This window comes from Amphiura filiformis, chromosome 2, assembly GCF_039555335.1.
Source record: "Amphiura filiformis chromosome 2, Afil_fr2py, whole genome shotgun sequence".
In the NCBI taxonomy this organism is placed as follows: domain Eukaryota; kingdom Metazoa; phylum Echinodermata; class Ophiuroidea; order Amphilepidida; family Amphiuridae; genus Amphiura; species Amphiura filiformis.
This window is the reverse complement of record NC_092629.1, coordinates 51252042-51368964: the sequence shown is the minus strand read 5'-3', so window position 1 is coordinate 51368964 and position 116923 is coordinate 51252042. Positions and strand designations below refer to the sequence as shown.

General features: G+C 38.7%; 2 protein-coding genes across 2 annotated transcripts; both read right to left on the bottom strand.

Moving 5' to 3' along the window:
- Positions 1 to 8387: 8387 nt before the first annotated feature.
- Positions 8388 to 43904, bottom strand: LOC140146344 (oxidative stress-induced growth inhibitor 1-like). Its single transcript, XM_072168152.1, has 6 exons — positions 43773 to 43904; positions 34291 to 35194; positions 27596 to 27723; positions 26821 to 27012; positions 15395 to 15483; positions 8388 to 13115 (listed from the first exon to the last, which is right to left on the bottom strand). The coding sequence occupies exons 2-6, from the start codon at positions 34400 to 34402 to the stop codon at positions 12047 to 12049; spliced, it is 1590 nt and encodes a 529-aa protein (XP_072024253.1). The 5' UTR covers positions 34403 to 35194; positions 43773 to 43904; the 3' UTR covers positions 8388 to 12046.
- Positions 43905 to 64055: 20151 nt separating this feature from the next.
- Positions 64056 to 86563, bottom strand: LOC140146343 (uncharacterized). The gene is made up of 5 exons (XM_072168151.1): positions 86473 to 86563; positions 73662 to 74909; positions 72296 to 72454; positions 70648 to 70852; positions 64056 to 67569 (listed from the first exon to the last, which is right to left on the bottom strand). The coding sequence occupies exons 2-5, from the start codon at positions 74874 to 74876 to the stop codon at positions 65309 to 65311; spliced, it is 3840 nt and encodes a 1279-aa protein (XP_072024252.1). The 5' UTR covers positions 74877 to 74909; positions 86473 to 86563; the 3' UTR covers positions 64056 to 65308.
- Between the last annotated feature and the right edge of the window lie 30360 nt (positions 86564 to 116923).

The following is a 116923-nucleotide window of genomic DNA, read 5'->3' as shown; positions in this document are numbered from 1 at the left end:
CAAGGAATCTGACTAACATAACAGATTCCTTCAAAATTGAGCAGTTTTCTGCGAAAATCACAAAAATTGATTTTACTTTACTGCCTCAAGGAAAGCATATGGACTATAAATATCACTGCATAATAATGAATTAAGAAATTCATTCAGTATATGAAACTGACCTTTATAATTCAATTGTATATGGGCAGTAGAGAAAACATCAGTAGAATTACCACCCTCAACCTCAAAACACTACGAATGGCTTCAAATCTCAACTGCCAGGTCCCGTCCAGTTGGAGCCGGTTTCTATTGTTCTGAACAATGGAATGCATTTAAACCGACAGTGGAGTTTTGAAACTGTCCCTATATATTCTCTCATTCATATATACATTTGAATATGATACAGTGGAAACTCTTTAATACGAAATTTGTGGGGCCACAAAATTTAGTTTGTCTTATCAGGATTTTGTCTTATCCATCACATATTACATAGGGATTCAGTGCCAGGGACCTGAGAATCAAGCTTGTCTTATCAGGTTTTTGTATTATCAGAGCTTGTATTAACGAGTTTCCACTGTATATATTGTAGTCACATTGGCACGTGAAATATATGGATCAAATTGGGCTGTTCCAGTTAAAATCCATATACCCGGGCATATGCCCCCTGCGGAAGTTATGACCTTAATCTCCCACACAGGGAGTGTGCATTTTGAATGGAGTTGCCTGAATGGGTGACTCCATTGGAAAAATACACTAACTCCATTAAAAAAATATGCCACCTGTGTGGGAGATTAAGGTCATGTCGTCCATAGAGGTGTATGGATTAGTCCAATGTGGATAAACCAATCTACAGGCTGTGTCAAGTGTTACACAACAGTAATTTGTGACAACACGATCTGGTCCATGGGAGCCAAAGGCGGCAAATTTGAAATTGAGATAAAGACAAAAAAATATGGAGTAAAAAACAATAGAATACATAAGAAAATACACATCACAAATCCTCAGAACTTAAGTTGGTGTTTTCAGTATATGATAGCCTATTAAATGTTTGTATAAGGTAATAACTGCACGATTATAGTAACTCAATGTTCTCCTTTGGCCCCCATGGAGCAGATTTCTCTGCATTGTGGACAAAGACTGATACATCAAAATGTAACATAAGATGTGGCTAATTTGTAGACTCAACCCAGGAAGCATCGAAACAATTATAGATGGCCAGATATATCGGGAACTGAAATATATAGCAAAAACTTATTTAATGTATATAAAGCGCAGCTTTCTCCTGCGCATTTTGATACCTCTTTTGTTGCTGTACGATATCATTTGGTCGAATTATGTGCGCTTGAGTGGCTTCAAGTCCGATTTTGAAAGTTGCACTTACCTCCTATTCAAGTAAAATTCGTTGTACTGTGACCAATAAAATGACCATTGCTTTTCAGGCAGTGATAGACAGTGATGGTGGCCCGGGATGATGGGCACACCAAGTATTGAGATGTCAGCAGAAAGAGTTCATGAGATAAGTCAGAGATAAGTAAAGGGTAGCAAGTATTGAAGATGGAAGTCGAAGAAGTAAAATTAAGTAAAGTTCCTGGTTAAGTAAACAGTGCACATCGGTGTCCTTTGTCTTTATTTTGTGTGTGTGTGTGTACACAACAAACGCATTTGGCTTGAATAGGAGCTAAGTGCAACTTTCAAAACCCGACTTGAAGCCACTCAAGCGCCCATAACTCGACCAAATGCTATCGTAGAGCAACAAAAGAGGTATCAAAATGCCCAGGAAAAAGCTGCGCTTTATATACATCAAATAAATTTTTGCTATATATTTCAGTTCCCGATATATCTGACCATCTATAATCATTTCGATACTTTCTGGGTTGAGTTTAGGTTAATGTTAAAAGGATATTAACATGATTAGAGCCATAATGTACATTCTTTTAAAATAAGTTTGGTCAATTTTTTTCAAACCTGATTTGTTAGCATATTTAGACTGCTCAGTGCCAGAATTGGGCAAGTGCAATAGCTGCCCTGTGAACATTTGGCAATTTACACAGCATATTATACGCATCTACACATGGCAGCTGTTGCACTTACCCACTTCTGGCACTGAGCAGTTGATTTGTAATGTTTACACATGTTCCACCAGAGAAGATGTAATAAAGAGGAGGTTGATCAAGCTATCCTCAAACAGAATATGTGTGAGACCGCTCACTCAAAGTAAATGATGAATCGCCCTATTTAGCAGCTTTACAATAGAAGACCACAATAGGGTTTGAACCCGGGATTGGTGTGATACACAATTAAGTTGCAGCTAACTGCTTTTAGGGATAGGTCAGTGTGTGCATGTCATCATGCCATACACACCATGCATGCAGACCCTGTCATCTTGTCAGATTTCAGATAAAATATGACTGAAGTTCCATGGCAAATTATAATTTTTGCTACTTGTTGCCACTTTCAGACTCTATTATTTATGATAAAGAATGTTATCAATTATCAGAATATCTTTATTATGTTGGCAGGAAATGACAGGAAAATACATAAAACAATAAAATAGAAATGATCAACAATCATCACCTATCTAAAAAAATCCTTAAAATTTCTTCTTTAGAAATTTATATATATTTACAAAAAACGGTGGCTTTGGGGGGAAATTTTACAGCACTCGATTTCTTTCTTGTATTATCCACATGTGGTATCCCATCCAAGCAGCAGGTCCTTAACACACGCGTTTCATACTTTTTAACAAATTCTTTATAGAAACATTGGAAATATTTTCAATTCTGAAGTGAAAATTGGTCAACCATGGGCGGTCACACACATAACATCATAGGATATTTCAAGTGGATGTCTAACTACTTGAGAATAAAGGACTATGAATAGATGCGACAGGATTACATACGGGATTATCTCAAGGATATAATTCCGTTGACCCTCCTCTTTATTACATCTTCTCTGGTTCCACCTAATTGGATTCAGCCAAATTCATTGTGTTTTAAGGACAACAGAGCAAGTTGTAATCAAAGTCATAACAATGGCTTTAAATCCTGTGGTAGAACACCACAGTAAAGCAGCCAAGACAGTGAGTTTCCATTTATTTTACCTTGTTATTAATTTATTAATTGGCTTAAAATGACCAAAAAACTTCTATGATATGATATTTGGCAAAGAATGACAAAATTAAATTTGTCCGAAATTGTATATTAAGGCTTTAAGCAATACATGCTAGACATTTTAAGAGGATGTCCCTGAGGATGTTGCATATTATTGAGGGATTAGGACCAAAAGGCCCTATCTCCAATAGCTGCCATATATACATTTGGATAATTTCTGCATTCTATCATTGTACACATCTTGCAGACAGGACTTTCTTGTTAACACTTTAATTTAGTGAAAATATTTCATTATGCAAATAAAAATGTAGGCTTTGAAAGTTCCGAGCCTCTCAAGATTAAATCTTCACAACTTGCAACTTTTGAGACATACTTTTGTTTGCCTTTGATTCATCTAGCCTTAAGTACTACCAGAGATTATCTTGGCAATTGGTATATATATATTTCATGGATGCAGCCTGTCACTCAGCAGACCCGGTAGTTAGAAGACCCGCTATTCAGAAAACCAATTATTCAGAAGGCCCGCTAAGAGTAGCGGGCCTTCTGAATAACAGACTTTCTGAATAGTGTGCTTTTTGTTGTATTTTATATAAAAGTCCCGCTACTCAAAAAATGTTTTTTGGCTAGTAGGCTGACAGTGAAAATTAACATTTTATACCCAAAAAAACATTTCTTATGGAAATGTTATAATATGGATTTAATACCTTGCACAAACATCAGACTGTCAAACAGCACCTGAAGTCTTGATTTTTGCAGGGTATGTTAGTTTACTAAAGTACAACAATCGTGTAAAGAACAGAATTTTGAAAAATATTGAGGCGTCCTCCTCAGCAAATGTTATAATATGGCTTTAACTATAATAGTAACTTGGAATTTTCAAAACAGGGGCATAGAAAGTGGGAGGACAGGGACAAAGTCCAGGGGCCTGGGGGTTCAGGGGCCTAAGCAAATGTGAAAATGAAGTGGTTTAATTAGGAATAGGGCTGATAAAGGAGATAAAAGGACTCTGCATTGCTCCTTGTCCATGGGCCTCCGATGGCAATGCCTTCTTTGGCCCCTATGAAGCAGACCAGGGGAGCAGATCGTGTCATATTTTGTGTACACTTCAGGGTCTTATTTTTATTAGCACCTCCAGTTTAAGATTCAAAGACTATTGTGTAAACATGCTGTTGAATGGAAATAACCAACTGGAATTAATTGATAACACCAGATAAATGGTGGAGCCAGTTATGCAAGGGTTTCTGTATACAATGATTTGAGTTTTCAGCAACTGGGTGAAAGTTCAAAAAAATATAATTACAAAATGACTGTTAACAACATGTCTGGATAAGAGGCTTGGGGCATGGGTGTAGAGGGTACTCAAGTTGCCTGGGTTTGGATACGGACATGTCTTGGCAAAATTTGGGCTATTCCAGTTGAAATCCATTCACCCTTTATGGAATACATGACCTTATTCTTCTGACCCACAGGGAGTGTGAATTTCAAATGGAGTTACCCGTTTTTGATGTCCATTCCCCTCTTATAATGATGACAATATGGGCTATTCCAGTTCAAATTCATACACCCTTTATGAAAGACATGACCTTAATGGGATTACCAAAATGGGTGCCTCCATTTGATATCTATACCCCCTGTGTGGGGCATGTATTCCATATGGGGTGTATGGATTTCAACTGGAATAGCGCAATCTGAAAGTACACCCGTATTTATACCAATAACTATATTTGCCAAGAACATTTTATACGCCGAAATTTTTGGCCAAATTTAACACAATTTAATGAAATATTTCACAAAAAAAAGTGTGCCTTGGGGCTGAAAAGTTTTGGCAACATTGGTTATAAACACCTCAAAAGAAATAAGTCCCCCTCTGAACATGTCGTCATAACATCGTAAGGTTTCGTTTTGTACCAACAAAACTAACTTTGAAATAATTATATGACTGTTTACTAAGTGCTGTGTGAAAATGAGAGATTTCCAGACTTCAGGGCTGAATGAGCCTAAATTGAAGACAAAAAGTGCCCTTTCCAAAAGTCACAAAGTAGGCCTATGCTTGCTAACTGCAAGGCGTATTAGGACAAGGAATGGAACTGACCATCTTACAACTCACTGTGCTGAACTCTGCACCAAGGGGATTTGCATGGCTGAATGATCAAGAATCGATACACATTACAGTAAATGTTCACTTGGTGAGGATTTTAAACTGCACTCAAACACATGGGGTTTTCCATTAGTAACAAGCCATGATTCAACTTTTGTGACAAGCATAGGCCTACTTTGTGACTTTTGAAAAGGGCAGTTTTTGCCTTCAATTTAGGCTCATTCAGCCCTGAAGTCATGGAAATCTCTCATTTTCACACAGCACTTAGTAAACAGTCATATAATTATTTCAAAGTTAGTTTTGTTGGTACAAAATGAAACCTTACCATGTTATGATGACATGTTCAGAGGGGGACTTATTTCTTTTGAGGTGTTTATGTGATGCGATCAAGCAAAATGAGTCGGATGTAGGGATTATTGAGTTTGAGATCTAATTAGATAATCAATAATAGTAATCAACTTCCTTTGTACTTTATTGTTCTGAGCAATACTAAAATGGTCATATATCTCTAGAATTAATTATGTAGGGTTTCACTTTTTTTCAGCAAACTAAAGCACTGAGAATGGCTCATATAATGAGATTGAAAACTGAATCTTGATCGACATCCGACTCATTTTGCTTGATTGCATCACATATTAGGAAAACACTCGAAATTACTTTTTGTGCACAGCGAAGTTTTCTATGACAGTAGGTTTTCTTTTTATTGTCACAGCTTGCAGACTAATAATGACACAAAAGATGCATGTTACTCTAGTATAAAATGGGTTTATTTGAAAATTAATATTCACAAACAGAACATGATTGCATGACATAGAAACAATTTTAAAATAATTTTATTTGAAATAAAATTTAACACACACACTATTGATAGTAATTGGGTAATTCCAGTTGAAATCCATGAACTGGTGTGGAAGACATGACCGTGATCTCCCAAACATTTCAAATGGAGTCGCAGATTCAGGTATTTGAAATCTGTGTGGGAGATTAAGGTCATGTCTTCCATATGGGGAATGGATTTCAACTGGAATATCCATTACAAATTTATGACATTGAAAGAAACACAAGAAATCATTGTCTCTAAAATATTAACTCAAAAACCATACAAGTCCTTGATTTCTAGAACATCTCAAATATCGAGCCAATCAGAGATGGTATAAAGAATGGTCAGGATTAAGGGGATTAAACTGAACATTACTCTTAATTTTGATTGGTTAATTACTTCATATGATCATCTGAGTAACCAATCAGGTGCTCTGTAACAAAGACAGTAGTGCCATCAGGGAATTAATCTGAAAATAAGCTTATTTGTAATTGGCGAAAAAAAAGTAAGACTCATACATGTAACATCATGTCATGTATCGATATAGAATGGTGTGCACTTTGTGTAATGCTTGACTGTCCCAAGCTTATGTGAATTTACGTACAAGCGTACACGAGTTGCGACTTTATCAATGCATGCAGTAACAAAAAACAAATATATTTCGCCTATTATAAGCTGAGAAAAAAATTTTAGACTAGGTTGACAGTTTCAAGATTTAAAATTTGTTATCACGGTTTTCCTAAAATGGGCTATTCCAGTTGAAATCCATATCCCCTATCCATTCAGGCAGTGTTCGAAATAAGCACTTATCCTCTTGTCCTTTTGTCCAAAAATTACTGGGGCCAACGATATTGAGATATGTACTTATCCTCTGGACAACCACTATATTTTACCTCTTAAATATGACACATTTTGGGGACAACCAAAATGTTTGAGGACAAGCAGAATTTATGGTTTAGTTGTCCTAGGGACAACCTCCATATTTTCCTTATTTCGGACACTGCATTCAGGTGAGCCCATTTGAAGTTTACACTCCCTGTGTGGAAGATTAAGTTCACGTCTTCATGTACAGGGGTGTATGGATTTCAACTGGTAAAGCCCACTAATTCTTTACTGCTATAGGCAAAATATCTAATTCTCGATCATGGCAGCCAACTTGGGTAAGCAGAGATATTGCGTCTAGCGTAGCAAAGACCACTGTTTACGGCGTAATCACATCTTTTGAGAATTGACCAATCACAGTCTTTGGTCGCGCGATCGTGTTGTTCCACGAAAAATACGCTGACGCAACAAGACACTGGACTTGAAGCTACTGATATGACAACAGCAATGCAAGACAGGAAGATATGGCGGGCCGTCGCAGTTCGAGGACACCACTTGAAATAAGCAAGCAAGCAAGTAAGTTAGCAACCCATTGTCTTCGCACCATGAAAGCGCTGCATGCTTTTCTCTGACAGCTAGTGTACATAGGTACATATTAAAGCTAACATAAAATTAATTGCACATTGCAAAGATTATTGAAGAACAGAAATTATAAAATGCTATTATCAAAACATGTAATATATATTCAAGCATACTTCACATACATGTAGCATGGTACTAAATAAACATCAAAATAAAAGATAATTATACATGTAAGTTACTGGTAACATTATGAGGAAAACAAAAAGATAGAAGAAGCCTCATAACTAGTTCTGTGTGCGGGCCCCCTCCACAGTGGCATACTAGCTACCCAGGACTTTCTCAGACTGGGGTAGACAACTTTCAAAGGGGGAAAATTTGATGAAAATAAGCAAAAAATGCCTGAAAATCTGGGTGGCCAGTATTCGGGGAGGCTTCTCATATACAGGGGGGTCAACTGTCCCCTTCAGTATCAGTCTCAGCTCCCTGATGAAACTGATTCATTCATAAGACTTCATTGACCTTTTGTTTGTTCCATTGTATCTTAACCAAAATCCAATTTGTGATTCAGAAGAAACTAAACTTAAAATAAAAAATAAATAATAGTAAAAATGCTTTAAAAAAAACCACACAAAATCAGATACACAATAGAACTATGAAAAAAAATTTTTGATTTGGTTTGTACTTCTATGTGGACAGACTGTAGTTTGATTTGTTACTCAGATGACATGACCAAGCAGGGGTACTGTAACCCATGAGGACTTCTCAACTTTACTTTGTGTGGCTGGGACTCCTAAAAACTACCAGACTTCAAACCTAATTTGAAAAAAAACCCACAAAATTATAAAAATTGTTGTTAAACAGCTATGATTTGCACATTTTCGAGAAATTTTTTAAGAACTACAATGTATACCTCTTGTTAAACCAAAATTTCATGAAATTTAGAAAATAAAACAACATTTTTAAAATGTTGTATTATTTAAATATTTGTTGCAAACATTTTTTGCCCAATATCATTATCAATACTTACATAACATTTTGTAAGAATATTTTGCAGGAAATGTTTAATTACCCTTTATATAACCTGACATTTAAACATTTTCTGGCAATCTTTTCTAACCTTAACAATAATGTTGAAACTGTTTTTTGTTTGATGGGAATATTCCTCATCATGCGGAAAGAAATTGTGGTACAATGATCAGCACAAGTCTGTACATTCATGATCCAAAAGTGAAGTTAAGCTTAAAAAAATTGTTTGATTGGCGTAACAACAACAACAAATTAGGGTACTGTAAAAGTCAATATTTTCGCGAGAAGATATTTTCGCGATTTTGAGGATTTTGTCAATTGCACGAGAATTAAATTTCGCGGTTTTGATATTGATACAATAGAAACTTAATGCAAAAGTTTATTTTCGCGATTTTATGTCCACTCGCGAAATTCCCGAAAATAAAAACCTCGCGAAAATATCTACTTTTACAGTAGTCAGTATTCATTTATACGCCCTTTTTAAGCTGTAAATTGCATATGATAAAGGCCTGGAACTTATTTTTTTAAATTTTAAATTACTAGGGTCGCGCCTATTTTTAGGGTCGACGCCTCTGGTTACGCCAATCAAACATTTTTTTTAGGCCTTGGCAACACTTATTGTCATCAGTCATATATACAACTACAGGCTTGATCCCAACTGACAATCCATAACACTTCCAAGTTTTGTGCACAAATGACAACCTTCAAAAGTTATAAAATAATAACTGCCAATTCCTGATTCAAAGAAAGGTCCGTTCATACTACCACCGCATTTGCGATGCGTTGCTTTGCGATGCGGTGCATTGTCGTACTGCAAACTACTGCATTGCGATATCGCAATAAAGTTGAATACATTTTAACTTGGAAATGCGATGAGTTGCATTGAGTTGCGGCAAAAGTAATCGATATATCGGCATCGCGGAGCAAAGCATCGCAAATGCGGTGGTAGTATGAACGGACCTTTACTGTAAAAGTGGAAATTTTTGTGTGATTAATTTCTTGCAATTTCCCAATTTTGAACTGTTTCCCTTGTTTTTTAATTCTCGATTCTAAGTTTCCTTACACTCACCTATACGCAAAAGGAATTTGTGCGATGTTATTTTCGCGGTAGCAGCTGGGAACGCGAAAATAAATGTAGCAAGAAAATTTCCATTTTTACAGTAACTCCCTGCTCACAGCGCCAATGGCACAAGGCCAAGACAGCCATCTTGGATATCCGAGTGAGGGAAAACATATAATACTACAATTACTTCATAAACCTTTCAAATGATTATTCCCCACTCCTAATAAACTATTTTAAATTCATCTGCACTGCACATCCAAGATGGCCGCTGTTGCCATGGCAGCCATCTTGGACTTGCAGGGAAGGCTATATTCCCATTGGTTGCGTGTGCAGTATGTGTTAATCCAAGTTACATGCATATTCAGCCATTTTGCAAGCAAAGTATGATTTCATTGACACATGCCCCTTAAATAAAACTATAATATTTTGCATTAAACCTTTGATGACAAAGCATATTTTCAGCGTACATGTACATGGCATATTTACTGCGTTAAATAAAACACACTTGTCTCTGATTGGCTGCTGATGAGGCGATCTGCTGTTGCGGAGCAGAAATTTATGAATGAACTTTGCGCCGTACAAATTGTTAGCTTTGACTTTGCAACATCAGTAGTAAGCGCTTGTCAAAAGTTTACTGCAAAATTTAAAAAAAGCTTTTCACATTATAACTTTGCTAGTCACAGAGACAGGTGAACAATATCTACACTTCACACCAATTTGGTTGATAATACAATGCGCCTCCAATGGTGGCTATAGAAAGGCGATGTCGACCCTGGAGGTCACAAATTGAACTGGCAAGTGCAACCGCTGACGGCGCATCATATTGTGAATCGTGAGAATTGCTTTGTCTATGATGGGAAACTGACACCCCACACCCCCGACAAAAAGCTCGTAAGGTGAACAAACTATACAAGAATTGGCAGTATTTTACAAATTAATCATTTCTTTGATATGTACATAATTACTATATTTATTTACTGTATACATATGCACTTGAAAAAAACTTTCAATGCCATCTTTAACACTTTGGTATCAAAATATAATTTTGGTTTGTGCTTTATAAATTTTTTACATGTTTTTTTTTCATCTCCAGATCTACTGTGAAAAAAAAAAGGAACTGTTTTTGTACATCAGTAAAACACTATATTCAGTATACATAATAAAAAAAATGCTAAATATTTTTGTTGTTGTTTGGATAGTATTTTTTCCTAGACATGAGAGCACATCAGATGTATCGAATTGCATTTTGAATACGAGGGATGTCCTTCTGATATCAAATAATTTTGATTTTTTTAAATTTGCAATATAATACAAATTTTGGGGGGAAAACACCTTGGTCTGGGGCGGACATTTTAAAAATGAATTTAGAAGAGCAGCAACGACATCACTTGCATTACATTCCAGATGTTAAATCTACATCATGTGCAAAATTTGAGGAAATTCGCATGAGTCTGTTTTTTTTAGAGCCATTTGTCTATAACTGGTCTTTACATGTAGCCCTATGGAGAGAGTACCCATTGAGGGCGCTATAACCCCCATTTTAGTAACAAAAATGTAATTTAAAAAAAACAGACTCATGCAAATTTTCTGAAATTTTCAGAGTATGTAGTATGAACATGTAGAAATATAATCAAGTAGATGCCCTACCTGCTCTTCTCCGAAAAAATAAAAAGTCCTATACCTCAATGATAATGAAACCTAGGTGAAAAATGTGTATCTTCAATACGAAAGGTCCTACATTTTAAATAATCATCAGCTTTTCCTCCCAGCTACATACACTTTAGTTCATATCACATTAGATTTATTAAGTTTATTTCAAAGACTTATATTAGACTTAAATATCAAAAATATCAAATTTTAATAATTTGTCATAAAGAATTTCACAAAAAAAATCAAAATTACTTGATGATGTCAAAAGGACATTACTCGGATTCAGAATGCAATTTGATATCAGACATATATGTCTGATGTACTCTCAGCTCCCACAAAAAATACTGAGCAAACGTTAATATCCGATTCCTTAAAGTGTTTTATTTTCACGATATTCACAAGTGGATGAGATGTGAAGGCACAAAAATAACAACACATGAAAATAATAACATGTGAAAGTGTATTTTGTACATTAAGTGATACTGTTAATAGAAAACCTGTTTTGATAAGAATTCATTCTATCAAATCCATTTTTGATGACATATCATGCAGTTTCATGCTGCTATGCAGCACTTCATCAGACTGGCATCCTGAAGTTGCTGCCGTTGTGCTTTGAGACAAATTATTAAATTAAGATGGCCTAAAACTTATACAATAGTTTTGAATAGCTACACTATAAGGTTAGTGTGCTCCAGGAGCACAAGTTGCTAACAGAATCTCAAATATGTGTATGAACTAGTCCACTTGAAATCCATACATACACCAGTACGGTAGACCTTAATCTCCCACACATTCAGGTAACCCCATTTGAAATTCACACTCCCTGTGTGGGAGATTAAGGTCATGTCTTCCATAGGGGGTGTATGGATATCAACTGGAATAGCCACAATCTCATTCTACTGTGACACTTCCTCCTCCTCTTCCTCCTCCCCATTTTCATGTACCTTCATCTCCTGCACCCAACCGTTCTTCATCGCAAAATGTTGCGCTAATGCCATGCATCCTCCCTGCGCATATCTCACGAAATTATCCCCGACTAATGGTCCTAATGCAAACAACCCTGGCTCTGCAAGTGATTCCATCGTAAACGGGTTGACATCAATTGGGTTATCGCGTCCGGATATCGGCCTACCTTTACTAGCGCCAAGATTCCTACCTTGGTTTGGAAGAAACGACAAATCGGGTAGGTTACCGATCATGACAAGCGCAAGTGAGACTGGTAACTCGAGCCTCTCATTGTTAGGTCCGCTAAGAACCACTTTCCTGTCCGATTTGAACTCTACAACTCTATGCTCTGCGTAACTTGTATACAAGCCATCATGACTTGAGGACTCCTTCATCATAGAGATCATTTGGTTATATTCGGGGTACACCGATTTTGGCAATTTGGCGTATATCACGTCCCGATCGTCCGCTCGTCTTCTAAAAACGTGAATTACAGGAATGCCTTGTTTCAGTGCGCACAGCACCGCATCAGCTGCATTTAGACCTGCGCCTATGACTAGTATCGGGTCCGATTTGGAATGTACGTCCTCTTGTTGCACAGCATTGTCTAAATCTTTAAGGCTAGTGCACACATACGACTGTGACTCTCCTTCTACGTTCAACCTGTTTGGATTTCCCAGCATTCCTGTTGCCATGACAACGTTTGGCGTCAAAACGGTGAATTCTTGGCTGCACCCGCACATGCCGTTGTAATGCCGACCTTTGACCTCAAACAGGTTATCGCCTTCAAATTTACAACAGCCTTGGCAGGGGATTTCAGGCTCGCCGCTTTCACTGTTTATGACACGTTTTCCTTTCAACCGTCGTACCGATGTGACTTCGGTCCGGGCGATAAAGTTACTCAGAATGTCCGTAGTGCCGACATATTCGGCATAATATTTGGCCACTTCACCGAGAGTTGCTCGAGTTTGAGATGACTCTTCTGCTTTGGTATTATTATTATTGATTGCATTTTGTTCTCTGCAAGAAATCAAAAACACAAGTTGTGCGTATTAAGACATGTGGTACTGGCAATGCATTAAGGTCTACTTCAAAACTTAACCCTTCTACCAAGGTTATTATATTCACCTAGCGTCCTTCACTAAAGTTTGTTCGGCATATAAGGCGGAAATTATTAAGCTTTTGTTACTGCGCAAGTCAATAATTCCCAACTCACACTCTACTCGCATTTAAATTCACATAAGCGTGCACCAGTCATGTATTACGCAACGCACAAGCAGGGTTAGCGGTGACCTGCTGAGTCCAGGGGTCCAAATTGGCAAAAAAAGGGGTCCAGGCATCTAATTCTACACAGACGTACAAAATTAAGGGGTCCAAATCATGGGGATTTGCCAAATCAAGGAGTCCTGGACCCCAAGACCCCTTAAAACGCTATCCCTGCGCACAAGTAGGGTATAAGCACTGTGCCCAACTGCATGCATGCCATTCTATATCAATACACAGTGTTACGAGTCTTATTTTTTCCGCCTTATATAAGCCGAACAAACTTTAATTAGAAATTTAACAAATATCTTATTACATAAAAAAATAAATATGAAATGTAACTCCCGGTAGTTCCATCCATTTCCCCAAACTTAACATCAACAAAGACTCATGTGACACTCCAACCCACACACACACCCCAGGAGACTAGTATGACCCTTGTATAATTACCAGTAATCTTGTATCCATTCCTGAAATGTAACTCCCGGTAGTTCCATCCATTTCCCCAAACTTATGTCAACACCGACCCATGTGACACTCCTACCCCACCCCATACCCCCCAGTGACCCCTACCCCACACACACACCCCAGGAGACTAGTATGACCCTTGTATAATTACCAGTAATCTTGTATCCATTCCTGAAATGTGACTCCCGGTAGTTCCATCCATTTCCCCAAACTTATGTCAACACCCCCCCATGTGACACTCCCACCCCACCCCACACCCCCCCGTGACCCCTACCCCACACACACACCCCAGGAGACTAGTATGGCCCTTGTATAATTACCAGTAATCTTGTATCCATTCCTGAAATGTGACTCCCGGTAGTTCCATCCATTTCCCCAAACTTATATCAACACCGACCCATGTGACACTCCTACCCCACCCATACCCCCCAGTGCCCCCACACACACACCAGGAGAGTAGTATGACCCTTGTATAATTACCTGTAATCTTGTATCCATTCCTGAAATGTAACTCCTGGTAGTTCCATCCATTTCCCCAAACTTATATAACGTCAACACAGACCCATGTGACACTCCTACCCCACCCCATACCCCAGTGACCCCCAACCCACACACACACCCCAGGAGACTAGTATGAACCTTGTATAATTACCTGTAATCTTGTATCCATTCCTGAAATGTGACACCAGGTAGTTCCATCCATTTCCCCAAACTTAACATCAACACAGACACATGTGACACTCCTACCCCAGAGGTTGTTTAAATGTAAGCCCAGAATACATTGCAGCCACTGACAGCATGTTTGAGAAACACATGGTTATTTTCAGAAAATATCACACTGGGCTCCTGCTGTGCATGGTCAAGGTTGTTTATACAACAAGATAAGCTATGTGTCTGCATGCATGCATGTGCAAGAAAAATGTGCTGGTTCCACCTTCTTTTCCCAAGCATTTAAAATATCTCAAATTGTTTTAAAAACACACGACTTTTTAACTTTCTTGGTAGCAATGTATCCACAAACATTACCTGTGCCCAATTATCAATTCAAAACATAAAAGTCTTGATGAATATTCCATCAAAACTACTGGTTCTTATTTTGTACATAAATTTGAATGTGAAATGGTGTTGAAATGGCTCCTTTATTACATTGCACATAATATCATACTGCATGCTGGGATTACATTGAATCAACCTCTGCTCCTACCCCACTCCATACCCCATTGACCCTCCCACCCCACACACACACCCAGGAGACTAGTATGACCCTTGTATAATTACCTGTAATCTTGTATCCATTCCTGAAATGTGAGGTAGTTCCATCCATTTCCCCAAACTTAACATCAACACAGACCCATGTGACACTCCTACCCCACCCCATACCCCAGTGACCCCACCCCACATACACATCCCGGTCTTGTATCCATTCCTGAAATGTGACACCAGGTAGTTCCATCCATTTCCCCAAACTTAACATCAACACAGACCCATGTGACACTCCTACCCCACCCCATACCCCAGTGACCCCACCCCACATACACACCCCAGGAGACTAGTATTTGTATAATTACCTGTATTCTTGTATCCATTCCTGAAATGTGACACCAGGTAGTTCCATCCATTTCCCCAAACTTAACGTCAACACAGATCCATCCATTTCCTTTAAAAAAAGATACAAAAATCAAAATACAAAGTTTAATTGTGCCTTCATTTTGCAAAAGTTTCTGTGTTCTTCCTTTTCATTTCTGCTTTGGACACCTAGCTAAACACTTACTGTTTGAAGCAATAATTTACACAATTAATGACAGTGAGAAGTTGTCCACAAATGGCTTTAATTTGGCCTTCAATTCACCAATTTTTGGCATTTTCAAACTAAAATTGTAGGCACTAGTACCAAAATTGTCCTCCAAATAGCTTCAATTCAGCCTTCATTTAGCAAAAGTTTCTCACTTCTGATCCCCCCCCTCAGACACCCCTCTCCTCAAGTGCCGGACAAGCGCTACATGATTATTTACATTTTCTCCACCACTGACTGCCCCCCCCCCCCACTTTCAAAACACTCCACTGCCACTGGTCACCATGGTCACCCATTGATCAGGTAGCCCTATTTGAAATTCACAGAAAAGGTCATTTCTTCCATAGGGTGTATGCATTTTAACTGGAATAGTAGTCAGTCCATTTGGCAAGTATAAGAAAAACAAAGGTCAAAATAAAAATTATTTAGATTTGGATTAATCCCTTGTGGGTTACTGTATTGTGGGACATTTTCGCGGGGATTTAATTTTTGCGCCTTTTCACGGTCGAACAGGCAGCCTCGTAAATGTTTAGCCCTGCGACAGCTCGACAGTATTGATTACGGTACACATACTAAAATGTGAATATATTAATGGAAATGCAAATGAAACACCCACTAAACTGTCCAGAATTGATAAAATCACAAAACGTGAGATCATAGATCCTGGAAATAAATTTATTTTCAGGATCTGTGGTGGGCTGTGGTGATACACCTTTTACAATATTTCAGGCACCACTAATAATTTTAATGGGTGTAATTAGTGGTACACACATACATGTAGTGGATCAATGACTTTTGAACTTTTAAAAGATGATTTTATTAATAATTTAATTAAAAACAATGTAAATTAAGAATTGGTCGTCTGTTGTCTATTAAAGCAGAGAAAAATTAATACTATGCACGCTACACTATTTATATTTCAGATAGCGTTTTACCCAGAGAATATATACACTAACTTCCCACAATGCAATTCTTTCCTGTACTGGTTTGCTATTCAGTGTAACATGGGTCGATAGTGTTTGCAAGATACCTCAATTGCAAGATCTGGTTGAGCTAGATCTGTTAATTATGTCTTGTCACTATTGACATAAGCCTATTTATATGTTACACTGAATAGCAAATCAGTGCAAAGAAGAAATGCATTGTGGGAAGCATAACATGGGTCGATAGTGTTCCGAAATTCCTCACAGTTTGCAAGATCTGGATGAGCTCTGTTAATATTGACATATTTCTTGTCACTACTAACACTGAATAGCAAATCAGTGCAAAGAAGAAATGCATTGTGGGAAGTGTAACATATCCCCAGGGGGGCCACTCAAGTATGATAGTGTATACATGCATGTGTGACAAAATTTTTTGTTACACCCCCTAAACGCAGAGCCCTAGAAATGAGTTTTACCTTACCAAAAATTTTCCCCTTAATAAGATAATTTAATATAGAATTTACCCCCTAATGAGTTTTTGGCTAGTAACAATTAAAAAAATGTACCCTTTTTGGACTTGTAAGTTACCAAAAATTTGAAATGATACGCTAAACAAGTTGTTCACTTTCAGTAAACTACCCTTATTCTTGAAAATCATTGTTTTTTAGATCCTAAATGTGTGCCTAGCCTTAAAAAAACACCCCTTTTTACTTGTTTTTTGGTCACACATGCATACAGACCATTTATGTGAGTGGTCCCCCCCCCCCACCGAACGTAGATATCTTCTCTGGGTAATATCTTACACTTCCCACAATACATTTCTTCCATTTCAATTCTCTGTATTAATTTGCTATGTTGTGCCACATGGGTTGATATTGACCAAATAGGCCTATACCTCAGTTAACAGAGCACATCCAGATCTTGCACATAAATTCTTGACTAGCAACCCATGTTTAGCCAACTGGTCTATTTTCAAAATGAAAACACAAAGGAAACCTGTACAAAGTAATGGTGGCGTCATAAAATGAGGGGATGTATTTATATGTTGCAAGGGATTCTGGGAAGGGTCAGAATATCTTCTCTGAGTTTACCTGACCTTTGTAAAGTGCATGGTTGATTAGAATGCATACAAATCCTGCTATTTATTGCAAAGTCATCCTGATACCAGTCTATGGTCAAACCTTTGCATGCGACATCAATAACAATGTCAATATTTGGAATAATTCTGGTATACCCTGGGCACAAGTATAACCCTGACACTAATCCTAACCCTAAATCACAGGGTGCGCAGGGTAAACCAGAATTGTACCCATTATTTATGCTGGGGTGGGATTTTAACCCCCCCCCCCCAAAAAAATGAACATAAAAAAATGCAATGCCTGGACAAATAATACAGTATATAATGCAGATTACCTAGCTGCAGAACAGTTTGCTTTGAGTGGTAGGGACTGTTCAGCAAAGTGTTTTTTTATGAGGCGAAAGATATGTCCCTATGTCCCGAGTGAAGAAAATGTCACCATTGACTCGGCCGCTCCCATCTCAATTACATTCTCCTACTCGACTGCGTTGAAATTATTAAGGCCAAGTAAAAAATAAAACATGTTTCACGTCCGGGTTTTCGGAAAAAAGGAGGAGGAGGGGCTTTTTATTTTCTATTTTTATCGCAAAATTGGTGTAAATACCCATACTTAGAGCTGTTTAAGCGTATACAATAATGCCTGGAAAAGGAGGAGGCCCTTTTTTATTTGTTGTTCTGAGAGTTACACCCCTCCAATGATCACAAAACCTTCCTAAAATGTTTCTTGTATCTTAACAAGGCTATAGAAAGCATTCCAACTTCCTAGACATATTTTTTGAAAAGTTATAACTGAATTTCAAAAATAAAAATATATTTGAGGAAACCTCAAAAAAGGAAGCAGGAGGGGACGTGAAACATATTAATTTTTTTATTTTGCCTAACAAATTATGCAGATTACTGCTGCAGCTCATTATAAAATGATTGGATATCCCAGGTGTACATGATGAAATTCATATCTCACCACAAAAAAAAATATATAAATTTATGTAAATTGATATAAAAATGTGGTTGAGTACAGATTAAAATTCCCACCAAGTGAACATTTGCTCTTAATGTTTTATCGATTCATGATCATTCAGCCATGCAAATCCACTTCTTAGTTCAGAGATCAGCATAGTGAGTTATATAAGGTGGCCAGTCCCATTCCTTGTCCTAATACACCTTGCAATTAATAAGCATAGGCCTACTGAATTTGTTTGTGATTTTTGAAAAGGGCACTTTTTGTCTTCCATTTGGGCTCATAAAGTTAGTTTTATTGTCCAGTACAAAATTTTACTTTAAGTTATAATGAAATGTTGAGAAGGGGATATCTTGTGATGACACCGCAAATACTTTGTTTATTTACTAATTAAATATTCATATAGCTGCCGTTATCGTCGAAAGCTATATGCCTAATCAAGGTTTCTTTCGGGGTCGATGCTGGGTATAATATTTTTTATTTATTCTTCCGCACCCCCAATTTTTTTTTCTTTAAATTAAAGGATATTCACTATACATCAATACATATGTGTCCATTTACAACTATTATTATGATGCCAGATATCGTACACTCTTTGACTAATAAAGGAAAGCAATAGCGGCATGACGCCAGTTCGTCCACCCAGAATACCTTTTATAGTGGGTCACTGCCTGCTCTGATCGAAAACTATTAAAAAAGAATGAAATATTTTTGACCAAATTTATGTTCCTTTTTTAGAATTGTCTGGTCAATTATCCTTATTATGACTGAAAGAAAAACAACACATTTTATAAACTCCTGTGATAAGAGCGGGGTCACCAGGGTCACCGGAGAAATTTGTTTCAAAATAGAAGCCAGATTTTCCCGATGGGATCACTCAAGTTGAGTTACTGACCCCATGATGTTACCAAAATGGGGGGAGAGGCATTCGTGGAAAAAATTGTCTGTGAAAATGATAGAATTAGGGGTAAAACTCATGCTTGAAATGGATAAAAAGCCTGAAAGAGGTCGCAAATTTGGTCCACTTTACCACATGTACATAAAAAAGGTTAACAATGTATTAAATTCAAGGAATTCCTTTATAAATTATAAAGTATTTGTACTTCAGGTACCCACTCATTGGAGGCATACTTTAATGATTCTGTGTCACCCTATTATTGTTTTTGTTTCTTATTGGGTTTTTTTTTTCAATTTTCATTTTGGAAAATTTTGGGGGTGGGTGTTTAATAAAGACTGGGCGCTTATTAGGAACAATGCGGTACAGTATCCCCTCCAGTACAAGCAACCTTTTTCCCTATCAAAGTCCATCCAACCATAGACTCTGAAGTCTGAAGACACATGGTTGCATTATAAGTTTTGAAACAGAGCCAAGGGAACCAGTATACATATCATGACTCTGCACATTTTTCCTATTGGGCTATTCCATTTGTTATCCATCACCCCTATGGAAGACAGGTACATTCACTTCTTGCATTGTCATCATGTTTAAGTAGAGTCTTGATCTGGCCATCTTCAGAGTAGATGATCTGGCCGGGGGGGGGGGGGCTTCACTAAAAATGGGTGACGGGGATGTGCGACCACACTGACACCCATTTTTCAACTACCTCTCACCCAATGACCCCCTTTTTTGTTTTTCTGTCACCAAAAGACCCCCTTTTTAAAAAAATTTTGGGGAAATTTCTGATGATCTCTCACTAATGACCCCGTTTTTTCAGTATTTTTCCTAAAATATTTGACAAATTTTCTAAATTTTTTTAAAATTTTGATGAATTTTTGAAAAAATGTTATCAACTGTAATATCTTGACTCAAAATTTGTCCCAGTCTCACTGAATGATGCCCTTTTTGGGTCAGATTTCCCCAGACTCACTGAAAGACTCCCCCCCCCCTTTTCAGTGTCTCTAGGCTCTCACCGAAAGAACCCTAGTTTCTAACTGCTGTCCGCACATCCCGGTCACTTCCAAAGTCGAGTGCCCCCCCCCCCGGATCTGGCAGTGCATGAATGGGAATTGATCAAGTCATATAACATTGTGTAAAGTGATGTCATTCTTCCTTTCGCGCCTATTCCAGTTTGTGGCTCTACCCAATACCCAATATGGCGGAACTATGCAAGGGGTGAATACTAGTAATTAAGAGTGAATTTCAAATGGAGTCAGTCACTTAGTGGCGGCACCAGGAATTTTTTTCAGGGGGCATTGGGGGGCAAAATGAATTCCAGGGGGGGCAAATCAACAAATTTTGCGCAGAGGCCTATAAATAGTTGCAAAAAGTGAAAATTTACGTAATTTTGTGGGGTTTGGCTCAAAAGTAGAGGGGCAAGAAAAATATTGGGAACATGCCCCCCGTGTCGCCACCTGTAGTGTACTCAATTGAAATCTGCATCATGTGCAAGTGAGATGTCTTCCATAGACAGGGAGTATGGATTTCAACTGGAATTTCCCATTGTGGCTATAAATACACACAGGGTACCCATCAGGGACCAATAATACAGTCCCTGGTACCATTCAGCAATGACTGTGCACATTTTTACCATTCAATTTATCATTGATTGACTTCAGTGCATTCTGTCTGTGGTATATTGGCCAACCATGGCATTGGATGCAATTGTAAACCTTGCAATTTTATTTATTTGATTATTTTACACTGAGCTGCATTCCTCACCCTGCATACATTGTATATGGATTGTATTTGTGCAGTGCATGCATGCATATGTTGTATGATGCTGGGAAACTTTAATTATTATCGATTCATAATATGAAAATTTAATACACCAGTGCAGTGTTTCTTAATTTGAGATGGGGTGGGGGGCACTCAACTTTTGAAGTGACGACCCGGTATATACCTGTCAATATACCCCCTTTTTTAAGTCTGAAATACACCTGATGAGTTGTGACCCCTTTTTTTTAAGTCATACCCAATGACCCCCTTTATTTTTTAGGTCTGGCTACCAAATGACCCCTTCTTCTAAAATTGTACATGTACAAAATGTATAATCATAGTGGCACAAAAGAATGCAGAAAATTTAAAATTCTGTTATTTCAGCAAATTTGTATTGTAAAGTTGGAACAAGAAATAAAATTTTGCACCATTTTTTTCAAAATTTTCTACCAGATGACCCATTTTTTTGACAGTTTATATCCAATGACCCCATTTTTAAAATATATTATACACAATGACATGCCTTTTTCATTTTGCTTGTACTCAATGACCCCCTCCCCCTTAAACAACATTTTGTACCAATAGGCCCCTTATTCGGAACCGGTTAATGTTGCAATAATGAAAATGACCTATTTAGGACAAATCGTACCATGGAACCCACCGTCCAACCTACATTGTACATTTGCTCATGTGACAAATCCAGAAAGTACAGATATACGCACTATTAAAAAATAAAATCAAAATAATGAAACAAAAAGATTTAAAAAATGATTATTTTTTTCAGATATTGCCTCCAGTGCCAGCTTATTTATATCTAGGTCTCCAATTATGCTTTTGTAATATGTATTAAATAATTTAACAAATGCTGTCGGTCGGAACACGCATACTTTTTACAAATTCTAAATAAAGAAACCAATCAATGCACATCTTTTTGTCTCCCACACAAAGTTGGACACAGACCATCACTCAATGCGCTATTCCAATTGAAATCCTTACACCCCCTATGGAAGCCACAACCTTAATCTTCCACACAGGGAGTGTAAATTTCAAATAGGGGTTACCCAAATGGGTGATTCCATTTGAAATCTCCACCCCCTGTGTGGACAATTAAGGTAATATCTTCCATAGGGGGTGTATGGATTTCAACTGGAATAGCACAGTCTATTCTATATTTCTCGCCTTGTCCTTGATATCCATGGCAACCAAACAATAATCAACCAATCAAATGGCAGCATTTTATACCTGGTAATGGTATTTTGATTGTGTAACAGCTAGGGTCAAGTAAATGTCAAGTTCACCTGTTATTAGTGGAATTTTATGTGCAACATTAATTTGTGCACTTCACTCAACAGTTAATGTTACTGTGAAAATAAAACACACAAAATGTGGTCTTTTATGTAAGTCCTTTTGGTTTAATGTAAAAACTCAAAATCACAAAAATTTAAAAACCAAGTGAATTCTATCAATTTTTTTTTGGCACATCACAAAAATTTACACGTAAAAATTACAACTTGCATAACCACATCCCTGGATTTAATTGCATGTGATGGATTGCAAATATATATATACCACAAAATGAATACAATTTTTATGTTGGTTTTATCAAAGGGATATTGATGCACTGTGGGGAGATGCTTGCAAGCCTACAATGTAGTGCACATCCCATTCCCCTCTGTATCAGTTATTATAAAAAATTAAAAAGAAAGAAAAAAAGAAAGATAGGTACAATGGTCATTTATAGCATATGGGGAATTCAATTTCAAGGTCTCCAACAGATTTAATTTAGATGCTAGATTGAAGCACACCATGCTTTGGTGTGCTTCACACATATTACATTCACTTGACCTTATTATTTCCCCAGGTCCATACCAGCTAAAAGGCAAAGTATATAAAAGCCATAATGTAAGATCTAGATATAATATGAAATTATTCTTTTTTTTGTCAAAATCAGTTATTTTGGCATAAATTGTAATGTCCAACTTCCAGTACACCTCATTGGAATCAGCCAAATTTGCTTTGTTTATCAGGTCAACAGAGCAATTTTGACATAATCGCCCTTTAGAGGTTAATGACTGTGCATCAGTTGTTTTGAGGGTATTGTGAAATATCTAATTCACATTGTGCTTTGGAACCGAGGAATATTCCGCCCCTCGGGATATTCCGAGGTCCAAAGCACAATGTTTAAATATTTCACAACCCGAAAAATAACTGATGCAAAGTCATTAACCTCATTCATAACCGTCACTTTTCACTTTTTTTTAATTAAATTTACGTCACATTTTCTTCTTTTGATATGAAAACAGAACACAATTTTAACTTTATCTGTCGTTTAATTCCCTGTAAAAAATCAAATAGCCCATTAAGGAAATACCACTAGCAACCAATCACACTAGCACGCAATCATGCGATGTCCAAATACGGCAGCCAGCGTCCGCGTAAATTGTACGAACGCTTAACACGTCACGTAACGCGGTCATTGTAGAGGGTACTTTTAGCTACGTCACGAGACGCGGTCATTATACTTTTTCAATGACCTGCATTTGCGTCCGTGTATTTAAAAGTTACTATCTGTGATTGGATCGCACTTGCTACTTATATTAATAGGGATGCCCACTGTCAATACAGTTTCCACTAGAACGATTTTTCATTCACTGTGTGCGTGGACTCACACACGTATTGTCTATGGAGAAACTGATCGATACAAGAAATCCCAGGCCTGTTAAATGGCGTACATGACTTGTTTTGATCCAAATGTAGGCCTATATCAGGGTGTTTCAAGAAATTCCTGATTCCACCAGAAAACATTAACCAAACTTTTTCCTGTTTGGTCAGTAAATAGAGAGGACCTTCCTTCATGAAGAGATCAACTTTTTTATTGAAAAATTTAATGAGATGAGAACTACAACAGGTTGAAGTGACACCATTCCGTGCATCAGGTGTTCAAACGCAATTATCTCCGAATTTGGAGTGAATCAGACAAGCAAACTTACATACTCATAAAATTTAACTATTTTTGAAGACAAAATGTGTAGGATGTTAAGAAATTTAAGAATGTTTAAGCCTACCATGCCCATCTCAAATCATGCACTTCCCGTGCACTTCTCACTACCATGTCCATTTCATATGCTATCCATCATGGCTTCCATGCACACACAGTGTATTGCTCAATGTACAGTAGTAAAGATAACCTTTGAGTTGGAGCAAATTTCTCAAAATTGGTAGTGATTAATGTTACCAAACTTATGCCATGATGAAATATAATAATTTTTGAAGATAAAATGTGCTGACCTTAAAAGATTGAACAATGTTTAAGACTACCGCTTTTCATTTGAAATAATGCACTTATTGTTCATCTCCTCTATGGAGATATTTTCCATGGCGGCCATCTATGATCATGCTTGAGGTTTCACCAAACAAACCATGGGTTTTGAGGTCTTATATTTTTTGTTGTATGTCAACAAAATCGATTAAATTTTCAGGATGATCTTATTTTCATGTTGTTCTAATCAAATATAATGTTCCAGATAAGCTAGTTAATAAATACATTAAGAAAAAGTACCTTAAAGTTGCACTTTCTGTTAGTTTTCCTTTTTGGACTTTAACTTTTTAACATGTTCTAGCAGCCCTATATAAAACCGTGACACTCGAAAGGCCATATCTCTGGAATGAAACGTCCGATTAAGATTATTTAAACGCCAAAATGTTTCTTTCATCAATTCCCAGCCAATAAGGTAGGTCTGAATCAATTTAAAAGTATTTCAATTTTTAGTGGACATGCCTAATATTAATGAGATTATGAATATCCCTAGTCTATTTCGAGCGTTGGCTGCACATCCCTACCCAAACCATGATTGAGAACCCCTAGTAGGGCCAGCCACCATTAACCCTAACACACATAAATACGCATGCCCCGGGGGGGGGCACTCCCAACTTTGGAGGTGACGCATATGTAGGGCTGTTAAGACCCCCTTTTTCAGCATCGCTGTCACCCAAAGACCCATATTTTTTTACGAACACATGCTCTGTCACCCGAAGACCCCCTATTTTTCCATTTGATCTGTCACCCAAAGACCCTTACAAGTTCAATTTGAACAGCAACTTTCATTTATCACAGATTTTGTTACTTATTTTGAAAGAACAATGAAATTTGAAGCAATTAATATTATTTTTTTTCATATTGAAGTCTATGGGCAGCATGCAAAGCCTTAACAAATAAATAAATAAATAAATGCTCTATTGTCCAGCACATCCCTGGACAATCAATAGAGGAATCAATTGTTACATTCGCATTTCATGCTCCAATGACAGTCAATACAGAATTCCGACGCTGATTATTTCCACTTCTATTATCAGGCAAAGGGAACTGGGGAATTCAATTTTTTTTTTTTTTTTTTTCAAATCAAAAAAATCGCCAACCCTGCATTTTATACAGCATGATTTTGGTAGTCTACAGTGTTTTTACTATATAATGATAAATAAATTGATAGCAAATGAGAGATCCTATTTTTCTCATTAACATTGAAATTAGGAGTTCCAAATCGGTGTATTTCCAAAGATATGATCAAAAAACTGTTGAATTAGTCTCAAACGTGGTATACCACAGTTAAGACTAATTCGACAATTTTTGGATGATTTCTCCGGAAATATATCAATTTGGAACGCCTAATTTCAGTATGTTAATGAGAAAAATATGAGCTTTCACCTAATACCAAAATCTGCATTTTTATGGGGTAAAGTGGGGGATGAGGTTGTCAATCAGGTTACCCACCTTTAACAACCAAAAATCACATTCTAATCAAATAACTTTTATTTTGTAGCCAAGATTTAAGAGTTCATGGGTAATTTCAATATCCTGGCACGTAAGATAACATAGATATGTAATGATGGAGGTAGAACTTTTTGAATGACCCTCGTATATTTATTTAGGTAAAGCCATATACAAGACTTTCATGGGTTCAAAAATAATTTACCGGGGCCAATTCCATTAGAAAAACATACTCCCTCTGTGGAAGAATTAAATCATCCACATGGGTATGGCAAATGTAATATAGATAGCCTATATTCCTCTTTGTGGTAAATGGGCTTTCCAGTTGAATTCCACACAATCCCATTGAAAGACACAACCTTAATCTTCCACATAATACAGAGTGTGAATGGGGCTTACCCAAACAGGTGTATAGGCAGGGTGTGAGAGGCCATAGACCAAAAAAAAAAATAACCCTTTGTTTTTATTTATCTATTTCAACTGGAACAGCCTTGGAGCAACTTTGAATGGGCAACTCCATTTGAAATCTACACCCCCTGTGTTTAAGGTCATGTCTTCCATATGGGGTGTGTGGATTTCAACTGGAATAACCTATTTGGAGCAGACGACACTGAATGGGTTACTCCATTGAAATCTACATCTCCTGTGTGGGAGATTAAGGTCATGTCTTCCATAGAGGGTGTATGGATTTCAACTGGAATAACCATTTTGGAACAGACTACACTGTCTGAATGGGTGATGGAAATTTAGGCCATGTCTGCCATAAAGGGGTGTAGTGGATTTCAACTGCAATAGCCCACTGTACTACATGTATACACTTACCCTCCATGACCCTCCAGGCTGACCCTTTCCTAGTACCACATGCTGCATGACTCTATCGTTGTGGTGGCGCCATTCAAGTCTTGATTTCTCGTCATCTCCAAGGTCTGCATTGGGTTGGTGTAAAGTATCAAAAAGCAGTGCTACTGGGTTGCGTGATCGTCCCTCCAAGCCACCGCTGAGGTAATCCAGGTCCTGATGTGAAGAGATGAAATAAGGAAAACTTGTTTAAAGACCAGTTGCTGGTTTTAGTTGTTTGTATGGTGGGTGGGTGGGTATGTGTGTGTGCGCATTTGTTTGTGGACCCACCTACATTGTATGACATTTCACTCATGAAGTGCAGAGACACAGCAATCATGGACATCCACAGTCGTAAGAGAGTGGCAGAGGGCGCTACACTCTGCAATTACTGATGTGTAAACGCCAATCAAATTATCGGTTTGTTGATTGATTGTCAGACGATTGAATCAGCCAATTAGAACCCCCATTCATATTTACGCTGTGCACGCTCTCAAAATGTGAACAAGTGCCGTTGTTCTCTGCCAGAGACTGTAAAGGTTAATCCTGGAACCCACCATTCAAACTCAAATAACCCATACATATATACTGAATGAATCCAAAAAGTGACCAGTATAGGTAATATAGATCTTGCAAATTAAAGTTTCTGTAATTTTTTTCCCAGCATTCCCACTCGGCTAGCTACAACCCTGGCTAGATCTGCTGCGCTTAAATCTATGGGATGTGGTTCCCCCGTGAAACTAGGCCATTTCAATCTTACCTGTTCTAGTATCGACACATCATCTTTTAATTTAATTTGTAAATACGGGTCAGGGTGTGGTTCCCCCGTAAAGTAAGGCCAATTCCCTGATAGTATATAAGAAAGACAAATTCCTGACGGTCCATTACCTGCAGAAATAAAAAAATTGAGAAGAAAAACATGAATATATTTGATTAGATTGAGCTGGATTGGCCAACTGTTAGAATAAGAGATCTACATAATCTGAGACAGAATTAGTTTGCGTCTGACGTCACTATCAATCAAATTCCCCATGACCCTTGAATAGTTAGTAGCCCCTAAAAAGGAAGGTTTATTCATCTGGTGCCTATCGCAGAAAAGGAATCATTGGAAATGGCGAAAAGTTACAGTACTGCAAAAATTGGGGGTATTTGGTTTCACTCAGAATACGAGTCGAGACAATCATTGTCATGTGAGAGTGACATCGCAATAGACAGACACACTTGATGCGACTTGAATGTGACACATACCTCAATGTTTGGATGAGACACAGAATTGTTTTCGTTCATTTCCGCACACAATCAGCAAGGCTACCGAGAACCCCCTAAATTCAACCCCTTGCTGATTATAAATGGCGGTATAGAGGAGTTGATCTTAATGTTTATAGGCAAGGAACTGGTATCGATATGCTTGAGCAAACTGCAGTGCATACTGTTCAATAGCCTTATTGTGATGTGGTGGGAGTTTTGATGAACAAAATATGACGCGCGTGCATACTGCCACACAAGGAACAATGGGAATTGCCGACAAACTGCCTGGCAATGACGTCACAAGTCAACTCATCTATAGGGTGTCTGGATTTTCTTGTTTCAATTCTGTGGTAATGCCAAAGACGGATCCTTTAACTTCTGAAGTCCCAGCATATTTTCAACAACACCATCAAACAGCCAGTGATGCGGTTGAAATACCATTTGGAATGGACTACAGTGTACTCCAGTTGAAATCCACACGCCACGGAGGGGGTACTCGCATGTTAATAGGGTATGGGTATGTGCGGCGGTCAAGGGTCCCTTTTTCAGGTGCCCCGGCAGTTCCTTAAGACCCACATTTGGATCATGCTCCAGTTCTTTGAGCCTCAAACTCTGGCAATTGTAGCTCTTTAGCCAAAATTTGGAAAATTTTGGAATTTTTGTAGTTCCAAAGCCTATAATTTGGCCCAATTTTAGTTCACAAGACCCACCAAAAATGTTGAAATTTCAGTTCATCAAGCCCCAATTTTTCCCAAAATCAGTTCTTAGTTCCCAAAGTTCACCGCTTCCAAAATTTCAGTTGAGTGCCCCCCCGGCCACACACCCCCCTATGGAAGACATTATCTCTTAAAATCTCCCACACAAGGGGTGCAGATGGAGTCACCCATTCAAGTATGCAGTACAACCGAAATTCACACTCCACATAGAATTTAGGTCATCGATTAGAGGGTGTACAATGTAGGGATTTCAACAGGAATAGCCAAACTTCTTCCAAGATTTATTAAAGGAGGATTTCGTGATCCTAGCATCCTCTTTTTATGACATTTTCAGTAGATATCCACGAAAAAAGCTTATTTCCAAAATTTCAGTTGATTCCGATTTTGCGTTTGCGAGTTATGCATGATTAGGCCAAAAAAAAATTGTTTGTTTTTCCACGTCCGACCGACCGTGTACCCTGGTCCCGACCGTTTTTTTTTTTTTTGAATTTTTTTTTTTTTTTTTTTGAATTTTTCAAAAAAAAAAAAAAAAAATTTAAAGTTTTCTATTTCTTGGTTTTGTAGTGTCCCTGGACCTAGACCTAAATGCTAGGATCATTCATGGTTGACCTAAAAAAAAAAAAAAAAAAAAATTCAAGATGTTTTGTATTTTTAATATGAAAATTGATAATTTGTATTCATGTCATAGCCTATTAATGATTTCAAAATGCATTGAATTTGAATGCATTTTGAAATCATTAATAGAGGCCGTCAGCCTTTCGCCATCTTGTGGGTACAAATGATCTGCGTGTTCATGCATTGGGCGCTTCTGGCGCAGGGCGCAGCTTGCCACGCAGCTATTATCACGCGTTGATGCGGCGATTTTGTTGTTCACGCATGCAGATCGAATGACCATCGCAGCGTGTACCCACAAGATGGCGGCATATGACGTCACGCTGACGGCCTCTATAGAGTATGACATGAATACAAAGTATCAATTCTCATATTAAAAATACAAAACACCTTGATTTTTTTATTTTTTTAGATCAACCATGAATGATTCTAGCGTTAGGTCTAAGTCCAGGACACTAAAAACCGAAAAAATAAAAACTTTTTTTTTTTTTTTTTTGCAATTTGGTACCGGTTACCCGCCCGAAAAAATGCGCTGGTACCGGGTACAAAATTACCGAAAATTTCAGGCCTATGCAGAACCATCTCAAGAGTTAAACCAGTGAAGTGCTGTGTGTTTGGACTTATCTTGTCAGTTGTCAGTTTCAAGTGCAATATCTGTAAAAAAAAAAAAAAAAAAAAATCCGACCTACCGACCCAACTATTTCATAAGCCTTTATGGACAAACAAACAATTTTTTTTTTTTGGCCTTATGTGTATTGCACTGCTCCATAGACAATGTGTTGTAATTTCGTTCTGGTGCACCAGAACGAAATTCAAATTTAGCGATATTTTTGCTAAACGAATTAATCTGCAAGAAATATTTGGTACATAAACATTATGTAGCCAGAGGTATCCAGTGGTGTAAAAATCTCAACTTTTTTTGGGAAAAGTGGGGGGATGAGGCTGTGGATCACGAAATGCCCCTTTAATATAGCCAATGATGATAATTAAGCATGATTTTGATAATTGACATGCAAACTACAAGTGTCCTGTTTTTATCATGCCCTTTTGGCAAATTTTTGATAACATATCTTTTATCTCTCACATGATTAGGAATGACAAATAATCTGCACACAAAACTAACAGAATTATCTGATTATCATACAGATAAATCTATTTTTATTTGATATAGACCTAGATGTTGAAGTGTGCTTTGTTTTGTTTTGGATTATACAAATGTAGTTCAAAGTTTTGTTTTATATGGGTGACCCATAACTTGTGTAGTTGGAAGAAAAGGGTGACCTATAACTTGTGTAGTTGGAAGAATGTACAGACCAGGGGGGTGGGGGCTCAGTACAAATGACCATACAGGGATGTGTCACAAACATGGGTAGCATATTCAGCCAAAATTGGTATACAATACAATGACCCATTTTTCTAAGCCAATTCTGGTATGGATGGGTCCTTTTTTTTTTCTCCAAATTTTCTCAATTTTTTCGGAAAATATCCCAATTGAATTTGGCTCAATCTATCCAATTTTTTTGAAATTTCTCCAAAATGTGGGGGAAGATTAAGACAATTTGGGTACAATTTGGCTGAAAATTTTGACTTTTGGTACATGTATATCGATGGGTCCAAATTTCTTGAAAAACTGGTATATTGATGGGTCCTCTATCAAATTCTCAATGGCACACTCCTACCAAAACCAAATTGAGCTGATCTGCTAGACCATTTTAGAGTATTCACTGTATAAATCAGCATCCTCCTTTTAGGGTATAATTGATCAATAGACCATGAAAAAAGCTTTAAAATTTCAGTTGATTTGGACATTTGTGATGCGATCAAGCAAAATGAGTCGGATGTCGGGAATATTGATTTTGAGATATAATCAATAATAGTATTCAGCTTCCTTCGCATTTTATTGTTCTGAGCAACACTAAAATGGTTATATCTCTGGAACCATAAGTCTAATTATAATGGGGTTTTCAGCAAAATAAAGCTCTGAGAATGGCTCATATAATGAGATTGAAAACTGAAATTTGATTTTGATCGACATCAGACTCATTTTGCTTGATCGCATCACATTTGAGTTTTCAATTTGCCAGTTACCCATCATTTCTTTTTTCACTCTTGGTGATCCCACTATTTCACAAAGCTGCATGTTTCCTCAACTCCTCTTCTTGGGCTTCCCTGGATATTTTGTGTTTTTACTTTTGACAGACAGGTGTGTAAACCTGTAAACAGGGAAGTTAAAAAGTATGATTCCATCTGATTTGATGCAAGATGATCTCCTGAGCTTTTTGACACTTTTTTTTTATTGAAATCGGCCAAAAATGAGTAGGTGCACTGCCAGTCAAAAAACTTATTTGTACAGGGTGGGGTGAGGGGAGTCTACATTGCTATTTTGCATTAAATTTTATTTTTTAGTTTAGAATTTTATTAGATGCCTAGTTGAACCTTGTTTTATAATCTATGTTATCGGTGTCCTCAGAGAATCCAATTTTGATTTGAAGCAACCATAGAGAACAGATGTAAAATCAATCAATTTCTCTGATCATCAGACTGGAAAAATAAAAGAATTTTAAAAAAATCATCAATATTTCAATATTTTCTGCTTTTGTGTCTGGCAAGTAAGATTTGTTTGGGATCATTAAAGTTGACCAGTCAATTCTTTTATAGTATGACCATTGACCCCACAGACCCTAGAATCCCTTTCTAGGGTACTGATGACCCACAGCAGCTGACTTATTCTTTCACAAAATTATGATCTACATAAGTCAACTTGAAGTTGAATTATAAATAAATAGTCAAAATCATGGGCCCAGCCCCCCACTAAACCTGTCGTTTCCAGTCAATTTCTCAATTCAACTGTATGGAACTTCACTACTTGTTTAAATGTGTTTTTCCTGAAAATAACATGTCCATGCAAAATCAGAGGTATATTTTTACATTAGGGCTTATATTTTATATTCTTTTATTTTCAAGAGATGTTTATAATTTGTGTTTGTCAATGGGTAATAAGGGCCTATTTCTTCCATAAAACTGCCAAAAGTGTTTATTTAAGGGGCCGTTCAATAATTATGTGTGCCAGTACATTGTACTTCTGTACGGTACCCTCAGTGGTGAATTCTCAAAATGGTCTACCAAAAATGTGGCAACACATTTTTAATAGGGCATATTAAAATGGTGGCCAAATATCTGTGCCAAAGATTGCTTGCCTGAGTTGGCCTACCCCTTTTCTTGGCCTCCCAAAAATTGTTGCCCCACCCCCAATTATTCACCACCCCTCGGTACAAACAATTATTGTACCACCCCTTACATGTAGGCCATGTTAATTTATTCATAACCTCATTAATAAACGCGATGCGTGCGATCCAATCATATTTTATTATTTGCGAAAACGCGAACGCAAATCGAGGTCATTAATATCTCACAATTGACCGCAAAATGCGTAATTGTTCCAATGTCGCACACAATTGACTTCTGCGTGCGCGTATTGTGCATCCAACAAACTGCTTGTGCGCTGGCTGCCGTATTTGGATTGCGCGCTACCATATTTGCACAGATTGTGATACGCACTTTTGTTATTGGTCGTTCTGTTTTAGCCTGATCGATTTTTGGCAAGGGAAGATGTAAAAATCATCTATTTTTATAAACTTTTGAGCAAAATTTTGTGTTATTTTTAAGGTGAAGAGATTAAAGTGAGCGGTTATGAATGAGGTTAATAACTTTGCATCGGTAATATATGGGCATTGTGAAAAATCTAAACATTTTGCTTTGGACCTCGGAATATCCTCGGGATATTCCTCGGTTCAAAGGCAAAATGTTTAGATTTTTCACAATGCCCTCCAAATAACCGATGCGATTATTAACCTCTAAATAGTTCATCTCAAAACCCTTCTCAAGTTCAAAATCAAATGAGGAATGCGTTTTTTAGAGGGGTTTTTTTTTTACTTTAATTTTTTTAATCTTTGGGACAAGCTTATAAGAATAGACCACATTTTCATCTCTCAAGGTTTTGTCAAAATGAGGTATTTTACGATTTAGGCTATTTTGACGTCTTAGACAATTTTAGACACGAGATTTTGGTGGATTTTTGAAAAAAACTGAATAACGCACAAAAAGCGGGCGATTTTACTAATTAATGTGTGCGGGGGCTTTGAGACGGAACTATCATAGCTTAATTTCGATCATTGAATTGTAGCTAAACATCCATGTATGTATGTTTCAAATGTCAGATATTTTACCCCCAAATTATGTGTCTGAGGCTGTAAAAATGTAAATAATGGGCGAGGCACAGCCGAACCCATTATTTAACCATTTTTACTGCAAATAATGTGGCACCCTTTGTATATTCTATTGCTACAAAATAGTGCGATTTAAAGAGAAAATATCCCTTTATTGCACATACATGTATATTTGAAGTTATTTACCCCAAGGTGGAGCGTGTACGGCTGTACACTTAGTCAAAGCGTAAGTGACAGAGCGAGTATTGCGGGAATATTGAACACGTAATGCTTTGCGTAGAATGTGTAACGGCACTAATATGCTGCATCGCGCTTTGCTGTGCGCTGTTATGCGAGAAGAACATAAAGTTTGTTGCCGTGGCCACTTTATTGTTAATGGTCTTTCATGTGATATCAACAAATCACAGTGCACCATTTTGAATAATGGGTCATGGAGGTAATAGAATTAAAATAAGCACTTCGCAAGATAACGTAAGCTGTATAATGTGGGTAGTGAATCATTACCCTGCATTTGCAGCGCAGCCGCAGCCGCAACAATCCACTTGATGGTGTAAGGATTAAACCTCGGTAATCAATGCACTGTGCTGCAAGTGTACGGTAACTCAAAACAAAATCAAAATTTTATTTAAAACACAAAACAACAACCCACTTACCAATGATAACGACTTGCGAATAGCAACACTCCTTGGTACAATTACACTTCCTCTTACACCCGCGTTTCTTACCGCTACCACCAGGCTGTGTCACACTGCCCCCTTCTGCCATGATGCAATGTCCCACAAAGTCTTCAATATCCACAACAACCAAAATGTGGATTTGCCTTTGGCAGCCTGTTGATGATCACTCACAGATATCCCTGAGCTGCTATGTATCCTGGTGAACACCACATCCTCTATAGGTCACAGTACAGTGCAAGTCCGTCAGTCCAGTTCAGGTGACTTCTTTGCTTTCAATTCTGAAAGTGGTGGGCGGGTATTTAAAACCAATAGTGCACCCAAAGACACTTCCACCTGACACTTCCACTGTATTTGGTATCGCAGCAACAGTCCTGATTGTGTGGATAAACCAGGTCACTTGGCAATTTCAATTCTTATAAAACCCTCTCCACGCGGGTGTCGACTGCAGACGACACGCTCCAAATTTTCTTTAAAAATTCAAAAATTTCACAATTGTACATTTTCATGACCATATTTGGAATCAGCATGAAAAATGCATGAAAATGAGTACAAACAAGCCTAGTATTGGGTCAGTGGTTCTTGAGAGAGCTCTTGATATTTTGAGAAAATATCTCAAAACTTTGGATATTGCCGATGCCTATGGCTAGCAGAGAGTATTAACCATGCTTCACCCAACTAGGCATACATCCACCTGTCTGGTACCACATGAGTCCTGGTAGACCGAGTCCTTGCATAATGTGTAAATACCAGGAGAGTGGTTTGTGTACATAGCTTCATAACAGGCATTCATTGGTATAGTCTATGCATTGATTTCTGGGACTGTGTAAATAGCACCAACTATGGATGGCAGTGTTTAAATTTGCTTCAAGCAAATTATGACCTGCAAGTGAAAAAAAAAATACATTACAAGTATGTTACCTGTATACATGTACATACACAATGTACAAGCAGAAAATTGTAAAACATGTTTAAATGCTTCAAGCAAATGGCATGCATTGCAAGAGAAGAAAACACAAAATACATAACAGTACAGTCAGGGCCGTCAGCTAGGGGGGGGTATGGGGTGTGACACCCCCCAATACACAATTTTGTCGGCAAAACCATGTGACTGTCGGCAAATGTAGTCAAAGGTATGTGTGATTGTCGGCAACAGATTACGAAATTGTGTTGTTGTAATGTAATATTTAGACATACTGTGAATGGTATAGTATACAAATATTTACTGCTCATGAGGGATCTGGTGGAATCTATTGGTCCCCTCGGTGAACTGGAGACCGTGAGCCTACTATTTTCCCGAGACCGCCAGGTCGAGGGCAATAGTAGGCTCACGGTCTCCAGTTCACCGAGGGGACCAATAGATTCAACCAGATCCCGAATTTAGAGCAGTAAATATTTGTTTTATATCCTTCATTAATATATTCTTTGTTCATTAAAAGGCGGTCTCGGGAAAATAGTAGGCTCACGGTCTCCAGTTCACCTAGGGGACCAATAGATTCAACCAGATCCCGAATTTAGAGCAGTAAATATTTGTTTTATATCCTTCATTAATATATTCTTTGTTCATTAAACACAAGGCATAGGCCTAGGCATAAATGTAGGCTAGGCCTAGTCAAGACCTTTGTTTTGATTGAATGCACAAAGCACGCACACAGCTGAGTGGCTAAAGCTTACTGTGAAAATGTGTGACAACCTCTACAATACCGCCGTGAAACGAGTAACCATGTTAACATGTTCCCTGTTAGTTCACCATCAATATTAAGATACTGATCCTGATGTAACTCAGATTATGCCATTAAACCGCCGTATTTTAGCTGCACTTCTGTCATGTCTGTGCTGCTTAATTGTGTTTCAAGACAAAACAATTGCTACACATTAATACCCGGAGCCGGTACTGATATCCCGCGTATGTGGCGAGTTGCATTGACCACTAGTAACTGCGGACGCGTTATGAGGTCATCTGGCGCTCGGGACGCGCTCAGAGGAGATAGTAAAACTATTTCCCTGGGAGATAGTACTTTGAATAGTACCCCGTTCCCTCATCAATCAGCTTGTTAACAAGTTTGCAAAATAGCAAAACTATTTTTGGTCACATGATACTCGTTTAACCAATTAATGAACGAGAATATATTAATGAGGGATATAATAGTTACTAGTTAAAAAAAAAATTTGAAAATTTTTTTGACTCCTACCCCACCCCCACCCCACTTTTTAGATTTCTGAGCACCGTCCTGGCTAAAAAAAAATTTGGGTCAACAAATTACAAAAAATTCCGTCGGCAAACCATACTGTACACTCCCCGAATCATATTGGTCTAGCGACGCCCTTGAGTACAGTACATCATTTATAAAGTACAACATGAAATTAGGGAATGTTTTTTCTTTTTTGGAATTTTGCCTCTTTTTTTCCTGTATGAAAAGAAAATATGTAAAAAAAGCAATTTTGTCACTCTATTCAGCAAAAAAATTCATATTTTTTGGTGTATATTTTTGTCTAACAAATATATTTTGAAAAAATTAGAAAACATTTTCTAAACAATAAGTGCAAAAGGTTATTATAAACCTTCTGCTTGCATATTTTTCCAAATCAATGTTTTAGTAAAAAACTGTCAAAATTATGCACAAAACATATTTTTAACTGTTAAGGATTTTACAATTTACATTTCGAGGACTGTTAAATTTTTAAAATATCAACTTTTAATCATTTGCCATAAAATGTGTATTATATCGCGAATTTCAAAAATACAAAAATTATTTGATATCACAAGGACATTCCTTCTATTCAAAATGCAATTCGATATGTCCGATGTGCTCTCAGGTCCCACAAAAAAAATATGTGAAAACATCGTAATCCGAGCCCTTAAGACTTAAAAGATTTTGAGACTTAAGAAGCTTTGTAAACCAGTAAAGTACATTGACATTTTGTAGGAGATCTTGCTATTGCTAGACATCCTCCAATAGTCAGGCAAAATTCACTGCAATAGTAGGATTATCCTACAATAATCAGACATGATCCCTATTCCAGCCTACCTGCACTAAACCAAGCTATCTTGCTGAAACATTGCTTAAAAGGGGTTACTACATGTACACCCCTGGCACATTTTGTGCCTATTTTTGCATTTTTCTCAAAAATTATAGCGCATTGGTGACAAGTAAGATATGTATAGGGGCAAGGACTACAACTACTGCACTGAAAATTCAGCAACTCAAGGCAAGTAGTTTAAATGTATATTGATCAAATATTGGTTTTCCCTCATTTTTGACTGTAATTCCACAACTGTTGTCTTTGCGGAAATAAAATTTCCAGTGTAGTAGTTGTAGTCCTTGCCCCTATAATATACCTTACTTGTCACCAATGCGCTATAATTTTTGAGAAAAATGCAAAAATATGCACAAAATTGAGCAGGGGTGTAGTACCCCCTTAATTATTTCTCCATGTAGTTTTAAAGGCCTAAAAAAAATTTGTTTGATTGGCGTAACATTAAAAAAAAATAGGGTATGTTGGTTGGCACATTTTTTTTACCACACATATTTTAAGCTGTGAATTGCATATATGATAAAGGCTTTGGAAATTTTTTAATTTCTTTTTTTTGCACAAAATAAGAAACAGTTTTTTTAGGGTCGCTTCGCTTGGGTTACGCCAATCAAACACATTTTTTTTAGGCTTTAGACCTAGCTTGCAAGTAAATCTTAGCTTGGAAAAGTAGAAAAAACAAGATTCTTTTAACTTAAATACTTGTCACATCAAGTCAGTACTTTAAAATTGGAAGGTTAATTAATAGAGCTGACAAGCCAAAATCTCAAATCTGTTTAATGTTTTTGTTAGCTGGTGTATAGATGTTGTCAAATGCTTTTAAAAACTGGTTAGTTACTGGTATCATGGTTATCAGAAATATTAGAATTTGACTTTTATTACCAGTTAGGACTAACTAAAGGATTAGGATTTAGCTATGTTTCATTTGGCAAAACAGGATAATATTTTTAAATCCTAAACTACAATTTCGCTGTTCTCGACCTGCGAGGTTCTCAACGCATAGCGTCGACCGCAATGCATCCACCTCATCATTGCCTCACTTAGGTGGCCATTCCCACAAAATTTCATGAACCTGCAGCAGTCTATGGCGATTTGACCCCAGATTACCCCCAAATGACCCCAAAATGACCTTGACATTTTTGCCTTGTTTCAGTAGTCGACTGGTCGTCCCCACAAAATTTCATGAACCTGCGAGAATCTATAGCGATTTGACCTCGGATAACCTTAGATGACACCAAAATGACCTTGGCATTAATTTTTTTCTTCCTTAAGTAGTCGTTCCCACCAAATTTCATGAACCTGCAACAATATGGCAATTTGACCTCGGATTACCCCAAATGACCTTACAATGTCCTTGCGATTATGCAAATTTTGCACTGAAAAGCAAATCAGATCATCGAACCTCTGCAGCTGGCTGTGCTACTCTCGTGCTATTTTGACGCTCCAAGTAGATGTATTTCCAGAGAAATCATGTAAAAACAGCGACTTTAGAAGCTACCACTTTTTAAATACCAGTAAGTACTTCGGATTTCTGGGCAGGGAATTATGAATGAACGAATTATCAGTCTCCTCAACAGCTACCGGTAATTTGGTTTCGCGTCATTCACATTCTGTGAAAAGAGCGAACCACATAAACTGCTGAGGAGACTCAAGCTTTACGGCGGTAGTATATATACATGTAGCAGTAGCTTAAAACAAAATTCCAACATAGATGAAGCTGGCTGCGTGGTGCAACGGATAAGCGCGCTCCTGGTTCAAAACCCAATAGCAGAAGGTTTCTTTTACCTCTCCCATTTTTAACCCAAACTTTTTTGAAATGTACATATTGCAGGGGAAATATATTTTGTTTCCTTTTTTTTTTTTTTTGTACGGAAAAAAAAAAAATTTCCATTCAATACGGGCATTTGCAGCATTGTCGTCAGGTCAGGTCTGTTTTGTTTTCGATATTGGCTATTGCCATAATTTATACACAAAAATCTATCATGAACGATATAAAGGCGAACATGAAAAAACTGGTTGTGGTGAGTGGTAGGCCTATTATATGATTATAATATATGAAAACTAATGTCACATCTTAGTATCGGAACGTGTACTAGTGGAGCTTGGTTGTCAGTACAACCATGCATGCACTTTTTGCAGGGTTCGATTTATCTGGTGTCATGGATGAAAATGCTCCCCATTTTGGACAACACAAATTTCAGCTTGTATAGCAATTTTTGACAATGTAAACATGCTAATATAATAATAGTGGTGGGTTTAAAGAATCCTGATTCCTGATGCTTCAAATTTCTTAGGGAACAGGCTGATTTGATGTAGTATGATCTCCTGAGCATTTTGACACCATTTTCATCCAAATCGGCAAGAAAATGAGTTGGTGCCGGCCAAAACAAGTATTTGGACAGGGGGGTCTGTGGGGGCGTCTGAAAATCAATATTTTTGACAATAATCATTATTATATGCCTAATTCTGTTAAAGTTGGTGCTGATTTGTATGTAATTGATGTCTAGAATTCCATTTATGAAAGTTGCATCAAAATTGGAGTTGTCGTTTTTTTAAAATGGCTGTTTTACGTCCAAATATGGATGTGAGGGCCCCGGGGGGGGTACTTAAGTTTGGTTTGGGTAGGGACGTGCAGCTGAGATTTTGAAGTGGACCCATAAATATACCAATTTTTCAAGAAATTTGGACCCATTGATATACCAAAAGTCAAAATTTTCGGCCGAATTTAACCAAAATTGTCTTAGTTTTTACAAATTTTGGGAAAATTTTGAAATTTTAGCTAGATTAAGGAAAAATTGGGCTGTTTTCCTAAAAAAATTGAGAAAATTTTGAAAAAGGACCCATTCATATACCAAAATAGGCTTTGAAAAAGGGGTCATTGATATACCAGAAGGCCGAAAATGCTACCCATGTTTGCGGCACGTCCCGTATGGTCATTTGTACTGAGTACCCCCGGGGTGAGGGCGCTTTATAAAACATGCAAACGATCTTTCAAATGGAAATTTAAATGATGTATGAAGATCATCATAGTTAGTACCTGCTCAAGAAATTTGAGCGGTTTACTAAGTACGGTTTGATTTTGGCAGCCATTTGAATATTTCATAGAATGTTCCCATTTTAAGGGTACAGGGGTCAATGCACTTTAAAACGTGTACGTTTCAATGGAAGGCTTCCTGAGAATACGAAAAATGGTACCACGGTCAAACGAAAAGAAATACAATGCCCAAATTTCTTGAGGATATGCCACATGTGATTATCTTCAAACTGGCATCATTAAAATTTCTTCAATTTTCTTGTGAAAAGAACGTGTGCATGTTTTATGCAAAGCGCCCTCACATCCATATTTAGACGTAAAACAGCCATTTTAAGAAAACGACAACTCCAATTTTGATGCAACTTTCATTTTATGGAATTCTAGACATCAATTACATACAAATCAGCACCAACTTTAACAGAATTAGTTAGAATAATGATTATTGTTGAAAATATTGATTTTCAGACCCCCCCCCCTGTCCAAATACTTGTTTTGGCCGGCACCAACTCATTTTTTGGCCGATTTGGATGAAAATGGTGTCAAAATGCTCAGGAGATCATACTGCATCAAATAAGCCTGTTCTCTAAGAAATATGAAACATCACCCTTTATAAAATGCTGTTTAATAAGAACATCACCTAAATAAGGTTTTTGTTAAAACAAGTATTTGGACAGGGGGGTCTGTGGGGGGGTCTGAAAATCAATATTTTTGACAATAATCATTATTATATATGCCTAATTCTGTTAAAGTTGATGCTGATTTGTATGTAATTGATGTCTAGAATTCCATTTATGAAAGTTGTTTTACGTCATATGGATGTGAGGGCGCTTTGCATAAAACATGCAAACGATCTTTCAAATGGAAATTTAAATGATGTATGTACATGTATGAAGATCATCATAGTTAGTACCTGCTCAAGAAATTTGAGCGGTTTACATGGTACGGTTTGATTTTGGCAGCCATTTGAATATTTCATAGAATGTTCCCATTAAAACTGTACAGGGTCAATGCACTTTAAAAGCGTATGCGTTTCAATGGAAGGCTTCCTGAGAATACGAAAAATGGTACCACGGGCAAACGAAAATCAATACAATGCCCAAATTTCTTGAGGATATGCCACATGTGATTATCTTCAAACTGGCATCATTAAAATTTCTTCAATTTTCTTGTGAAAAGAACGTGTGCGTGTTTTATGCAAAGCGCCCTCACATCCATATTTGGACGTAAAACAGCCATTTTAAGAAAACGACAACTCCAATTTTTATGCAACTTTCAAAAATGGAATTCTAGACATCAATTACATACAAATCAGCACCAACTTTAACAGAATTAGGCATATAATAATGATTATTGTTGAAAATATTGATTTTCAGACCCCCCCGTCCAAATACTTGTTTTGGCCGGCACCAACTCATTTTTTGGCCGATTTGTTGTCAAAATGCTCAGGAGATCATACTGCATCAAATAAACCTGTTCCCTAAGAAATATGAAACATCACCCATTTTAAAAGGCTGTAATAAGAACATCACCTAAATAAGGTTTTCGCTAAAAATTGCTACGCAAATTTTTCAAAGTAAATCGAACCCTGCACGCACGCACGGCACATGACGAACAGGAATTACGGCACATGTTGTTGTTGCTTGCCTGCCCAGAATGCAATTCACGCATACCAAGGTATTGGATTGCAAATTTTGCTAATTTATTCACATGATATTACGCTGAAAATGCTCTCGTTTTTTCACAAAGCAGCAATCCCAGCATATGTAAAGGGGACGATATTTGATTATTATGTAATTTTAAAGACAATCCATATCCAAAACCATTAGGGTTACCTAGTCCGAATAATCAGACCCAGAACAAAACATTAATTTCTGACATGATCATGTTCTGGGTCTGAACAGTTTCCATTCAAAATCTTGATGGCAAAGTGGACAAAAGAAGCACATGGTCCTACTTCACAGTTTTTTAATCCCCTATTCCTGTTGCGTGAATCACTCTATTGTGGACCATCCTTTTGATACTCAAGTACTTGGACAAGCGGAGCAGCCTGCCTTTTGTCTACCTCTCTGTTTGTAAACAAACAAGTGACAAGGAGATCGAAATTGTCCTTCTCGGCGAATACCAAAGCCCGGGTACGAAAGTCAGCGTAATACTAATAGTAGGGCACTAGTCTAAGGGTTACCCCCTTTAACATCTAGGCCTATTTGTTTGTGATATTTCAAGCGTTTTAAAATTTCAATATAAATCCCATTCTATTACACGGTTGACGATGGAAATTTACTGAATTTAGAGAATGAACGGCTCATACCACCTGATATTTTGCAACAAAAACCTGCTAAAATTTGGAGACAACCAATTTGCCAAACATGATTGCCACCCCTCCATACCAAATTGCATAAAGACGCCTTACCAGTTCCGAGAAATTGCACTCGCAAGCTCGGACGGAAAACCAGGCAGGAAACATAACATAATCATGATAATCATAAACTAGGTATGCTAGGTGAATTCAAATTTGCCATCAAACTGCATCATTTTACATATCAAATTAAAGCCCTTGAGTAAAGAAAGCCAAAACTGAAAACATTTTTTTCATAGCCCTTCCGTAGCAAAGTTACATCTTGTCAAATATTGACTTTCATCAAAAAGATTCAGCTAGTAAAATTCCCCAAAACGGCATTTCGGGGGTGTTTCTAGATCTTAGTCTCAACTCTCATTATGATAGCAGCTTTTTTTAATGGAACTGCTATCAAAATCCCTCTAAAATTCCATGTGCGCCTGTCTTATCACCATAAAAAATCATATATTTGGGTCAAGTGAAGTATAGAAAGCATATTTATGTAGGTTTCTTTCTTCGGCCAGTTGTTTAAAATTTCTATGTAAATATGCATTGACATGTCATTGACATTGTCGGCGAATTTGACCGACTAGCAAATGTGTTACCGGGTAACTAAGGTTTGCCTGGGATTCCTACATAAATAATAGTACCTCCGGTGTGCCAGTGGAGACATAAAAATTAGTTCTGTATTTTTCTGGAATAGGGAGTAGGTACCGGGTACGATGCTGCCAGCAAGACTTCAGTCGATCTTTATCATAATGACATCTACGCCTACGGACCTGAGTTGTATGCCGAGTTACAGTTACTGGAACTAGTACGATGCGCGATGGTCACTGATGGTAAAGCTTATTAAAACACATGAACATGATGATGAACACATGTCACATGAACATTACATATGATATAAGCTCAGTTTTTCACTGCACTGCAATGACTGCCACTGGCACTCTCAAGTCTCATGGATAGTCAGGCTCCTCAACTCAGAATCAGATACATCATACAGTTGCTTACAAAATTCTTGTTTTCTATCTAAAATATAAATTCAAGAATGTTATTTACCCTCATTCTCATGTTGATTTTACCGATCCACTTCCAGCTCCCATTCTGCATGTTCATCCACCATTCATTCAGCCGGCTTGTGCAATCAACATGACATATCCGTGTACGCTTATTACTCAGTTTACACGCAGGCATCGAGCGATAAGTGACTCACTTTTGACAAATACCGTTGAGCGCTTTTCCCGACTCTACAGAAAGCACTGTATCTCATTGGTTAAATTTCCCTCGCTCAATGCTTAGCGACTAGGTATAAAGTAAGTCAATCAATTAATTAAAATCAAAATCGATTATTACTTTTAATCTCGTTCCCATATTGTATAAATCTCATACGTACAGATGGACGATGTGTGCGCTTCGTCTACCAACCTAAAATGATGTTTCAATTATAAGGCCACCCTGAATTGAAAGGGAAGGCGACATGGTCAAAACATAGACTCTGTATTCAGAGTCTATGGTCAAAAGCAGGCATGCAGACATGGTCACGGTTTTACTTTTATCTGAAAGAAAAGAGAGATAGGCCTAGAAAGCGAACAACAGGAAGAAGAAAGAGAGAAAGGGGTCGGATCTAGTGCCAAAATGGTTCACCAAAAATTGGGTCCTCTCCTCATCAGCTTCCAAACTTCTGAAATGCACATTTGGACTTGGAGGGGGGGCACTAAAGGACTTAAAGGGGCGGCAAAAAAAAGAAGGGGTGGCGAAAAAGAGTCAGCAAGAGGAATTATTAAAGAAGAAGGCAGGGCAGGATTAGAAAGGCCTATTTATGGAGGGTGGGTTAGTCTATAGGCTATTCTGTAGGCCTAGGCCTACTTTTTATCTTTTTCATTTCACCCCACACGGGGGGTGGCATACCGTAGTCTATCTTCTTGACATTTCAAAATATGAAACTAAAAGGACCCTATATGAATATTGACCCAATCTGCCGAGGAGTGTTACAGGCTACCTCCGGTAGGAAAACTGTTTATTCTCATTCTAATAACTTTTTTTTTTTTTCATTTGGCACCACGTTCGGGGTGACATAGGGCCTATCTTTTGGGGAGTGCAGGATATGGAAAAGGACTCAAAATAGGAATAATTGACCCGGTCTTATGAGGAGTGTCACCCTAGGTGAGGAAAATAATTTAAATACATTCTTTGCTTCTTTTTCTTTCAGTCGGGGGGGTCACCTTCTTGGCATTTTGAGATATGAAAATGACCCATATTAATCTTGACCCAGGGCTTATTATGAGTGCCACCCCCGGGTGGGAAAATATTTTTATTATATACTTAACTTCTTCCTCCATTTGACACCACTTGGGTGGGGTTCATACATTTTGTGGCATTTAAAGATAATGTCCATTTCAGACCAAAAGGTTGGTAAGTTAGTAAGTAGGCCTAGGCCTAGGCCTCCCGTAACAATATTAGGGGCCTATATCCGTAAGCTAATATAGACTGATAGGCCTACCATTATTTTCATGGTCAGCAAAATGTTACTTTTGGTCGACAGCAGGGCCACCGCTATGTGGGTAGGCCTATATACGTGAGATTAGAGTCCTACGTGAGATACCGTCAATTCTTAAAAATTAAATGTTGAAAAAGAAAATTGATCTAATGATCATCGGCTTTCCCCCAGTCGTTCTATCATTAGATTTATAAATTTCGATAATTTGCATTGTGTATCGCCAATTCAAAATTATTTGATATCAAAAGGGTAGCCTATTCCTCTTAGGCCTATAGAATGCAAAATTTTCCATAAGCTTCCATAAGGGGTGGTGCAATAATAATTATGTGTAGGTCCTACCCCCGCTCAGGCTGCCCCGGTCTGGTGAATTATAGGGGGGGGGGCAAAGATTTTTTGGCAGGCCAAAAGGGGGGGCAAGCATTTTTGGCAGGGCAAAAGGGGGAGTCGAGCAATTTTTTGGCCATAGGGCCTGCACTTTGGCTCGACATTTGAAAGGGGTGTGAATTCATTTTTGGATACGCCCCTATTATAATTAGGTAATACTCGCACACATTCCCTATATGTATATACATGTACCACATGTAGTAAATCTGTCTGCTTTGTCTGCATTGTGCCGTTCTTAAGCAAATAGTTAAACACGATTTCATCAAACATTATAACAATAGCTCTTTTACAGTGTGCAATCATCCCGGGCAATAATTGGGCAATAATAGAGGATGTGCGTGAAATTATTGATTGGCTCCATACAAAGGATTTGAACCGGTGTCCTTCACCGTAATGGCGCAATGCAGTGCATTCAATCAAACGTTGTCGTCAACCTATTTGATCGTATAGTGCATTTGTTATGTGTGTGAGACGAGCTGTCGCGGTAGATTGCAATAGCTTGTAATCATGGTTTTGTTGAATGAATTTGAGTACTCCGCCATATTTACAGTATGATACGTCATAATCTAGGTGATTATTTGCATTGGATGTCTTGAATACGCTGGCGAAGTTGTGTAATAATCGGATTAATGCTATAACAGTGGGTGAATACAAGTTTTGAATATATCGCGTTGCAAAGCCCCATTCAGTGATCCCAGCGAAAGTGGAAAAAAAATCAAATTGTTACTTTCATAAATTTTTTAAATGAAAAAACCCAAGAAAACGGCAGTATCGACGAAGTTGATGCCCCATTCAAATACATGTAGCTAATTTATATATACTGTCAGTATATAAATTACAGATTCACGTAAATGCATTATTTTTGTCTTAAATAGGCCTACTCGGCTTTCGGCTGAACCACTAGCAGAAGATACCAAATTGATGTTTTATGACCTTTGAAATTCTTTTGTTGCGAGTGACATGGTCAGTTCAATTCACGCCGAGTGTCCTTGACAGGTTTGACTCTGCTTCAGTGGTCATGAAAGAATTCAAAAGATAACCTCTGCCCCAACAATCCCAAGCAATTGTCTGAAACTGCTCTTCGGATGATGTATCATAAGAACTCAGTCATGATGATAGTCATATAATGACCAAAAGATTATTACTGACTATATCATTGAAGACTGAGTTCCGCAGTCTAGTACAAAATCTGAATTTTGATGATTTTTACGATCGTTCGGATGAAAAAACCACTGAATGGGCCATTAGTACCCTCCTCTCCTTACCCTGGCAATATGAATAAAAGAAAAATAAAGAAAAAAATTAAATAAAACAAGAAAAAAAAAAGTCAAAGAAAAGAAACAATAAAAGAAAAACAAATATGAAAAGTTCGAACAATATTTGGTTTATAAAATTAATGTGACCGTGATGAGGCTCGAACTCACCACCTTCCGATTTAAAGTTCGAAGCGCTCGTGTACCAAATTCTGATGCCTTTCCAAGTGAGCTAGATGCTCCTGAGATACGAAATAAAAATAATTCCATAATGGTATACAGTGCAACAGAGCAAAAATGCCCAAAATTTAAAAGCTATATAATTTATGAACAATATACACTACACATAAAAATACTAATACAAGGGAATTTCAACATAAGAATCCAAACAATTATGTACCAACATGCACAGCTTTGTCCTTATATCACATTTGGGTTTTAACAAAATGTTATCAAACCTCTACTGTGATTGGCAGCTGATAATGGCCATCCATTCAGCAAGTGGCTACTAACTGACCTTGACAGGCTTGAATGAGCACTGTCATCTGCTACAAAACCATCACACTCTAGGACCTGGTCACTCCATAATGCTACAGAGAGCACAGTACTTTGACAATGGAGTGAAATTATTGATTAGGTGCGGATTTTAAAAGTACAGCTTCTATGCAAAAAATTGGAATAGAATGTTTGGAATCATGTAACTAAAATACTAAATGCATTCTGCAAAATGTGCTCTGACCAATATATAAAGCATTTCATTAGCTTTAATTTGACATATTGTTTGACATGTAAATTCCAATTTTCTTTGCTTTACCTCACTTGTTCGGCTCAAAAATTAAAGGGGGACATATCTGACAGTAAAAGCTTACATTTTATGGAAATTATGTTTAACTATTGGTCCTGTGTCACAACCTGGGGTACCTTTGTGTTACATAGTAAAAAAATGAAATGGTTCAAACATTTTACCTACACATCTCATTTGAAGTGGTTCATCCTTCTGAGCATTTTGACACCTTTTTTATGGAAATCGGTTAAAAAATGAGAGAGTGCGGGCAAAAACAATCACAAAGTAGGGAGGATATAACCCCACCTCTTTTTTCTACATTTACAATCATTCTGAGCAAGTATTAGTCTTTCAAATGAACCTCTGTATTTATTTACTTGGTTTAGATGTCTGGGAGTTCATTTAGACATTTTTTTACTAGATTCAAATTTGTAAAGGGGGTTTTAAATCAAATTTACGATATGAATCCCTCCCCCTAATCCTCCTACCTCTAATCCTCAGCCACCCTTGGCACATTTCATGCCAAACGTCATAAAAAATAATTGAAAAATATTTTAAAACAGGATAAAAACATGAGTAATATAGAATAAATTAGCCTCAATTTAAGACCTAATTGAATCTTCTAAGTGAAGGAATACTCAAGAGACAGTGTTTTGAAATCCAAACTGCACATCAAAATGTAACAATTAAAGCCACCTTTATGGGTACCCCAGTACATGGCACAGGATCTATTTGCTTCAACAGCACAAAACAGATAAAGCAGACAAATTTACTATGGGCCTATACGTATGCCAGGGACTGTGTTGAAGGGACTGGAAACGGCTTCCACCCATTGTCCCATGCGGGTTGTTGGTTTACAAATTATCCTCAGTTGAGCAAGCATGAATAATACGTTGATCGTAGTCCGAATAATCAGTCCCAGAACCAGTGGCGTAGCGTGGGTCATCTGATTGGGGGCACCGACCATGATTGGGGGAGCGCACCGGGTCTGATTGGGGGCACAAGCCATTTTTGGCAATTTTCCTATGGGATTTTAAAATTTTGCAATCGATTGGGGGTGCGGGCACGTGCCCCCATGCCCCTATGACGCTACGTCAATGTCCAGAACAAAATATAAATTTCTGACATGATCGTGCTCTGGGTCTGAACTGTTTCCGTTTGAAATCTTGATGGCAAATTGGACAAAAGAAGCACATGGTTCTACTTGACCTCCTAAAACTTCCGGGCATTCGGGAGGGGTCAATCAAGGTCACATGGGGTCAAATTTTCAGAGTGCTCCAACTATGCCAAGTAATATATCAAAATACTCGTATGGTCATGAGGATTCCAAAAATGTATAGTTTGTTATGCGTCAGACCTTTCTACAGTACGACAGCAACTTTGTGACCTCTTTTGTTCGACAGAAAATTTATACGGGTTGGTGAACACGGGTTACGTAACACAATGTTGAAATTTTAGCCGGCAAACGCTTTTTATCAAAATAGCTCCAGAAATGGAAGACACGGGTCGTATATTGCTCCATTTATGTACCCTGACCACAGATAAGATATCAAACATTTGTGTAAAGCAACAAATAACGTGTAAAAGTTGAATTAAATGGGAAAAAAGAAGCTTGAACATGTCCAAAGTAGCTCGGAAATGAGAAAAATTGCATGTCACGAACACAAAAATGTTCATATGATCCAGCAAGAAAAAGCGCCAGAATCAAAAATGGGTGTCATGTTATAGAATAACTCAAGTTAGCTTGCCTGAAAATTTCATCACTTTAGGTTGGGGTAGGCCTATATTTCTAGTCGCATATTGAACATGTTGAAATGTTTATCTTTGTGCGTGACTGCTGTCACGCCATATATTGTACGGGCGATGTTTTTCCTGCAAAGAAACTTTCATTGTCAATTGTCCATTGTTGGTTATTTAACTTGAAAATAATACTCCCAACGTTCAAACAATTTTAAAAGTCAGTTAATTCATTCCAGAAATAGAATACACGAGTGAGCCACTGAGTGGGAATAACATTGCTATTATTGTCACCGAATTAATCATATCTCTGGTATGGCTTAGTGGTAAATACATGTATTTGGAAGTTCGATCTTGGTTCGAACCCCGCAAGCACCTCTCTTTGATTTTCGATTTGATTTTAACTCATATTTTTAAATCCTAGTTTTCATATTTTTATTAAAGCCATAATATACGATTTCGGGCAAATTTGAAGTTTTGTTATACCAAAATTATAACAATATTTATAATATTAGTAAATAACTGTCAGGAAGGTTTTCACGTTACATTTGAAGCAGAAGTAGCGAGATAAAATGAAAAGAAAACACTTAATATCTTGACCGCTTAACTGTGGTGTTCTATGGGGACTAGTCTTAATAAGTTAGTTGCTCTATCTGGACAACGAACTTGGCTGATTCCAATTAGGTGTAATCCGAGGTGTAAGTTGGACATTGTGTAAAAATTACAAATATGCCAAAATATTAGGTTTGAAATTCGTGCATCTCATGATTTAATATGTATGCATAAAAGCTCATAAAATATGTTGCATATAGGGTAGGGGTCTAGTCCAATTAAAAAATCGTGAAAATCTGATATTGATAGGCCTATATATATATTCTTGAACTTTTAAAAATTACTTAAGTTTGACATGCTTTATTTGATTATTTCATATTGAAAGCTACTGAACTTAAATGCATTTTTTTTTTTTTTTTTATGAACTCGAATGTAGGATTAGGCTTAAACATGCGTTTCTGTGGCATCCACATCTCTCATACCACATTATTAAAATATTATTTTGTAATATTAATATTGGTATCTCAATTGTAAATTATTTGGCTTTGCATTGTTACTAATTTATTACAAAATGTTTTTTTCTATATCATGTTATTTATATGTATGTGTGTTGAGATGAAAATAAAACTGAACTGAACTGAACTGAAATAAATCATGAAAAAGTGGGCCTTCAAGCTGACATTCATTAGGCCTATATTATTGAAGACAAAAGGGAAGGAAAAAAGAAAAGAAAAACGAACTGAAAAATTCCACATAATCGATAAAATTACACGGGAATCGAACTCACAACCTTCCGCACTGCACACCTTCGCTCTGTCCACAAGCCATCGCAACTTGTTCGGGCAAAGGATATTCTTTTGCTATCTTATTTCTCGTTCAACATGTTCAAGGATATCACTCAACAACAATCTTTTCAAAACTGCTTGTACTTCAGTTAAATGAGATGATACTACCTTCTTTGACGACTACAATATTTTGTTACACAATAGAGTATTTTGCATTTATAAAATATATAACAATAGACGTTTTTAATTGCTATATTAATCAATATAACATGTATAATAGACAGCGCTGGCTGGGATCCATTTCGTGAAGCATCGTGACACTTGCAACGTGCGCTTACGACACGAGGACTCAAAGAACGCAACTTTTCAACCTACGACTAGGTTATTCCACCGCTCATTTTCGCTGATAATTTTAATACAAGCTGTGGTTAATTAATGTTTATCATAACAGAAAAGCATTAGACCGGCGTTTCCTCAAAGCAGTAGATATAACCATTTTTGTTATCGTGACATGCATTTTCTCTCATTTTTTAGGCTACTTCGCGCACCAAAAGCATTCATTTTTTCCACAATAATTCAACTTTTACACGTTATTCTTTGCCTTATACTCATGTTTCATATCTTATCTATGGGCTCAATATGGAAATGAAGGGAGAAACGACTCGTGTATTCCATTTTTTTATGTTTTCTGAAAAACCGTATTTGCCACCTGATTTTCAACATTGCGTTACGTAACAGCAGAGGTCACGCCTGTAAAAATTACCGGAAGTGAGCTAAGTTGCTGTCGTACTGAATAGGGTGCTTGCACGGAAGATCATAAGTTCAAATCATCCTCAGATACGCTCCAGAAGACATATGCAAATGCATGGAGTACAATACCAATCACCTGTAAACTGGTATAGATCAAAGTAAATCTTTGTACTCCATGCATTAGCATATCTTATGGAGCTTGTCTGGAGGATGATTTGAACTAATGACCATTCGTGCAAGCACTCTATTTGACATAACTTTAGAAATATTTGAATAGGGCAACATGAGTAAATAATAAGAAAACAAACATCACGCCCTCGATGCAACTCGCATGTAATCGAAGGCCATAAAAGATAACCTGATAACAATAGCTTGACAATAGCTATCTATAATCCGTTTCGAGTCCCTTCATACACAGTCCCTGGTCCAATGCATATACTGTGTGTATTGTTCCCGGGTATAGTCAATGCAGTCAAGCAAACATGTATTACATTTTGAAAAGGCTATAGTGTATCACAGGCATGTATTGAATGGCCAGTCATCATACAGGAATTAATCAACTTGCAGTGACTGGTTCCTTTGTTACCACATGTCAGTCATCTATTGGTTTTTTGACCATCGTATCACAGTGATGGCCAATCACAGGCGAAGTAATCAAATAGCAGTGACTGTTGCCTTTGTTACCACATGTCAGTCATCTTGTGATTATTGGACCATGTAAACCTGCAAAAACGAGCCAAAGTGCAGGCCCTATGAGGGCAACGGGGAGTCGAGCAATTTTTGGCAGGTCGAACGGGGGGAAAGTGATTTTTGGCACAGATATTTTGGGCACCATTTTAACACATTTAAATATGCAAAATTTCCTGCTCGCTGCGCTCGCAATATATGATAAGACAATTTAAGGTTTTAAATTCGGGTTCCCAAAAATCTTACATGTGTAAGGGGGGGGCAAAGATTTTTGGCACGTCAAAAGGGGGGGCAACGGTTTTTTCGCACGGCCAAAGGGGGGGCAAAGATTTTGGCAAACCATTTTGAAAATTCACCCGGGGGTACACATAATTATTGTACAGCCCCTAATGTCTGATATGATGTGCTCTCATGTCCCACAAATTTAAAATACAAAATAGACCTATAATACGCCTACTATGCAAAGTATGCTAATATGGTGTAGGCCTACAGCACAATAGTTAAAAATCCGGGAATGGGCTAAGGGGTCACAAAACGTTCAAACCTGACTCGTAGCCTATTGTTATTATAGGCCTAATTTATAAGTGGGATTATTTTTTCCTCGATGACATGATCACCACCGATCGTGTGTCAATAGATTGTAGCCAATTGACTTGTCCATAAATCAATAGGGGGCCTACCCATTCATCGTCAGGCTGACAAAAGTTTTCAAGTTTCAAGTACAAATATATTATAAGTAACAAGGCTGCAAGGAGTAAATAAATTAATATTTATAAATAAATTAATAAATGAATTTATAAATAAATTAATAAATGAATTTATAAATAAATTAATAAATGAATTTATAAATAAATTAATAAATGAATTTATAAATAAATTAATAAATGAATTTATAAATTAATTAATAAATGAATTTATAAATAAATTAATAAATGAATTTATAAATGAATAAATAAATAAATTCAGTTAGATTTAGACTCAGTTTATAAATTGAAAAATAATAAAAATTAATAAGCAAATAAATGAAACAAACAAAGATTAAATAAACATTGTAGAGTACCGGAGCATATTATAATAGGCCTATATTAAGGCCTAACTATTGATAATTAGAATAAATGATAATGGTAATAAAACTAATATTGAATACCAAAAATAAACATAAAGAAACAATACAAGCCTCAATTAAAATCAAATTAAACTAATAAATAAATTTAAATCAATCAATCAATCAATCAATCAATCAATCAATCAATCAACCAATAAATAAATAAATAAATAAATAAATAAATAAATAAATAAATAAATAAATAAATAAATAAATAAATAAATAAATAAATAGGCCTAAATATCAAACTTCAAGATCAATATTATAACGGTAAATCGTAGAGTCGGCAGTCCTTTAAAACTTCCTGTAAGAGCTCACCTCTTGAAGGGATTATCTTACGAAGACTACTTTATCATAATAGAGAGCTTGCGAAATGACGTTACGTTAACTTTAACTTCTAGAGGATTATAGAGGATTATGTATTCAAAACCAAGATGGGTTTGAATACATAATCCTCTAGAAGTTAAAGTTTAAAGTTAACGTAACGTCATTTCGCAAGCTCTCTAATATGAAAGGATGACATTATAACAATAGGCTACGAGTCAGGTTTGAACGTTTTGTCATATTAGTAGGCCTACCAAAATATCACCAAAACAGATTTAGGTCCTTGATCATGAGAAAGACAAGTGGCAAAACACATAATCTTGGTTGTGGGTTCCAATCCCATCAAGTCCAGCGTCTTGTATCCTTGGGCAAGACACATTATCTTAGTTGTGGGTTCCAATCCCATCAGGTCCAGCGTCTTGTGTCCTTGGGCAAGACACCTTATCTTGGTTGTGGGTTCCAATCCCATCAGGTCCAGCGTCTTGTGTCCTTGGGCAAGACACCTTATCTTGGTTGTGGGTTCCAATCCCATCAGGTCCAGCGTCTTGTGTCCTTGGGCTAGACACCTTCATGGTTGTAGGTTCTAATCCCATCAGGTCCAGCGTCTTGTGTCCTTGGGCAAGACACATTATCTTGGTTGTAGGTTCCAATCCCATCAGGTTTAGCGTATTGTGTCCTTGGGCAAGACACCTTATCGTGGTTGTGGGTTCCAATCCCATCAGGTCCAGCGTCTTGTTTCCTTGGGCAAGACACCTTATCTTGGTTGTAGGTTCCAATCCCATCAGGTTTAGCGTATTGTGTCCTTGGGCAAGACATCTTATCTTGGTTATGGGTTCTAATCCCATCAGGTCCAGCGTCTTGTTTCCTTGGGCAAGACACCTTATCTTGGTTGTAGGTTCCAATCCCATCATGTCCAGCGTCTTGTGTCCTTGGACAAGACACCTTATCTTGCTTGTTGGTTCCATTCCCATCATGTCCAGCGTCTTGTGTCCTTGGACAAGACACCTGATCTTGGTTGTTGGTTCCATTCCCATCTGGTCCAGCGTCTTGTGTCCTTGGGCAAGACACCTTATCTTAGTTGTGGGTTCCAATCCCATCACGTTCATCGTCTTGTGTCCTTGGGCTAGACACCTTATCTTGGTTGTGGGTTCCAATCCCATCATGTCCAGCGTCTTGTGTCCTTGGACAAGACACCTTATCTTGGTTGTTGGTTCCATTCCCATCTGGTCCAGCGTCTTGTGTCCTTGGGCAAGACACCTTATCTTGGTTGTGGGTTCCAATGCCATCAGATCCAGCGTCTAGTGTCCTTGGGCTAGACACCTTATCTTGGTTGTGGGTTCCAATCCCATCGGGCAGGTCCCGTGTCTTGTGTCCTTGAGTAAGACACCTTATCTTGTTTGTGGGTTAAAATCCCATCATGGCCAGCGTCTTGTGTCCTTGGGCAATATCTTGGTTGTTGGTTCCAATCCCATCTGGTCCAGCGTCTTGTGTCCTTGGGCAGGACACATTATCTTAGTTGTGGGTTCTAATCCCATCAGGTCCATCGTCTTGTGTCCTTGGGCAAGACACCTTATCTTGGTTGTGGGTTCCAATCCCATCAGATCCAGCGTCTTGTGTCCTTGGGCAGGACACCTCATCTTGGTTGTGGGTTCCAATCCCATCAGGTCCAGCGTCTTGTGTCCTTGGGCAAGACACTTCATCTTGGTTGTGGGTTCCAATCCCATCAGGTCCAGCATGTTGTGTCCTTCGGCAAGACACCTTATCTTGTTTTTTGGTTCAATCCCATCAGGGGCAGTGTCTTCCCCCCATTTTACCTTCCCCAGGGCTCATAGGTATTGCACAGCCCCTTATGAAAATGCCAAATTCAGCAATTTTGAAAATTGAGTTGTTACCGGTACCATACCGCTTTACTTAGGGGCCGGCTGTGCAATAATTATGAGGGTAAAATGGGGGGGGGGCAAGAAATATTTGGCAAGCCAAAAAAAAAGGGGGGTCCAGCGTCTTGTGTCCTTGGGCAAGACACTTCATCTTGGTTGTGGGTTCCCATCCCATCAGGTCCAGCATCTTGTGTCCTTCGGCAAGACACCTTATCTTGGTTTTGGTTCAATCCCATCAGGTCCAGCATCTTGTGTCCTTCGGCAAGACACCTTATCTTGGTTGTAGGTTCCAATCCCATCAGGGGCAGCGTCTTGTGTCCTTGGGCAAGACATCTTATCTTGGTTGTGGGTTCCAATCCCATCAGGTCCAGCGTCTTGTGTCCCTGTGCAAGACACCTCATTTTGGTTATGGGGTCCAATCCCATCAGGTCTACTCTTGTGTCCTTGGGCAAGACACCTTATCTTGGTTGTGGGTTCCAATCCTATCAGGTCCAGCGTACTGTGTCCTTGGGCAAGGCACCTTATCTTGTTTGTAGGTTCCAATCCCATCAGGTCCAGCGTCTTGTGTCCTTGGGCAAGACACCTTATCTTGGTTGTTGGTTCCAATCCCATCAGGGGCAGCGTCTTGTGTCCTTGGGCAAGACACCTTATCTTGGTTGTGGGTTCCAATCCCATCGGGTCCAGCGTCTTGTGTCCTTGGGCTCGGACTTGGCTTGGACTCGGCACCCCCGAACTTGGACTCGAGTCCGGACTCGGACTTGGCTCTGACTCGGGTTCCACTGGACTCGGCTTGGCTCGGACTCAGACGAGCTGGACTCGGGTACAAGTCTGGTGCTAACGGGATATGTAAGAGGCTGTGCAATATTTAATATGAGCCCTAGGGAAGGGTAAAATGGGTGGGAGGCATGAACTTTTTTGCCAGCCAAAAGCTGAAGAGGGGGGAGCAATTATTGGGAAACTGAGAGGGGGGCAAGCGATTTTTGGCACACATTCATGGGGCGCCTTTTCAATAAAACAATCCCAAAAGGCTTAGGAAAACAATACAAAAATGCTTATGGAAATTGTCCAGCTTGCTGCACTCGCAATATAATATCCAGTTTCAAACTAGGATCCCAAAAATTTGGAATGTACAGGGGGGACAAAGATTTTTGGCAGGCCAAGGGGCAGGGAGCAAGTGATTTTTGGCAGGCCGAGAGGTAGGGGGAAAGGCATTATTTATGCTATGTGCGCTGGTCATAAACTTCATTTCAACATCAGTCCCAAGTTCTGGAACTTTAGAACTTGTCAATTGCAGTTGACACCCGCATGGAGAGGATTAAAACAAGAAACAAACTACCATGATTTAAATTTAAAAAGCTTTTATTAAAGCCAGCTTTTATTTTATTCAAGAATAATTATTGAATATTTTCGTTGAAAATAGTCAATGGTGATTATTTACATTGGGCTGTATTCCATCTCCCACACATGGGGTGTAAAATCTAAATGGGGTAACCTGAATGGGTGATTCCATTTGAAATCTACACCCCCTGTGTGGAAGATTAAGTCATCTTCCACAGGGGGTGTATAGATTTCAACCGGAATAGTCCATTTGAATAGTGCATATCAGAACGGTTAACTGTATATCCGTCTTACACGCTTTTTCAATGGGAAATGAACTTTGCTGCTTGGATGATGTCACGAGAGGTTAGCCTTTATTCCGTATTGAAAAGCGTGTACTGACGGATATGCAGTCGACCGGCCTCGGGGATACTACCCACCTGTAAACATACTGTCGTTGGGCTGGGCAGGAAAAACCTATGTGCTTGTGGCCCCCAAACATATTAAAAACAAACAAAAAAGTTCAGGGGCCAAAATTTTAACATAAGATGACAGGCAGTTAGGGGCTGTGCAATAATAATTAAATTTCCGCACGGCCCAGCAATAATTGTTCCCCCTCCCCTCCTCTGGCCAAAAATGGCTCCCCCCTTTCAGCTCGCCAAAAATGTCTTCACCCCCCCCCCCATTTTACCCTCCCCCAGGGCTCATAGTTATTGCACAGCCCCTTATGAAAATGCCAAATTCAGCAATTTTGAAAATTGAGTTGTTACCATACCGCTTTACTTGGGGGCTGTGCAATAATTATGAGCCCTGGGGTGAGGTAAAATTGGGGGGTGGGAAGAAATATTTGGCAAGCTGCAAGGGGTGGGCAAGCGATTTTTGGCACACATTCTTATAAATAAAATGCTCTAAAAAGGCTTAGGAAAACCGTACGGAAACGCTTTTAATATGCAAATTTTCCTGCTCGTTGCGCTTGCAACATGTATATATATAGACCATTTAAGGTTTGCAAATTGGGATCCCAAAAATTTGGCATGTACAACAGGGGGGGGGCCAAAGATTTTTTGGCGGGCAGAGAGGGGGGCAAGCGATTTTTTGCAGGCTGAGAGAGGGGGAAAGCGATTTTTGGGCGAGCCATTTGGAAATTTTACCGGGGGGCTCATAATTATTGCACAGCCCTTAAAAGGGGGGGTTGTAAATGTTGGAGATCTTGAACCCCAGTACGATATAATACAGAACATGATAACATTGGACCATAATGCCCCTTTAATTGGCATCAGACCTAATCTTACCGATGTTCAAATCCCTAAGCCCCTGACATAATTGGATCCATGCAAAGCCCATGCAGAGGCAACATCATGAACATTTGAGATGGTTTCTCACTCGGGGTCTTAGCTAGCCACCTGTCTGGCCGTCATTTTAGACGGCCAGTTTGCTCCTGGGACGGGCAAAATTAATGCCTTTGACAGATGCTATATTATAAATTGTATGTTTTGAGAAGCTAATTGACCTTTTTAGCAGACCCAATTTGTAGAACAAGGTCATATCAGCACATATTTGAACTCTTTGAACCCCCAATGGGCTATAGATGTCTGGTAAATGTTTTAAAGGTCAAATTAGGACAGGCAATTTTATTCAAATGACGGGCAACCCTCAATTCCTAGCTAAGACCCTGAATCTCACTTAGTTATATGAATGCCTTGATCAGCTTCAGGAAATGATGCATCATTTTAAAGCTTGCAAAATGTTTACAAAATTCACTTCACCGGCAAAGTCCCCCCTTTTGCTGTGCCGTATCATTATATCTTATACATAAGGCCAAGAAAAATTGTTTTGATGCCCTCATCAGTGACCGACCAACAAAGTTTGAAATCTTGGGTGAAGTTATTTCTTTCAAAACATGCTCATGATGAACATGATTCAAAACATGCTCACCTGTCGGTACACAGTTCTTTACAAAAAAACACAGTAATTTGAGGTCAAAGTTATGTTGTTGATCTGTCTCTGGGAATGAGACCATTGAGCTATTCTAGTTGAAATCCATACACCCTCTAAAGAAGACACTACCCTAATCTCCTACACAGGGGGGGGGTGTAGATTGCAAATGGAGTCACGGACTCGGGTAACCCCATTTGAAATTCACACTCCCTGTGTGGAAGATTAAGGTCATGTCTTCCATAGGGGGTGTATGTATTTATATCTTATACATAAGGAGCACGTGTGGTCGAGTGGATAAGGCGCCCGACTCATAATACATAGGTTGTGAGTTCGAGCCCCGCTCGTGCCAACGTGTTGTGTCCTTGGGCAAGGCACTTTATCCTCATTGCCTACTTGGGGGATGTGGTTGGGTTGGATTGGATGTTTGTATAGTTGTTTGTTTCATTGTTGCAATATTGGCGCTGATTAAGCTGCTGCCTGCAAATTGCATTGTGTCTGTTTAGGTGTCTTTAATGTACAATTCTAGCAATTTGACCTGCGGGTCACGATTAGAGTTTGAAATAAAAACCTTCCTTTTTTTTTTTTTTTTTTTTTTTATTTCAACCGGAATAGCCCATTTTGGCTCATAGAGAAGACACAAGTGAAGATGGAGGAGATATTTTACAAGTTTAATATTTACAATAAATGTACATACTTGAAGCTATATTCGCTACTTGCACGGTTCCGCCATTATGCACTATGTGCGGGGAGAGCCTCAAACTGGCAGCATACATGAATGGGAATTGAACTAGTCATAACGTTCTGTGTAAGGTTACATAATTCTTCCTTTCATGTATGCTGCCAGTTCGAGGCTCTCCCCGCACATAGTGCATAATGGCGGAACCGTGCAAGTAGCGAATACATTGTATTTGTACAAAACAAAAATCAGTCTCTTCAACAGCCAGTTTGAGTACGCTCACTCGACTCGATCTCCACACAAACGACCATCTGCCGATGATAACATCACAAGTCCTTTTGATTGGCTATACCATTTTTCATACTGATGTAGCAGTGATGTCAGTGCGCATTTCGTTGAGAGCAGTTACAAATCGCAAGTGTTCGCTCAAAGCGACAGCATAAACACGCTTAAAGACGCCACATAGATGCGCATGCGAAACAGCTGCCTCAATGTTTTTACATCACTGCCACATCAGGGTGAAAAATGGTATCAAATCTTTCCCACAATGACATTAAGCAAGGACACAAGGCTATTCATGAGCCGTGTTCAATCACAATTTTACCAAATAAGTAATCATTTTTTGGATTCTTGGCGGGATTCTTGGTTCACAAACGTGGGTGAAATCTCACAAAGCGCGCAGGTGACGGGAAATAGGAAAGCAAGTTTCAAGGGCTTTACAGGCAGTTTTCAAAATTGTTTTGAATGTTCTTAACCAGTTTATACCAATATATAACCTGGTATTTAAACATTTTTAGAAAACGTTTAGTGCATAAATTGTTTATAACTGCTGTCGTGCATCCCATCTATCATAAAACGGGCAAACCAGGCGATTAATCCGAGATGTTTTAACTAAATATTAAATGGTGTTGCATGTTATAGGAGACGATATATGCACGAAAGCAGCTAAAAACAATACCTTTATTCCTATTCTTTAAAAACACTTCCAAATTTCAAATAAAATATAAGTATACTACATTTTACATGGAATTACAGATCAGTCAAGTTGTGGCTATTTGCGCCTCCATATGGTTCAAAAAGTGCATACACGTATCGCGTTGACACACAAGCGCTGAACAGTAGTGTTATATTGCATCATATAAAACAGCTATTAAAGAACCAATAGAATTGCAAGAACTTTCTCAAGAGATTAAGAATTTGTATTTGCTGGAGTTGTTACTGAAAATATTCGCAACCTTTATTTTATCCGCTGACTATATAGGATTTGTTTAAATCTCATTGGTACAAGGTGTCCCATAAAAAGGTTACATGTAGAAAATGAACCGCATTTTGTGATGGTATAATAAAACAATGTCATTTTTTCAGATATTATTTATGGATCCTTCCTGTAACTGTCTGCCAATTCCGTATCTGAAAAGCAACTTAACTTATGAGCGCAAGATGACAGGGGTGTCAAGAGTGGCTAACCATCAAAATATCGCACAGCGAAAGTTGAATACAAGCACATCTTTGTTTTCTAATTTCTGCACAAAAGAAACAAATTGAAAGATTAAATATTGTACATTGAAAATAAATCAGTTTTAGAACTTTTTGACTCTTGGTGGTAGCAAATAAAGGAAGGTGGTCATTAGAGAAGAACACGTTTTTAGTGAAAGTTCTGCACGCTGTACCTCCTGTCATCACCATAGTGAAATGAATAATCTTTTGCATTTAGGCCTTGTTTGGATTTTGATGACTTGAAATAGCTGATGTTTGTTTTTACATTTCTGACTGAACTCTTGAAATAAAACTGAAGTTTTACTCTTGTAAGTCTTGTTTATCGGAATAAAATACTGCATCTACCATGCTATAGCTGGGCCTACTCAAGTGCCCCGCCAAATGCACGGCGGATGTGAGAGATGCATTATGTCTTGTATTATGTCACGTAAAGAGCTTGCTCAGGAATGCGTGGAATGCGTACAAGTACGTATAGGCTGTGAACTTGACATTCACAGGGGTGCTAGTAGAGGGTACATAGATTATGTCATAAAAAGGATATTTATATTTGTTAACATTAACTTAGTTTATTTTCAAAAATCTACATGTAACCTTTTTTTGGGACACCCGATTCCTTTCAGCGTTCAGGTATATAGCACCTAAATATACCAATGGTGTATTCCAGTTGAAATCCATACACCCCTTATGGAAGACATAATTTCCCCTACAGGGAGTGTGAATTTCAAATGGGGTCACCCATTCAGTGTCGTCTGCTACAAAATGGGCTATTCCAGTTGAAATCCATACACCCTCTGTGGAAGACATGATCTTAATCTTTCACACTGGGAGTGTAGATTTCAAATGAAGTCACCCACTCGGTGTCGTCTGGCTATTCCAGTTGAAATTCATACACCCCCTATGGAAGACATCACCTTAGTCTTCCACACAGGGAGTGCGAATTTCAAATGGAGTCACCCATTCAGTATCGTCTGCTACAAAATGAGCTATTCCAGTCGAAATCCATACACCCCCTACGGCCTACGTAAGATACAGGGAGTCTGAATTTCAAACGAGGTTACCTGAATGGGTGACTTGAATTGGAATCTGCAATCCAAAAGATTAAAGTAAAGGTCATGTTTTCATGGGGGTGAATGGATTTCAACTGGAATTGCCCAATCATAATGTGACACTATCTGATTAAATCATACCCAAGTTGGCAATAAAGAAATTGAGATACAGACATAAAAATTATACAAAAATAATAAAGTAAGAAAATTGACAAATAAAAAGTTTATAATTCTGCAACCAAGCTGTGTGGGGATTCTAACATTAGGCCATGCAGTTCAAAGCCCCCACATGCATTAGTAAAAGCGCTTGTGTTTGTTTGTTTTTTCTCCCACACAAAAATCACACTTCTGACATCGTTAAAATAGACTACCGTATTTCGTCAAATAAACGATTTTCCCAAGGGGGGGGGGGGGGGTTATTCAAGGTTAATTTTAGAACAATAATTCCCGTTAAACATTAGGTAAACTTAAAACTCACGCTAAAATGACGAACTATGAACTAGAAACACTGACTTCTGGTTCACTTCCGGGTTTCCAATCCAGATTTTCGCCAATTATTGACGCTATTATCAATCATGTGGGCAACTTGGTAAGCTTACTACACAAGATAGCATGGAAATATCAGCATTTTTGAAACATCTTGGTTGAAAAAAGTGGTAGGGGATTTATTTTGGGGGGCGACTATTTGACTAAATACGGTATATCATAAATCTCGATTAAATTATTCATCTTGAAGTTGAACGCAGTGAATCTATGCGTGTGTATTCTTGTCAAAGAGGCTCATTCCAGCCGTGTAAAAATATTAAACTTAAAATAAACCTTGCATTCGGCATTAGGTTTTCAACTTAGTTTGAGACAAACTATTACATTAAAAATGGCCTTAGTAGTCTCAGGTACTGAGCAAGTTTAAAAAGTGCTGATAGAAGAAACTCAAATGGGCGATTCCATTTGAAACTCACACTCCCTGTGCGGGATATTAAGGTCATGTGTTCCACAGGGGGTGAATGGATTTCAACTGGAATAGCATTGAGTAGATTTGGGCCGGTTGGATCAGAATTTATTGCACCGTAAAAACTTCAGGTCACACTGCAGCATCTATTTTGGTACAATTACCGAATAGGATACAACTTGCTAGACTTGAGTCCAGCCCTCATTTACGGAATTTAGAGTTGGGGTTGGGGTAGGGCAGTCTTGTAATAAGACTAGTAGAGTTGCACCCTATTTGGTAATCTCTCCTCTATTTTGCATTTAACATTTTCTTCAGCGGACAGAATCTGTTCGTAATTTGAAAATGTTGAATAGAAAGCATCACTGAGCAGAAATCAGGGCACAGAACCTACACTATGTCCATGGGCAGGAAAAACCTCCTGTGTGTCTTTGGTTCCTGAACATGTTTAAAGCAAAACCACCTATGTGACTTGTTTGCAGTTATGATTTAAATATGTTCAGGGGCCAAAGACACATAGGATATTTTTCCTGCCCATGGATGACTAGCGTCCAGAGAAGAACAGCACCGTCTTGCTCTATTTGACGTGTGTGGTGTTAATGAGCGACAATTGTGGCATTTCATGAGTGCTGAACGCAGCTTTGACGCATCAATCGGCCAATCAGATTACAGGTTTGTTGTTATAATTGTATGACAATTGTCAGATTGAATAAGCCAACGTAAAGGTCATCATAATCACTGGTCCTTATGTACATTATGAAAAATGGTTTCATAAGTATGTTTACTTTCTTTACAGGTGGCGCTAGATGGGCAGCCATAACCATACTTATGAGACCATTTTTGGACCATAATGTAGGCCTACATAAGGACCAGTGATTACACTGACAAAATTTGATCGATATAGCTCCTTCACTTCTGGGTGATGTCAAAAACTTTTGGATACCCCCTCGTATATTAAAATGTACACAGAAAAATGATGGACTATATACTAGAGTTTGATCAGCTCAGCGGGAATTGTTGGGATTTTGCAACTACCCCGAATGGTAGACGCACGTTAAGAGTGATATAAACTGAGCTCAAAAAGAAACTTATAATTTTTCACAAGGTCATATCTTGAAATCCTGTCCATCAAATTGAACCAAAATTACACACATATTTACTTCAATACTCTACTCTTAGCATGTCAGTAACCAAGCAGTTATCCAACTGACACAACAGCAAAATGCACTGACATGGGACAGCTTCCTGGACCACATTCACAGCCCAGCCCTGTTTCATGAAAAAAGTGTATGAAAAGCAGAAAGCAGCACCGTTTTATCATCTGTGCAAGGATCTTGTGTGCATTCTCACAGATTTTTTGTCCTGGGTGCCAAATGTTGGGCTGTGAAAGTGAAGGAAGTCCAGGAAGTTGTCCCATGACAGTGCATTTTGCTGTTGTGTCAGTTGGACAACTGCTTGGTTACTGACATGTGTTTTGAGTAGAGTATTAAGGTAATCCTGTGTGTAATTTTGGTTCATTTTGATTGACAGTATTTAAAGATATGACCTTGTGATTCACAAGTTGTAAAAAATTATAAGTTTCTTTTTGAGCTCAGTTTAGTTGACCTATCTTGTCTGTTCCCCTTTTGCACGGATCAGCCATTTTGCCACCAAAACAAGGTTCTCTTTGCAAATGCATGCGGAAAATGTGCATTTTTGTTTGTCGCGCTTTTCTAGCAATGCGCCAGATGGCTTTTGCAATGCATACGCGGTAATTAAACCATGCATTTGACAGGCGTATGCACACCCCGCACACACTTTGCGTGTAGAGCCTTGTTTTGAGATGACCGCACGATCAGCGAACATAGTGTGTGTTAAAGTAGACAAAGTATAGGACTTCAATTATTAATTTGTGGTGCTTCTGGTGAGATGTCACAAGACAACATTTCTCAAAATAAAATATAACTTTTAATCTGCGACGTAATAAGGCCAGCCTATCACACGCTGATCAAACTATACACTACTCCCAACAATTACAGGATGAGCTTATGATCAGTGTTTCACAAATTCATCTTCACTTTCAGAGTTCTAATCCTTGTAGATTCCGATCGTTTACCAGATCCTTTCGATTCCAGTCGTTTCGCTCGCGTCGTTATTCCCGATGACAAACCACTCCCATCATTTTCTACTTTGATCTTTTTAGCGTGTTCTTTGGCAGCAGCATTTTCACCCTGTTTGGCCAAAAGCGATGCTTTTCTCTTGCGTGCGCCTGTTAATTTCTCACTACCCGACTTTGGCGATGTCGGACTGTCACCCATGGTGACACTTTCTGTATCTGGCGGTGCAACCGAACGCTTTCTTGCAGATTTGCGGACTACGATTTCTTCTTGATTTAAGCTTTGTTCTTTGTCTACATTGTCATCATCGACAACACTCTTTTTAGTTCCTTTTGCTTGATCCTTCACGCTTTTATTCTTACTTTTTGCATTTTTTGTCGCTTCATTTTCTTCTGTGTCTTTCTTTCCCTTAGATTCTTTTTTACCTTTACCTTTTTTGTTTCTTGCTTTTTACCTTTTACCTTCACCTTTCCAGAAGGGGCAGCATTTGAATCCTCCGCAGTCGAGCTTTTGTCACTGGCTTTTACCGGTGTTGCTGTACTTACAGGCACTAATGTCATTCCCGGAGCAAGCTGTGTTATAGGATTGACTACAACCGGCCGTTGCGCAACCGGTAAAAACGAACCAGCTGGAAGCAGGACTTGGCCACCGCCCGGCAATGTATACAACACATTCAATGCTGGCACCGGTTGCATCGGTGCAGCGTACCTGTCCGGTATTTTTGGCCGTTTTGCTAGTTCCTGTTTGACAGCCAATACTGAGCTGAGAACATCCGCGTTGAAAGCTTTGGATATTCGCGCCTCGACTGACTCTTTGGATGGATCATGTTTCACTTTCGGTTCTTTGGGTTTCTTCTTCTTCTCCTCTTCTTCCTCATCTAGTGTTGTCAGTAACGACGTATTATCCGTTATCATTGATTGAATTCGGTCCACAACTGAAGTAGGCACCGTTACATTTGGAGCTAGAGTCAGTTTAGGTAATACTGGTGGTGGTGCAGGCACCGTTTCTTCCCTTGACTTTTTCTTCTCTTGACTTTTTCTTGACTTTGACTTTTTCTTCTTTCGTGACTTTTCGTCACTGGACTTCGTCCTTGGTGACTTCTGTAGACGACTGCTCGAGCGTTCTTCGTCCGAGTCCCAATCCGATGAAACTACCTCGGGGTCAAAATCATCATCTTCCTCCTCCTCCTCAAAGTCTGATTGCGTCCCCAGTGCACCTGTTGATATCAACTTGGACATCAAATTGCCCTTTGACCTTGTAGTGCTTCTAACAGGTGTATCGGATAAAGGACTAGTCACATCTGGAGAGGCTTTCTTTGATGTTGATTTGGTGCTTGGTAAAGAAGCCTTTGATGGAGTGCTTGGCGAGGTTGCTGTAACCTCTTTTGACGGTGCTGACGCTGATCTGGTGCTTGGTAAAGAAGCCTTTGATGGAGTGCTTGGCGAGGTTGTCGTAACCTCTTTAGACGCTGATCTGGTGCTTAGTGACGAAGCTTTTGACCCTGATGGCGTACTTGATGAGGTATCAGCGATCTCTTTTGATGCTGATCTGGTGTTTGGTGACGAAACCTTTACCGGAGTACTCGGTGAGGTTGTTGCAATCTCTTTTGCTTTAGATCTGGTAGTGGGTGATTTGGAAATGCTAGCAACAGTAGATTCCGATGCATTTTTTGATTTCGGTTCTTCTTCTGAACTATGGGTGTCGATTGATTCCGTCTCCGATGCTTCCCGGATTGTTACGAGTATTGGCGGCGAAGCATCCCCGGAATCACCGGGAGCGGCTGATGTGGAGTTGGCTGCATCCTGCGAATCGTCACCCTGGGATGCATCGTTGGAATTCTCAGTTGTATCACTTGTTACAGACTCGTTAGTTTCAGTTGTTGATAGCGTTTCGGATACCGACTCTGACACGGTTGACGATGGAACGCCAGACCGCCGTGTGCGGTAAAGTTCTGCTTTCCTTTCTTGGTCTTCATTTTCCTTAGCCACTTTGATTACTGTGCTCAATACGTCATTACTAAACGCTTTTGAAAGTTTTGAACGCTTCTCCTGTTCCATCTCGGCATTTGCTTTGGGTACTTGTGGTTGGACTATGGTAACGGGTGTACGATTCATCACCTCCTTAGCTATGTTTAGTACTTCGGGGGAGAATGCTTTTGATAATTTAGCATTCTTGGCAGCTTCAGTAAGGGGAGGCACAGATGTAGGGATAACCACACTTGGTTGCGTCGTTATCACCTTACTCAACAGCGGATTCGGCACAACGGTTCCGTTCGCATTCACTATCATCCCAGTTGGTCCTACGATGTTGGTCCCTGCAACTACTTGATTCTGTCCCACCAGCTGATTCAGTTGAACAGGGACTCCAAGATGATTATAGAAGAGGCCTCCTGCTGTTGTGGAATACGTCATAGGCATCTGTGGTATGTTTGCGGGCACCAGACGTGGTGGTGGGACAAATATGATGTCATTTTTCACCATCTCTGCATAGGATCTGGGGTATTGTTCTTTTATAGGTATCCATTTCTTCTTCTTCTTGCCCTCCTGCTTTGGTTGGTCATCTTTGATGCCGAGATCCGCCTCATCTGGTTTCAATGGAAACACACCTGTGATGAAGAGAAAATTAAATGTGTTAGGAATACACCCAAATGAATTAGGAATACACCCAAATGTATTAGGAACACACCCAAATGTATTAGGAAAACACCCAAATGTATTAGGAATACACCCAAATGTATTAGGAATACATCCAAATGTATTAGGAATTACACCCAAAAAAGAAATCTATAATTTTTCACAAGGTCATATCTTAAAATTCTGTGCATCAAAATGAACCCACATTACACACAGGATTACTTTGACTCTAAACACATGTCAGTAACCAAGCAGCTGTGCAACTGACGCAAAAGCGAATTTAATTCCCGCTAAGGCTGAACAACGGGGACCCAGTTATGGCTGCCAGTGAGGTGTAGGAATGTGTGAAATGGGATTCGTCTATAAGGTCGAAAATCCTACAATTGTGTTTAGTTACTTCACATAATACAAGGCGGTTCTCGAACCACGAGTCTCGCCTGCTTTTGTGACCGCCTTGCTTTTGCGATTAACTGTTGGTAGAGAGGTAAATGAATTTGGCGGTTATCGGCTGGGCACGATTATCTGGCCGATGGTAACTGTACCCACCAAGTTTCATGCCCATGCAACAGTTTTTACTAATATGACCTCAGATGACCCTGGTGGCCCTGAAATGACCTTCTAAAATTTTGGCTCTAAATGTTGACTGTACCCCTCGTGCTAAGTTTCATGCCCATACGACAGTTTTTACTAATTTTACCTCAGATGACCCCTGGTGGCCTCGAAATGACCTTCCAAAAATTTGGCTTTAAATGTTGACTGTACCCATCAAGTTTCATGCCCATACGAGTTTTTACTAATTTGTCTTCAGATGACCCCTGGTGACTCAGAAATTACCTTTAAATGTTGACTGTACCCACCAAGTTCCATGTCCATCCAACAGTTTTTACTAATTTGACCTCAGATGACCCCGAAATGACCTTCCAAAAATTTGGCTTGAAATGTTGACTGTACCCACCAAGTTTCATGTCCATACGACAGTTTTTACTAATTTGACCTCAGATGACCCCTGGTGACCCCAAAATGACCTTCCAAAAATTTGGCTTTAAATGTTGACTGTACCCACCAAGTTTCATGTCCATACGAGTTTTTACTAATTTGACCTCAGATGACCCCTGGTGACCCCAAAATGACCTTCCAAAAATGTGGCTTTAAATGATGACTGTACCCACCAAGTTTCATGCCCATACAAGTTTTTAATAACTTGACCTCAGATGACCCGAGTGACCTCGGATGACCCCGTAATGACCTTCCAAAAATTTGGCAAAACCAAAGAACTATTTCATCAAAGTAATAAATCAAAACAGAAAGATGCTTCCTTTACGAGTTATCACTCATTGAAAGTGCTACTTTGCTATACTTTACATGGAAAGCGACTATCTTAAAGTCGTCATATTTCATTAATTACATGACCGATCAAGCTGTTATTGGGATATGTGATGCACAGTTGAAAATTAATTGTTAAAAGATTTGGTGACCTCAGTTGACCTTTGACCTTGTATGTGACCTTTGACCTCACGAAATTGGAAAAAGTATGTTGCGCTGAAAAATCAAATTTGGCAATACCAAAGAACTATTTCATCAAATAAATCAAAACAGAAAGATGCTTCCTTTACGAGTTATCACTCATTGAAAGTGCTACTTTGCTATACTTTACAAAGAAAGCGACTATCTTAAAGTCGTCATATTTCCTTAATTACATGACCGATCAAGCTGTTATTGGGATATGTGATGCACAGTTGAAAATTAATTATTAAAAGATTTGGTGACCTCAGTTGACCTTTGACCTTGTATGTGACCTTTGACCTCATGAAAATCTAATCAGGTCGAGTACCTCTGGCCACGCAACTCCCCACCAAGTTACGTCACTGTACCCCATACGGATCTCCAGATAATCTGTTCACAAGGTATTTTGCTTATTACGCATATATTATGCAAATTAGGTACTTAATTACCATATTTTACGCTCAAAATCTAATCAGGTCGAGAACCTCTGGCCCCGCTACTCCTCACCAAGTTACGTCACTGTACCCCATACGGATCTCCAGATAAGCTGTTCACAAGGGTTTTTTTGCTTTATACGCATCAAATACGCATAAATTATGCAAATTAGGTACTTAATTAGCATATTTTGCGCTGAAAATCTAATCAGGTCGAGAACATCTGGCCACGCTACTCCCCACCAAGTTACGTCACTGTACCCCATACGGATCTCAAGATAAGCTGTTCACAAGGTTTTTTTTGCTTGATACGCATCAAATACGCATAAATTATGCAAATTAGGTACTTAATTACCATATTTTGCGCTGAAAATCTAATCAGGTCGAGAACATCTGGCCACGCTGCACCCCGCCCAGCTACGTCACTGTACCCCATACGGATCTCCAGATAATCTGTTCACAAGGTATTTTGCTTATTACGCATAAATTATGCAAATTTGGTACTTAATTTCCATATTTTGCGCTTAAAATCTAATCAGGTCGACACCCTCTGGTCATGCTACCCCCAATAAAGTTTCATCATCATAGCACTTACGGTTCTCAAGATAACGCGTTCACAAGCTTTTTCCGAACACACACACACACCCCGCACCCCCACCCCCACACACACGGACACACACACACCATAGTGATTACTAAGTCTCTCCCTGAACATTCAGGCGAGACAAAAATTGTAGAAGCATAATTCTGCATTTATTCAAGATGGCTCCATTTGAAATTCACACTCCCTGTGTGGGAAAATAAGGTCCTATCTTCCATAAGGACTGTATGAAATTCAACTGGAATACCGTAAAACTTGATAGTTAGCATATGTGCTTACTATAGAGCGCTCTTGAAAACATGAAATTGTACCGGCGCTTTACAAACTGAGCTAATGGGATTTGCAGGTTTACTTGTTCCTATATAACTATTATAAGTGTATCGATGATTTCCTCAAAATCTTTTACACTTTTGTGGATGGGGCTCTTCATGTTTGCATGCTTAAAAAGCTCTCGATAGTAAGCATGTATAATGCTAACTATTGAGTTTTTTACGGTAGCAACACTGACATACCTCTAGTCCTAAACACCTCCTGGATCTCATACATTGAGAAGCAATTAGAGAAGAGCTTGCGGAACGTGACAGGGAAGAACGCTTCTTTGGCCGGGCTTTCAGCTTGACGACGTAGTTCTGTTTGTTTGTATTGACTCAGTTTCTCCTTGTACGCCTCCTTGAGACTATGCAGCAATGGTTGGATAGGACTCAAATACTTCAACACCTGAAACAAATCGAAACAACAAATAAATATTACTGTAAATTTTAATAGTCAAAATTTCCTTTAAAAATTTTACATTTCCAAGACTAATATAGAAATGATCTCCACTTGAGATGAGTCTGGTATTTATTCCTAGCTAAGAGACATATGTAGAGATGTAAGTGACCATCCACTCCCTGAAAAACATGCGAGCCTAAGGCGAGCACCTCACTCAATTCCTGGGGGGCAGGGGCTTAATTCGAAATGTAAAAAAAAAAATCATTTCTTTTTACATTTCCGAATTTTTTGGGGAGGGGGAACATTTCCGAATTCCAGGAATTTCCGGAAGACTTAGATCCCTGCATATGTAGCAGTCAACAAGTGCATTCGATATATGGACGTACACATGTGACATGCAATATTGTTTTTCAGAAAAACAGTGTTCAAAATTTATTGTTTTCTGTATTGTTTTACAGCCATTGTTATCAACTCTGATGTAAGACATTCATTGTTACCTCGTAATATTTCTTTGTTTACCCCACCCCTGCCCGCTCATCAGTGTTCACATTTTTTTGTTTCCTATATTGTTTTCAGCCATTGTTATCAACTCTGGCGTAAGCCATGAATTCATTGTTACTTCGTAATATTTATTTGTTTACCAATATTTCCAACATTCATACCTTGCTGTGCATAGGTACTAGGTGTACAAACCATTGCTCAGCCATCGTTATCAACTCTGGTGTAAGCCAGTCATTGATACCTCGTAATATTTCTTTGTTTACACCCCCACCTCCCCTTCCCCCCCCCCCTCCCCCCAATATTTGCAACATTCTTACCTTGCTGTGCATAGGTACTAGGTGTACAAAGTGTTGTTCAGCCATTGTTATGAAGTTCAACTCTGGCGACGGTGTACTGTAAGCCATTCATTACTACTTCATTTTGGCTTTATTTACCCCCACACCCTGCCTGCGCATCCCCCATCCCTCTCCCAATATTTCCAACATTCTTACCTTGCTGTGCATAGGTACTAGGTGTACAAACTGTTGTTCAGCCATCATTATCAACTCTGGTGTAAGCCATTCATTGCTACCTCGTAACATTTCTTTGTCCCCGCTCATCCCTTCCTCCCAGTACTCTCCCCAATATTTCCAACATTCATACCTTGCTGTGCATAGGTACTAGGTGAACCAACTGTTGCTCAGCCATTGTTATCAGCTCTGGTGTAAGCCATTCATTGCTACCTCGTAATATTTCTTTGTTCCCCCTCCCCCCGCTCATCCCCTCCCCCCAGTCCTCTCCCCAATATTTCCAACATTCATACCTTGCTGTGCATAGGTACTAGGTGAACCAACTGTTGCTCAGCCATTGTTATCAGCTCTGGTGTAAGCCATTCATTGGTGCCTCCTGCCCGCACATCCCCTCCCCTCCCCCTCTCAGCCCTCTCCCCAATATTTCCAACATTCATACCTTGCTGTGCATAGGTACTAGGTGTACAAACTGTTGTTCAGCCATCGTTATCAACTCAGGTGTAAGCCATTCATTTGTCCCTTTTAAGATCAGCATAACAGGATCATCTGCGCTGCGAGACGGTAGGTAGTGAAGGAACACACTGCGGAACCATTCAGCCTGATCATGAAAAAATAATAACAAGTTGAAAAGATATTATTAAATTATACGTGTACAAATGAATTTCAACACATCATTGCAATACAAATTTATTTCAGGTGGAACACAACACCTTTAAAAGTGTTCTGCACAAGGAGTGTGTACCTGAAATTGGGGTTACTGAAATTCTTGTTGTATTCGATGAATATAATTTTGAACCACCAGCGGTATCGGACTAATCGGAGTTTAAAAAATGACCAAATTTTGCGCAACTGCCTAGCTAGTTACCATGAACCTAAAATGGGCGACTCCATAAGAAATCTGCTCCCCCTGTGTGGGAGATTAAGGTCATGCGATATATATATATATACTGAGATATAGAATTATATCTTACTGACTTTGTCATGTTTGGAGACAAAATTTCACTGGCTTTGATTTTTCAACAAAGAACAGTATCGGAGAGCAGTGACGTAGCCAGGGGCAGTGGCGTAGCCAGCACTTTTTCAAAGGGTAGGCAAGAGGAGGGGGGCAAGGCGACTTTCAAGGGGGAAAATTTGACGAAATGGTCAAAAATGGGCTAAAAAGTACAAAAAAGCATCCCACAGGGGGACAAGACTTCTCACAGGGGGCAGCTTCCCCTTAGCTACACCACTGCCAGGGGAAGAGGGAAGCTACCCCTGTGAGAAATCTTGCTCCCCTGTGGGATGCTGGCTGCTCCCTTGAAAGTTACGTTCCCCCCCCCCCCTTCTGAAAACGTCCTGGCTATGCCACTGTTGGAGAGAAGTATATGATTTGGCACATACAGCCATATGTACATGCAGTACATGTAAGTCTACTTTGATTGATCCAACTTGGACTTAAGGTACATGCATGGTAGCTGTTATTAGGAATAGGCCTACATGCCCTCAGTGCTACATACAATGTAGTGTGTACACACAACATAGAGCTCTATAAATACAAGACTCATGGAGAAATCCTAGTAATCAATGGGTTATCCAGTTAAATATGTTCAGAATACAGTGTATGCATATTACACTTTTAACACTTGAAGTGAACTAACTCCGTACATAATTTCTGATATCAGGTTTAGTAACATTTCCAGGGTTAAGAATAACAATGTCCCATCTCCAATAGCTGCCAGATATGAACAAATACAGAAATTGTCAAATGTCTATAGGGCAGCTATTGCCGATAGGGCCACTATAACCCCCTTGAATTGATTTCTTACCAAAATAGCTGCCGATACTTTCTTCTCTTCAGCTGCCACAAATCCTGCCTCGGGTAACCCCAGAAAGTCAGGGATATCTTCTCCCTCGCTGGCATACACCACACACGGCGGCAACACATGGTATCCTACGGCATTAGCGGCTACCAACATCTCCACCTCAACCAGCTTCGCACAATCAGACTCCCATCGCTCCACCTCAAACTGCTCAATTTCACAGGCGTAGATTCGTGATGGCTTCGAGAAAAATTCACCATTCTCGAACACTTCAACTAATCTGCTGAAGTACTGTTTGGCCCAGTGGTGTCGGTGATTCGCCAACGCCGTTAACTGCAGCGGGGTTTGGTAGAGGCCCTCCAACTCTTGGTGGCGCTTGACAAATGCAATCCACCATCCCTTTTCGTCTGCCAGCGTCTCGTCGCGTAACTTCAGAAGTTGTTTTGCTAACGGCGCCATGGTCTTGTACGTGATTGGATGTTTTAATTTATTCAACGCAAACGCGTACTCCAGCACCACTTTCTCCTCTTCTTCGGTCAGTTTACCTCGTTCCCGCAACCTGATGAATTTAGGCGTGCAGATCCGACCTTTGACCTCCTCTCCTTTCATCGCTCTCTTTATATCACGGACAGGGATCTTAAACGCCTTGTACGCACCTTTCACCGAGTACTCGCCGTTTTTCACTGCATTCGCAGCGGCATGCACGTCTTCTGCCGTGTAATTCCAATCAACAAATCGCCGCTTCTTCCTTTGAATCACTTTGCCCTCCTTATCTACGCGCGGCGTGGTCTCCACACGTCTTGAGTCCCAGTTCATTGTTAACTCTCCACGTTCTTTCATATCTTTGACTATTGCTTCCAGCTTCTTAATGGGTACGCCCGTCTGTCCTGCAGCTTTCGCCACGTACATACCCTCATCACGTACAAGCTTGATAGCTTTCTCAATATTTTCTTCAACATTTTCAAAGTACACTGTTACTTTCTCTGCAACTGATGAATCATCATCAGCGGCTACTTCTGCAGCGGCTACTTCTGCAGCAGCTGATTCTGCAGCAGCTGCTTCTGCAGCGAGAGCAACGGCATTGAGCGCCTCGGTAGCAAGCAAATCGGTAGTGACCACTTCATCAGCAACAGCATCTGCTACAGCAACAGCTACAGCATCATCTATGTCAGCATCAGCGACAGCTTCAGCACCTATTTCTATCGTTACCTCCTCAGACATCTTGCCGATGACTTACTCCCTGGAACCTCACATCTGTAAAATAAAAAAAATAGCAAGTAGTTTAGAAATGATGTGTTTTATTAAATGTGTACCTGACAGAAGGGCAGTTCTTGGGCTTTCGTGGATCATAAAAAAATTAAATAGCATTTTTATATGTGACCCACTCTGAGTGACAAGACCCACCATAAGCCACACTCGGCCATTTCGAGATTAGGCGAGTCAAAGTTGGGAAAGGAGTGGAAAACCTTGCAGATTTTGTTTTTCAGTTTTTATTTATTTTTTATTCCGCCACCGAACTGCGTTCTTAGTTTGCACACATGTATTATGCGAACGCATTATCTTGCGATCATTGAGGATCAATAAGCGTGCCACTGTTGCGTGTCGGCACGCGCGCCATTTTATATGACTATCCACTATCGTGTCATAATATGTATATAGGTGAAAACCAATCAAATTTTGCATGTATTCACAAGACGCACCCACTGAATTAAAATAGGGATTAAAAAGCTGGGAAGTGGAACAATGTACTTCTATTGTCCAGTTTGCCATCAAGATATTGAATGCAACTTCAGACCCCGGACCCCGGTGTTGTCACTTCCTATTCAAAGGCATAATGCACGATCGTTCCCAAATTCAAAAATACCCCCCTTTAAGTTTAATTTTGCCTGGTATCAAGAATATTTTTAGCATTTTATATTACCCCTATTTTACATAAAAACGGGTACAAATTAGCCTTAAAAATTACCCCTATTTTTGGCATTTCAAGCTAGTACACTTTTCTAAAAGCACTCCTTTTTTAACATTTAAAGAACACAGTGCTCAGCCAAGCTGGGCAAGTCCCTAGTGACGTTACAGGTGCTGTAAACTGTGACTTTGGACACGCATGGGATAGGGTTGCTCAATTTTTAATCATTATTATGTTTTCATGAATCCATCAAGTGTGTGAAAATATTGGATCCAAAACATAATAATGACAAAATTGGATGCTTTATTGTCTCGCTATGAGTTTTGAAATATTGTATGGCCACGCGGTTTGAACTCGCCACCCAAAAATGGTGGTTTTGTTACGCTTTTCCAAATCGAGACTCATTCAAATTGTTATATCTCTGCTTAAACAAACGGTATTGAAGTGTGCTTGGTGTCATTTTGTAGCTAAATGAATGCCCTAACAGACCTCCAAAGGAGAATTGTTTATCAGCTACGATAGTGGAGTTAGAGTTGTTTGAGTTCAGAATGACCGAGGTGGTGGATGAGGCGGTGGCGGATGAGGCGGTGGCGGTATATGCAAAGTCTATGGGAAATAAAGATTTTGTGTGTGCGCGTTGAATCAACTGATCATATCTTTGCATCCATATGGGCTACAGACATAGTTAAGAGCTCGTTAGAAAGAGTATTAATTCTGCTAATTGTTTTTAATCATTTTGAACTCTTTATGATTGGTTTAGTCTATAAAATGCAAACTTTTATGTACAAAACTACCCGTTTTCATATTAAACACTGTAGTACCGTAGATTGGGGTGAATAGGGACGCAGGGGTGAATAGGGATCTCAGTTTTGAGATCTCATTTTTTCACATTTGGTTAACACTTTTTTTTTTCCACATATTGAAATAGCAATCAAACAGTGTTTTGAAAATGGTTCAGCAGATGTTAAAGAATAAATTTAGGATACAGGGTGTCCAAAATAAAATTATCTCAAAAAAGTTCTAAAAAATGGTGTGGTCAAAACTTTCCTGCTCCCACAGCCACTATTTTAGAAAATGAGCTGGAAATTCACCAGGACCTAGCCTGTTAGGTCTTACAACTTTCTCAAAAAGATTATTTATTAATTCTGATAGGACAGAAAACAATTTTTTAAATATTTTTCAGGTAAAAGTCATCTAATACGGGGTGAATAGGGACACCCTTGCCACAACCACCCTTACCCCCACACCCTACACTACCACCCTACCCTGCTCCACCCTTACCCCACTACCCTCATGAACCTACCCCACCACCTTAACCCTACCATCACCACCCTTAAATCACTATACCACACCCTGATCGCACTAGCCTCATTAAACCTACCATCCCCACCGCCCTACCCCACCACCCTACCCAGGCTACCACCCTCATCCACCCCTAATACTATCATGCCACTGCCAGAACCTAACACCCCACACCCTACCCTAGCACTCTACCATCCTACCCCACCCATCTACCCCACCATCCTATCCCCTACCCCAGCACCCTATCCACTGCGCCACCACCACCACCACCCTATCCACTACCTCTACCACCATGATACCTTTTCTAAATACCCCACTACCCTGATCCCACTACCCCAACACCCTACCTTACCCACCTACTTCCCTACCACCCAGAATCCTACCCCAGCCATCCTTACCCCACCACACCCTCTTCTTGTACTGACGAGCCTGATCAACGTTGTCAAGAAATCAGATTTTAATCAGTTATGATGGTATGAATTACCTTGACATGTTTCTATTGTTTCTTAAAACTTACTTGGTGTCCCTTTTCCCTCCATGTGGGGGTAAAAATGCAAACACTCCTTCAAAGTTGTACTTTCCTTATCAAAACCAGTGCTGTCCCTATTGACCCCAAAGTCGGGGGTCAATAGGGACACCAAAATTTTGTTAAAAAAATATATAGGCTACCCCCCACATATATTCAATTTTTTATATTATAATGGTGGATTAACGGCATCATGGGTGGACATAATATGCCCTCAAAAGTTTGGCTCATGGGGCGACAGGAAAAAAACTACAATCTAGAGAGTGCCAAAACTGTCCCTATTCACCCCAATCTACGGTACCGTAAGTAATGCGGATCTTCAAAATCTAAAAGTTGCTGTAAATCCTATCATAGTCATAGTTTACATTTTCTGAGAGGAAATTTGATGAGAAATCTAAATATGGACTTACTTTTTTTGTATGGGTTAGGGGTAAAATGTTTCGTTCAAAATATGTTGAATTGTAAAAAATTTGAACATATTTTGGGACACCCTGTATTCGAGATTACCAAACAGCTGTGATTTTTTTTTTTCTTCCAAAGTCAGTAGGCTCCCCCTACCTCTAACCAAATCAATGTTGTTTACTTTCAGTTTATAACTGCAAGTTAGTAATAAGCAATGCATTAATTAAGTGACCCATTTTTTATTTAGATTTTTTTTTATTCCACCCTGTATAACTTCAAGGTCACCCTGTACAATGAGTTGAAATGTGTATATTTAAATTGCTTTTGCCTTCAGCTTTCCAAAAATATATACTTTTGCTAGTTTAGGGTTGATAGTTGTGGAGATATTCTAATTTGAAACTTGATTGGTGTAAAAATTCATAATATTTGTGATGTAACGCTAAGGGTGGCGAGTTCAAAACACATGGCCGTATACGGTACCGTATCACATGTTTTTTTCCCCAAAAAAATTCAATTATTTAAATTTACATCAATGATTTTTTTTATATTGTGATTTAAACAAGCAACCCTGTATGTGTCCAAAGTCACCCCAGTATCAAGTCACCTCGGTATACTTTACAGTGTAAACTAGAGCTACTGTGGCTCACGAGCCACGAATGTCAGGCGGTGATTGATTCTGATTAGCATCGTTTGACCTTAGACCTCGGGTAAACTCATGCTATACTCCCCAAGTGTCAAGGATCATTTTGTGCAAGTTACAGCTCGATTGGAGCAACTTTAAATTTGACCTGACCTTTGACCTCGGATGACCTTTGCGGTTTTATACTCCTGAGGTATTAGGGATTGTGTTCCCGGAGTTACAGGATGATCGGAGTAACTTTAAATTTGACCTGACCTTTAACCTTGGATGACCTTTGCAGTTTTACACTCCTGAAATGTCGGGGATCATTTGTCCTGAGTTGCAGCTCAATCGGAGCAACTTTAAATTTGACCTGACCTTTGACCTCTGATGACCTTAACGGTTTTATGGCCAATGTCGCTTCGCCCAAATGTTCTTTACCCACGATGTTGAACGATTTAGCTTTTAGCCACTTCAGTAATACTGTAGCCTTTCATACGTAACTTAATTACCGTACCCGATTACGCGCAGCTTGTTTACGTTTTTTGCCGGCCATTGTTTACATAAAATCCTATCCCTATAAAACCCTACAACATGCAGTTAGTTACTTCCAGTGTCACAATTCACTAAAATTGCTGTAAAATCTGAAAAAAACTTAACCAATATTCATGATTCAACATGATTGTCTGATTGTCTCTATGCACAAAGTAATTGCCCATATGACAGGGTTCGAGGTTTGAGTACGGTTTCACTGCCAAATGTGTGAAAAAAATATTTAGGTGTGAAGAATACTTCTAAAAATGAGCATATGGGTATAATCAGAAATAATGGCACCAAAGTGTGACAAAAGTGTCAAAATTACAAACAGTGTTCAGAGATGTAATTGTTGTCTTATTGTAAGCAAAACATATATCTAAATTCAAGAAAAAATAAAAAAATTACTTCAGTAATATTACTAAATATATTTTTTCAACTGGTTTATTGGCAAAAGTAGTCCAAAATCTTCAGAAATATAACACAAAAGACCCATGTCATTCCTTGTTATATTTGGCAAAATTATGCAAATATGCAATTCTTTGAGTTTTAATTAATTACTTAGACACTAAACTAAAATAGTCATGTAGAATTTTTCACATGGAAACAAAGTTTTGGAAAAAAATTAAAATTTTCAATTAAACACCTAAAAATTTGTGGAAATCAGGAACAAAAGTTTTTATTTGTCAAAAGAAACATCTTGAATTTTCTGTTTAAGTTTATATCATGCAATATGATGTGCAAAAACTATGTTGAAGTTTTTAGCATCACATTGTTCTTCAAATTGATGTAAGGATCTATCTAAGTAGTGCTATTGTGTAACACTCCTGACACTGTACACTACCTGTATGGCCTGAAATATTTTATAAACTACATTTTCTAAAACAGTCTTTGTAATTTTTTGTTGACAACATCTATGGCCCTCTCAAAAAAGGCACAGAATTTAGGTGATTTATGTTCATTTTTGTTTTTCGAGCCCAGCTTGCATGTTTTTGTAACACTCCTGACACTTTGCTACAGTAACTGTATAGCCTCAAATATATAAATTTGCAAATCACATATGGTCATGTGTCATATGGTGGGGCACATTTGCGTTATAAGCACTGATTTTGATAATTTGTCCTCATTTTCACTTAAATTGATACATGTCTAAAACTATACATCTCACACCAACAAAACTATACATTTTTGGAAAGCTTATGTTTCAAGGAATCCATCAATGCAAAATTGATGTTGGTATACAGGGTGTGTAAGAAAATATATAGGGTGATATCATGAAAAAAATTAATTTGACTAGTAAATTGATAATTTATTGCATTTGCTACTGATATGGAATACCTCTAATGTAATCTAATTTTGTGGTAGGCAACACTATGAGCTTTAATAAAATGTATACTTTGGCTATGTTATGATTGACCAAAGTGGTGATACAGGGTGTGAAAATGTACGTAACTTTGCGCACCAAATGGTGATTACATTTTTGAAAATATTTTCTTTAGAGTGTATCCTACATTTATCTTAACTGCATATTTAGATTCCTGGGGTAACATGCTTTCCAAAAATGTATACTTTTCCTATCTTAGGATGTATAAATTAATTCTCAAGATAAACAATTTAAAGCCAAAACGTGTGTTGTGACTGAAAATCTTGGCATTTGTGTGTAATGAATCTAGGAAAAATTATGGGTCTTGTGACTTGCGGTTCTCAGTGAGTACTTGTAAACATGAAATAGATCTACTAATAGTTGAATATGAATAATGAATGAACAAGCTTTGATTTTGAGATATGATTTACATGTATAGCACAGAATTTGGCAATGATAAAATTTAAAAATCAAAAAGATATTATTATGTTTCCAAAATATTTCTCATAGAGATTGCATATACTCCTCCACCGCTTATCCTCCAGGTTAATCCTCGTTAACATTTTAATATTTTTCACAAATTAAACAAATGATAATTTCAAATTGTGAAACATATTTGAAAAGTAGAATAATCAAGCTGTATAATGAGCCCAAACTTAATGCAATTGGACAAAGAATAGCTCTGTACCAACAAGTGAAATCTGAAAGAGGAGAGAAAAATGTAACGCCTCCCACTATTTTGGGGTCTCACCATATGACACGTGACCATATTTTCTAAAGTAGTTTTTGTAATTTTTTGGTGACACTATCTATGGCTATCTCAAAAAGGGGCAAACAATTGAATAACATTAGTTCAATTTTATTGTTGAGCCTATATTACTTACAATTGACTGTCAGGAGTGTAACATTTTGGTCGAGCTATGAAAACCATGTTTTTATGTACATATTTCTTGAATATGAAGGTCTTTACATCATGATTGCAGCAGTTTGGCTTCAGGAATACATTTTCAGGGCTAAAAGAACACTAACAGACTGGTTATTTCTTCAGAAATTTGAATTATTGCCAATTAATTAATTCTGTGTAACACTCCTGACATTGACTATTTAGATAGGGCCAAAAAAAAAAAAAAAAGTGTTTGTTTGCCCAGACATGGGGTAGAAAGGAGTGGGTCGGTAGGTCGATTTCCTTTTTTTTTTTTTTTTTTTTTTTTTTTTTTTTTTTTTGGTGTGTGTCTTAGATCTGTACACGTGTTGCAGCAAGTGGGGTAAGAGAAAGTATACAACATTCAGCCTTACATTTTGTACTTGTGTCAAACTTTAATTATAGGTTAATGAACATGTATTAGGCCGTGTAAAATTAATATTTTGGTTCTCGTCCCCTCCCTCCTCAATTTCTGGGATTTGTCAGATTTTTATTTTTTTTTTTAGATTTTTCAATTTTTTAGACTTTGGAATGATTTATGAAATCTTCATACATATAAATAAGTTTATTAGAGAACAAGCATCACTTCCAAGTCTTTTGTGGTACTCTAGGGGTTTATCCTCAGAATCTCACATTTGAAAAAAAAAAAAAAAGGGCCACATCAAATCCTCGAGCACAAATAAAAAAAACCGAAAAAAACACAATGCAAATTTGAAAAAAAAACAAACAAAAAAAACACCTCCCTCCCTCATCAATTCATGAAAATCCTCTGGACGAGAACCAAAACATTTAATTTTATACGGCCTTACTTGTTGGGAGAGATAATAATGCATGCGTGCTGATGTTGATGCGTAGTGCAAGTGCATTATTTTGTCTAATTTCTACGCGTAAAGTATACGCGTTCATTAACCTATTTTAATAGTATTTCATACACGAGAAAAAAAACCATGTGATTTTTGCTGTTTTTTATAACAAAACTATCACTAAAAATGTTGGAAAATAGGACCAAATATAAATGCATCAACCCACCCGAAAAATAAATAAATCCTATGCGATGCGATAGCGTGCGAAAAACACTGCACGTAGTATGCGGATTGCACATTATACACAATCAATGCACTCCGCATACTTTTCTAACCGCTTTTCTGATTGGCTGCATTGATATCGGAGTGAATGAATGTATTTCAACCTAACCATATAGCCTAAAGTTTAACCTCTTTGGTAACCATGGTTTTCCATGGATTAGCATGTGTTCCTCACGGACCAACCTGGGTAAACAAACAAACAAACAAACAAAATCGGGCTGCAGTACAAAATCCCAGACCATACATGTACTTATGTCATGCTTCTCTATTGATGTTGATTGATGGTAAAATATTGATGGGGAAGGCTAAATGGGCAAAAAATGAAAGCTGTGATTGCCAATATTAACTTTCAAGTGTCATTTGGCATTTTTATGGGGAAAAAACATCATTTTCTTTATTTTTATATCATTGTAAAAAAAAAATATAAAAAAAAAGTGCATGATGTTTTTTGATTTTTGGGTCGGTCGTGTCTGGGCAAACAAACACTTTTTTTTTTTTGGCCTAGCTGTAGCAAACATGTTCAAGCAATGGCAATTATTTTTCTTGTTTTTGAGTTCCTATCCCAATGCACTAATAAAATAAAAAGTAATGTATGAATATTGCCAACTTGGTGTATGAAAAAAATCAAGTTGAATTCTGATACATGTAACACTCCTGACGAGACAGAATTTCTCTTTTCAACTCGCTCTAAAAAGAAAACAGTTTTGATATCATGCAAGTTTAATTTTTTCCAAGTTTGGCCCAAATGTTGCTTTTACTTTAAACGGACTGAAATAGATTATTACTGTCATCACAACCTTACAATGCTACACAATCTGGCGAGAAGTGATTTTTGGAACATATTTTATTTTTCGCACCATGTAGTCTTCACATGTTCCTAAGTAGACTATATTACTGCGACTAATGTGAAAGAATTTGGTACTTAATAATAGCAGACACTTCACAAAATGCCATGAAAACCCATGCAACACTTTGCAACTTGTATATTTTTTACAGTGCATGACTAAAAAACAAGTACCTCTTTTCTTGTCACGCTAAAGTGTAACACTCCTGACCATATGGGGAAGAAAATTGGGCATATTATTTTTTACATGACAGCTATGACACTGCAAATTGCTGCGGTTAAAGAGAAAATCATAACACACTTTTTGAAAGATGAATTTCTTTGCTGGTCTTTTTCATTTGCATAGCAGGCATCAAAAACCAAACGGTGCCATTATTTTTGACTTTACCCATATAGTATTTCTAAGGTAAAAATGTCTGAATTTTCAATTTTTCTAACTTAGAATACTGTATCTTAAGTCGTTTTTGGGTTAAACATGGATTTATGGCCATTTTTTACTGAAAATGACCAGTTTTAGGTGAAAAAAAAATTCACCATTAATTTTGAATCCCTAATATTTTCTACTATATAGATAAATGTTGTCTTTCTCTGTTATTTTGTATTACCTGATGGTTTATTTGTTCACATAAAACTGTTTTTAATTGATTTCATTGCTTACTTTGTATACCATACCCGGATAAAGTTGAACTTGAAAGTGAAAAAACGAAGCCCAAAAAAGGCCATTTTCGAGAGATTTGTATCTTAGTTTCGCCATAAAATTTGATCTAAAGGGGTTAGAGACCTCATTAACCCCTCATTTTAATGATATTTCAATTTGCCACACACTGGTAATAATTTTAACTTCCTTCAAAAAAGAAAAATTGAAGAAAATTGCAAAAATGTTACCCCTACCCCTAAGCGTGAAAAAAATATGGCAAATTGTAAAAAAATTATTTCGGAAAAACTTATGGAGGTACAGCTCTGAAAAGTTGATCGATTGTGCACTCTACCAATCCCCACAATCGATTAGATTTGTGGAATGATGCCATGTATACTTTTTTCAAAATAATTTTTTTTACGACTCAGATTTTGCCCCATTTTGATGTTCACACCATTTTTCTGATGTATCAACCCCTTAAACCCAAAGGTCACACCCATAAAAGTTATTCCAGGAAGAGCAGTCAATGCCTTTCATGTTGTGCCCTCAAATATGTAATTATAAAGGGATGATCTGATGATAATCGACCACCGATGATGAAGAATCTTTCACACCGGAGATGCAATGTAGTATGGGCAAAGCATGGTTGCTTCTGGTATCCAGCTAAAGTCATTTCCCCAACTGATGTACCTGAACATCTGAGAAGTTCTATCCTGAGAAAACTGAAACAGAATCAAGTAATAATCAAGTGGTATGGTGAAGAGAGCTTTAGTTCTGTACCAGCTCATCACATCAACCACTTATCAGAAAATAAAGTTGATGCAGCCGGTGCCGCTAGATCACACAATATTCAGTTGCGCTATCAACAAGCCATTTCTGATGTCAGGGGTGAATAAAGTGCTATGCTTCAGTATAAAACATTTTAAGATTGTGTAAAGGTAATCAGTAAATACATTAACACTTTAAGAACATCATTTCTTTATGAGTTTAGACATCAATAGATATATTGTCTTGACACCAGACCTGACCGCTATATGTTTACAAAATATATAGGAATACAGGGGCCTCAGTACCAACATCATTTCATTTTCATACATGATAACAGTGTTTAAGCAGTCTTTATAGTTTGTTTAACATATTTGTAGATTCAAAACAACTTTAACTGAAGTAATAATGCTCTGTAACTTTTTTTAAATACAGTTGTGTTCCAAGTAGACTCCCAGGATTGGTTAACATTTTCATATTATTCTTCGTAAAAACAACATGCGCTTAGAATTTGTTACATATCTTTAAAATGGTGATACCCTGTGTATTAAAAAGTTCAGAAATGGACTCAGCACAAAATTCTAGTCCAGAAAACATGTATAATGTTATGATAACATGAACTTCATTTTTCCCCCATTTTGGCAGTAAAACCGTACTCAAACCTCGAACCCTGTCATATAGTCTGTTGCCTTCACTAAATGCTAGCATGCTAGAGTATACTAAACATGATGGGAGATAGGCCATATATGTTTAAACGCACCACCCTATGTATAGTATACCCTAATTTTTATAATTTTGAGTATACCGGGCATGCGGGTGTACATGTAGGTACAACATCATCAAATTTCAAAATCACCCCTAGGCTATTTTTTAAATATCGCAACCAATGTAATGTTCGCGTTCGCGACATTATATATCGATTATCGAACATGGTTTTACAATATTAAAATAACCACTTTTTTTACGAAATTGGGAACGATCATGTGTAGGCTTGTTCACAAAATTTTCAAGTAGGATATTTCACATGGAAATTATTTTGTTTATTCTGTAGGTCAAAAACTAGCGAAGTTATGGGCAAATGTCTGTTTTTAAAAAACTGCACTTTTCTGCGACCATCATTGACAATGCCTTCCAATGACTTACTGTACAAAAAAAGCATGTAATGCATCATTTTTTACCACGATGATCCATTTTAAACAAAGGCGATTTTATTTTATGAAATCTAACTTTCACTGCATGCTGACTTCTGTATCAAGGATAAAGTACCAGCACTTTTTAGACTGCGTCGTCAAGTTTCTGGAAATTCTGGTGACTGGTGTCGAAATTTCAAATTTTTGTATAATTTCCCTATGGGGATTACACAGTTAAGCCATTGACTGTGAGCTACTGTGTCTGTGGTCCAAACTTTTTGGATTGAATGTCGCCCTCTATAATATTAATAAGCAATGTGGACATGTCTATCATGCGTACACATACAATCATTTCAAGTGATAACACCAGGCCAGAACACGATCATGTCAGTAAAGTAAATGAATATCTGAATTTCTGATATTTTATTTTCTGCTGGGACGTGACTGCACTGATTCTCCGGATTAAAGATCCAATCGCTCAACTTTAACTACGGTACCCTTGAATGAAGATACATAATATCCCATGCAACATATTCAAGCTTGGTGACATCGTACATATTAAAATAATCATGATGAATCAGATTGTGTTTATATACTACCAAATGGGTATGCATTATTGGCACTGCATAGTAGATTATCATGGGCCAGTCATGTCTATAGCAACTCTGCCGAATTTTGCACCTCGGCATCGGGTCATTTTGATACAACCCCTTACAAACATCAGAGGAAATATATAATAAATCAGTTTGTTCTAAACCATAATCTTCATCAAATGTACTTACCAAATCTCCACGTTTTTGAGCGAATGCTGAAGTTTTTAGTAATTTCGTAGGAAACAATACCAGCCACAACATGTCTGACTTCGCGTTGGCAAAATGAATCATGAATATTAATGAAATGACGTCAAACAAAAATTGTTATCCATCTCATATACATTTTATATCCGCTAAACTTAATACGGGTAGCGCGAGCGCCCTTTGCAAATTTTGCTTTAAAAAAAGTCCCCAAAAGGAAAAAAGCCTGAAAAAAAGAAGATATAATTTGGCTCTAAGTTTGAGAAAATTTTGAAACACACCCTTTCTTAGGGCCTGTGCAATTATTATGATCCTGGTGGGAGGGTAAAATTGAGAACTCTTTGGCTGGTCAAAAAGGGGGGGGGGCAAGGTGAGAGGGGCACCTTTTGAATAAAACGCTCTCAGACTCAAATAAAAACAGTACAGAAACACTTAGGAAAATAATAATATGCCAATTTTCCTGCTCGCTACGCTCGCAACATAGGCCTACGGTATCTAGCCCACTTAGGCCTAAAGTTTGCAAATATTCAAGTGCAAGGAACCATATCTGGTTTCTTTATACGAAATCATTTTCGTCTCATATCAAACTCGTGCATAGGACATTCACGTGTATCGATCCCGGGTATTGATTTTAGTATCTCTGCAGAGAAAGTAATTATTAGCCAGGCGATGTCGGTGTGCCCCCCCCCCCCCATGTCAATTTGAAAGAAAACTGTGTGAAGGTCAATTTTGCTAACTGATATTGAAAAAAAACCTCCCTCGGCTTCGTCCGGCGCATAAAGGCGCTGGAACTGACAATAGCGATATTAACACAGAATAGCAACACTGACTGCTAATATGCAATTATCAATGTGAGGCTTTGAAATTAGCGCAATTATGATGAGAATTTGTTGAAATTAGCGCAATTATCAACCATCTTTTGAAATTAGCGCAATTATGAATTAAACGTTGCAATTATGAAACTTTCAAAATGCTCCATGAAAATAGCGCAATTATGATAATAACTTTTCCAAATTAGCGCAATTATCAACCCCATTTTGAAATTAGCGCAATTTTGAACTAAACATTGCAATTATGAATCTTTCACAATGCTCAATGAAAATAGCGCAATTATGACAATAACTTGTGCGCAATTTTGGCGCTAAATTGCGCAATTTTCAGATTTTCACTTTACCTCTTCATTGAAGTGATAATTGCGCTATTCCGCTATTTTCAAAAAAATTATGCAATTTTGCGCTAAATTGCGCAATTTTCAAATTTCAACATTTTCACTTTACCTCTTCATTCAAGTGATAATTGCGCTATTCCGCTATTTTCAAAAAATTTTGCGCTAAATTGCGCAATTTTCAGATTTTCACTTTACCTCTTCATTGAAGTGATAATTGCGCTATTCCGCTATTTTCAACAAAATTATGCAATTTTGCGCTAATTTGCGCAATTTTCAAATTTCCAGATTTTCACTTTACCTCTTCATTCAAGTGATAATTGCGCTATTCCGCTATTTTCAAAAAATTGCGCAAATTTGCGCTAAATTGCGCAATTAAATTGCGCAATTTTCAGATTTTCACTTTACCTCTTCATTGAAGTGATAATTGCGCTATTCCGCTATTTTCAACAAAATTAGCGCAATTTTAAGCTAAATTGCGCAATTTTCAAATTTCCAGATTTTCACTTTACCTCTTCATTCAAGTGATAATTGCGCTATTCCGCTATTTTCAAAAAATTGCGCAATTTTGCGCTAAATTGCGCCAATTTTCAAATTTTCACTTTACCTCTTTATTGAAGTGATAATTGCGCTATTCCGCTATTTTCAAAAAAATTGCGCAATTTTCTCAAAATTCCAGATTTTCCCACTACCTCCTCATTCAAGTGATAATTATGCTTATTCCGCTATTTCCACAAAATGGCGCAATTTTGCCCTACATTTTGCAATTTCCAGATTCTAATTTCCTTAATAACATACACCCAGCAGCCCAAACGTTTGGGAACATGCTCCAAGTGGGACCAGAACGGAAGGGCCCATAGAGCAAGAAATAAACTGTGAACTGCTAATTTTTTCATAACATACATGCAGCAGCCCAAACGTTTGAGAACATGCTCCAAGTGGGACCAGAACGGAAGAACCCGCAGGGGCAAGAAAGAAACTGTGAACTGCTAATTTTTTAATAACATGCACGCAGCAGCCCAAACGTTTGAGAACGTGCTCCAAGTGGGACCACAACGGAAGAGCCCGCAGGGCAAGTAAGGAAGTGTGAACTGTTAGGTCTGATGTGTTAGGTCTTTCTTAAGAAATTGATGTTTATGCAGTTTAAGTGCGAACTGTTATTGAGAAATTTTGAGAATTTCACTTTACCTCTTCATTCTACTGTTCAACGTTTACGCATACACGCAGCAGGCCAAACGTTTGAGAACATACTCCCAGTGGGACCAGAACGGAAGAGCCCCGCAGGGTAAGAAAGAAACTGAACTGCTCATTTCTTTAATAACATACACGCAGCAGCGGAAAAGAATCAAGAACGTGCTCCAAGTGGGACCAAAGCGGAAGAGCCCGCAGGGCAAGTAAGAAAGTGTGAACTATTAGGTCTGACGTGTTAGGTCTGATGGTTACGCATTTCCTTCACATCTGGGGATTTACGGCCAAAATGTGTTTCTATTTGCTCCAAGTGGGACCAGAACGGAAGGGCCCATGCAGAGCAAGAAATAAACTGTGAACTGCTAATTTTTTTCATAACATACAAAGCAGCCCAAACGTTTGAGAACATGCTCCAAGTGGGACCAGAGCGGAAGAACCCGCAGGGCAAGAAAGAAACTGTGAACTGCTAATTTTCAAATTTCCAGATTTTCACTTTACCTCTTCATTCAAGTGATAATTGCGCTATTCCGCTATTTTCAAAAAATTGCGCAATTTTGCGCTAAATTGCGCAATTTTCAAATTTTCACTTTACCTCTTTATTGAAGTGATAATTGCGCTATTCCGCTATTTTCAAAAAAATTGCGCAATTTTGCGCTAAATGACACAATTTTCAGATTTTCACTTTACCTCCTCATTCAAGTGATAATTGCGCTATTCCGCTATTTCCACAAAATGGCGCAATTTTGCCCTACATTTTGCAATTTCCAGATTCTAATTTCCTTAATAACATACACCCAGCAGCACAAACGTTTCGGGAACATGCTCCAAGTGGGACCAGAACGGAAGGGCCCATGAGAAACAAGAAATAAACTGTGAACTGCTAATTTTTTTCATAACATACACGCAGCAGCCCAAACGTTTGAGAACATGCTCCAAGTGGGACCAGAACGGAAGAACCCCGCAGGGGCAAGAAAGAAACTGTGAACTGCTAATTTTTCTAATAACATGCACGCAGCAGCCCAAACGCAGTGTTCGATTTAGAGGGGTTTTACATGCACAAATGCATGCAACTTTGGCTCTGTGCATGTAGAATTTTGCCTGTGCATGCAAAATTTTGTGTTATTCAGCCCATTTTAAGGAAAAAATCAGAGTTGTGCATGTAAATTTTATTTTCTAAATCGAACCCTGCCCAAACGTTTCGAGAACGTGCTCCAAGTGGGACCACAACGGAAGAGCCCCGCAGGGCAAGTAAGGAAGTGTGAACTGTTAGGTCTGATGTGTTAGGTCTTTCTTAAGAAATTGATGTTTATGCAGTTTAAGTGCGAACTGTTATTGAGAAATTTTGAGAATTTCACTTTACCTCTTCATTCTACTGTTCAACGTTTACGCATACACGCAGCAGGCCAAACGTTTCGAGAACATACTCCCAGTGGGACCAGAACGGAAGAGCCCGCGAGGGTAAGAAAGAAACTGAACTGCTCATTTCTTTAATAACATACACGCAGCAGCGGAAACGTTTCGAGAACGTGCTCCAAGTGGGACCAAAGCGGAAGAGCCCGCCAGGGCAAGTAAGAAAGTGTGAACTCTTAGGTCTGACGTGTTAGGTCTGATGTGATGGTTACGCATTTCCTTCACATCGGCAGCATTAGTGCATTTGCCATTTTCATGAATGATGATGTACGTCTATAAGTATCATAATAATCATCATCATGGACAGGTAACAAGTGGCACTGTGCAGTACCGCTCTGCTATTCAAATGCGTGGTGCATCGGTTACGTGTATTTTAAATGTCAACCTGCCGAAAATAATCATCGTATAGAATATAGATCGATCCCTGTACTAAAGTCTAAGAGTCGCACCCACCTTAATATTAACATTTGCGACACTCGATATTCCACTCTCTTTATCCTAATTATATTGAAATAACACACACTTGCGATATCGTTTAACAGTCTACCTTCAGACAGATCATCACACTTTTCATGCAAATGGATGCGACTATACAAATCGCGACATGTTTGTCTTCTATGGAAGGGGCCATTAATTCTTATTCCTTTTTAATTAGGAGCACCATCTGATTAACGCCAATGCAGCAGTGGTCGGACGCGATAATCTACCATTTACTTGTTCGCGAAATTGGGTTGACGGGTATTGGCGCCTACTTTCTTAACGTTTTGCTTACAGTAGGCCTATGGTCTAGATGTATGTTGCGAGCGCAGCGAGCAGGACAATTTGCATATTTAAAAGTTTCCGTACAGTTTTCCTAAGCCTTTTTAGAGCGTTTTATTAGAAAGGCACTTCATGAATGTGTGCCAAAAATCGCTTGCCCCCGCCCCTCTCGGCTTGCCAAAAATTACTTGCCCCCTTTTTGGGTCGCCAAAAATTTCTTGCCCCCCCCAGGGCTCATAGATATTGCACAGCCCCTTACAAATTTATTCCAAATTTTTGAAACCCGTCCAAATTATAGAATTTCCACATTCCAGAGATCCACACAAAGATTAAACAGTAGGCCTACAGAAACACTGAATAAGGTCTATACACATTTTCACCCCCCCCCCCCTTTGCAATATAAATCAAGATCAAGACTATTTGGGCCTACTGCTACAATTTGCGAACACTTTATGCACGTGCCGGAGGGGAGGGGGCCCCGGGCGACATAACCATATCCAGCAAGGGGAAGGAAGGAATTAGAAACACGGTAGAAAACCAAATGACGACACTAAGATAGACTTCTTTACATGCCTTTGGCAACTCCCCCGGGAGAGGAACCCTGTCACAATTATTACACAGCCCTTTCAACACTGAAACCTAACCAAAAGGCAATATAGTTTATTTGCATATAAATTGTACACACACACATTGAAAAAATTTGTACATGACAAAAATAGGCCTACACACCAAGTAACCGCGTAAATATTCATCAACGACTTTGCAATGGAACAAAATGGAAGGGGCCAAACATAGGGGCAACTATTTTTGAAACGCCATTTACCAATTTTAGCCCTCCCACCACGCCGACGGCCTCATCATTATTGCAGACCACGACGACGGCTTATCCGAAAAAAAGACTACAACATAAACTATAAAACACGACAAAACACACATGTCATGTCCAGCATCGTCTGTTATTATTAAATAAACATAGCGCCCCACTCTACAAAATGGTGACAGTCCCGTTTAATCACATGATTCATCACATGATCGTAAACAAACAATCATGATAATCGGAACCTTTCACATGCAGCTCCACGATGAGTAAACAAACAAAAACATACAAGAATGTAACGGAAGCCTAATGTATTCAAAGCAGGTAACTTCGTTTGTTTTCATTGACATTGCAGTTAATAACACACATTCCTTACTGTTACCCTTACAAGTGTCTATCACGCGAATCAAAATTATAATGCACTTTCAGTTTCCCACACGTTCGAATGGGAATTGCATTGCGAACTTTCCCAATGTTTGGTAACCGTATTTCCTGCAATAATGTGACAACTTAACGTGGAAAGTTCTATTCTATATTGTTTGGCAATATTGTATTTTGTCAATACAATAGTATGTTTAAACTTGTAACTTTGTGTTTTTGATCGGAAAGATCGGATATTTTTATTGCCGATTCGAAATTCTGGACCATCGCAAGGGTGCAGAACTGTTAAATCTAATGTTTACGCATTTCGATTCCGCTTCGTGTTAGGTCAGACAGATACGCATTTTCGACTTTTGAAAATAGCGGAATAGCGCTATTATCACTTGAGTGGTGCGGTAATGTGAAAAATTCAAAATTAGCAATTTTGTCTAAAGGCCATTTTGAAAATAGCGAAATAGCGCTATTATCACTTGAGTGGTGGGTAAAGTGAAAATTGCATAATTGCAATTTTGTCTAAAGGCCATTTTGAAAATAGCGAAATAGCGCTATTATCACTTGAGTGGTGGGGTAAAGTGAAAATTGCAAAATTGCGCAATTTTGTCTAAAGGCCATTTTGAAAATAGCGAAATAGCGCTATTATCACTTGAGTGGTGGGGTAAAGTGAAAATTGCAAAATTAGCTAATTTTGTCTAAAGGCCATTTTGAAAATAGCGAAATAGCGCTATTATCACTTGAGTGGTGGGGTAAAGTGAAAATTGCAAAATTGCAATTTTGTCTAAAGGCCATTTTGAAAATAGCGAAATAGCGCTATTATCACTTGAGTGGTGGGGTAAAGTGAAAATTGCAAAATTGCTAATTTTGTCTAAAGGCCATTTTGAAAATAGCGAAATAGCTCTATTATCACTTGAGTGGTGGGGTAAAGTGAAAATTGCAAAATTAGCAATTTTGTCTAAAGGCCATTTTGAAAATAGCGAAATAGCGCTATTATCACTTGAGTGGTGGGGTAAAGTGAAAATTGCATAATTGCGCAATTTTGTCTAAAGGCCATTTTGAAAATTGCGGAATAGCGGTATTATCACTTGGGTGGGGGGTAAAGTTAAAATTGCATAATTGCGCAATTTTGTCTAAAACCATTTTTGAAAATAGCGAAATAGCGCTATTATCACTTGAGTGGTGGGGTAAAGTTAAAATTGCATAATTGCGCAATTTTGTCTAAAGGCCATTTTTGAAAATAGCGAAATAGCGCTATTATCACTTGAGTGGTGGGGTAAAGTGAAAATTGCAAAATTGCGCATTTTGTCTAAAGGCCATTTTGAAAATAGCGAAATAAGCGCTATTATCACTTGAGTGGTGGGGTAAAGTGAAAATTGCATAATTGCACAATTTTGTCTAAGAGCCATTTTCACCAAACTGATTTTCTTCTAAGTCTAAAAAATACACTGATAATAGCGAAATTAGCACTTTTTGATAATAGCAGTGCTATTATCGCAATTATGTGTAGAAACGAATGACAAAATAGCGCAATTGCGTCTAGTATAAAAAAGAGCGCTAATATCGCTATTATCAGTTATAGCGCCTTTCTCGTCCGGCGCTCCTTACTTTTCTAAATCATGTGAACGTGAAAGGATTTTAGATGTTAGTTTTGCGTTTTTGTTAAAATCGTATTATTTTTATATAAGTTTTTTCCCGTATTTTTTTAGTAGGCCTATGCCCCCGGGCCTATGCCCCTAAATGTTATTATTTTATGGGAATGGGAGACATTTTTTCTTTCAATTATTGTATAAGCCATAAATACCCCCCCCTTGGGTGTCAAGTTTGTGACCAACTCCTCGCGCCTCGTAATCTGAGGTTTGGATCACCCTATATGAATGGCACAACATACATTTCAGGGCGCAGAACACCAAATCACTTGGCAAAAGGTACAATGGTGACGATCGAGTTCCGGGAAAGTAGGCCTATGGCCAGTGCCGCCGACAAGCGGCGTTAAGGGGGTGCGTTACACCCGGGCCCCGGGGTCCTAGGGGGCACGTAAAAATAAAGAAAACATATCTTAATGGGCTTATAAAAGCAAATAAAAGAGACCCCGAGACAATGTGACAGGCCCGCCGAGGCTAACCGGGGGTCTGTGTGCGGACGCCCCCCCCCCATGTTGATTTCTACGTGCTTGGCAATGGAAAAGTTAGGGAACCAACCAAAAGATCGATGACGTCCTATAAACGTAACTAATTTCGTTTCTCAGCCGACCCCCTCTCTCCCGGCCAGAAACGTAATAATCAAATGTTGAAAATTTTGACATAGGGGCCTATTAATGACAAATTTTTCAGACCGATGTTTTTGTACAAACGTAATCGAACATTTTGACCCCCTCCCCCCTAAACGAAATGAGTTTTGTTTATAGGACGTCATCGATCTTTTGGTTTGTTCCCTTATTTGGTGACCCTTATTTGGTGATCTGCGCTTTTCAACATTAGGCCTACGCCGTCCTGTACTGCATTTGGATAGACTGAGCTAGGGCCGCTACGGACTCCGAGTAGGCCTATTCGACGGGGAATCATTGATGTAGGTCCCTAGGCCTAACATAGGCCTACTACGTTATTTAATCTAGTCCCATCCGGGAGTCCCATTAGGCCTATAATGTTTAAAGCAGTATGCAGACTCCGAGTATTAGACCGTAGGCCTACGTTATTTAACTATTGCCATTCTATTTCCATTCTATTACGAATCCCGGGTAACGAATGTTACCGAGCTCCATTTGAATAACAGGCAATGTAAGCCTACTCAATATTCTTGGTGTGGCGATTACCACTTTTGGCTTGATTAAGTTGCAACTTGTTTTGATACATCATGATCCAGGCGTTTATCTTGGATATACAGTTAGAGAGTAGGCCTATACACCAAGAGCACGGTCACAATCTCCAGGAACCTTAGGGTCAAACTCACAAAATAATTGTGTAGGCCTATCATCAGCATACGAGTGAAAATTTACATTATACTCCCTAATTATGTCACCAACAGGATGTACATACATGATAAAACACTGTGGATGGAACAGAATAATTATTGAAAACATGCTGATCTGACATAACACTGTTAATCATCACTCTTGTTCTACGATCTTCAAGGTACTGTAACAAAATTTGGGCCGAGTAATTAAGACAAAAATAGGGTATTTTTTCGTACGGAATTTTGACGGTTAATTTAGATAACGAATTAAAGGAACTGCATGAGTGTGACTGCAGTCTGATTTTTAAAGAGGACTAGCCTGTGTTTAGGGAGAAGTATAGAGCTCCGCCAATCATTAAACTTGGTCATTTTCTGTGTGGTTTGCCTGAAAAATCTTAATGATCTCTACCCGCAAAATTAATATGGCTGCTAAAGGACGTGTCTTGAGCTTGCCAAATTTTTTTGTTTATTTATCTTTTCGTATGGTGTCAAATCCATCATTTCTGCAATCATATTATAAAACCTGGCATTGTTATCGATCAGCTGTTTCTTAAGTGTATTTTATGTTTTCTTATAGTGGTGTGCACCCTTAATGTACGTGTGCAGAGGTCAGGGTGTACATTATTCAATATCAGCCTTGGGCACATGACTTTATTATTTATGTACTTTTAAGATATCATACACATTTGTATACAACATAAAAATGTTTCATATATTTGTCATTGTGTATTAAAATGATGTTTACATCAATGCCTGGTCCACTTAACCCGGGTAACACAACACACAGATAAAAGTGGAAGCCTTGAGGTCAAAAAGCCTGGGGTCAAATAGCCTGAGGTCAGATGATGATGTGATCAAAACAATGGCGAGTGATGTTGATTTAATCTGATGGAACCGGCCGTGATTTGCCGTGAAATTACACTGATTGGACATGATTATGGATAATTGAACTTAATAAATCAGCTTGGAAGACGATCAAGATTCTTCCGATGCTGAATTTGTGATTTAGTGAGCTGTGGATCTGGCCAGATGAAACCGATTAAAATGACGACTTTCAGTCATCGTATGAGACTCATTGCATTGAGACATGAGCATGGACGCAAAGCTGTCTTCAACCGCTTGTGCGCTGTGTATACAATGTATGGAGCTGAAATGTAGATTGTGGCAGTTTTGTCGGTGGAAGCTCTATAAAGCGTCGGGTTATAGAGCAGTCCCCGTTTTGTCAGCGCTCAGTGGCGCTCTGCATTGGGAGTCGGCCTAAAGACATGTACACGTCTTGATACCTGGTGGATCTTGACAAATCATGAGACTGACCCATATCGTGTGTGGCGGATGCTGTTGTGTTGGTAATTTACTCAGCGATTTTGCATTTCTGCGGAGATTGGCGGCGCCTGTTGACACTGTGAAACCATAAGTACTCGTTTTGGACAAATCTACTCGTATTCAATCTCTAGCTAACAATGGGCCATAAACCATTGTGATGGCAAAGAAACGAGTAGCAAATACGAGTAGTACAGAGCACCCTAATCGATATGATTTCCACCCAATGCAGTCGACAGTCGAGACCATCCAAAATGAATGCAGTATTCAACACCCTCGCGATCGATACCGGCACGCGACAGCCGGTACTTTGTTTATTTATAGCATCAAACCATCGAGATAAAAATCAAACAGTAGGCTACAATTCGCGTTTATCATATTTTAATATTATTATAAATCGTGATGTCAGGATCATCTAATGATGTAAATTCGCAATGTCAGGTCATGCAGGATCAGCATTATCAAAAAAAAGTTTACCGATGGATCACACATGCATGATTGAAGAACATAGGCCTAAACCTGTCGCGCATATTCATTCATGTTAATAACGGCAAGTTTCCTTCAAAGTTCTTGTCTTGAGCCTTTGTCCACGGTTTATACAAAGTACTAAACGTTTGTTTTTTGGTCATTTTGTTTTTATAGAAAAAGCAAACATAAACATACAAATCACCGCAAGTACAAGAGGATTTATCAATTGATAAAAATCCGTAAGACATAAATACCGTCGAAAGTTATTCTACTCAGCCACGACTGCCCAGCGATTTATCATTTAGGAGCGGGTTGTTGCGCGGCATATAAAGCCTATTATCCAATTTGCTCTTCTTTGTCGAGCACTTGATAAGTACAAACACATTTGAGAGAGGTACTTCACCAATCCAATCAAATACAGTCGTTTTAAAACTCCTTTCTTGACCGTGTTCCGAAGTATAAAGTATAAAACAACGTGCTGATTATTCACAAAAAATTCTGAAACATGGTCTAAACCGGTCGTGCGAAATTTCATACCGGGCATGATTAAAATGTTATGTATTATAGGGCGTACTAGTTACATGTTTAAAATTACATTTGTATTCATTTAGTTTCTAATGTATTTTTCATAAAGATGTATTGTAATAGAGTAGCTAACAATTTGTACAAATGTGTGTATCCAGGAAAGTTGAGAAAGATCGTATCCTGGGTGTGTATCATCATATCATTACTCAATATCTAATTGTAAAAAAAGAAACAGATAAGAACCACCGAAAAATAAATAACATGTATCGATGAAAATATACAGTAGGCCTAGGCCCTAGATCATTGGGCTTAAATTTATTCACTTCGGTTCGTTACAAAATGTCACCGTAGAAAGTAGGATTTCTCTGCTGTGCTTAGTCATACCCAGATTATTCTGCTACCAGAGTTGAAGAGAGAAACAAAGAAGCATGAAACCAAACCAAATGACTTCCCGAGCTCCGTCCATCGCCGGTATCACTCAGATTATCTACATGTAAAAACAACGTCATCAGTATTCACAAACAAACACTCATCAGTATTCATGTGAGGATAGGAAAGAGAAGGTCATGAGTTTCGGGCTACTTATGAGGCTTTTTCTTCACGTTCTACGTTCTTCACCACAAAATCATCATCACCATTTTCCGGGCACCATTGATGTTTCTCGCCGAGTCGACAAGTGCCGTGGCCCCCGGGCGTGGCCCGTGCGTCTGTGGGAGCTTGAGGACCCGGCCTTTTTTTGGCTTAAATATCTTACCTTTTGGCCTATATTAAATCTATCATCGAAAATATAAAAGCTGCAATTATATATTCCAGAAGTAATGTCCATGTTCCATTAAATAGAAATGGCCTGACATCGAATGCCTTTCCGTCTTCTTCTTTGAGGCGATAAAATCCTATCATCGAAAATATAAAAGCTGCAATTATATATTCCAGAAATAATGTCCATAGATGTTCCATTAAATAGAAATGGCCCGACATCGAATGCCTTTCCGTCTTCTTCTTTGAGGCGATAAAATCCTGGGATGAATTCACGATTTTCATTTTCCTGAAGAGCTGTTCATTCCTATTTTGATACTTCCTTATTTATTTATTCCAGGTATGTGTGTGTGAGAGAGAGTGATCAAGAAAGGCACAAGAAAACGGGTTGATGGAAGAGAAGATCAAAGATTCCTTGGAGAAGATCCCGTATCAACCAAATCATTCAAAACATTTCACCAGTCGTCCGTCCTCATTTGAAACGCACCTGTTGTCGCGCGCACAATTCAAAACATTCCCACGGCTCCAGATGCAAATCCAGGGTTTTGTAGAATACACAGGGTCGCCGTCTAGGGTATATGTGCTGCGCCGCATTCCATTGTACCAGGTCCATCCACCGTCACCATGGTAACTCACAGTTAAGACGGATGATACCATAACACGTGTGTGCTTGCTTGTCTTCATAAATCATCGGAAGAGATACGATATACGCGAAGTTTTGAAGTTGTAAACAATTGATAATTTGTCCCAGGCTGTTTGTAATAATAAATGTTTTGCTAATTATCATATCTACGAATCTTTCAAGATGGGACGCACCATGTGATACTCGGGGGGGGGGGGGGGGGGGAAGTTGGGGTCAGGGAAAGAATTTTTTTTAAATTCCATGCATAGGTGGGGAAAATATATATATATATTTTTTTTAGTGTTTTGGTGGGGAAAGGTTTTTTTTGCTCATGTTGTGGGTGAGGTTTTTTTAAAAAAACTTCCTACCCCCACCCTGAGAAACGTGGGTCACGTGATCAATAATCTATATGATTAATACTGGTAGTCAGGCTGTCTGTGACTCTCACGGTCTGTGAGTCTGTCGGTGCACCTATTTTCTCGGAGACTAGGGGTCGCACGTTCCTCAAACTTGGTGGGTGGGTGCATCTTGACCCAATACAGAACAAGTTTGTATTGGTTAGTGGGTCAAGGTCACCCAAAGTTATCTAGGGTCATCTAAGGTCAAATGAGCAAAAACTGTCGTATGGGTATATGAAACTTGGTGGGTACAGTCAACATTTAGAGGCAAATTTTTGGAGGTCATTTTGGGGTCATCCGGGGTCATCTGAGGTCAAATAACTTAAAACTGTCGTATGGGCATAAAATTTGAGGGGTACAGCGAACATTTGGAGCCAAATATTTGAAGGTCATTTTGGGGTCATCCGGGGTCACCTAGGGTTTATCTGAGGTCAAATAACTTTAAATTGTCGTATGGACATGAAACTTGGTGGGTACAGACAACATTTAGAGCCAAATTTTTTGAAGGTCATCCGGGGTCATCCAGGGGTCATCTGAGGCCAAATTACTAAAAACTGTTGTATGGGCATGAAACTTGGTGGGTAGTCAATATTTAGAGCCAAATTTTTGGAAGGTCATTTCAGAGTCCTCGAAGGTCATCCAGGGGTCATCTGAGGTCAACTTAGTAAATACTGTCATATGGGCTTGAAACTTGGTGGGTACAGTCAACATTTAGAGCCAAATTTTTGGAAGGTCGTCCAAGGTCATCCAGGGGTCAGCTGAGGTCAAATTAGTAAATACTGTCATATGGGCTTGAAACTTGGTGGGTAGGCCCCTACATTCAACATTTTAGAGCCAAATTTTTGGAAGGTCATTTCCGGGTCACCAGGGGTCATCCGAGGTCAATTTTAGTATAAACTGTTGGATGGGCATGAAACTTGGTGGGTACAGTCTGGCGGAAAATGAAACCGAAGTTTGATGGCCTCGTGATTCAAACGGCACATGTACGTGTTCCCGGAGTGATGATGCATATGATGTGGACTGAGACTAGACAAGTATCTATACCCGGGACTAGTACCCATGGAACTCTTACTTCCACGGTATTCCCCCACCTTCGCCTGCCAAAAAATCGTTGTCTCCACCTAAATGAATTCCTATACTCATTTTGTTTCTGATCCCGTAATGACCGAATGAAAAAATCAACTGGTTTTATGCATGAGCGCAAAAATTGTGTTTCCGAATTCTGCGCTCAATAATGTTTTATCACCTGCTTAGGCCTACTCATGCTATGTTTTATGTTATATAGTCTTGGTGGTATGTAGGGTTTCACCTTGCCCCCGAAACTCTGCATTACCCTCCCCCGAAACTCTGCATTACCCCCCTACATGACACACACACCTTCACGAACCAATTCAAAGAATTGAGCCCGGAAATGTAAAATGTTAGTTTTGCGCACCTAAATCCGAATTTGTGTTTGCATCTAAAATTATTAACCTATAAATCACATGAGCTTGGGGGTATTTAGGCGAGTGTAGGGGGTGTGTTTGTGTGGGTCGGAGACCGACGGATGTACTTTGTAGGTTCTCCCATACTCATTTGTTTTTGATCCCGGACGCATACGGTACGTAATGACTGAATGAAAATCACCCGGTTTCATTCATGAGCGCAAAAGTCTTGTTCCCGAATTCTGCGCTCATTTTAATGTTTATCATGTGCTGGGGTGTATTTAGGTGTGTGTCAGCTGGTGTGTATGGGTCGGGTGTAGGCCTACACTCTAATATCGCACTATTCTCTTTTAATTGAAACCCTACTCATTTTGTTTCTGATGATCGAATGACAATCACGGCAATCACCCGGTTTCATGCATGAGCGCAAAAGTCTCATTTCCGAATTGTGCGCTCAATATTAAATGTTTTGTCATAATGCTTAGGTGTATTTGGGCGTGTGTATGATGGGGTTTGGGGTCGGGTATACACTGTAATTTCGTATACCATTCAATTTAAAATGAATTCCTACTCATTTGTTTCTGATCCCGTAATGACCGAATGAAAATCGCCCAGTTTCTTTATGCATGAGCGCAAAATTCTCTTTTCCGAATTCTGCGCTCAATTATGTTTTGTCATAATGCTGGGGGTGTATTTTGGGGGGGGGGGGGGTCTGCTGGGGTGTGTGGGTCGGGTGTTCACTCTAATTTCGTGCTATTCAATTTTAAATGAATTCCTACTCATTTGTTTCTGATCCCGTAATGATCAAATAAAAATCACCCGGTTTATGCATGAGCGCTAAAGTCTCGTTTCCGAATTCTGCGCTCAATAATGTTTTAGGTGCTTGAGTGTAGGGGTGTGTGTGTGGGGGGGGTGCTGGGTGTTCGTGTGTAAGTGTGGGTCGGATGAACGCTCTAATTTTGTACTGTCAATTTTTTTATTAGAATTTTTGATCCCGTAATGACTGAATGAAAATAGGCTTAGGCCTACCTGGTATTATGCATGAGCGCAAAACTTGAAGTCTCGTTTCCAAATTATGCGCTCAATACAAGCATGATCTAAGAATTTTATAATTATGTGCTTGTACTTTTTGTTGTACGTGTGTAGAATGGGATGAACGTGGGGGGGGACCTGCTGACCCCAAACAAAATCTACTCCCCCTTGGCATAAAATGAAAAAAAAAAAAAACATTGAAATATAATATTACTAGGCGGTTACCCATATTTGGCGGTTCTCGGCTGGACGCGATTACTTGGCTGATGGTAACTGAAGCCACCAAGTGTCATGCCCATATGATAGTTTTACTAATTTGACCTCAGATAACCCTGGTGACCCCAAAATGACCTTCCAAAAATTTGGCTCTAAATGTTGACTGTGCCCACCAAGTTTCATGCCCATACAACAGTTTTTACTAATTTGACCTCAGATGACCCATGGGTGACCTCAAATGACCCCAAAATGACCTTGCAAAATTTTGGCTCTAAATGTTGTCTGTACCCACCAAGTTTCATGCACATATGACAGGTTTTAGTATTTTGACCTCAGATGACCCCTGAGTGACCTCGGATGACCCCAAAAATGATCTTCCAAAATTTTAGCTCTAAATGTTGACTGTACCTACGAAGTTTCATGCCCATATGACAGTTTTTAGTAATTTGACCTCAGATGACCCCTGGGAGGGAGCCCGAGGACAGATGATTTACGAACAAAACCTTCTTGCCAGGACAGAACTACACCCACCCATCGTGTTTTTTAAATTTTTTTTTAACGCTCTCGGGAAGAGTCGGCGCCCATGGGGCACCCACCCACCCCCCTTGAACCAAAAATCATTGCAGAAAACATTCCACATTTACCGACCCAGTCGGACCCACCACCGCCCTGCATTAACTCTGCCCCCCCCCCCAGCCGGTAAACATGCACATAGGCCCTGCACCCTCACCATGCTCACCTCGAAAAAGCACCCCCTCCCACCCTCCCACTAAAAATTCCCCGTGCCGCCACTGCGCATTTTAATACAAGGTCTGTGGTCTATTTAGGGACGCACCATTAGATTCTCAGGGGGGGCATGGGAGAGTTAGGTCAGGCAGAATTTTTTTTTTTTCGCCGCCGAAGGCAAGAATTTTTTTTTTCGCTTCCAAGAGCTCAACATTTTTTTTTTCGCCGCCTTCGGCGGCAAAGTTATTTTTTTTCAATTTTAATGTACATTTTTATACAAAGTTGGGTGGGGAAATTTTTTTTTTACTAATCAGTGAGGCAAAATTTTTTTTTTTGTCTCACTAGTGGGCAAAGTTTTTTTTTCAAAAAAACTCCCATGCCCACCCTGAGAATCTAATGGTGCGCCCCTTAGGGACGCACCATTAGATCTCAGGTGGGGTAGGAATTTTTCAAAACAAAAACTTCACTACATGAGCAAAAAAACAAAACTTTCCCTACCAACACTAAAAAAAAAAAACTAACTGTGTATAAATGCATGAAATTAAAAAGAAAAAACTTTCTTCCCCGACCCAAACTTCCTACCCCCCTGAGTATCAAATGGTGCGTCCCTTATAATGTTTGGATCAGAGCATGGACCAAAAATTGTGACCGCACACACGCACACCTAGCCTGTGTAGGCGCCATTTCGTCTGGTATAAAAAAAACACTCCTCAAAAACTTAAAAAAAATCATCAATTGGTATGTAGGCTACATGCACTCTGCAGCTATGGTACTAGCTAGGGATTTTCCCATGTTGTCGCAAGCATCTGTCGCCACCTAAAAACCTATAAATTAATAGAAACAACAATAAATAATGACTTGGGAGTCGGAGATTTTATTAGGGTGTTCTATTTGATGTTTCTTCCAGGTTTCCTACAGATCCTTTTAGCGCATGATTTTTATTTATATTCATTATTAGGGGTGGTGCAATAATTATGAGTACCACTGGGGTGAATTCTCAAAATGGTCTGCCAAAAACGCTTGCCCCCCCTTTGATGCCAAAAAATCTTTGCCCCCCCTTTTCTTGTTCCAAAAAACCGTTGCCCCCCCCTTTTTCCGTGCCAAAAAATCTTTGCCCCCCCCCCCCCTTACACATGCAAGATTTTGGGGAACCCAAATTTAAAACCTTAAATTGTCTTTATATCATATTATGCGAGCGCAGCGAGCAGGAAATTTTGCATAGGGGCCTATTTGAATGTGTTCCTAACGTTTTCCTATGCTTTTTTAGGGCGTAATGTAGAAACGGTACCCAAAATATCTGTGCCAAAATTGCTTGCCCCCCTTTCGACATGCCAAAATCGCTTGACCCCCCTTTTGACCTGCCAAAAATGCTTTCCCCCCCTTCTGGCCTGCCAAAAATCTTTGCCCCTCCCCTATAATTCACCCCCCTCCGGAGTACACATAATTATTGCACCACCCCTTATATGGTCTCAGTATTGGTGTAAATTAAATACTGACTATTGTAATGGTTTGATTTTAAAAAAATTGAAAATCAGTTAAACAAGTTCGTAAAATTACAAGCACATAATTACACAGATTCTGATGAAATTGAAAATATAATTTCCCCAAATTACACGTTTGTTTACATTTTATGTGCACGCGGTAAATCATGTACTCTCCGACGAAATGTGGCTCTAAAAATAGGTACCATGTACCATGTGTTCCCCCACTCCCTGGGCATGGATACCCTCATTTAAATAACTAGGGCGGTCACGACCGCTTCCCAGAAATAACATCAATGAGGTTCGGCTCATCAAAGTCAGTTAATACACATCTTCTCTGGATGAGGGAATTCAACTTTCAATATAAACAAATCAAATGTATCGCAATGAAAATGATAAATTCAGCAAGTTCAGCTGGGCTGAAATCGAGTCAACTGATCCGGCGGCGCTGGCCTAATTTTAAATTGCTTGATGGACATTCCCGAGAGACATTCACGAGTCCGGTGCATTTGCATCATATCAGTAAAAACAAGATGAAGACCGGAGATGAAGATCGCGTTGGTGCTTGGCCGGGCTTTCTTCAGATTCGTGGACGACGGAGTACGACTACGAGTACTGCCCGATACTGCAGGATCGACTCTTTCAATTCAGGACTCAGTTCAATTTTGTTGGTGGTTTATCGACTTTCAACTTTGAATTCACAAATGCTCGGCATGTTGCATAAATTTGGTTATTTCACCGGCCGGGAACTGCCGGGCTGGGTGGCCGGTGGGTCTCGGTGCGGTGTGGGTTATCATCCCGGACTGTCCCGGCCTTCATAACTTATGGGCTTGCACTTGGATCCGGACTTATGTACGTGATTTATTAATTATGTGCAGTGCTTTGGTTCTAAAAAATTGGAAAGGAGCAGAACACGTCCGTCAAACAATACAACTCATGAACTTACAAGGAATATAAATTGAGATGAAACCCGAGATGAAAGAAGTTACAAGCCAAAAATACGGTAGGCATATAAAACTACATACGCAGGTTGGTTTTTTTCACGTTGCGTCACGTCCGTGCCGATTTATAAACTTTCAAAACAACGGATATAAAAGACTTTGTCATGATCTTAGTTCTCATTTAGGCCTATAGATATTATTGATCCATTGGTTATTAATTAGTAGGCCTACTCCGGATCCATGGCAGAGCGGGACAACACAATTTATCGCCAGCCAAACAAATATTATTAATTAAAGACGCAAGCAATCTAATTTTAATTGACACATGATTTTCTCCTTCGTAGTTCAAAAAAAAAGTATGAATAAAAATACGTATGAGCTCGTAGGCCTATTCCAAGTATAATGTAAATTTTGAGTGATTTATATTTTAACTTGGTGATCAACACGTGTTGCTGTTGTGTTGCAATCAGTGACAGAAATATTAAACGGCAAATTCTAGAGACAAGAAGATGGTCATGCTATAAGTAATGTTGATAAAATTAGGTTATTTATATTACTGATTTGACATCCAACAATTTGCTACGATCGATCGAACCTTTTATCACTCGGCGACGCTGAAGTATGTACTTATCTCGGCTCAAGTGGGTTTGGAGCTCCCAAAATAACCAATACACCCAAGCTGTGCATTGGGTGCTTTTTGCTGATTTGCTACTCGTTTTTTGCTGCTCGTTTCTCAAGTGGCGATGCTCGTTTTTCAAGTGGCGATGCTCGTTTTTGCTACTCGTATTAAAGTGGATTGGGTAACATAACAAAGGAGGAACAATGGTTAATTCCTCATTGTTTGGAGGTTTTGAAAACGAGTAGAAGTGTCCAATACGAGTAGTTTTCCATTACCAGTGTGATGTGTTTCGCAATGAAAAGACTCATACTTAAAATCATAATGACCTCAGGTATGAACTCATACATTCGTCAAATATTTGGACTCATTCGTTCTGAATTACAGCAGAGATTGAACAAAATCATAAACTCATTCTTCCAGCATTGGGACTCACACTTTCAAGTGAACAAATCAAGGCAGATCCACGCATATAAAACACCAGTTAAATTTTGGTATTCAATGGTTAAAAATCAATGACAGCAATCAGTAGAGTAAGACATGTAACAATAACATTGTAGATTTTAAGGTGGTTATGATGACACTCGTTTTTATTGTTCTTTATATATAAAAAAATGTTTATCTGCTCATATATTTTTCTCTCATGCTCTGCATTGTGTATTATTTTTCCCTAAAAATGGTTTTAAATAACCAGCCCACGTGCTGACCGCTCGGATCCCCATTCTTTTACAAAATGGTGTCAGGAGTGGGATGATTTGGAGGTTTTGGTATGGTTGTATTTTATGCATGTGTTTGGATTGAAAAATGTTTGTGAAAGTACTGTCAAATAATGAACATGTTGTTCAATTGCATTGCATGAAGTGACATTGGTTTAAAAAAAAAAAGTATATATTCTCATGTACCACTGCGCGCTGGTAGCAGAGAGATTGTACGCTACGCCAATACTGCAGGACTCTATAAATTGTTGCCTATTTAGGGAGCAAGTTCTTTGAAAAACTGGAGGCCTTGTGCTGAAGAAATTGACTTTAGTGAAAATGGCTCTGAGCCAGTAATACATCAAATAGTGAGCCTGCTAGATAGCTTTGTCAGATGACGAACAATAAATAGTTTAAACATTGTCGCATCTGCACTTCAGAAGAAGACTTAAGAGTGTGTGCTACGTACCACAATCACAAATGTTGGCACCGAAGAGTGGATAATCAATACCGTGGATCCCTGGCCATGGATTGATCCCGGGATTGATACTAAAAAGTAAAAAGGACACTAGAAGTACCGGTATTCGTGTTGTATTGGAGGGTGATCACATGCAGCCACCGGCCGGGGCTGTCGGTCACGCAAGGAAGAGTCATTTACTATGATGATAGTACATTGTGAAGAAATGTTGTCGACGTGGTACAAGAATGAAAAAGGTAAAGAACTGGAAGATTAAGCAGGCATATGGCAGTGAAAAGTTTGAAAGACAGTAGCGGTAACCAACGGACACGGGTCATACACGTGTGGAGATCATGAGAGACAATGTAAACGCAACTGAGCTAAAGATAGACTCACTTTTGTGTTATGAAGCAACTATACAAATGCTTATGTAACATGTTTGTATGTGCTCATTTATTATTGTGTACCGGCGCCGGTACTTGTATTAATCATTATTATGTCATAACACTGATCGTTAACTCTTGTTTTGCTTAACCCATTTTTTTTAAAGTTACAGGATGTGTAGCAGCCCAAATTTTGTTCCTTTTTGTTGGTGTCAGCGTTTTTATACCGGGGCGGTATCGTCTTCGGTGGGGGCTCTGTAACAAAATTTGGGCCGAGTAATTAAGACAAAAATAGGGTATTTTTTCGTACGGAATTTTGACGGTTAATTTAGATAACGAATTAAAGGAACTGCATGAGTGTGACTGCAGTCTGATTTTTAAAGAGGACTAGCCTGTGTTTAGGGAGAAGTATAGAGCTCCGCCAATCATTAAACTTGGTCATTTTCTGTGTGGTTTGCCTGAAAAATCTTAATGATCTCTACCCGCAAAATTAATATGGCTGCTAAAGGACGTGTCTTGAGCTTGCCAAATTTTTTTGTTTATTTATCTTTTCGTATGGTGTCAAATCCATCATTTCTGCAATCATATTATAAAACCTGGCATTGTTATCGATCAGCTGTTTCTTAAGTGTATTTTATGTTTTCTTATAGTGGTGTGCACCCTTAATGTACGTGTGCAGAGGTCAGGGTGTACATTATTCAATATCAGCCTTGGGCACATGACTTTATTATTTATGTACTTTTAAGATATCATACACATTTGTATACAACATAAAAATGTTTCATATATTTGTCATTGTGTATTAAAATGATGTTTACATCAATGCCTGGTCCACTTAACCCGGGTAACACAACACACAGATAAAAGTGGAAGCCTTGAGGTCAAAAAGCCTGGGGTCAAATAGCCTGAGGTCAGATGATGATGTGATCAAAACAATGGCGAGTGATGTTGATTTAATCTGATGGAACCGGCCGTGATTTGCCGTGAAATTACACTGATTGGACATGATTATGGATAATTGAACTTAATAAATCAGCTTGGAAGACGATCAAGATTCTTCCGATGCTGAATTTGTGATTTAGTGAGCTGTGGATCTGGCCAGATGAAACCGATTAAAATGACGACTTTCAGTCATCGTATGAGACTCATTGCATTGAGACATGAGCATGGACGCAAAGCTGTCTTCAACCGCTTGTGCGCTGTGTATACAATGTATGGAGCTGAAATGTAGATTGTGGCAGTTTTGTCGGTGGAAGCTCTATAAAGCGTCGGGTTATAGAGCAGTCCCCGTTTTGTCAGCGCTCAGTGGCGCTCTGCATTGGGAGTCGGCCTAAAGACATGTACACGTCTTGATACCTGGTGGATCTTGACAAATCATGAGACTGACCCATATCGTGTGTGGCGGATGCTGTTGTGTTGGTAATTTACTCAGCGATTTTGCATTTCTGCGGAGATTGGCGGCGCCTGTTGATGTGTTTCGCAATGAAAAGACTCATACTTAAAATCATAATGACCTCAGGTATGAACTCATACATTCGTCAAATATTTGGACTCATTCGTTCTGAATTACAGCAGAGATTGAACAAAATCATAAACTCATTCTTCCAGCATTGGGACTCACACTTTCAAGTGAACAAATCAAGGCAGATCCACGCATATAAAACACCAGTTAAATTTTGGTATTCAATGGTTAAAAATCAATGACAGCAATCAGTAGAGTAAGACATGTAACAATAACATTGTAGATTTTAAGGTGGTTATGATGACACTCGTTTTTATTGTTCTTTATATATAAAAAAATGTTTATCTGCTCATATATTTTTCTCTCATGCTCTGCATTGTGTATTATTTTTCCCTAAAAATGGTTTTAAATAACCAGCCCACGTGCTGACCGCTCGGATCCCCATTCTTTTACAGTACGCTTTGAACCAATCTAAGGCAGGCCCGGTGATACCAAAACAACCTTCGAGTCTATTTAACAAAATTGCATGGTCTATAGACCACTTGACATCACTGTTTATCAACAAAGGCCAGGGACTCGTCTATCGATATGCATGAACGAGCCGCTACACTGTTCAATGGCTTTCTTGTACTTGTACTATATGAAATGTGGCGGGCGATTTAAAATGCACATGCCCTTAGCAAACTACGATGAGTACGCACACTGCAGGGCAAAGAACAATCGAAATTGCCATAATGCGCGCGCATACTGCCGGGCAATGACGTCACATGCCAAGTGGTCTATAGTATCGAAGGCCGTCGACATGTCAAGGGGCGCAACACTAAATCACTACGCATTTTATGTAAGAACGAAATTCGGCTAATATAGTCCATAGTGAGTATGAGATTGTAGCGACCATATCTACCGACATGTTCACTTTAAATCACTCAATATCAGCTCATATGAATTCGACAAGTGTCTTCAATGATAACATGCAGAAAAAACCGGACATCTTATCTCAAAAGCGATTCTCTGTGGCGGATGAAGACAACTTCCGATTTTGAAATGTGAGTCCCTACATTTAGTATATTTTTAGGCCATATTTTTTTCATACCGCGAAATAGCGAAAAAAGTCAACGGTCATCGATATATGCCGACAAATGTTTTGGAATCTACAGAAACAGAGCTTTAATTTGATATCAAATTTATTTTTCCAAGTATTGCAGGGACCCCACACAGTGTCTTCGACCCTATATCTTCATGGCAGGAATCGCCATGGTAGGTTAAATCCACAGCCACGATTAGCCATTTGGTTCAAACCTTTAAAGCTCTTTTAAACTAATAATTAGTCGAGGGACATAACTAAGGCTACTCACAATAGCCGGGTAATCGATCTTGGTTGTGCGTGATTAAGCTTGTATACCCCATTGAGGTCAATGGTCATCGACTTTTATACTGCCTACAGTGAGTGCAGCTGTACTACACGCTGCACGCTGTAGTCCATAACAGGACCAACGCAATATAAAATGGTCAAATTTTGAGTTCAAAGCGCACGGCCAATTTTCAAAGCGCATTCTAGCGACTATCATATCTGTTCAACACGTATTTCCAAGTTTATGAGACCAAATCTGGTTTCTTGAGAAAAAAATCATGACGGGAGATATTCATCATTTTCTAACCCGGTATCAGAAGATTTTCGTCTGATATCAAAATCGTGCATAGCAATTCACGTGTATCGATCCCGTGTATTCATTTTAGTGTCCCTTCTGCACCAAATAATTATTAGCCAGGCGGTGTCGGTGTGCCCCAGGAATGGCGCTCGAAGTAGGCCAAAATCACACGTTATCCTATGGGACGCTTATTTAGTGTTGCGCCCCCTTGTAACGGCCGTCGTTTATGAACGCGTTCTTTTTACATTCTTCGCGTAAAATAAGAAATGCGCGTCATGAAATGTGTTCTATTTCAATCATGATGATAAACAAGGATTACGAAAAGTCACCCTGATGAATTATTATTGGGAAAATGCTTTATTGGCCGAGCAGGCGCCTGCAAAGTCTAGAAATTGTATCCAAAAATCTTCAAAAAGGCTCAAAAATGGGTTTTAAAGTTAATAGGCATTGTTAATCTGCATGAAGCCGTTTTGCTGCATATTCAGTAGGCCTATGCAAAAAGACCATAATTGTTACTGCTGAAACAGGGGGTGTTTATACTTCACACTCATTAACAAGTGCTTTCCAAAACAAAATGGCAAGACAGATAATCTATAAATGAAATTAAACTTGGTTCAAAGACGTGCTTAAATTGTTGTCTGTCACTAGTTTAGTGAGTTTTGTGCAAACTCTCGCATATTGGAGGAAAAGTCGAAATATGCGATTTTCCGTGTTTCGGCACTGATCTTTAAAACAACATTTCTCTTGAACAAAATGTCGCAGAGACATGAAATTTTCGGTGTTGAGCTACAAATTTTCTCTAATTTAATTAATAAGTGACAAATGTGGATTTTGAAAACTTTTAAATAAGGGGGCGCAACACTAAATCACTACGCATTTTATGTAAGAACGAAATTCGGCTAAAATAGTCCATAGTGAGTATGAGATTGTAGCGACCATATCTACCGACATGTTCACTTTAAATCACTCAATATCAGCTCATATGAATTCGACAAGTGTCTTCAATGATAACATGCAGAAAAAACCGGACATCTTATCTCAAAAGCGATTCTCTGTGGCGGATGAAGACAACTTCCGATTTTGAAATGTGAGTGGTGAATTTAGTATAGGCCTATTTTTAGGCCATATTTTTTGCACCGCGAAATAGCGAAAAAAGTCAACGGTCATCGATATATGCCGACAAATGTTTTGGAATCTACAGAAACAGAGCTTTAATTTGATACCAAATTTATTTTTCCAAGTATTGCAGGGACCCCAGGAATGGCGCTCGAAGTAGGCCAAAATCACACGTTATCCTATGGGACGCTTATTTAGTGTTGCGCCCCCTCAAGTAATACAAGCAGAATAGCCTTGGCATCCATTGACTGAAGGATCACTTCTAACATGGAGAAGAGCGGTCTCAGTGGAGTGATGAGCTTAATAAGCAGATTGGAAAGTCTCTCCAAGTTTGTTATGGCCAATATACTTGAGGCATAGGGGGCAATAACCATTAACCCCATGTGAAAAACGTGATTTTCAGCATGTTTGCCCTTTTTAACAACATGAACTTCCGTGCCTACGGTGTGACGCTTTTTGACACCAATAGGCCTACATTTTTGTTGTCCTTTCAGAATGTGGCGATCACCTTGGTCTGGGGCGGACATTTTATAAATGAATTTAGAAGAGCAGCAACGACACCACTTGCATTACATTCCAGATGTTAAATCTACATCATATGCAAAATTTGAGGAAAAATGAACGAGTCCGTTTTATTTTAGGGCCATTTGTCTATAACTGGTCTTTACATGTAGCCCTATTATGAGAGAGTGCCCGTTGAGGGCGCTATAACCCCCATTTTAGGAACAAAAATGTGATTTTTAAAAAACGGACCGTCACGTGCGAATTTTTCAGAGTATGTGGTATGAACATGTAGAAATATAATCAAGTAGTTACCCTACCTGCTCTTCTCCGAAAAAAATAAAAAGTCCTATACCTCAATGATAATGAAACCTAGGTGCGATCGCCCAAGTAAAGTGCTAAAAACCAATACCTTCCGTGATCAACACACTTCAATTTATTATTTAATGCATTGATAGACTTTATTAAATAATTAGTGGCACACTATTATGACCATTTTATTTTAAATGTGTGGAAATTTGAAAAATAAAATAAAAAGTTCAGAGGGAGGATAACAGCGAAAGACGCATAGACCTACACGCCGCATATCCTACATCGTGGGTCTGGCCGTTCCATTTACTAAACTTCCACCTGCTTAAAATATTGCATGTTTGTTAAATTGAGTGTTTTGAACAATTTTATTCTCTTTAGATAATTTATTATTGCTAATATAAATATGTAAACATTACTTTATTATTTATATCCTTCATTTTCTATGGGGTATGTGAACCTGGGGGTGGGGTGGTCGTAGCGGGGTGGGGTGGTACATTTTCCCCCTTACACAATGCTTGCACACAATTGTATGAACTTACTTCGCTGCAAAAATGATGCCCACCAAACATAACACCCTTGAACATAGGCGCCATGGCTACAGAGGTATGCGCTCTGTAGCCATCCGCACCTGTACGCCCTAACCCCAAACCGCCCATCACAGCCCCCCAAAACCATTGCACATCTGGATTGTATTTGAAGGAGATCACTGGCTTGCGTGATGCTATGTTGCGCGATTTGGCAGGAGACATAGAATCCCAATAGATATGTGGCGTGTCATATCAAAAAGAGACGCTATTGGCCCGGGGGGGCACTCAACTTTGGAAGTGACGGTATGTACCTGTCTGCAATAGGCCCCCTCTTTTGAAGTCGACTATACCCGATGACCCCCTTTTTTAAAGTCATACCCAATGACCCCCCCCTTTTTGGCTCCAAGCTTGCTTGACGAGCCATCGTGATCGCGCTAAGTGGACGGTGTATTTTGCTTTATTTTTCGGCCACTTCCGATGGTGCTTTTTTATGCTAAGGTTATTTCTGTGTGCAATATGTGCTTTTAAAATTGAGTTCTAAAGCTTTCTAACTTTCTAAAAGTTATTTTTCAATCGATTGCACTCCATATTGGGTTGAAATGAGGTGGGAAAAGTAGTTATTTTATGAAAGAAAAGTCCGAAATCGTCATGAGAAACGAGCAATTTCAATCGCTTTGCTTGGTTCCCTGTGTGTGCTAGAGATTATTTTGGTCTGTATAATTTAAGTTGTGAGAAGATGACGGAAATAGACGGATTGCACTATTTTTCTTTGGCAAGTCAAGGCGCACCTGTTATCTGAACACGGACCGAAAAGTCATGCAAGCTGTTCGTATTCGTCACGCTCTTTGTAGATTTAATTGTTAGAATATAGTTAAAACAGTAAATTAAACCATATTGTGGACATGATTCTGAGGAAAAATTATATTTTCAATGGGATTTACCCCTCTTCGCAAAATTGAAAATTTTTCGTATTTTTCTATAGCAAAAACAGTCTAAATAAATGATGTTCCACTTTGCCCAACAATTTTATACTTCAGAATATCAAAGATTAATATGTTTTCTCTTGAAAAACAACATAGTTTTTAGGCCAGGACTTCTTAAGAAATTCAAGACCACGGTTTATTTGATCGATGTTACATTGACTGTGCCGACCAATCTCGCCATTTTTGACTGTTTATTTTGGTTTCACCACACAGGTCATGACCTTACGGCGTATTGATTGATCATGTTGATTCTGATTGGACGGTCCCAAGGTCATCACAGTTATGAATGAATAATTCATAAGGGGGTGGCAGAAATAGAAAAGTTGAAATAAAATGTACATAATTATTGAATTAAAATGTGACTGAAATTAGTGGTTTCAGAAATCATTGATCATGTTGATTGAAAGTTGCCAAGTTTAATGTTTTGCTCTAGGCTGTGCAATATTAATCATGAGCTAAGTTTTTAAGAGAAATCAAAAGGAATGTCAAGCAATCAATGACAACCCGGGGGGGGGGGGGATCACTTAAAAAAAATATTCCCCAATCAGAAAAAAGTTACCAAAAAAATAATAATAATTTGACCCGATTGCTTCCGGAAATTAGTAACAACTGTCGTATGGGCATGAAACTGGGGTGGGTACAGTCAACATTTGGAGTCAAATTTTGGAAGGTCAATTCAGGGTCACCAGGGTCAAATTAGTAAAAACTATCGTATGGGTATGAAACTTGGTGGGTACCGTCAACATTTAAAGCCAAATTTTTGGAAGGTCATTTTAAGGTCACCAGAGGTCATCTGAGGTCAAGTTAGTAAAACTGTCGGATGGACATGAAACTTGGTGGATACAGTCAACATTTGGAGTCAAATTTTTGGAAGGTCATTTCGGGGTCACCAGGGGTCATCTGAGGTCAAATTAGTAAAGACTGTCGTATGGGCATGAAACTTGGTGGGTACAGTTAGAGCCAAATTTTGGGAAGGTCATTTCGGGGTCACCATGGGTCATTTGAGGTCAAAATAGTAAAAACTGTCGTATGGGCATGAAACTTGGTGAGTGCAGTCAACATTTAAAGCCAAATTTTGGGAAGGTCATTTCGGGGTCACCAGGGGTCATTTGAGGTCAAATTAGTAAAAACTGTCGTATGGGCATGAAACTTGGTGGATACAGTCAACATTTAGAGCCAAATTTGGGGAAGGTCATTTCGGGGTCACCAGGGGTCATCTGAGGTCAAATCAGTAGAAACTGTCAAAAGGGCACGAAACTTGGTAGATACAATCAACATTTGGAGTCAAAATTTTTGAAAGCCATTTCAGGGTCACCAGGGGTCATCTGAGGTCAAATTAGTAAAAAACTGTCGGATGGGCATGACATTTGGTGGGTACAGTCACCATTTAGAGCCCAATTTTTGGGAGGTCATTTCAGGGTCACCTGAGGTCATTCAGGGGTGATTTGAGGTCAAATTAGTAAAAACTGTTATATGTGCTTGAAACTTGTTAAGTACAGTCAACATTTAGAGTCAAATTTTTGGAAAGTCATTTCAGGGTCACCATATGGGCCATCTGAGGTCAAATTAGTAACAATTGTCGTATGGGCATGAAACTTGGTGGGTACCAGAATGGTCGTCTGCAGATCCGTCGGATAACGCTTTTTCAATGGGCGTGTTCCGACGGATCTGCACTCGACAGCCCTCGTACAGTCAACATTTGGAGTAAAATTTGTGGAAGGTCATTTCGGGTCACCAAGGGTCATCTAGTAAAAACTTTTGAACGGGCTTGAAACTTTGTGGATACAGTCAACATTTATAGCCAAATTTTGGGAAGGTCATTTTGGGGTCACCACGGGTCATCTGAGGTCAAATTATTAAAAACTCATATGGGCATGAAACATGGTGATACCGTCAACATTTGGATTCAAATTTTGGAAGGTCATTTTGGGGTCACCAGGGGTCATTTGAGGTCAAATTAATAACAACTGTCGGATGGGCATGAAACTTGGTGGGTACAGTCAACATTTGGAGTCAAATTTTTGGAAGGTCATTTTGGGGTCACTAGGGGTCATCTGAGGTCAAATTATTACAAACTGTCGTATGGGCATGAAACATGGTGATACCGTCAAAATGTGGATTCAAATTTTTGGAAGGTCATTTTGGGGTCACCAGGGGTCATTTGAGGTCAAATTAATAACAACTGTCGGATGGGCGTGAAACTTGGTGGGTACAGTCAACATTTGGAGTCAAATTTTTGGAAGGTCATTTTGGGGTCACTAGGGGTCATTTGAGGTCAAATTAGTAAAAACTGTCGGATGAGCATTAAACTTGGTGGGTACAGTCAACATTTGGAGTTAAATTTTGGGAAGGTCATTTCAGGGTCACCTGAGGTTATCCAGGGGTCATTTAAAGTTATATGGGCATGAAACATGGTAGGTACAGTCAACATTTAGAGCCAAATGTTTGGAAGGTCATTCCAGGGTCACCATGGGTCATCTGAGGTCAATTTAGTAACAGCTGTCATATGGGTGTGAAACTGTGAGTACAGTCAATATTTGGAGTCAAATTTGTGGAAGGTCATTTCGGGTCACCAGGGGTCAAATTAGTAAAAACATTTGGACGGGCATGAAACTTGGTGGATGCAGTCAACATTTGCAGTCACTTTTTTGGAAGGTCATTTTGGGGTCACCAGGGGTTATCTGAGGTCAAATGAGTAAAAACTGTTGGATAGGCATGAAACCTGGTGGGTACAGTCACTATTTAGAGCCAAAGTTTTGGAAGGCCATTTCAGGGTCACCTGGGGTCAACTGAGATCAAATTAGTATAAACTGTCGTATAGGTATTAAACTTGGTGGGTACAGTCACTAATTAATTATAGCCAAAACCTTATTCAGACAACACTATTCTTGACATTGGCTTATGTATTTTGATACATTTTGATCAGTTTCGGTCCATTTGGACCCATTTCTATCCAATTCCACCAGATTCGATTCATGTCGCTAAATAGTAATTCCCTAAATTGATTGATGTATTCTTGTATGCTCTGCAAATGAGATAGCTACCAACCAACCAGATGTACCCATTGAATGTGATATGTCTGTCACATTGCACAATCGACTCCAAGAACAATTACTTTCACTGTCACCAAAAAGCGCAGAGCCACAGCGCCATTGGTGCTCTTGTT

Bases quoted from the DNA above. Each gene is read 5' to 3' on its own strand.
- LOC140146344 (XM_072168152.1), bottom strand. From the start codon at position 34,402: ATGGCAGAAGGGGGCAGTGTGACACAGCCTGGTGGTAGCGGTAAGAAA. The intron at 27,724-34,290 runs GTAAGTGGGTTG...TTATTTCTGCAG, and splicing joins TTCGCAAGTCGTTATCATTG to GTAATGGACCGTCAGGAATT. The intron at 15,484-26,820 runs GTAAGTGTATAC...CTTTTTTTAAAG, and splicing joins AGCCTGGAGGGTCATGGAGG to GAAATGGATGGATCTGTGTT.
- LOC140146343 (XM_072168151.1), bottom strand. From the start codon at position 74,876: ATGTCTGAGGAGGTAACGATAGAAATAGGTGCTGAAGCTGTCGCTGAT. The intron at 72,455-73,661 runs GTAAGAAATCAA...TTTCATGATCAG, and splicing joins AAGTATCGGCAGCTATTTTG to GCTGAATGGTTCCGCAGTGT. The intron at 70,853-72,295 runs GTATGAATGTTG...GATTTGTTTCAG, and splicing joins TAGTACCTATGCACAGCAAG to GTGTTGAAGTATTTGAGTCC.